This window comes from Hyla sarda, chromosome 4 (assembly GCF_029499605.1).
Source record: "Hyla sarda isolate aHylSar1 chromosome 4, aHylSar1.hap1, whole genome shotgun sequence".
NCBI lineage: Eukaryota > Metazoa > Chordata > Amphibia > Anura > Hylidae > Hyla > Hyla sarda.
In genome coordinates this window covers 118,259,147-118,390,466 of record NC_079192.1, presented here as the reverse complement: position 1 = coordinate 118,390,466, position 131,320 = coordinate 118,259,147, and the positions used below count along the sequence as shown (strand labels likewise).

Below are 131,320 nucleotides of genomic sequence, written 5' to 3'. Positions count from 1 at the left end.
TGGCAATTCTGATATAAAACGCATCCTACATCTTACAGGATTTGAAGGATTTCTCACATGCAATAGATACCATACACAGTTCAGCCGTAACATTGATTGTCTACTGACGGCAGCTTCTGTCAAGGTGTGGGATATATAAGGTAGAAGGGAATATGTGAACAGTCAGTTCTTAAAGCTATTGTATGGACAAGATTAAAGGGGTACTCTGCCCCTAGACATCTTATCCCCTATCCAAAGGATAGAGGATAAGATTTCTAATCGCGGGGGTCCCATCATTGGGGACCCCCATGATCTTCGTGCTGCACCTGGCATTTTTTTAGAGAATTGGGTTCAGCGCCGAAGGCTCGTGACCACATGGCTACGCCCCGCTCTTGACATCACAGCTACGCCCCCTCAATGCAAGTTTATGGGACACGCTCCCTCTCATAGACATGCATTGAGGGGGCATAGCCATGACATCATGAGCAGGGCATGACCGTGATGTCCCAAGCCTCTGCCTTGCATTACCTGTCATCTGACACAGAGCAAAGTTCGCTCTGTGCACCAGATAACTGGGGTGCCGCAGCCAAGATTGCGGGGTCCCCAGTGGTGGGACCCCCGCGTTCAGACATCTTATCCCCTATCCTTTGTATAGGGATAAGATGTCCAGGGACTGAGTACCCCTTTAAGGATCCTTGTGACTTTGACATGAGACAAATTGTGATGGTTACATACAGGAAGTGGATCAAAACATCTTTAAAACAGTCATTTGAAGTCTTGTGGGGTGTTTCTATTATTCAGTGGTCAATACCTACTAAAAGCATTGCCAGTTAACTACTTAACTATCTACTAAAATACCTACTAAATGCATTGCCAGTTAACTAGTTAACTATCCAGAGCAGGAGAGGTTTGCTATGCAGACAGCACTGTTGTCAGACAAACAGCACAACTCAGCTTCAGCAGCTGATAAGTACTGGTAGGATTAAGATTTTTTAATAGAAGTAATTTACAAATCTGCCTAAATTTCTGGAGCCAGTTGATATGAAAAGAATAGTTTTTCACTGGAATACCTGTTTAACAAAAATAAAAAAAAGAACAAATACTTATTTATGATTTTTTTTTTTTTTTTTACTCTGTCATGATGCCAGGAGATGTTTAGGTAGGATATACATCCACTGCCTAGTTATGATGTGCATACAGCCTGTCAAGGGCTTTGTTAGTATGTCATAATATAAATGTATTTACTTTGTATTGTGAGAAGTTAATATCCTTAATGGAATACACTGAAATGTAAAGCTGGACACATTTGTACTTTGTACCACCTACCTAAACATTGTTGCAGACCAAGTATACCCTTTCATGGCAATGATAGGAATGGTTTGAGAAGTATGTAAGGTATGAATAAGTATTGACTTGGCCTCCAAATTTATCAGATTTATATCCAATCCCTGCAGAACCGACCTAACAACTTACAGAACTCATGGACTTTTGGTGCCAGATACCACAGGATACCTTCAGAATGAATGCCTCGACAGAAAAACATAATATTAGACAAGTAGTTAAATGTTATGGCTGATCGGTGAGTGCATTATAGAAACATACATACATTTTATTAGGACAATGCACTTAATGTTTCTACACATTTAGTTAAAGACACATTATTGTAAAATTGTCAAGTGTTCCAGGCAAATTGATAAGAAAGTCAGAACACAAGATTATTTCCATACTGATCATCTAAACCAGACAGTTCAGGAGTAGTAGCAGTCACTTGTGAAGACATGGTGGTTTCTCCTGACAGGGCAGAGAAAGCGTAACAAAGACCTTGCAGCTAGACTGGCATGGCCTGGCTTAGTGAAATACATATTTTCATATAGGGAGTTAATGCCAAGTTTGAACTCGATGCACTATTGATTTCATTCTCAGAAACAAATCCTACCCTTCTGCTATCCGCTTATGCAAATTAAGCTAAATCTTCAAACTGAACATATGCAGGAACAAATATCTACTTGCTACACCAACTTTATGCATTGTTCTGTGTTAAATGAATTCCTTCTATACATAAAGAGTTTGTCATGATGCCACAACATCATGAGTAGCACGACCATGGATAACTGTAGGTTACTGTAGTGTATGATGGCTAGCTACTTTATTAGTGTTGTCTTTCTGGTACTTGATATGATCCAAATGTTGGCATGGATTCAACAATGTATTGGCAACATTAGTTATTCTGGCCCAAATTCTGGAAAAGTAACATCATACATTTGCCCCAAGCTTGTTGGCTGTATATTCTGTATTAGTACATTCTCAACTGTTCTCAGTTTTCTTGGTTCCGAGTGTGGTTTTATTTTACTGTAGACCATCTATCTCAAGGTAGAATGTGCTATTCTGCATACCACTGGTGCAGTGGACAGATATTTAATCTTCTGTCACCATCCAGTGAGTATTTAGCAGTCTAATCATCCTCCAATGATGTCTTCCATTATAGTGTTTTGTGCACAGTCGATTATAACCCAATCAAACCATATTTCTACTTCTGGTCTGTGACCTCAACAAAAGAGGAAACTCTTATCCATGTCTACATGTTCCTAATTTTTTTTAATGAGATCTGGAGAAGTGTTAGCATCAGTTTAATCTGGGCAGATGCGAGAACCAATAGGCTTAGAGTGGCTATGATGATCTGAGTAACCAAGCTCTTTGTTTTAAGCCAAAGATGAGGTAGGTAAATTATATTAAAGAACTTTTCTGGCATAACTAAATTGTTACATGTTGTTATGGCTGATTTAAATATATAAAAAATAAATCATTCTTTCCTAACAACCCCCCCCCAGCGCCCCCAGCTCCGGTGCCAGTGCCTTCCGATCCACCCGCTCGTTATTGCTTCTCCCTGCTTCCAAGACAAGACATTGGAGCTGAAACTGCTTGCTCAGCAAATCACAGGTTACAATGGTTTTCTGCCTTGGCTAGTGATTAGTTGAGAGGGCCTCCTACTGAGACCCTTAGTCTCGGAATCATGAAGAGACAGTAAGCAGCAGGAGGTGGAAGATGCTGGAACAGAATCTGGAACTGAGGTTGATAAGTATAATTTATTTTTTATTTTTACACCAGCACCATCATTGACATGCTTTAAGTGGGTGTTTCATGACAAGAAAACTTACCTATATGCCCTATTATTTTTGATACTGTTAGTTTGAGTCACAAAAGTGGCCATTACACAGTAGATTAACATCGGCCACAGCCACCAACTTCCTCAAGGCTGGTTTATCATCTATTGTGAATGATTGTGCCTCCTGAGTCTCTACTCATTGGTCGATTTTAGGGATAAGCGGGCTGATCCCACCTCCCATTGGGAATATAGCCATGATTTACATTGCGGAGTGGTGGATGTTGGGTGAAAGATTGAGTAGTTTAACTAGAATTTGTCAAACAGCTGGCCAAGATGAGTGCTCACTCTTGGTCAGATGCAGATGTAAAGCCACAATCATCAAAATAACATTAAATTGCAACCAGCCTGTAAAGGCCTATGTGAACTTATGCAACCATATATAATTGTTATAGTGCATCTAAAATAAATAATCAACTGTGCAGCTTTTTAAGTGAAATTGTATGTACAGAGCACCCCTATTACAAATGACAAATACACTCCATGTGTAATCTGTAGTGTTGGGCACGAATATTCGCATTTCAAATTTTTATCGCGAATATCGCAAATTCGCAAATTCACGAATATTGCAAATATATTCGCTATATATTCAAAATTATGAATATTCACTTTATTCCGCATTTGCGCATATTCGCATATGTGAATATAAGCGTATTCGCATATGTGAATATTAACATATTCCTTCTTTTCACTTGTGGGCCAATTAGAATTATGCAAATACACTTGTCAGAGGTTATCAACAACATCCCTAACAACCAATAGTAAAGTTGCCCACCCCCTCACTGTTTTCTTCCTCCAATACGCGCATTTGCGAATATTCACATATGCGAATATAAGGAACACGTGAAATTCGCGAACATAGGACGAATATTCGTCTATATATTCGCGAAATATCGCAAATTTGAATATGGCCAATGCCACTCATCACTAGTAGTCTGCTCCTGCACTCATGAATGCCACCCCAAAATGGGAGCCTCAGGGTTGAAAAGCTATCCCTAAAATGACATGCAGCGGCTTTGTTACGCCGAGCGCTCCGGGTTCCCGCTCCTCCCCGGAGCGCTCGCTTCACCTCCTCCGCTGCAGCGCCCCGGTCACGTCCTCTGACCCGGGGCGCTGCGATCCTGCTGCTAGCCGGGATGCGATTCGCGATGCGGGTAGCGCCCGCTCGCGATGCGCACCCCGGCTCTCCTACCTGACTCGCTCCCCGTCTGTTCTGTCCCGGCGCGCGCGGCCCCGCTCCCTAGGGCGCGCGCGCGCCGGGTCTCTGCGATTTAAAGGGCCACTGCGCCGCTGATTGGCGCAGTGGTTCCAATTAGAGTTATCACCTGTGCACTCCCTATATTACCTCACTTCCCTTGCACTCCCTTGCCGGATCTTGTTGCCTTAGTGCCAGTGAAAGCGTTCCTTGTGTGTCCCTTGCCAGTGTTTCCAGACCTTCTGCCGTTGCCCCTGACTACGATCCTTGCTGCCTGCCCCGACCTTCTGCTACGTCCGACCTTGCTTCTGCCTACTCCCTTGTACCGCGCCTATCTTCAGCAGCCAGAGAGGTGAGCCGTTGCTAGTGGATACGACCTGGTCACTACCGCCGCAGCAAGACCATCCCGCTTTGCGGCGGGCTCTGGTGAAAACCAGTAGTGGCTTAGAACCGGTCCACTAGCACGGTCCACGCCAATCCCTCTCTGGCACAGAGGGTCCACTACCTGCCAGCCGGCATCGTGACAGTAGATCCGGCCATGGATCCCGCTGAAGTTCCTCTGCCAGTTGTCGCTGACCTCACCACGGTGGTCGCCCAGCAGTCACAACAGATTGCGCAACAAGGCCAACAGCTGTCTCAACTGACCGTTATGCTACAACAGTTGCTACCACAGCTTCAGCAGTCATCTCCTCCGCCAGCTCCTGCACCTCCTCCGCAGCGAGTGGCCGCTCCTGGGATACGCTTATCCTTGCCGGATAAGTTTGATGGGGACTCTAAGTTTTGCCGTGGCTTCCTTTCCCAATGTTCCCTGCATCTGGAGATGATGTCGGACCTGTTTCCCACTGAAAGGTCTAAGGTGGCTTTCGTAGTCAGTCTTCTGTCCGGAAAAGCCCTGTCATGGGCCACACCGCTCTGGGACCGCAATGACCCCGTCACTGCCTCAGTACACTCCTTCTTCTCGGAAATCCGAAGTGTCTTTGAGGAACCTGCCCGAGCCTCTTCTGCTGAGACTGCCCTGTTGAACCTGGTCCAGGGTAATTCTTCCGTTGGCGAGTATGCCGTACAATTCCGTACACTTGCTTCAGAATTGTCCTGGAATAATGAGGCCCTCTGCGCGACCTTCAAAAAAGGCCTATCCAGCAACATTAAAGATGTTCTGGCCGCACGAGAAATTCCTGCTAATCTACATGAACTTATTCACCTAGCCACTCGCATTGACATGCGTTTTTCTGAAAGGCGTCAGGAACTCCGCCAAGATATGGACTCTGTTCGCACGAGGCGTTTCGTCTCCTCGGCTCCTCTCTCCTCTGGTCCCCTGCAATCTGTTCCTGTGCCTCCCGCCGTGGAGGCTATGCAGGTCGACCGGTCTCGCCTGACACCTCAAGAGAGGACACGACGCCGTATGGAGAACCTCTGCCTGTACTGTGCTAGTACCGAACACTTCCTGAGGGATTGTCCTATCCGTCCTCCCCGCCTGGAAAGACGTACGCTGACTCCGCACAAAGGTGAGACAGTCCTTGATGTCTACTCTGCTTCTCCACGTCTTACTGTGCCGGTGCGGATGTCTGCTTCTGCCTTCTCCTTCTCTACAGTGGCCTTCTTGGACTCTGGTTCTGCAGGAAATTTTATTTTGGCCTCTCTCGTCAACAGGTTCAACATCCCAGTGACCAGTCTCGCCAGACCCCTCTACATCAATTGTGTAAATAATGAAAGATTGGACTGTACCATACGTTTCCGCACGGAGCCCCTTCTTATGAGCATCGGATCTCATCATGAGAGGATTGAACTTTTGGTCCTCCCCAATTGCACCTCGGAGATTCTCCTTGGACTTCCCTGGCTTCAACTTCATTCCCCAACCCTGGATTGGTCCACTGGGGAGATCAAGAGTTGGGGGTCCTCTTGTTCCAAGAATTGTCTAAAACCGGTTCCCAGTAACCCTTGCCGTAACTCTGTGGTTCCTCCAGTAACCGGTCTCCCCAAGGCCTATATGGACTTCGCGGATGTTTTCTGCAAAAAACAAGCTGAAACTCTACCTCCTCACAGGCCTTATGATTGCCCTATCGACCTCCTCCCGGGTACTACTCCACCCCGGGGCAGAATTTATCCTCTCTCTGCCCCAGAGACTCTTGCCATGTCCGAATACGTCCAGGAGAATCTAAAAAGGGGCTTTATCCGTAAATCCTCCTCTCCTGCCGGAGCCGGATTTTTCTTTGTCTCCAAAAAAGATGGCTCCCTACGTCCTTGCATTGACTACCGCGGTCTTAATAAAATCACGGTTAAGAACCGCTACCCCTTACCCCTCATCTCTGAACTCTTTGATCGCCTCCAAGGTGCCCACATCTTCACTAAATTGGACTTAAGAGGCGCCTATAACCTCATCCGCATCAGAGAGGGGGACGAGTGGAAAACGGCATTTAACACCAGAGATGGACACTTTGAGTATCTGGTCATGCCCTTTGGACTGTGCAATGCCCCTGCCGTCTTCCAAGACTTTGTCAATGAAATTTTTCGTGATCTATTATACTCCTGTGTTGTGGTATATCTGGACGATATCCTAATTTTTTCTGCCAATCTAGAGGAACACCGCCGGCATGTCCGTATGGTTCTTCAGAGACTTCGTGACAACCAACTCTATGCCAAAATTGAGAAATGTCTGTTTGAATGCCAATCTCTTCCTTTTCTAGGATATTTGGTCTCTGGCCAGGGACTACAGATGGATCCAGACAAACTCTCTGCCGTCTTAAATTGGCCACGCCCCTCCGGACTCCGTGCTATCCAACGCTTTTTGGGGTTCGCCAATTATTACAGGCAATTTATTCCACATTTTTCTACCATTGTGGCTCCTATCGTGGCTTTAACCAAGAAAAATGCTGATCCCAAGTCCTGGCCTCCTCAAGCAGAAGACTCCTTTAAACAACTCAAGTCTGCCTTTTCTTCGGCTCCCGTGCTCTCCAGACCTGACCCTTCCAAACCCTTCCTATTGGAGGTTGATGCCTCCTCAGTAGGAGCTGGAGCTGTTCTTCTACAAAAAAATCCTTCCGGGCATGCTGTCACTTGTGGTTTTTTCTCTAGGACCTTCTCTCCAGCGGAGAGGAACTACTCCATCGGGGATCGAGAACTTCTAGCCATTAAATTAGCACTTGAGGAATGGAGGCATCTGCTGGAGGGATCAAGATTTCCTGTTATTATCTACACCGACCACAAGAACCTCTCCTACCTCCAGTCGGCCCAACGGCTGAATCCTCGCCAGGCCCGGTGGTCTCTGTTCTTTGCCCGATTTAATTTTGAGATTCACTTTCGTCCTGCCGATAAGAACATTAGAGCCGATGCTCTCTCTCGTTCCTCGGATGCCTCAGAAGTTGATCTCCCTCCGCAACACATCATTCCACCTGACTGCCTGATCTCCACTTCTCCTGCCTCCATCAGACAGACTCCTCCAGGAAAGACCTTTGTTTCTCCACGCCAACGCCTCGGAATCCTCAAATGGGGTCACTCCTCCCATCTCGCAGGTCATGCGGGCATCAAGAAATCTGTGCAACTCATCTCCCGCTTCTATTGGTGGCCAACTCTGGAGACGGATGTTGGGGACTTTGTGCGAGCCTGCACTATCTGTGCCCGGGATAAGACTCCTCGCCAGAAGCCCGCTGGTTTTCTTCATCCTCTGCCTGTCCCCGAACAGCCTTGGTCTCTGATTGGTATGGATTTTATTACTGATTTACCCCCTTCCCGTGGCAACACCGTTATTTGGGTGGTCGTTGATCGATTCTCCAAAATGGCACATTTCATTCCTCTTCCTGGTCTTCCTTCTGCGCCTCAGTTGGCTAAACAATTTTTTGTACACATTTTTCGTCTTCACGGGTTGCCTACGCAGATTGTCTCGGATAGAGGGGTCCAATTCGTGTCTAAATTCTGGAGAGCTCTCTGTAAACAACTCAAGATTAAATTAAATTTTTCCTCTGCATATCATCCCCAGTCCAATGGACAAGTAGAAAGAATTAACCAGATCCTGGGTGATTATTTGCGACATTTTGTTTCCTCCCGCCAGGATGACTGGGCAGATCTCCTTCCATGGGCCGAATTCTCGTATAACTTCAGGGTCTCTGAATCTTCCTCCAAATCCCCATTTTTCGTGGTGTACGGCCGTCACCCTCTTCCCCCCCTCCCTACCCCCTTGCCCTCTGGTCTGCCCGCTGTGGATGAAATTTCTCGTGACCTTTCCATTATATGGAGAGAGACCCAAAATTCTCTCTTACAGGCTTCTTCACGCATGAAGAGGTTCGCGGATAAGAAAAGAAGAGCTCCCCCCGTTTTTTCCCCTGGAGACAAGGTATGGCTCTCCGCTAAATATGTCCGCTTCCGTGTCCCTAGCTACAAGTTGGGACCACGCTATCTTGGTCCTTTCAAAATTCTGTGTCAAATTAATCCTGTCTCTTATAAACTTCTTCTTCCTCCTTCCCTTCGTATCCCTAATGCCTTTCACGTCTCTCTTCTCAAACCACTCATCCTCAACCGTTTTTCTCCCAAATCTGTTCCTCCCACTCCTGTTTCCGGCTCCTCGGACGTCTTCTCGGTCAAGGAGATTTTGGCTGCCAAAAAGGTCAGAGGAAAAAATTTTTTTTTAGTAGACTGGGAGGGTTGTGGTCCTGAAGAGAGATCCTGGGAACCTGAGGACAACATCCTTGACAAAAGTCTGCTCCTCAGGTTCTCAGGCTCCAAGAAGAGGGGGAGACCCAAGGGGGGGGGTACTGTTACGCCGAGCGCTCCGGGTTCCCGCTCCTCCCCGGAGCGCTCGCTTCACCTCCTCCGCTGCAGCGCCCCGGTCACGTCCTCTGACCCGGGGCGCTGCGATCCTGCTGCTAGCCGGGATGCGATTCGCGATGCGGGTAGCGCCCGCTCGCGATGCGCACCCCGGCTCTCCTACCTGACTCGCTCCCCGTCTGTTCTGTCCCGGCGCGCGCGGCCCCGCTCCCTAGGGCGCGCGCGCGCCGGGTCTCTGCGATTTAAAGGGCCACTGCGCCGCTGATTGGCGCAGTGGTTCCAATTAGAGTTATCACCTGTGCACTCCCTATATTACCTCACTTCCCTTGCACTCCCTTGCCGGATCTTGTTGCCTTAGTGCCAGTGAAAGCGTTCCTTGTGTGTCCCTTGCCAGTGTTTCCAGACCTTCTGCCGTTGCCCCTGACTACGATCCTTGCTGCCTGCCCCGACCTTCTGCTACGTCCGACCTTGCTTCTGCCTACTCCCTTGTACCGCGCCTATCTTCAGCAGCCAGAGAGGTGAGCCGTTGCTAGTGGATACGACCTGGTCACTACCGCCGCAGCAAGACCATCCCGCTTTGCGGCGGGCTCTGGTGAAAACCAGTAGTGGCTTAGAACCGGTCCACTAGCACGGTCCACGCCAATCCCTCTCTGGCACAGAGGGTCCACTACCTGCCAGCCGGCATCGTGACAGGCTTTCCTATCTGACACAACCTACAAGAATGCAGAACAGGATGTGTGTGCCTGACATGCATGAGTTCAAATTATTTAATACACATCCAAGAAATCTTTATTTATTTATGATAAATGGGATATTTGTTTGCCAGTGACAATCATTTATTAAAGGTTTAGTTACACCATATGTTGGCAAGTAGACAGAAAGTGGTGGCTAGGGGAAATAACAGGATTGGGCTTCAAAGGGTTTGGCTATGTTGTCACATCGGTTATTTTCCTGTTCTTTGTACGAATAAAAAAAATAACTAGGCCGTTTTCTGGCACAGAAAATGGCACAAAAATAGCTTTACTTTTCGCGTTAGTGAATTAAATGGAATACAATGGAAAAACAGCTTAAAATGCACACATTGTACCATTTAATGGCCATTATATTTGAAAAAAGTTTTGGCCTGTTTTTTGCAGGTATTTTGCGGGAATAATTGCAAAATATAAATGTCATGTTATATTTTAAATGCATTAACGTGCTAAAATATAGTTTAAAAAAAACATTCACTTAAACATATTCTATTTAGGCCAATTTTTAGATGTCATGCTTTTTTTTTTATTTTTTTTACCAGAAATAACAGATGCAACCATTTCAGTGCTCACAACAGATGACATTAACCCTAAATGACCTATCAGCTCGCTATTCATTTTGTGTCAGTCTTCACTGTAGTCATATTTTTTAATCCATGAACCACGACTTATAGAATAGACAATGGTATAATGCCTAAATCTATTTAAACTAGTAATGCACTAGAAGGAAAAAAAATAGCTTGAATTTATTTTAGGAAACCTGTTTCTTCTGGGTCAGATTTGAGATCGAATTTATGAATCCAAAACAGATTTGCTTAAAGGGGTAATCCGGGCAAAAACATCTTATCCCCTATCCAAAGGATAGGGGATAAGATGTTTGATCGCTTGGGAGCCGCTGCTGGGATCCCCCGCGATCTCCCTGCAGCACCCGCATTTTATGCGGGGCTGCATCTCCAGTTTTCGAAGCCTGCGAGTTTCCGGGACTGGGGACGTGATATCACACCACGCCCCCTCCCATAGACAATAAATGGGATGTGTCGTCACGTCCCTAGTCCCAGAAACCCGGAGGTTTCCGAAACTGGAGACACAGCCCCACATAGAATGCGTGTGCTGCAGGGAGATCGCGGGGGGTCCCAGCAGCTGCCCCCCCCCCCCCCCCCGTGATCAGACATCTTATCCCCTATACTTTGGATAGGGGATAAGATGTTTTTGCCTGGAATACCCATTTAACTTATACTTCGGGTCTCGTCTGGAACACATATTTACTGAAGCAACAGTAAACAGCCTCAGATGCATGTATGATGCCTGTTTTCTCATTATTAGAACTTATCAGGTAAAGACTTTGGGAAATTCAGATTATATACATGTTATTAAAAGAAAATTCAAAGGAATAATAAAAAATGGTCATGTGTTAATCATCTACGTAAAAATGGGATTCTATTATCACATGACAGCTCACATCTCGTGTAAGTGATATCAGATAGAAATAATGTATTACGTGACTTAGCTCAGATAAAATGGAGATATTTAAACACTTACATGCTACTGATATCACAAATTCGGTTATAACTGGTGTATGTATAGAAGTCAGAAATGTAACAGTACACATAACCGAAGGCTTTCTTAAAATAAATGGATGATTCTCCAGTGTTATGTCTCTCTCTCTTCCTCTCTTTCTCTCTTATATCCTGTCCAGATTAGTTGTAATTTGATTTATACTTCAGGGTTTTGATGACTGATTCGCTTTGCACCAGTCGTCACAGGTTGTGCTGAGCATATGGCTGGAGTTTTGAATTGGGAGGGGGATTAGACATCACATAGTCAATCTGAACATCTAAATGTAGCTGCGCTGTGTATCATTGCATTTTTCTTCATTTCATTGTTGCATCTTTCCAAACTGATGCACTACCTTTTGTTCAAATGATCATCTTCCCAGGGGTGTAGCTATGGAGGCAGCAGAGGTAGCAATCCTACTGGGGCTCTGGTATCTAAGGGGGCCCAAAAGCACAACTGCACCATTGGAGACCAGTATTATATTTGGCATATAGGGCCCTTTTGCAGATTTTGCATCAAGGCCAAAAAGCTGCAAGCTACGCTTCTGCATCTGCCTAATGAAATGTAGGTCCCCTTCATTTTTCCGATACAGCTCTAACTCATCAGGACATGAAGGGAAGGAGAAGATTGGAAGCTAGAATCGCGCTGTTGCAGACAAGTTCCAGGATACTAGTAGGTGTCTTTAAATTATTTTATTCACACAACGCGTTTCTGGATATGAATAATCATTTCTACAATACTACATATAATCACTAAATAATAGAAATATTATATTCCACAATAGAGAATAGACATATCCAATAACAGAAAGGAATATTTTGTGTAAAAAAAAACGCAATAATACACAAATACATAAAACGCACATTAATACATAAAAAAACACAGAGAATCCTATTGGATTTTTAGATTTAATACCATGTGGCCCAAGGGATTAAATGAGTGTATAGAAAAAAACGGCCTTTTAATATAGGTTTTATTGTGTGTTTTTTATGTATTAATGTACTCAGTGCGTTTTATGTATTTGTGTATTATTTCATTTTTTTACACAAAATATTCCTTTCTGTTATTGGATATGTCTATTCTCTATTGTGGAATATAAGATTTCTATTATTTAGTGATTATATGTAGCATTAACAATAGGGATTATACTTACCTGTGTGAGAATTGTGGGTGTGGTGTTATCCAGGTGCGATACGTCACTTCCCTTATATATACCTCCTGCATTCTGTGTCTTGTATCATGCCTGAAGAAAGGATTATTAATATCCAGAAACACGTTGTGTGAATAAAAGAATTTAAAGACACCTACTAGTATCCTGGAACTTGTCTGCAACAGCGCGATCCTAGCTTCCGATCTTCTCCTTCCCTTTATGTCTCTTATACGCCGGTGGATCCAGCGTGGGAAGCCGCAGCAGTTGCTATACTAAGCGTACATCCGTGTTGTGCCTGGAATATGCACAACCTCACCAGGTGAGTGCGTTCCTCACTCACCTTAATAATCCGACCTGGTCTGGAAGATTCCACACAGAAGCGCTCTGTTGTTTTTGTCCATCAGGACATGGACACTTTGGAGGTGTTCTGTGGTATCTGGAACCAATTTTTTAGCACCAGATCTATTAAAGGGGTACTCTGGCGCTAAGACATCTTTTCCCTTATCCAAAGGATAGGGGATAAGATGCCTGTTCGCGGGGGTCCCGCTGCTGAGGACCCCGTGATCTTTCAGGTAATACCTCATTACCATCAGCCCCCGGAGCATGTTTGCTCCGGGTCTGATGACTGCCGATCACGGGGCTGGAGTGTTGTGATGTCACGCTCCGCCCCCTCAATGCAAGCCTTTAGGAGGGGGCCTGAAAGCTGGCTTCTAGTTCAGTAGATGTAAGGCGGGTGCTCAGTCTGCTTCAGAGGCCTGACTAAAGTTTCACTTTAATCAAGGATCCACATCCACAAGCAATTTTGCATGGATTGATTGGGTGAATAAATTAGGTTTTTCCACTGTTCTGGATTGCTGGAGTGGCGTCTTTACTTATGGATCAAAAAAAAAATAAAAAAATAAAAAAATAAAAAAAATATATATATATATATATATATATGTTCTTTTTTTTAAATGTCCTATTGCAGTTTTTGTATACTATACACATGAGCTGTGTGGATTAAAAAATAGGGTGGTTGAGGTTGCGGGTACGGCTCGGTACTCTCCTACTTCCAGATGCAGGTCTATAAAGTCATCTAGACAAATCCTGTTCTTTAATATATATATATATATATATATATATATATATATATATATATATATATATATATGGGTCTGGGTCTGAATCTGAGAGTTTTTTCATTCTGTTGCTTGCGTTCCTCTATAGAAAATCCATTTCTTGTAGTTTTAGCTTGGACAGAAGACAGGACAATAAACTAAACCTTAAATTCCCTTCCTTCATAAATTGAAATAAGGTTCCCCACATCCTATTAAATCTGACTGTTGAGGAGGACATCTTGACATTTCGAGAGCATGCTGGTCTAGCTTGCTCCCCATGTGTGATCCATATTACTGAAGAGCAAAGTGGAAGTAAAAGACATTTGATGGGATTAGAGCCAATTAGCTCAGTCATGTTCATGAATGCAGATCAGCAATTCCAAGAAACCTCCCAGAGAGAGATAATGCTCTCTAACAATCCCTTCTCAAGGTTGCCTTCCATGAAAAGTAAAGGAAGGGATTTAATAACTCCATTAAATTCTGCAGCATTTTCTCTTCTTATATTCAATGGTACCGGCTAGTAATTGCATTGTAGGAAAAAAAAAATGTAATATTGCCTGCTGAGGCTAGAATAGAATTTCTGATGTGGGAATTTAATGCTTATTTTATATTTTAATTCATAAAATAAAGTTACATTACATTCAATAAGCCTATGATGCTGAATTGTATTTTATTATTTGTATATTTTAGCAGTTACAACTTAAAATATACATTTTTCAATTATAGTTTCCAATTACTTTCAGTTAGGTATTTATTTATTTATCTTATTTCATAGTGTTTTTATTAAAATTTGGGATTTACTTTACCAACCATTCTCTTTGGATGGATGGATGGATGGATGGATGGATGGATAGATAGATAGATAGATAGATAGATAGGGCTGTATACCAAAGACTGTATCAGCAGCAAAAGACCTCTATCACAGTGTTTACTTCCGATCATGATTTCTGGCAGCAGGGGTATACTAGTAATTTTTCAATAATATGCTCTATATTTGTAATTCTCTTTATGTTTTCCTTCTCACAAGGTTGGTTCTGATATGTTGCTAACAATATTTTAATGGGCACTATCAGATACAAAAACTTTTGATATGTTGTAAAGCATGCAAAATCAATAGGTTTTGCAATTGCTTTCATTAGAACATTTTCAGTATTTCATACTGAAAAAGCCAGTCAAACAACTGCCCCCCCTGCCTGCTTGGACACATTCTAGTCCTGCTGTGTCCATGCATCATCACCTATGTCATGGACACACTTCCTTGATTGACAGCTGTTAGCGCAGGGCTCACAGCTGGAGGAAAAATCATCCCACTGTCAGCTTGTGTCCCGCTACTGTCAGTGAGGACAAGCTGGGAGTTGTAGTTTAGCTAATGCTAGGGGAGATGTGAGCAGACAGCATACTGCGGGAGGGGGCGGAGACCTGCACAGTGAGGCCACGCCCCCTCACTTTGAGAGGAATTCAGACTAGTGAGCTAAATTAAAAGTGTAATAAAAAAATAAATAAAGATGCTAGACACATACAAATTTGATGTACATGGTCAGGATTAGGTACTGAGTGATATATTAAAAAAAAAATTTTGTTGGATCTGACGGGTACGTTTTAAGTAAATAAGTTTTACTTATCATGCACATGTAGCTATTAATCTAAATGGACAAATGCTGCTGTATTCTCCTGTTGCTGTATTAATCTAAATGGAGATAGGATAAAGTTTGTTTTTGGTAACAAAATGTATTTCCTACTCTTGGTGTCTCAACCTAAGGAATTGCAGCTGCACAAGATGCCGCTATATTTCCTAGTAATTGTAAGAACAGTGTTATTTAGGTAACTCTCTGGCATAAGTTAGGCATTGTATGATTATATAATATGTGCATTATACGGTATACCACAAAAGGGTTGTTAAAGGGATTATCCCACGAAACCTTAATTCCCATTGATGTCCCCAGGATGTGTACAAAAAATCCTGTACTCACCTCCCTGGTCTCTGATAAACTTTGCTTCCCAGGGATGCAGATGGCACATCACCTTGCTTCCTAGCCAATCACTGGCCGAGGCAGGACACTGCTGCAACACGTGATTGGCTGAGCAGCAATGTGGTGTCCATGACTAGGAAGCAAAGTTCATCAGAAACCAGGCGCCATTATACTGGAGCCTACAGGGAAGCAAAGAAGTTACAGGCAGTTTTTATCTTACCACACAGCCTGATACATCAGTGAAAAAAGAGGTTTTGCTGGATAATCCCTTTAGGCTGGAATTTGGCCCAAAAAAACTCCCCTTCCGCTGTACAATGTTTTTTCACTGAAAAAACGTTGCAGCCAGATGTTAGCGGCAAGTCAATAGGGAACTACAATATGCCATATCCACTTGAGTTTTTCAGTTTGGTGGGGGTTTTTTTAACTCCTTTTGGCGTTATTCTTTTTTGGTCAATTTATAAAAACGACAGCATATTGAGACTATGGGGTTTTTTGGGGAAAATATTTTTTTTTCCTTTAACAGACTTATACCATCATAAGGAGGGATTACTATGTTCCCAGCCCTAAAAAAAATAATTTCTTACCTCCAATAAACTTGGTATAGAGGCAGATAAAATTCATTTAAGCAACTATTACACTTTGGCTAGGTTCACACAGAAAAAAAAAAGGTTAAGGCCCAATAGTATCCTTAATAATACACATGATACTATTAAAAACAGTAAACATGAAGCCAACAAGACAACAGAAAGAACAAAGGTGTGTAAAAACAAAAAGTACCAATAAATGTACCAATAAAATAAGCATAACCACTACCTAGAGATAAACTGCAATTTATTGTATTAGGTAAGCTGGGTATATATACCCCTAAATATAAAATATATATCTTGACAATATAAGTACAGAAGGTACATCTAGGGACACAGTTTAGCCTTTACAAAATACATACCACAATAAACATGCAGTAGTCGGTAACAGACAAATAATATAAAAAGTGCAAATGCAATTAAACCTATAAAGTCACATCCAAGTCACTGTATCACCCAACCAGGGCTGCCATCATAAATTTTGGGGCCCCTTACACAGCTTGTAGTCTGGGCTCCCCCACCTCCTCTCCCTGCGACACACTCTGGATTTTATGTTAGCATCAGGCTTAGAAACATAAAATATCACCACTCCATATTAGTTCTAGAGTGACTAAATAATACGACCATACTGTAAGGAAATAAAAGCCACTATACACAGACCAGTATCACTAATATCACCACAATACAAGGGACATATAATTCTGCCACACCCTGACCACTGACTAACACCGCTATATTGTTATTGAATAAAAACCACTATACAAAAGATCAATATATATATATATATATATATATATATATATATATATATATATATATATATGTAGGAGTAGATTTGAGCTGTACACAGGTGCTGCAGACCACATAAGTCATTTATAGTTACATACTCACGGAGGCGTCTTCTCTGATCACACACCCACACGGCCTGCGCTACTTACATCTGCCTGCGAGGACTTCCTGACAGAGGTGCAAGCTATAAGTGACGTCTTCGCATGCACCGCACAGGACGTCGGCGTCCTGGCGCTTGCAATGACGTCACTCACTGCATGCATCTCTGCCGGCAAGTGCCCACAGGCAGATGTAAGTACCAGTTTAGTGACAGGGCAAGGCTGGTTGCCCCATCATATGTGCACCGGCGTTTGAGGGGGCCCGCTGCCATTTCAAAGGATTCTGCCTGATTGAATGACTGTATGTAGTCAGTCAATCAGTCAGCGAGGGAAAAAAAAAGGACAGGGCCGATCAGGCTCGCCTGAAGCTCTGAGCCCCTTACAGGTGTATGGGTTGTACCCCACTGATGGCAGCCCTGCACCGAATACACCTTTCAAAATTAGCTTTCTCAACCTTGCAAGAAGGCCCAATCCTGCACAATACACCTACTATTCCCGCAAAACCATAAAAAAAATTCATATAGTATGATGCAAGTAAATGTACGTGACTGTATGCAAGTTAAAAACTGTCTACTACTCCTAAGCCTGTCACTGAACTTGCATAAATACACTGCTTTACATGAAAAAATGCATGAAGGCATCCACATAAAAAGTAATTAGCCTGGGTTCACACAGTGTATTTGTAGCACATTGGTTTGGAAATACGCAGGTGTTTTGCTATGTATTACAAAACCACTGCATTTAACAGTCAATATTGCGTGTAAATTCACATGAACATGTGCATTAAAAATGCCAATGAAATACAATGTGTGACCCAGGACTAAACATACATGACCACACTTACCTTGATGAGGGTCCCAACATCTACCTCTCTTCTGGGTACTTTTTAGGACCCATGCCATTTCCTTTGCTGTCCAGATGCTGACAAGCTGATCTGTGATGTTGACAAAATGATGAGCCTGGCACCACTGATTATCTTGTCATGTAAAAGCCTCTAGGGCACACCCTGACAGGTTTCCACTATCTTTATTTGCATGTGAATAGATGCGTTTTGGGGTGTGTTCATTTAAAAAATTTGCCAAATAAAAGACAGCTTATTTTAGGTTGTCTTATTGATTTCAATGGGAGCTAAAACATGCCCGAAGCAAGCATTCTGGGAGCTAAAATATGTGCATAATTTTTTTTACAATTTGACCTTACCCTTGTTAGTTATCTAATGAGGCAATATTTATTTTATATTTATGCACTGCATAACATCACAATGTATAAAAAAATCTTTTAAAGGGGCTGCCATCTGGCCTGAGCTGTTTTTAACAGCATTCCATAATATGCTTTACAGTAGGACCTATAGAAAACAATGGGCAGGACCTGCCCCATTCAGATGAATTGGAAACAGCACTGAGCATTCTTTGTTACCTCTTCAGAGGTCATACTACAGAGAGGGGAATGTTCATCTCTGCTGTGAATAGTGGTGGATCCAGTGTTATCTGTATACTGGTGTTACCTGTCGCTGTATTCCTAAGAAGAAAGGCATTAGTGGAAAAAAATATGTGCAGAACAGGAAGTCTAACCTTTGTTTAAGATCTAGTGGCCATAATAGAAACTCTAACATTTCAGGATTACTATAAAATATAGCTAGCAAAATGGAAAATTGAAGAATAATTGACCAAAAATTCTTCAAAAATATGGTTAACATATAAACCTGATTTAAACTGTAGCAAATAAGAAGGAGGTTGTCCAGCGAGGAATAGTGCCAAAATCTTCTTTATTGAATAATTGCCAGCAAACAGGAAAAAGCAGCGTGTTTCAGGTGTCCATTTGCACCCTTAGTCCAAAATGTACGACTAAGGGTGCAAATGGACACCTGAAACGCGTTACTTTTTCCTGTTTGCTGGCTTTTATTCAATAATGAAGATTTTGGCACTATTCCTCGCTGGACAACCTCCTTCTTGTTTGCTACATTGCACTGTGTGCCTGCCATAGCACAGTCCGAGCGAAGGGTGACTGCACGGTGAGCTGGATATCTTCTGAAATTTTTTTTATTTAAGCTGTAAGTCATTTTCTATTGACACGTCCCCTTTAAATGTAGTCTTACCAACTCTTAAAATAATATTAAAACCCATCAAAGCAGAATTCCGTCCTCTCTTTAATGTCACTACATTCATAAAAGTGCAGTTACCTGTAGTAAAATTATATTTTCACTGTCATGTTTACTGACACGGCATTTACTAAGATTATTATTTATTTGGCAAGCGACAAAGTTGAAATCCTCCCTGTCAAAGCCTTCCCCCCTATAATGATCCTGGGTAGGAGCACAGAGGCTAAGTTCACCGCTATCTTGCACTGAGATTATTTAATGGCAGATGCCATACCAGGTAAATGAGTCCCAATGAGAACTAAATGGCAGTGACCTTGGCTCAGGATGAACTGCTGGATTTGGATTAGCATAAAGGATACAACTGTTCTCAATTCAGACAAGGTGTTCCTGTAGTTCTCTTTCGGCGGCTTGTCATCAGCAGCATAATCCATTGCTTTGCCCATTGGGTTTTCTTTTTTTAAGCTTTTGGAGCACCTGTGAATGTGAACAACAGAGGAGAGCACAAAATGAGCTTCACTTGTGAAATACAGGGTATAATTTCGGCACATAACATGACACGTGCACCTGCTGAAAATGAATAGCATTATCACATATGCAACTTGTCCGTGTTTCTCTCAGAGCTTTTAAAGCGCCAGCACAATAGGGGCTGAATGACTATGCGTTCCAGGCTTGTGGGGAGGATGCCATTTTTTGTGCCTGTAACAATAACATCTGCAGAATCTATTTTTAAGGAAATTGCTCCACTAAAAGCATTCCCAGCAAAGTACTCCCAGCATCCTCAGCAAGGGATACAAAAGGAACAGGGAGTGTGACAAATAGAAGGTGCAATCCACAAATAGTTGTTAAAAGCCTGGACTGTTTTGATGGGGTTTGCCAGGCCCTTAAAGGTACAGGCACTCTATTTCAGTTGCTAAGACAATAACAGATTGTGGATGTGCTGTTAAGGCTACAAATTAACCATTTGTATTGTTGGTTCCTTGTGTAATGTTATTTGGAACTATTACAGTTTATATCATATTTTATGTTACAGTTTGCTTAATCTTTTATTACTTTATTATGACATTTAAGCTGACCATACATGCACACAAATACAAATTTTAGGCTGTGTTCACACAATATTTCTTGCCCACTTCAGTTGTCTATGAACCAGAAAAAACAAGTACATATGTCGTATATTCAAATTAATACTTTTTTTTAAATGAAAGTAAATAAAGGATTAACTTGAAACTATAATTATAAGAAAATGTGTAATAAAAAAAAAAGAAACCAAAAAACTACTTTTAAGACCAAGTGTACTGCTGGATATCAATCTTCATTCAGATTCATACATTTGTAATAAGGCTACATTTTAGGGCCCACATTTTATTCCCAAAGATATTTATTCATGGCTTAACTGACTTGAGCTTGGATAACCCCAGAACCATGTAATAATTTAAACAAAACAGAAAAGAATCCAAAGCGAGATTTCCCTCACCATCCACAAACTTTATTCAGCAGAGTGTAGGCAAGAACAAGCGGAGGCAGGGGCACACCTGGACAAGTTGTTTTGCGCTGGTTTGCGCTTCTTCTGGCCGGAGTGTGCCTCCGATTGTTCATGCCTACACTCTGCTGAATAAAGTTTGTGGATGGTGAGTGCAATCTCGCTTTGGATTCTTTTCTGTTTTGTTACGCTGCTTATGCTGAGGTGCACCGTCGATGTCCACATTTTGCCTTGTCTGCATCCCCCCCCCTCTCCGCTTCTATACACTGCCCTATTCCTGCAAGTGCTGGATCCCTTCCACTCCATTTTCCACCATGTAATAATACACATTTGGATTGGCTGAACTGTCGGGTATTCACTCTAGCATCATGACTTCTGTACTAAAAGGGGTTGGTCAGTTAGGAAAACTCCTTTTTTATATCCATTATTAAGGCATTCAGAGTTAATAGAGGATCCTCACCTGCACCTTGGTGGAGAGCATTTACAAAAAGCATCTCTTTATAGAGGACCTATTCTACACAAATAATCTATTGAATGGAATGGTCATTGTGGAATGCTTAAAGGGGTACTCCGCTGCTCAGTGTTTGGAACAAACTGTTTCGAATGCTGGAGCCGGTGCCGGGGGCTCGTGACATCATAGCCTCACCCCCTCATGATGTCACGCCCTGCCCCCTCACTGCAAGTCTATGGGTGGAGGCGGGCTATGATGTCACAAGCTCCCGTCGCCAGCTCCAGCGTTCAGAGCTGTTTGTTCCAAATGCTTAGCAGCGGAGTACCCCTTTAATTTCCCCTATGGTGACACTGCAGAGCAATTGAACACTTGATGCCAAGTTTCCCCACAGATTACAACTGACTGGAGATCCCAGCTGGAGGACACTTTGTGACCATCTTATTGGCAAGCGACCCTTGTAACAAGAAGAAATTGTCCAAAACAGAGAGCCCTTTTCCCTTTTAATGGAGTCATGCCAACTATAAAAGAATTAATAGAATCCCAATTTATCCTGACAGATCTCATGAGTTTGTAATGGTGTCTATCAAGTTTCCATCTAGGTTCCAGCACTTTTGACAGCAAAAATAGGGCTGTGGGCTATACTAGTCTTGCTGCCAAAAACAATGGAAGCCAGATGGAACAGAGAAACACTGATGTGAAGGGAGCTAAACAAACAAAAGCTTTGTGAAACTGTTCCTTGGCTCAATAGGATAGTGGTCTCTTATTTGGTAAAAAGCATATCTATATTTTGCAGTAGTTTTATACACCATCATGCCTTTCATATAATTGTATGCTGATATTAACATACATTGGCATCTCATAATGCTACTATTAGTGCAGACTAGATAGACCATGCAGTTATTTTGCTGTCAATCTTGTTTGTACATTATTACAAATATGTTTTTAGAAGAGTTTGCGGTGCACAAAAATCTGTGCTAATGATAAATCCCCCAATTATTTTCCAAAAATTCTGACTTTTTTATACTTACTGTTTCTCATTTTATAATGTGTGAACATAGCCTTTTAGTCACTCACTTGGTAAAAAAAAAATCCCCAAAATGTAAACTTTTATAATTATTTTGTGTGCACTTGTATTTGCTTATTAGATTATTGGTGCCTCTTTTTGGTGCATTTTTCCCCCAACAGTTTTTATTTGTTTGTATAAAAAGGAACTGATGTTTGGGCTCCACTTCATGCTTTGGGGCCTAACTTTTATTACAGTTTACTTAACAGAACCATGCATGCTCCCAAGACAGTCATGTAAAGCAAATTGTGCATAAAGTATATACAATATTTTCTAAATGATAATAACAAACCCAGCGGTGTTACAATTAACAGAACTGACTTTCTCTGGAGACAGCGTTTTTTCTGGAACCCCTAATGTGTTTATAACAATTGGTCTCCTGGGTTCTTTGGTATTAGTTGGCCAAGTCTTATCAGTTAGTGATATATTTAGCAATCAGATATGTCCTCCCATCTATATAATAGTGACAGAGAGCTGTTTTGCATATCTTTCTTTCCAGAATTTCCAGTAGATCATGAATGGCTTATAAGTCTCCACATACCTTTAAGATACTTTACTTAGGGAGAAACCTAAACCTTTGGTCCTATAACAATAAGCCTTTCTACAGATAGACAGCACCTTGCTCTATACTGTCGAGGGGCAACGACTCACAAAACAGCTGTCTACAGATAACGTCTCTATTTGGGGGAGTTTCTGGCTTTTTAAATCCCCAATTATATTTTAAGGTTTCTTAAAGGAGTCAAATGTTAACTTAAAAGGAAAGCTACCTCCAAAAGGTGGTATCAGAGAGCTGCTGTGCATATTCTTCTTCCCAAAATTGCCACATGCCTCCACATGCCTTTAAGGCACTCCCCTCAAGAAGAAACATTACCCTATGGGTCCTATAACTGAACTTTTATCGTTGATCATCAGCTTCCCTTCTCAGCGTTTAGTGACCATGCAGAATGCTCAAAGTTCTCTCTCTCCAGCCCTTTTACCACCATTTTGATCAGCTATGGTCACTGGTTGTCACAGCACCATACACTGCTAGAGTCAACAAATGAATAAACCATTGGATGAAAGGTCTATAACGTTGCTACCCTGAACCACAGGGGGAACAAAAACACTGTTCAGGATTTAGTATTTAGGTCAGAATTTGGGCACAGATTCCATAATCCTAAATCCACTGACGTTTCACTATTAATGTGAGTTGCGTAAGTAAGGCAGGATATACAGATGTAGCCACCACAACCATATCAGTAGTGCACTACTCTTTTTATGTACAGGAACTGGGGCTCCTTCCTGTGTACAGTACTGCATTGACCAGTAATGTTCAATACCGCTCACTGTACAGTACATTTTCTGGGCAGGAGAGCACTTGGTGAATGTTCATGTAGATTGTCTGAATCTTACCCTAATGGTGCAGAGGGGCACCATCCTGGTGGAGTACTAGAGTGCCACAGAACCACAATGTTGTGCTTTTGCATTGACAGTGACTACATGTCAATTTCACAGGCACCTTTTGTGTAAGTTTTAGGCTACCCCCAGATACCCTGTAAACACTGTAGAAAAATAACTTATTTTGAGTTAGATTGATATGATATGATGCTAGAGAACTCAGAATTTCTGATGTATTTTACTATAAAACCAGGAAATAAAGATTTTTTTTTAATGCATTATCTTTACCCCTGCATTTTGCAAAGTGCATTTAATGTAAAGCAGTGATAGAGGGCTATAAAGTTCGCCTTTCATGGTCTGTTTTATGTTTAGTTTAAAGTTTAAAACTCAGATACTCTTAATACTCTATTAATATAAAGGTTTCACAGGCTGTAAATACATTTTGAAGCCTATACAATGGTAGATAAGGATCCTATGTTTTCTAAATCTGTGCTCAAAGATAGACGCAGACGGCATTTAAAGATGATAATTCCATGTAACAGATTTCCTATGGCAAATAACCATAGCTACACTGGAAAAGGCAAGAATAAAAAACCTTGACATCAGGGCTGCTTTAAGATGTCAATAGGCCCTAGGCAAAGTTCCAATTAGTGTGTCCTTATATCCCTTGTAAAACACATTATATGGCTAAAGGAGCATCCATCCTGATGGGAAACATACACACAAACCATTTATGATTCCAATAGAGAGTTGGTTTGTGCAAATGTCATAGTTTTCTTAGTATTCAAACATATCAAAGCTTTGTGTAACTTAAAAGGGGAGATAAAAGCTTGAAAACAAGAGGTCACTAGGCTTCCCTGAAGCCTCTGTAAATCGAGCTTTATTATGGCACAACGGCTGATGGATATCAAGCAAATACAATAGGCATGTTAGTGGTGTCCTATATCCTATAGAATGTGCTGTTATATACTAAACATTTTTGTACTGTCCATAGCTAGCATCATCAGGTTAAAATAAAGCTTTCATGATTATTTTCTGTTTTTGACCGAAGCAGATGTGGAGGACATAATGCCATCATCACCTGGACCGATATTTTTGGAAAATTTATTTATCAAAAATTACCACCCTTTTTTGGCCATTTCTGAGTTATGCCTCCTTTAGATGGCATTTAGATGGTGCCCTTATTTCTTGACATTTTTGTAAAGAGACTACATCTAAGTATCACCTGCTTATCAGGTTAATGTGCTCTGGGCATATGCTGCTGCAGCAACACCTCTTCTGACTGAGCTTGCAAATATCCTGCTGTTACTTGTGGCTTAGAGATTGATTAGATGTAGTTACCAGAGATGACCAAGTAGAATATATGATCTGCTAAACCAATACTCCATGTTCACACTGCCATGTTAACACTGCGTAAAATGTACAGAATGTTTGTCTGGAAATCATATACAGACATTAGAGTAATCTGGGGAGGGGGCACTAGGACAGCTCAGAAATGTTCTGTGTCATATACAGCAATGCATTTCCAATTGAAATCCGCCAAAAAAAAATTAGATAATGTAAGATGATGGACTTAAAAACAACATGTAAAATTATGTACTAAATAATAAAACAGGTAAAACTTCTACCAAAAAGGTTTTGGGGGTACTGGTTGACAGTAAACTCTACTTTAGTGACCAGTGCCAGGCAGCGGCTGCCAAGGCTAACAAAGTCATGGTATATATCAAGAGAGGCATAGAGGCTAGGGACAGGAACATAGTTTTACCTCTGTATAAATCATTAGTCAGACCTCATATGGAGGATTGTGTCTAGTTTTCGGCACCTGTCTATCAGAAGTACATGGCTGAACTGAAGAAGGTGCAGAGAAGGGCGACAAAGATAATTGGTGGTATGGGGGGATCACAGGACCAAGACAGGTTATCAAGCTTGGGGTTATTTAGTTTAGAGAAAAGACGTCTTAGGGGCAATCTGATCACAATGTACAAATATATGAATGGACAGTACAGAGATCTTTCTAGTGATCTTTTTATACCTAGGCTGGTAACAATGATCAGGGGGGCATCCTGTACGTCTAGAGGAAAGAATGTTTCACCATCATCACAGACAGAGATTCTTTACTGTAAGAGCAGTGAGTCTATAAATCTCTCTCCCACATGATGTTATGATGTCTGACAAGTTCAAACAAGTTCAAGGAGGGCCTGGATATTTTACTAGAAAATTATAATATTACAGGTTATGGATACTAGATTTATGTGGATAGAACGTTGATCCAGGGATTTATTCTGATTGCCATTTTGGAGTCGGGAAGTAATTTTTTCTCCTTATAGGGTGATTGGCATCAGCCTCATGTTTTTTTTTTTTTTTTGCCTTCCTCTGGATCAACACAATAGGGCTTTAGGTTAAACTTGATGAATTCTTGTCTTTTTTCAACCTTATAAACTATGTAACTATATACAGGTCAGTGCAAAATACACAAATATGTTTACAAACTTATGCAATACTTAAGGTATCTAAAGTCTGCATATAAATAGAAAAACGGTGACATCACATTTGGTGACATAGTTAAACCCTAATTGTATTTTAACCATATGTTGACCACATGCCCCCTTTTGAAGTGGTATCTAGGTTCTCAAATACCCTAAAAGGGGGTTATCTGGCATTTAGGGGTAAAAGAAGAAAAAAAAAACCCTATGCATACCTAGCATCGGTCCACTGCTGGTTCCCTGCAGCTCCGACTAATGTTACTTAGTACCTAATCCAGACCATAAAAAAATACATCTTTTCATAAGCTCATAGTCTTAGAATTCCTCTCAAGGGAAGGGGGCGAGTCCCTCCCTTGTAGTGGTGGGAGGTGATTGGTGTGTGTGCTCATGCAGCCTTGTCCATGAGTCATCTCTGTCTATGACTCATGGACAAGCCTAATGCTGGTGCAGAACTGGTTAGTGTCCAAGCAGGACGGGAAGCCCTAGTGGTGGGATTTTCAGGAGCCATTTTATTTATTAAATAATTTAAAAAAAATTAAACAACCATATTACAAAAGTCTTTAATTTTCATCAGTAACAACATATAAAAAGGTTTTGGATCTGACAGTGCCCATTTAAGAGCCACTGTTTTATAAAATCCAAATCCATGTTGAACGCAACATACAAACATCTCAGATGCACCTCTGATGATTTCCTCCATTGATCTTACAGGCATGGTACTACAGCCGGATTCTGTCTAATAAGTATTTTGTAACAATTCTAGTATTGAAGAAAAAAAATAAAAATAGTTTTCTAACTGGTTTCAAGTCCTTGACACTGTGGTCTTGGAAAACATCAATTCAGGACAATATCATTCCTGAAGTAAAACCTGATTAAATAAAAAGTCAAGCAGGGATTTGCATTCCCTCTTGCAGAGAACCCAGAGGCAAAGAAATGTATCCGTCCCACTCTGCGGACATGTAAATGGAGTTAGTCCGACGACCAAAGCTGACAGTTAATGAGTTGGAAGCCTCCAGGAATAAATGAATAGATCTGCATATATTAGTCCTCCACTGGGGAAGAATCTGCTGCCAGCCTTTCATTCACCAAGAGCAAAACTTTGTGCTGGGTTGAGATGAAACCTGTAGATGATGCATCTGACTGGAGATGTGCAGGTAGAGCAAGAGCTTAGGAGCACTTGAAACCTTGAGCTTCAATAATGCATCAATCCACTCTCATGTATTTCTTCACGGCCCATGACATTGACAAGGGCCCAGCTAGTTGTATTAGTCTCGAAGGGCTTTGCCAGAAAAATCATATTACTTTTGTAGGTGGTTAGCAACTTCAATTATCAAAGCACAGGGGAGAATTTTTCGCTCTACTTTTCATCAAATAAAATAAACTGGATGTTCGTGATTTATTAAATCTCTATAAAAGGAGCAGATAACTTCAAATATTCACCATTCACTGCATGCCCATGAAATGGTGAAATAAGCAAGTACAGCATCAAATAGGAGATAGCTTTAGCTCTAAATTATTCTTTTCTTCCTGGATACCATATTAAAAAGGCAAAAAATATCTGATCTGAATAGAATTGACTGCAGTTTAGAACTTTCCAGACCTTCAAAATCAATGAGGTGCAAGGCCCTTTATGAGTATTATCATTGTATCATGGTGGCTCGGTGCATAGCACTGCTGCCCTGCTTCAACTAGTTCCTGGTTTCTTGATTGGGAGAATTTATTTCTATATTGGGCTTAGCTCATCTCAATTGGTAGCGCTCCTCTTCAACATTTGTCCTTCAAAATATTTGTCCCTGAAATGCTCATTTCTTTGTGCAAGACCAACCAGCAAAACATCAAACTGGTGTCACTCGAGAAAAATATATTTGAGGGTCTTCTTTTCGTGGAAACAATGACTTGCTGAAATCTGTTACCAGAGGATGGAATGGGCACTTTTATCCATTAACACTTTTTTTTGAAGACTGGTGCTACTTAAAAGTATTTTCTTTAAAAGTAAAAATATTTAAAAGAATTCTGAAAAGTGGCAGATCAGTGTCTTTCCAATGCTGATCGGGCCCCTACAGATCTAAGCTATTTGGGATGTGGTCTTGACACACGGGAAATGTCAACTTGGCAAGTCACTGGTTATGACATTAACCCACCTCAACCAATGATTGGCCGTCCGGGTGTTCCTATCCATTTCTTGTGTGTCATGGTAGAGATTAGGGGGGCCTTGGCAGCAGTGGAATGGCAACAATGGATCAATGCTACTAAAGTACTGCAGATTCTGTTAAAAAAAAAAATACACTGCAAAATACACCTTTAAAGAAAGGGTGTGGGTATAGAAGCCTAGGTATTAGGCATGCAGTTATTTCTTCTTTAAGTAGCTATTTGTGTGCAGTGGGTGAATAGTAACAAAGAGAGGCACAGCCCCCTATCACAGCAACAAACCTTCTATCAGTAAAATGTATTCATAACTGGAGGTAAGCTTCTCATTGGAGTTAGCCAGGTTCTCTCATTTCTGCCAAAAAATGTATAAGTCAGCTGGCTACAATGAAATCCGCCCTAGGTTGTTTGTGTGTGTTTGAGGAAGTCAGAGTAGATTATTAAACTCCACTGGAGACCAAAATGACTATGTGTGACTACTAACAAGAATCAGCATACAGCCCTGTTAGCACTATACAAATAATAAAAGATAAACTAATAAAAACTAAGTTTATTGCGATGGCATTTTCCCTGTTATATAGATACATTGGTATATTAAATATGAGACAACACATCTGGAATATATAAACTAATAAGACACAAGGAAACTATATGAAAGAAACAATTTGATGGTGACCCTGTAAGACAAGCCTTATGTTATTTACTTAAGTGTGACCAAGGATCTGTAGCAGTTAAGGTAAATATCATGAAGCCCTATAGGCATTAGTCTATATATGAGAGACCTTTAACTAAAGCCCCCAGCATTAGAACCAAGCCACATTTAAGGTGACCCTCTTTTCATTGTTACTTGTATACAAACTAATGGTTTACTTACAGCTGCTCCTTGAAGCTATATCTAACAATTTTATACTGAGAACAAGACGATTTTTGACAAGAGATTTTTTTTTAAAGTGTTAAAGTAGAAATAATACACTGAATAAGCTCTTTATGGAACTAGGAGGACATAAAAAGGAAATGTTCACACAAACTATATATGCTGTGGATTTTGTGCTAAAGATTTTATTTTTATTTACTATAAAATCCACTAGCATATTTACTAGCATTTACAGTATTTTACTAGCATATACCCAAAATTATCCAGTAATAAGAGATCTATATAAATTGCTGCTAAGTGTCTGCGACTACTGATCCCAAAAGAGTTACACAGAAATTGCCACTTAAAGGGGTACTCCGGTGGAAAACTTTTTTTTTTTTTTATTAACTGGTGACAGAAAGTTAAACAGATTTGTAAATTACTTCTATTAAAAAAATCTTAATCCTTTTAGTACTTTTTAGCAGCTGTATGCTACAGGAGAAATGATTTACTTTTTCTATTTCTTTTTTGTGTTGTCCACAGTGCCTCTGTCCGTGTCATGAACTGATGGGGATTTGCTATGGGGATTTTCTCCTGCTCTTGACAGTTCCTGATACAGGCATCAGGTGTCAGCAGAGAGCACTGTGGACAACACAAAAAAAAAAAAAAAAAAAAACGATTTTCCTCTGTAGCAAACAGCTGCTAAAAAGTACTGAAAGGATTAAGATTTTTTAATAAAAGAAATTTACAAATCTGTTTAACTTTCTGGCACCAGTTCATTAAAAAAAAAGTTTTCCACCAGAGTACCCCTTTAATTCCTTCTTGGATGACTGGGCAGGATGCATATAATGTATGCCTCCTGGTCAGCCTATGCTGGGCCCATGGCTATATAACCATGTACCCAGTCCATGAGCAGAAGGTGTGCTAAATTTTTTTAAGTTAGATTTCTTTAACCATTCAGAGCAGGGACTCCTGTTATTAAATTGATGAGAGTCCAATAAACAGCTGTGAGCTATTGACTGATGTTTAGTGTGTGAAAGGCAGAGGTAAGTAGTGATGCTATGCATCAGCACTTAATTTCTTCCACTCTGTGGCCTGGGTGCTTGGCTCCCAACCAAACATGCAGGTGCTACACCTCTACTACTGTGGCATTCATTGTATGCTACATATTTTGCAGTAAAGAAGCTGCTAGCAGGGCAGCAGGTGAAAAAGGCATGTTCTGCACCAATTCTCTAATTTCAATAAAATTGTACACTGTCATTCTCTTTTCTGGCAGCAACGGGCAGCACAGAAATGCATTATTTTGAATACATTTGTTTTTTCACATTGAAATGTTTTCAATTTTTGTTTTCTTTTGTTTATCTTTTTTATATGGACTGCCTCTCATCAATTCTATAGTTTAAAAACAGTTGAAGGCTAGAAGTCTAACAAATGGTTTAAGTTCAACAATATGTCATAATTTTTTTATATTTTCATGCTTTTATCTTTTCAAAAGTATGTTGAGGTTAACCACTTTCTATGATTGGATTTCTCCATAAACATCTTAATGGTGTAGGTGTTTTCTTTCTGTGTCATGTTACAGTTGTATGTGTTATATAAGTGGAAGAACTCTATTTAAAGTGATGACTACAGATGAGCTTTTATAAACACTTATCTCTTTTTCTCTTTTGTTTAAGTAGTCACATCAATTTTTTTTATATACAGTCTAGATGTAGAGTCTAGTAAAAAAGTTTTATTTTATTCTATCCTTTTAATATTCACTTATACTGGAGAAATTAGAAGTGCTCTGTAGTAGGCTATCAATTTCAAGCTATGCCCAATAATAGAAGTACTATGTACATTATAGGTGAGAATAGAGGACTGTTACACACTGTCCAGTACTAAAAATACAACATCATGAATTTAATTCAGATTCAGAGTTTAAATCAGTTTAGAATTTGAAGTATAAGATTCAATTGCTAAATCCAATGGAAGCTAACCCAGAAGAGTTTTGACAACAATGTTGGATGGAGCTGATGGCGTTCACTACACATATGTCAACTGTGATATTACTTGTGAACCATATGAAGACCACCCACATATTGTGGTCACCAAGATATCTGGATATTTACAGTCTACCTCAGAGGTGTAACTTAAAGCTCCTGAACCCCAATAAAAAATCTATAGCAGGCCCCTAACCTAACTTGTGCCATTTTTAGGAGTACTCAGGGTTAGGGAAATTTATCCCCTATGTTTAGGATAGGAGATAAGTGTCAGATCACAGTGGGTCCAACTGCTGGGACCCTCTGGGATCTCCTGTACAGAGCCAAGGTTCTCCTCATGAATGAAGTCGTGTTGACCACCACACAAAGCCGTAGCCGACATGCCCCCTCCATGCATCTCTATGGGAAAGTCAGAGATATCCAAGAATAGCACTCCAGCTCTGCCAAGGAGATGAATGGAGGGGGCGTTTTGGCCATTTCTTCTTGTGGTGGTCAATACTGCTTTTTTCATGCAGAGAGCTGGGGCACCGTATGGGAGATCACGGGGTCCCAGCAGTCAGACTTCCCGTGATCTGACACCTATCTCCTATGCTTAGCATAGGGGACAAATTTCCCTAACCTGGAGTACTTCTTTAATATTTTTATTGAATCAACCAATGCCAAGGTCTATAGCTTCTGATCACTAGCAAAACACAATACATTTCATTTAGCAAAGTAGGCTTTTGTAGGTTCTCAATGCCCCTGTGGGTGTTAGGGAACATTCTTCTAATCTCCAAATATGAAGCCATTAGTCAATAATAAATTGTTCACTGGTATAAGCATGGTTTTAATCTAGCTGTACATTTTCTGTGCAAGACGTTTAAATCCATACATTTTATCTGTCAGCTAAAATCATTTTTTAAATTGTATCGTTCCACAGAGACAAAAACTCCCTGGAGCAGTGACAGAACTCTACAATTCCTTCTGCACGGAGCATGATCATCCATATCACTAATGCATTTGTCATCTTTACACTGTTCTATACATGATAAGGAGTTAACCAGGGACACATACAGAAAAAAAAAAAGAAGATAATTCCGCAATCACATTACGCTTGCAGTTTGATTATCATTGTGCTTCCTCGTTTTCCATGGCATTTCATACAAGGAGTTATTAAAAGTCAGACATGGAGGTCCAAGGTATAATTTCCTGTCTGCAGAGATAAGCTATGCTCTGCTCTCCATTTAATTAGCACCATTATTTTAGTTTTTTTGCTAATGCATTCTTTTAATGGGATTTGTTCTAGGCTGTTTGTTCAATATGTTATTTACAGACCATTTAATGTTTTCCTCCTTTTCATCATTTGCTCTGAAGATGATCATGAGACATGATGGATACCATGTACTCCATAGCCCCTCTTTGAGAATTTTAACTAAATCACACAGCTATAATTAATCAGGAGAATAGGCCATAATGAGGCTACTAACTGCCCGGCCATTGAATTGTAGAAATAACTGTTTTTAACAAGGATCAGCTGCTTTTCTCTCACCTCTTTGGAAATAAGGCAGAATCACTAGTGGCGGCTATAATTAAGGGACACTTAAAACTGTAATGTAATACCGGTGAAACTGCATGTCATTCCCAATCTCATCTTCATTTGTCACATTTTCAACCATGTGACTTAAGATATTCTAACACATATACTGTGTATGAATACTATGAAATATCTTTTAATAGTGTATACTGTGCAGTATTGCTTGCATACTTGTGGAAATTCATTACATTTTAGCCTTGAATTAAACCGTTTGGATGCCGATATAGTTTAACACAGATTTACTCAGTTTCACAATGCTTTTTTGATCACGTGGAGTTACATATGGTGAATCAACACCCACCAGTCCTGCTCTACAAGTCAGGCCTGGGGGCATCTGAGTATTGTGAGCCATTATTAGAACCATGGAAAGGAAGCTGCAGGAAGCTGACATTCAATTTGCCATATGGTAATTGCAGCACAGTTATCCACCAATCAGTGGCTGAAGTGAGAAACCTCTGTGGCCACCAATGGGCAGGTCCTGTGGGGATATGACAGCACACAACTTGGAAGAAAGGGATACCAGCAGACGACTGGAGCTTCAGTGGAGGAGCTAAGCATAGTATATTTATTATATTTATATAACCTTCAGCCCAGGAGCAAATTTTGCTTTTGCCCAGACAACCTCATTAAAACCTAAGGTAGATTTGTACTAAAAAAAAGTGCCATTTTTCACAGTGATAATGTACTTTCAGGTTAAGGTATACCATGCAAATCTAGGAGCAAATGTACTGTTGTTCATTGCGGGTGTAAAAAGAAATTAGACAGCTTCAAATGAACCATTTTAACTAAAAGGAATGCAACATTAAAGGGATACTCCACTGCCCCAGTGTTTGGAACATTTTATTCTGAACGCTGGGTTCGGGCTGCGGGGGTCGTGCCGTCACAGCCATGCCCCTTGTGATGTCACGCCATGCCCCCTCAATGCAAGTCTATGGGAGGGGACGTGGCATGACGTCACGAGGGGCATGGTCGTGATGTCATGACTCCCACACCCAGCATTCGGAACAACATTTTCCGAGTGCTGGGGCAGTGGAGTACCCCTTTAAATAAAGTAAGTTCCGTTTTTGTCAACTGCAATCTCCAATTTCATTGGTGCCCAATTTGCCAATATAAATAAGTGTAAGCTATTGTCTATCACATGTTTCCTTCCTCAAAATCCCAAACTACCAACTAAACATATTTTTCTATTCAAGCCCAAACAGAAGGTCATACTGGCTACTTCCTTTACTGATATAACCACTAGAGACTACACAGGTTAGAAATACTGTCCTTGACAGTATAACATAAGGGCTAATATCACCTAAATAAAAATTTAAAAATACTGCCATTTTTGTGTTTTGTTTTTTTCTATTTTGGGTGGATTAAAAAGGAATATTATAAATCTTCCTGCTAGCTCAAATTCTGGCTTTGGCTTAAGAAAGTGCATCAAAACCTGTGACGGTTTTCTAATCAATCCAATTGTGTAAGCTATATTTGTATTGTCCATGGACTTATCCTGTGTATAGTGTAAAGTGCCTGTATTGATGAACGCATTTAAATCATGATTCTGACAAATGTGGTTTTACCTATTAAATTGCATGTATAACAGTTGTAATTTTGTCAGACAGATACCACCATTCACAAAATATAAGGTTTCATTTTGTAATAAACCATATAGTGAATAACAAAAATATGCACATGCAGCTCTAACACCATTGTCAAATAAAACGTGAAATCTCTCACCGACAGCTGCTTCATTCTGTGATTGATTTGTTTGCATAAAAGCATAGAACAAACATGAACTCTGCGCACGCTTTGGGGTTCTAAGGGGATTTCTGACAGATTCAGTCATCTCAAGCTTAGTGTTATGGAGTGCTTATTACTGAAAGGTTTCCAATCTCTTTTGAGCAAACACAGACATATGGCTGATGTTCCATCCAACTCACTTACTGCCCATTTAGCACATCTATCCATCTTCATCCCGCACAGCCATGTCAAATGATAAGGCCCATGTATCCATTGTGTCTTTCCCTAGGTCTGTCTGCTGAGAGATGGTTTCCTTCGCTACACTGGGACTGTATGGCAGTCAATTTAAAGTAATATCTGTGTGAACTGGGAATAGATCTTACACTGGAATATATTGCAGATAAGATCAGCTACAATATTATAGCAGGATTGTTATAAATACATTGTAGCATTGCGAGGCATACAGTATTTATAGTGTGCAATTTATTTCAGTGTGCTATGAGAATCCAATCTTTATGGATATTATCTCAAAATGTCAAGAATATGAACCTCAGTGGCAATATACTTGTGGCTTCAGATAAACCTTGGAAGCAAGTAACAAAACAAATATATTGCAAAAAAATCATATATATATATATATATATATATATATATATATATATAAAATCATATATATATATATATATATATATATATATATAAAAATATTAATTTTTTATGTGCTAAATTTATATGATTTAATATAATTTTAAAATATGTGTTTTACATTTGCATAGGATGGATGACAATATTTACCCAATTGTCTCTCAACCATCAATATTTTCTCTAAATTTTAAAGTACTTGAATTGCTGTTACTGGATAGCAAAATAGAACCATCATTCTTTCTTATATGTTATACCATAAATCTACAAAGGTAAAGAGAAATAAGACATCTATACAGATCTCCAATTTAGGGTAATACAAAGAGCTGTCAGCTGCATACAACCCTTTAGGCATGATAGTAAATAGTGTTGCTCGCGAATATTCGCAATTCGAATATTATTCGCGAATATCGCTATATATTCGTAATTACGAATATTCGTATTTTTTTTTTTTTTTTCTTCACAGTACACATCACAGTGATCACCCCTCTCTACTTCCAGCTTGTGTGGTGTAAAGAAGGCTCTAATACTACTGTGTGAGACTGGCGTGCGAAAATTCGCATATGCGAAAATTAGCATATGCGAATTTTCGTATATGCGAATTTTACCTTATGCTACTTTTGTGTATGCTAATTTTCACATCTGCAAATTTTCGCATACGCGCATTTTCGCATATGCGAAAATAAAACGAGGATATAACGAATATGCGAATATTCGCGAATATATGACGAATATTCGTCCATATATTCGCGAATATTCGCGAATTCGAATATGGCCTATGCCGCTCAACACTAATAGTAAATATGCACAGTCATCCTATTTAAGTGTGCTTGTTTAACCCATTTAACCCCTTAAGGACCCAGCCATTTTACACCTTAGGACCCGGCCATTTTTTGCACATCTGACCACTGTCACTTTAAACATTAATAACTCTGGAATGCTTTTAGTTATCATTCTGATTTCAAGATAGTTTTTTCCTGACATATCTACTTTAACATAGTGATAAAATGTTGTGGTAACTTGCATCCTTTCGGTGAAAAATCCCCAAATTTGATGAAAAATTAGAAAATTTAGCATTTTTCTAACTTTGAAGCTCTCTGCTTGTAAGGAAAATGGATATTCCAAATAATTTTTTTATTCACATATACAATATGTCTACTTTATGTTTGCATCATAAAATCGACGAGTTTTTACATTTGGAAGACACCAGAGGGCTTCAAAGCTCAGCAGCAATTTTCCAATTTTTCACAAAATTTCCAAACTCACAATTTTTTAGGGACCAGTTCAGGTTTGAAGTGGATTTGAAGGGTCTTCCTATTAGAAATACCCCACAAATGACCCCTTTATAAAAACTGCACCCCCAAAAGTATTCAAAATGACATTCAATCAGCGTTTTAACCCTTAAGGTGCTTCACAGGAATAGCAGCAAAGTGAAGGAGAAAATTCACAATCTTCATTTTTTACACTCGCATGTTCTTATAGACCCAATTTTTGAATTTTTACAAGGGTAAAAGGAGAAAATGTCTACTTATATTTGTAGCCCAATTTCTCTCGAGAAAGCACATACCTCATATGTCTATGTAAAGTGTTCGGCGGGTGCAATAGAGGGCTCAGAAGCTAAGGAGCGACAAGGGGATTTTGGAGAGTACGTTTTTCTGAAATGGTTTTTGGGGGGCAAGTTGCATTTAGGAAGCCCCTATGGTGCCAGAACAGCAAAAAAGAAAAAACACATGGCATACCATTTCGGAAACTATACCCCTTGAGGAACGTAACAAGGAATAAAGTGAGCCTTAATACCCCACAGGTGTTTCACGACTTTTGCAGATGTAAAAAAATAAATTTCACTAAAATGTGTGTTTCCCCCCAAATTTCACATTTTTGCAAGGGTTAATAGTAGAGATGAGCGAACTTACAGTAAATTCAATTCGTCACGAACTTCTCGGCTCGGCAGTTGACGACTTTTCCTGCATAAATTAGTTCAGCTTTCCGGTGCTCCAGTGGGCTGGAAAAGGCGGATACAGTCCTAGGAGACTCTTTCCTAGGAATGTATCCACCTTTTCCAGCCCACCGGAGCACCTGAAGGCTGAACTAATTTACGCAGGAAAAGTCATCAACTGCCGAGCCGAGAAATTTGTGACGAATCGGATTTACTGTAAGTTCGCTCATCTCTAGTTAATAGCAGAAAATACCCCCCAAAATTTGTAACCCCATCTCTTCTGAGTGTAGAGGTACCCCATAAGTTGACCTGAAGTGCACTACGGGTGAACTACAATGCTCAGAAGAAAAGGAGTCATATTTGGCTTTTTGAGAGCAAATTTTGCTCTGGGGGCATGTCGCATTTAGGAAGCCCCTATGGTGCCAGGACAGCAAAAAATACCCACATGGCCTACCATTTTGGAAACTAGACCCCTTGAGGAACGTAACAAGGAATAAAGTGAGCCTTAATACCTCACAGGGGTTTCACGACTTTTGCATACGTAAAAGAACAAAACATTTTTTCACTAAAATGTGTGTTTCCCACCCAAATTTCACATATTTGCAAGGGTTAATAGCAGAAAATACCCCCCAAAATTTGTAACCCCATCTCTTCTGAGTATGGAGGTACCCCATAAGTTGACCTGAAGTGCACTACGGGCGAACTACAATGCTCAGAAGCGAAGGAGTCATATTTGGCTTTTTGAGAGCAAATTTGGCTCGGGGGCATGTCGCATTTAGGAAGCCCCTATGGTGCCAGGACAGCAAAATAACCCCCACATGGCATACCATTTTGGAAACTAGACCCCTTGAGGAACGTAACAAGGGGTACAGTGAGCATTTACCCCTCACTGGTGTCTGTCAGATCTTTGGAACAGTGGGCTGTACAACATTTTTAATTTGCACAGCCCACTGTTCCAAAGATCTGTCAGATACCAGTGGGGGGTAAATTCTCACTGCACCCCTCATTACATTCCGTGAAGGGTGTAGTTTCCGAAATGGAGTCTTGTGGGGTCTTGTTTTTTTTGTGTTTGTCAAAACCGCTGTAAATCTCCTCAAATGTACATGGTGCACTCTCCCTTCTGGGCCTTGTTGTGCGCCCCCAGAGTACTTTGCGCCCACATATGGGGCATCTCCATAGTCGGGAGAAATTGCATTACAAATTTTGGGGGGCTTTTTTCCCTTTTACCTCTTGTCAAAATGAAAAGTATAGGGCAACACCAGCATGTTAGTGTAAAAAATTTATTTTTTTACACTAACATGCTGGTGTAGACCCCAACTTCACCTTTTCATAAGGGGTGAAAGGAGAAAAAGCCCCCAAAATTTGTTAGGCAATTTCTCCCGAGTACGGTGATACCCCATATGTGGCCCTAAACTGTTGCCTTGAAATACGACAGGGCTCCAAATTGAGAGCACCATATGCATTTGAGGCGTGAATTAGGGATTTGCATAGGGGTGGACATAGGGGTATTCTACGCCAGTGATTCCCAAACAGGGTGCCTCCAGCTGTTGAAAAACTTCCAGCATGCTTGGACAGTCAACGGCTCTACGGCAATACTGGGAGTTGTTGTTTTGCAACAGCTGGAGGCTCCATTTTGGAAACAGTAGCGTACCAGACGTTTTTCATTTTTATTGGGGAGTGGAGGGGGGCTGTGTAGGGGTATGTGTATATGTAGTGTTTTTTACTTTTTATTTTATTTTGTGTTAGTGTAGTGTTTTTAGGGTACAGTCACACGGGCGGGGGATTACAGCAAGTTTCCCGCTGCGAGTCTGAGCTGCCTCGCAAAATTTGCTGCATCGCAAACTTGCAGCCTGATACTCACTGTAAGCCCCCTGCCCATGTAAATGTACCCTTTACATTCACAGGGGGGGAACCTCCAGCTGTTGAAAAACTACAACTCCCAGCATGCACAGTCTATCAGTGCATGCTGGTAGTTATAGTTTTGGAACAGCTGGAGGCACACGGGTTGGGAAACACTGAGTTAGGAAACAGACAATGTTTCCCAACCAGTGTGCCTCCAGTTGTTGCAAAACCACTACTCCCAAACATTCTCAGGCATGCTGGAAGTAGTAATTCGGTAACATCTTTAGAGCCAGATGTTGCCGAACTACAACTCCCAGCATGCTTGGAGTTGTAGTTTTGCAACATCTGGAGGACTACAGTTTGCAGACCACTAATACAGTGGTTCCCAATCTGTGCCCTTCCAGATGTTGCAAAACTACAACTCCCAGTATGCCAAAACTGTCCAGGCATGCTGGGAGTTGTAGTTTTGCAACATCTGAAGGGCCAGATGTTACAGAACTACAACTCCCAGCATGCGTGGACAGTAAGGGCATGCTGAGGATGTGTAGTTTTGCAACATCTGGAAGGGCACAGTGGTCCCAAAACTGTGGACCTCCAGATGTTGCAAAACTGCAACTCCCAGCATGCCCGGACGTCAAGGGCTGTCTGGGCATACTGGGAGTTGTAGTGTAAGGGGACCAGATGGAGCAGTCCAGATCGCTTTACGGCGGTCTGGACCGCTGCAAAGGTCCGGCGCCGCCGCCGAAGATCCACTCACCTGTTGCCACAGCATCCGTCTCCGCCGCCGGGATCCGGGTCTTCAGGGACGAGGTAAGTACCGGGGCCATGCTCCAGCACTCCCCTGTCCCCCGCCGCGTCCTCCGGTCTTCCTCCCGTTCCTGGAAGTAACCACTCCCCCCCCCTGTGATTGGTCGGTTAGCTAACCGAAGACTCGCAGGGGATAGGAGAAGGTGGCAGGCTTGCCACCTCGCCCCTATACTTCAGCATGGTCCTGGCTGTCTGTGACAACCGGGATCATGCAAAATTACCGGGCGGTCGGGTCCCAGAGACCTGATCAGCCCGGTATCGCCGCAGATCGCAGATCTCCCTCGCAATTTGTGACGATAGCCGACATGGGGGGCCTACATGGCCCCCCTCGGCGTTTGCCATGGATGCCTGCTGAAGCATTTCAGCAGGCATCCACTTCCGATCTCTGCCCGGCGCATGGCAGGGACCGGAAAACGCCATAACGTACTCATACGTCATGGATCCTTAAAGCCCAGGGTGCGGAGATGTATGCATACATCATGGGTCCTTAAGGGGTTAAAGGGGTACTCTGGTGGAAACCTTTTTTTTTTTTTTTTTTTTTTTTTTTTTTAATTAACTGGTGCCAGAAAGTTAAACAGATTTGTAAATTACTTTTATAAAAAAATATTAATCCTTCCAGTACTTATTAGCTGCTTAATACTACGGAGGAAATTATTTTCTTTTTGGAACACAGAGCTCTCTGCTGATATCACGAGCACAGTGCTCTCTGCTGACATCTCTTTCCATTTTAAGAACTGTCCAGAATAGGAGAAAATCCCCATAGCAAACATATGTCAGCAGAGAGCATTGTGCTCGTGATGTCAGCAGAAACTCTGTGTTCCAAAAAAACAAGAATTTCCTCTGTAGTATTCAGCAGCTAATAAGTACTGGAAGGATTAAGATTTTTTTTTTTTAAATAGAAGTCATTTACAAATCTGTTTAACTTTCCGGCATCAGTTGATTTAAAAAAAAAAAAAAAAATTTAAGGACAAGGCCAATTTTTGTTGTTGCCCTGTTGTATTTTCCTTCTCGCCTTTTAATAGCCATAACTCTTTTATATTTTAATCTTCCCACTCATGTAAGGGATTGTTTTTTGCGGGACCAATTGTACTTTGTAATGCCTTCCTTCACTTTTCCATAACATATGCTCCAAAATGGATTTGTGAGGTGGAATTGAAAAAAAAAGCAAATTTGCTAATTTGTGGTGGTTTCTTTTTATGCCATTCAATGTGAGGTCAAACTGCAGGGAAGGGGGTGGGTTGTAGATCCACCCCACTAGACCATCAGGGACACATTAAATGTCCCTTTAGATGCCACTGTCAGCATTGATGGCAGTGATATAAAGGTTTAATAGCCCGTTGCGGTGATCACCACACGTTGGCTATTAGCTGCAGGACGCCCAGTATGGTGCTGCCTCGAGTCAGTAGCATGCGTCATACACTCTTAACAGCACTTTGACGAGTATACACATCAATGGTCCTTAAGAGGTTGGGAGTCAACCGAGCAGGCCTTCTGGCAACTTCTAAAGCTGAAGACACACACTTTGGTTGTGTTGCAGTTGCATTACGCTGCGGTTGGCCATAGGCAGTTACTGCTTCTGAAGTGTTGTTATCCTGCATTTTATAATACTTAGCTATTTAGCAATTAGGGTGTAATTGTTAATACTATCAAGTATTAAAAAAAAATATAGGTACTGCATGCGGCCAATTGCAACAAAACCAGATGTTTTCATGTTTTTTTTTATCCCAATCGTGCGGTCACATTTTGCTGTGTATTTGCTGCTGCGTATTTTCCTACGTATTGAAGTCAATCGGCTAGAGAAAATATACAGCAAAATATGCTGCAAAATAAGGTAACTCGTGACTCAACCCATAGGCTGTGTTCAAACCATGTATAGTATGTATGGTCCCCTTATTTACCAGGAGATACTCAGAACTCATATGTTGAACTGGTCCATTGATTGACAATACTTATGGCATCCACTGGGCAGGTATAGATTAGTATATAATATTTTTATTCTTCACACTCTAGGAAAGTGTATTCTTTCCCTAGCTATAGTGAAGACAGTTTACAGCTTGATACATAGTTTATAAGGTTGAAAAAGAGTCCATCAAGTTCAACCTTTATTCCTACTAGGTCCTGAACCATGGGTAAAAAAAAATCCTTCCTGACTCCAATATGGATCAATGTTCTGTCCCTATAAATCTATTATCCATAACCTGTAATGTTATTATTTTCCAGACATGTATCCAGGTTCATTTTTAACTCTTGTTTTGTGTTTACCATGACCACTTCCTCTGGCAGAAAGTCACTGTGTATTGTTAGTGGTTCTTTAGTTCGTTCAAATGAGGTTGTCCAAAATGGAGTACTCCTCTAAGCATTGAAGTATGAGAACTGAAGACATTGCCAATTACCAAAATCTTTAAGTCCCTTAGTCCTTGCATCAAAATATTTTACTTTTGTTTACAAAAAAATCCCAAACTGAGGATTCTAGGCTTCCCCTGGCTCACCATTTTATTACTTCCAAGTCATATCAAGCTTGCATTTCCTTAAAGGGGCAGTGCTTTTTGAAAAAGTATGTCCTAAGTTTTGATCAGTCGAGGTCTGGGTGTTCGGATCCCCATTAATTGCTAGAACAAGCCTAGAGAAGTATGCCCCTCAGCATGTTCTTTAACTGCTCTATCTGCACAAAAGGAGTCAGACATCAAAAGAAAGTCTATGGGTCTATGAGATGTCTCATACACAAAGCAGGGGGGAAAGTGGTTTTGGCATGTGCTTCTCTCTGCTAAGACTCCAACCAAACTTTTGACATGGCCCTTGGACAACTGCGTAGTTTTAAATAAATATATATATATATATATATATATATATATATATATATATATATATAGGACAGGTACACCTAAAAAATTAAAGTTACATATGTTCCATAGCTGTTAAGTGCATTTAGTATTCACTTTAAATTCATACAGTAATATATACCGTACATTTATTCTGGGCACAATGCACACCTCTCTATGTCTGTTCATGTTAATAAGCCTGGTACAAATATTAATGTATTTGATGTATATACATTTGGTCTATCCACTAACATTGCTTTATGTCTTTACCATGGCAATTGTAACTCTACTAAATGTTTTATCTTTGCAAAGTCTTAAAAGCATAAAGGGCATTATAAGAAAACGTAATCTGAAAAATAGATTGTATTACTAATAAAAATACAAGTACATGGACATATGTTTGTTAAATATTTCCTAAATTTCTTTGAACTATGAAAAGATTCAGCTTGCATTGAACCAGTAATACAGGAGTACAGGATTAACAATAATATTACAGTATATTACAATAGTACAGAAATGACCTGCGGGAAAGAATGTTGCCCAAGCTGACACACTGTGGTTATCTATAATGAAGCATCCCTTGTACATAATGTAAAAAACATACATAACAAGCAATAGGCATAAATCAGTAGTTTGTAATGTAATGCAGAAGATTAAAGTTTAATCCCATCCACAAGTAAAATAGTGTAAATTGCTGGAGATTTTGAATTTGGAATCCATACTGTAAATCTTCAATGTCTGAATTCAGTCCTAGAAAAGGCCCAGTCTTCTGGGGTTTGCGTTTTTAATACAGAATTGTACATTTATCAAATATTCATTTAGGAATTATTATCCTCAAAATGCAGCTAGTAGGAGAGTCACATATTGTATATTTAGTGTGGATTTGGCCACAGCAGATCTACAACAAAATCAAAATGTGTTATGTGCATATTTGGATGGATTTGAGGATAAGCAGATTTCCCACAGATTCACTTTATATCTGAGGGAATGTCCAACATTTACAACCTATAAAGAAACTGAAAATGAAGGGGGCAAAGTTGTTATCATAGACATATTTGTCCTTGCTCCCTCGTCATGTCCAGTCTCTTCAGGGCACTGCCAGAAACATCCTGGGGTCTCAATGATGACCAGCTCTGCTCTATGTAGAGTGGGACATCATACAGACATGCAGACAGCTGCTTCGCAGGGCAGAATATTTTAACTGGCCAGCTGCTGCAGTCAGACGTCTGTAATTGTGACATAACCTGGCTTTACCCCTTGTCTATATTTTGATTGCCTGCTGAATTATGCTGTACTATGCTGCACTATGCTACCCTCCTGGTCTGACCCTTTCTTGCTTGACTCTGATTCTGGTTCTGATTTTGTACTGCACTGCCCTCTAAGTTTTGATTCTCTGGCAGTTTTTTTTTTTTTTTATTAAAACTTTATGTACTGTTTTTGTATTTTATCTGCCCTTGTGTTGCTGACCTGGCATGTCTGACTTCTCTGATGCCCCTATACACTTATTCTGGTGTAGAGGCCATCGCCAAACTGGGGTTTTCCATTTAGGACAGATCATCTGAGTAGGTAGGCACATCGGTCTGGGGCGAGCTCAAATCTGCACTGATAACCTCCCCAATGTGACAGCTGTACTTTAGCATTGAACCTTTTTCACATGTTTTCCCTTTTAGAGTGGCATCCCAGTCACCCACAGTGTGGGAAACTAATGCAGCTTAAGTTAGCCAAATTAGAATGGCCGCAGTTCTTTGCAAAGCTTGATGGCACTGATTGCAGGTGTGTAGAGTAAACCTAGGAAATTAAAATCTATGCTGCATCCCCTTCACTCTCAGGATTGGTGGGTCAGAGACAGGAGCCTGGCCACTGGACCACAGACTCTGATTCAAGCAATAGAGAGGACTGTAGAACTGTCCCAGTGAAACAAGGGGTGCGAGATGGTGCTAATTTCACCACTACACCTAGCTCTTTAGGCAATGGACACACCAGGGCGAACAATGCATTCTCTGGTAGGGACAAAGCAAAGAGGCAAACAGGTCTCCTGGAGACAGTAGGAGATTCTGTGACGCATAGCTCCGGAACATGACCCATTACCAGGTGAATATACAATTTATTGTAAAAACAAAGTTAAAACAATATCCTGCGATCTTATAGAAAGGAACTGTAATCATTTCTTTCATTTAACCCGTTAGGGCCCAACGCTTTTAACCTGTTAATCCAATTAGTTTCACATTGTAATAGTTTTTGGTGCCTGTTCACACCTACTGGTTGTGCTGGGATATGTTGTATTCCAGCAAACTTAAAATTCTCTAACCTGTTGTTATGAGCATCATTCATATACATTATAAAGCGTGTTGCCCCTATTTTTGTTTGCAGTGAATAAATATGTTCACGTATGCGAGTATATAGGTTTCTTTTTGTTTTACCTATATAGTATAGGCCACATTTGCAGTAATAGTAATAGAGTTACCACCGAGGTTTAGATACTTTTGTCGCCACATATATTTACAGTAACTATAATTACCGCAGGGAAAATTTTTGTTTGGAAAGCCAGTCTGAATAGTTTTTTTTTATTTTCTTAATATAAAAACCCAATTCAGACTGGCTTTCCAAACAAATACCGCACAGAAATTTTCCCTGCGGTAATTGTAATTATTGTAAATATATGTGGCGACAAAAGTATCTAAACCTCGGTGGTAACTCTATTACTGTTAACCAATTCATCTCTTGCAAAAGTACCTATATAGTATATTGTTTGGTCTGCAAATGCGGCCTATACTATATAGGTAAAACAAAAAGAAACCTATATACTCGCATACCTGAACATATTTATTCACTGCTAGCAAAAATAGGCGCAACACGCTTTATAATGTATATGAATGATGCTCATAACAACAGGTTAGAGGATTTTAAGTTTGCTGGAATACAACATATCCCAGCACAACCAGTAGGTGTGAACAGGCACCAAAAACTATTACAATGTGAAACTGATTGGATTAAAAGGTTAAAAGCGTTGGGCCCTAACGGGTTAAATGAAAGATATGATTACAGTTCCTTTCTATAAGATCCCAGGATATTGTTTTAACTTTGTTTTTACTATTATAAATTGTATATTCACCTGGTAATGGGTCACTCCGCCCCCCTCTCCTGTTATATATACCTGGATAGCAATCCAAAGACCTAGGAACCGGAAGAAGCGTCACAGACGAGAAACGGTGCTGTTGTTCCAGTATACTTCGGCTGCCTAGCCGCTAGCTGCTCCCCCTCCCTGTGCACTCGGGTGTGAACTTTTCTATGTATGGACACTGCCTGCCGGCTGAATAAAGTCTGTTTTTTTTAAAAGGAAGCCTATGGTGAGTGCAGACTATTTCTTCTCTACTATTGGAGTTTCCAGTGTAGATACCTGCCGAAATTGGCCCCTTGGGTTTTACAGCCAATCCTTTATATCCTCATGAGGATCATAGTATTGTATGCGATCTGTTTGCTTTGTTAACAGAGGATGATTGTGAACATAAGGTGGAGGAGGCATCTACATTCATAGGAGGTGTAAAATCCTACTGTCCCCCTTTGTCCCCAGGCTCCAGTTTGGACCACTTTTATAATAATGTTATTTCATATATAAAGAGTCTTATTTATCCAACAGCCAGTGATAATTTATCTGCTGATGAAAAATTAGCACTGAAGTGGTTAAAGAATAATAACCCAATTACTGTGAAGCCCGCTGACAAAGGGGGAAATATAGTGGTAATGGACAGGTCATCATACACCCGGGAAGCCATGCGCCAATTGTCTGATACAACCACTTATGCAGAACTAAACAAGGACCCCACAGCAGTATATCAGCATCGCCTCCAAACATTGTTACACAAGGGGGTAGAACAGGGTGTTATTTTTTATCACCTGGCAGAAAAACTGTTCCCTAAACGGGCAGCAAAACCTAATTAGTACCATTTCCCTAAAATCCACAAGGGTCTCAGGGACCCACTGGGCAGACCTATTGTGTCATGGCCATGGGTTGGTTACTGAACCTTTATCCCAGTTTGTGGATTGGTTCCTGAGTCCCTTGTTAGATTCGTTCCCATCCTATTTGGCACATACAAAAGCCTTACTACAAAGTATTGATAGCATAGACTGGCAAGGAGAGTGTAGTGTAGCCACAATTGATGTTGTAGGGCTCTATACCAGTATACGCCACTATTTTTGCAGTGCAGAAAATTTTAGAGAGGTCAGGAAAAGAGGAGAGGTGTGGGAGTTTTATTTGCGAGGCTGTCAGATATATACTGGAGCACAATGCTTTTCATTTTGGGGATCAGTGGTACACCCAGAGGATGGGCATGCCCATGGCACTATTATTTTTCTTTCAATGTGGGAGGAGCATGTCGTCTATGGACCTGAGAACTAGTTTTCCAAATACACCTGACACTGGACCAGGTTAATAGACGACGTCCTCATAGTTTGGACAGGCACCCAGAGTCAGATTACATCAACATTAATGACATCAACATGCAGTTTACAGCTAATTTTGGAGGGGACAGGGACCAATTCCTGGATGTTGAACTCATTTTAAAACATGAGAATATCAGTGTGAAAAGGTACCAAAAACTCACAGCTACCAACTCATTGTTAAAATACAATAGCTATCACCCTCCACATGTAACTAAAGCCCTACCATACGGACAATTTCTCTGCTTAAAAAGAAACAATTAATATGATGCGGTATTCCTGGAACAGTCCTGTGCATTAATGGATAAATTGAAACGGGCCGTAAATAAAAACTGGCACCTACTGCAGGCTGATAGTGATCTGATTGATCTCACTAAACAACGTCCATTGATTTTGTTTATTAAATCAATTGACGTTATTAACACCCCCATCGTCATCACCCTCGTCATCATCACCCTGTCATTATCACCCCCGTCATCATCATCCTGTCATTTTCACCCCCGTCATCATCACCCCCATTATTATCACCCTGTCATCATCCCCCCGCCCCCTTCATCATCTCCGCCTGTCAATCCCTCAGTGGTCTTCAACCTGCGGACCTCTAGATGTTGCAAAACTACAACTCCCAACATGCCCGGACAGCCATCGGCTGTCTGGGCATGCTGGGAGTTGTAGTTTTAGAACATCTGGAGGTCCGCAGGTTGAAGACCACTGCGGCCTTCGTCATCATCCAGACCCCCCTTTAGTTTGCTACTCACCTACCCTCAGTGGGAAGGAAGGGTGAGCTGGTCCGGGACATCTATGCTGCAGTGACCGTCCGGTGGGGAGGGTTAGTCGTTCCGGGCTGTCCATTTTCACCGGGAGGCCCTCTTCTCCTCTCCGGGCCGGCCCCAGACTAGTGATATTGCCTTGACGACAACGCACAGGGATGTTCATGCACAGGGACGTCTGCTGCGCATCGACATCCCTGTGCGTCATCGTCAAGGCTACATCACTAGGCCGGGGCGGTTTGGAGCAGAGAAGAGGGCCTCCCAGGGAAAATGGACAGCCCGGAAGGACTAACCCTCCCACTGGACAATCCCTGCAGCATAGATGGCCCAGACCAGCTCACCCTTCCTTCCCACCGAGGGGAAGTGAGTAGAAAACTAAAGGGGGGTCTGGATGATGACGAAGGCCGAAGGTATTGACAGGCGGAGAGTTCACTCGAGTATAAACTGAGGGGGGGCGTTTTCAGCACGAAAAATCGTGCTGAAAAACTCGGCTTATACTCGAGTATATACGGTACCGCTGTAAACACTGCTCTTTTTGCAAGTACCTTGACACACCTCGGTCCATACACTTAGGTCCCATTACACATATGGTTAATTATTTAATTACGTGCAGTTCAGACTTCATAGTGTACGCAATAATCTGTCGCTGTATGACATTTTATATAGGTAAAACCATACGGCCACTCTTCAAAAGGATAAAGGAGCATTTTTATTCATTACAAACTGGGAAGGGATCCCCACGGTTTATCTTACATGTGAATGAACAACATGGAGGGGAAATAACTGGAGTGCGTTTCGTGGGTTTACAGCGTATCCACTACACAGAAAGTAACCTGGATAGACACACAAGATTATTACAAGCAGAAACCAGATGGAATATCCGGACAGGAGCCACTGGCATATTAGGATTAAATGACAGGAATGACCTGTCTTTGTTCCTGTAATTGTGTGTGTTCTTATTGTATGTAGAAAAGTTCTTTATGTATTTGCAATTGTGCGATTTCTTCAATGCAGCTTGTTGTGTTAATTTGAATCATATGTTTTTATGGCTTGCGTTTGAAGTGTGCACTAAAGGGTTAAGGGGGAGGACTGCCCTCCTTTTCCCATCATACCTTAATAAAGCGTCCTTGTGAGGTGAGACAACTGCGTTCTTGGTGTAGTGCATCCTCGCTTGTACGCCTTGCTATCGGCAAATAAAGCAGCAAGTTGAAGCAGAATTTTGGGTGCAGTGTCTTCATTCCCTTTTCTGAATGGTATTACATGCATGATGTGCTTTGGACACGGGCACCGAGTGATATTGCAGATCGCCCAGACCTGTGGTTGAAAAATCCTGAACCTGGGATTTGAAAGTATGAGTGGAGTGGTGCTCCATTATATATTAATAGTTAATGTTAAGAAATGATGTTAACAGTAATATATTCATTCTTGAAACAACATTGTCCGTTCTTGATTTCCATGTGTGTCCCAGTCTATTCTATGATCTCTACTGTATACACACGACAAATCACTTCCTTCTTATTTCTCGTAGTAAATCTGCAGTGTTATCATAAATAATGTTTCCTTGTGCTGTCCGGGCACAGCAGAGGCTCTTTCTGGTAAGGCAGCATAGCAGGTAGAGATCTTCCCCCAGCCAATCAAACAGCTAGAGATCAGCATCCAGACTACTTTCCCTCTCTACAGCTCGGCATGTGTACTGTGTGACCTAGCTTTATCCCAGCATGCACTCAGCATGGACACACAAATAAAGGATGCCCTGAATCTCTAGACTAGAGGCAGAATGCACTGACAATCATGCGGAAACCGTATAAACTGAACATTTGTAATGCGTCAATGGAAAGTGTAATTTCTCTATCATTCTAAATGCTTTATATGAGATGGCCTTTTTTACATAATTTTTTTTAAACATGATCTTATCTATCTGATGCCCTCAGTTTCACAGGTAGAAAAAAGGGACTTGGATTGTCCCACAAATGAGCCTAGTGGCAAAGTGTACCACATTGCTTACATAAAATGGGTGCATATGTACATATTTACACTGAAATGTATTTAAAGAGAACCTGTCACATTTAAAATGTGGTCCAATCTGCAAGCATTATGTTCTAGACAAGCAAAGGAAGAATAGTTTGATCCAGCAGGTCCATAAAATGTCAAACTTTTGTTTCTTACAGCTTAAATGTCCATTGCCTCGGACATCGCACCATCTAGCTAGTGACACATAAAAAAAAACGGACGTGTTTCGAGCGCATGTGCGCTCTTGATCACCGAAGCACCTGTGTAGCTGCCTTCCCTTAAGTACACACCCAGCAGGGAGGAACAGGAATAACATGAATACAAAATACACATACTCATTCAAATGTTAACAGGTAACTCTAACAGAGTTTGCTAGTACTTAAAGGGGTTCCAACAATAAGCTACTGCTCATATGCATGACTCCTGTATTTATGAAGCTGGAGAATGTGGAACATGTTGGATGGCACATGCGGGTATTAATAATGAAACATGAATTATTTTATTTTATTTAAACCGCACGGAGCTCTTGTTTGTAATGTGAACTGCCAGTATTCCTGCCGGTGGTGCATATCACCTCCTCTTACTGCTATTTTTTAATACCATAAATTTTTAAATTATTTGTTCGTCCGCCATGTACCTCCAAAAAATGTACCAATGCTCCAGATTTGTTTCTACTATTATCTGTTCTGGAAGCATCATTCAAATGCTTCCTGACTCTCATTTTTAACATTTGTGAGGTATACCCGACATATTTAAGATCACAATCAGTGCATTCAATTATATCAATTACATTCACAGAATTACAATACATATAATGTTTCATTATATATTGCTTATTGCCTGTTTTTAACCATGATACAGCTCATCTATCTGATAACTTCAATATCACAGGTAGAAAAAAAATAGACTTGAATTGTCCCACAAATGAACTTAGTGGCAAAGTGTTACCCATGCCTACATAAAATGGGTGCATATGTTCCTTTTTACAATAAAATGCCATATTTAACCCCTTAAGGACCAAGCGTTTTTCTATTTTTGCACTTTCGATGTTTCCTCCTTACCTTTTAAAAATCATAACCCTTTAAATTTTGCACCTAAAAATCCATATGATGGCTTATTTTTTGCACCACCAATTCTACTTTGTAATGACATCAGTCATTTTACCCAAAGATCTACAGCGAAATGGAAAAAAAAATCATTGTGCGACAAAATTGAAGAAAAAACACGATTTTGTAAATTTTGGGGGCTTCCGTTTCTACACCGTACATTTTTCGGTAAAAATTACACTTTATCTTTATTCTGTAGGTCCATATGATTAAAATGATACCCTACTTATATAGGTTTGATTTTGTCGTACTTTTGGAAAAAATCATAACTACATGCACAAAAAAAATTGTCCTTGTCTCACCCCTATAACTTTTTTATTTTTCCGTGTACAGGGCGGTATGAGGGCTCATTTTTTTGCACCATGATCTGAAGTTTTAATCAGTACCATTTTTGTTTTGATTGGACTTTTTGATCACTTTTTATTCTTTTTTTTATGGTATGAGAAGTGACCAAAAATACGCTATTTGAATTTTTTTGCGCGTACGCCATTGACGGTGCGGTTTAATTTACAATATATTTTTATAGTTCGGACATTTATGCACGTGACAATACCATATATGTTTATTTTTTATGGTTATATATTTTTATATGGAATTTGGGAAAAGGGGGGTGATTTAAACTTTTAATTAAGGAGGGGGTTAATGTGTGTGTTTTTAAACTTTTTTTTTACTTTTATTCTTTACACTTTTAATCCCCTTAGGGGACTTTTAGGATTCCCCATACAGGATTTTTGATTCCTCATACAGATCAATGGGATTACACACAATCCCATTGATCTGTGTGCTCTGCGCCCGATTGATAAAGTCTGGCCCTGCCAGGCTTTATCATTCTGAGCACCGGAGCCGCCACAGCAGGAGAGGAAAGCCCTCAGGCTACCTCAGTAGTGGATCGCCCCCCCCCCCCCCCCGTAATTGCGCTGCAGGGGGCGATCCATCCCACTGGACCACCAGGGGCTGGATAGCTGGATACAGGCACCTTTAGATGCCGCTGTCAACTTTGACAGCGGCGATCTAAAGGGTTAATAGCCGGCCGCGTGTCCCTCAGCTACAAGAATCAGCTGGGGGGGCGGCCGGTATGACGCGGCCATAGATGTCCATGGTCATTATCGGGTTAAAGAGAACCTGTCAGGTTTAAAATGTTGTCTAATCTGCAGGCTACATGTTCTAGGGCAGTGGTCTCCAAACTGTGGCCCTCCAGATGTTGCAAAACTACAACTCCCAGTATGCCAGGACAGCCATAGGATGTGTTCACACGTTTCTTTACCGCAATTACTATTTACTGCATTTTTTTTTAACATTTTACATCAATTAACGTCATAAGCATGATCACAGTAAAATGCTATTTTATCGCAATTTCAGAAATTAAAGGTAAGAAGTTGCAGTACAGCAACATGTGAATACAACCTTAATGAGGACTTTTATGATTTGCTTAAATAGCAATGTATGCATATAATGATTCTATCATTGGGAATGATCAATTTAACCACAAGAGGGTTTTGCTAATGAGAGACACGATTAAAAGGTATTTGAGATGTCCTGTGGTTTGCTCTACAGGCCTAGCAGTAGTTGTGTTCTATTTTATGACAAGCAGTAGTATGGAGTATCTTGACAGGCAGGCGGTAATAATCTGCAGTCTGCTGATGGTGTTGGTCAACAATGGGAAATACACGGCTCTATTGCTTTTACATCGTATTATCGAAGGGCAAAAATACACAGATGATACACTTCTAAAACTGTCCATACAGTGGGTTGGTGGCTTTAACTCCTAAAGGACACAGCGATTTTTCCTTTTTTGTGCTATTGTTTTGCCCTCCTTGCCTTCTAATAACCAAAATTATTTCAATTGCACCACCAATTGTACTTTGTAATGACATCACTGATTTTACCCAAAAGTCGACCATTTTACTATTTTTGGGGCATCCGTTTCTGTGCAGTGTATTTTTTGCTATAAATGACATGTTATCTTTATTCTGTAGGACCATACGATTACAAGGATACCCAATTTATATAGGATTTGTTTTGTTTTACTACTTTTACAAGTAGAAAAATTATAACTTGTACAAAAATTTGCATGCTTAAAACTGTCCTCTTCTGACCCCTATAGAACTTTTGTTTTTCTTTATATGGGGCTGTATGAGTACAATTTTTGGTTTGATGCAACCTTTTGATCACTTTTTAGGGTTCGTTTCCACCTGGCGTAAACGCAGCGGATTTCACGCTGCGCAAAATTGACAGCAGAAGCGGTAAATACGCTGCGTATTCCTCGCTCACGATACACACAGGGCTTTCCGGCAGCAGCCCTATGCGTGTAGTGAGTTCTGGAGGCTGGGCTGTGTGCTGACGTGACTGAGGCGCGGCTCCGCCTCCAAAACTCACTGCACTCATAGAGCTGCCGCCAGAAAGCCCTATGTGTATAGTGAGCGAGGAATACGTGTCTTTCCCGCTGCTGCCGTGAATTTTGCGCAGTGTGAAATACGCTGTGTGTACACCAGGTGGGAATGCACCTTTAAAAAAATTCTACTAGTATCTGAAGTGAAAGTCAACAATTCTGGAATTTGATATTTTTCTTTATGTTTGCGCCATGCACGTGCGGTTTCATCTTAATAGTTTGGACATCTCTGCACACAGCGATACCAAATATTAGGCACTGTAAGAATGTGTTCACACTGTGTATTTTAAGGCTACATATGTCTACATAACCAGCTTCTAAATCATAACTTTTCTTTTTGAATTTTTATACAAGTTTTTGTTTTACGGAGCATTTTCTGGAGTTTTCTTTTTGGATTTCTCTAGTGTTTTCTGAGAGTTTTATGCAGTCAGGTATTTGTTTTAAGCCAAATAAGTGGCAAAATGAAGAGATGATGGGGCCTTTCTTTAAAAAAATGAAAGAAGCAATCTAACCGCACCGCTGTTCATTTATACAAGGTTTGTTAAATCTCCCCAGTATAGAATGCTCGTAAAACAGCCATAATAGCCCTCATTTTCTGAGAGTGTTGGGTTTTTACTAGTGTGAAATGTTTTGAACTTGTAGGATTCCTCTCTATTTACTATGGGGATTCACAGATTTTCAAGTCGGGAACATTTTCTGATCAGTTTTTTTTCCAGCCATTTATTCACAGTATATGGGTTGGGTTGTGAAACCACGTCCCCTTTCTGGACAACAATGCCCCTTTTCGAGTTTGTAGGTTTGGTCCATAACCCAGGAAGAGCAGTCAGGTTTGCAATATTAAATCAGGGCCACTTTGTCCAAAATAAATGACATGTCCTTTTTATTTTTTTATTTTTTATATTTTGGCTGTAAGGAAAATGTATGTGAATTGTGCACAGTTTTTGCTTAATATTGCCATTTCTTGCTTTAAAATACACCTAGCTTTGCATAGCTACGAGGTGGAGTCTCACCACTGCAGTTTCCCTAATGCCTGGCCAGACTCCATCAGCCAGCAGCCCGAAATGCTGAGACATAAATGGGCTTTGGTCAGTTCACTTCACGTGCAGTCTTGATGCATTTTCAAAGTGTTTTTTTAGAAAAAAAAATTATGTGTCCAAAGTTATTTGGCCTACCATCACAATTAAGGTGTTTTATAAAGATTTGAAGTCTTTTGGCAAAGTTCATATTGCATTGTTACAGCAAATTTTTTGCGTTTGTTAATTGCGTTTTGCCCATGTTTTTGCTGTGATTTTCTAAAATTGTGATAAATATGAGTTTTTACAACAATTTGTACAATTGCAATCTTAGGAATATCTCAGCAATAATGCTAAGGGTATGCAACTTTTCAACACAGCTTTAGGGGCTGGGACGGACTGACCGACCGGTCTATTCGGAAAAGGGCCTCCGCCGCCTGTCATATAATTTCTTCAGCCCAGAGCTGTTACAGTTATTCCGCTCCCAGACAGCCACTGTAGCGGCGGCCCTTTAAGAGAGGCGCTTAGGTTACGCAAACTTCACATCTAAGCCTGGCACAGCCGAAGACCAGTGTGTCTGCCCAGCTTGTCCTCAGTGTACGGAGCCCTGCTTGTCCTCAGTGTACAGAGCCCTGCTTGTCCTCAGTGTATGGAGCCCTGCTTGTACTCAGTGGACAGAACCCTGCTTGTCCTCAGTGTACAGGGCCCTGCTTGTCGTCAGTGTACAGAGCCCTGCTTGTCCTCAGTGTACAGAGCCCTGCTTGTCCTCAGTGTACAGAGCCCTGCTTGTCCTCAGTGCACAGTGCCCTGCTTGTCCTCAGTGCACAGTGCCCTGCTTGTCCTCAGTGTACAGAGCCCTGCTTGTCCTCAGTGTACAGAGCCCTGCTTGTCCTCACTGCACAAGCCCTGCTTATCCTCAGTGTACAGAGCCCTGCTTGTCCTCAGTGCACAGAGCCCTGCTTCTCCTCAGTGTACAAAGCCCCGCTTGTCCTCAGTGTACAGAGCCCTGCTTGTCCTCAGTGCACAGAGCCCTGTTTGTCCTCAGTGTACAGAGCCCCGCTTGTCCTCAGTGTACAGAGCCCTGCTTGTCCTCAGTGTATAGGGCCCATAGCCCTGCTTGTCCTCAGTGTATAGGGCCCATAGCCCTGCTTGTCCTCAGTGTACAGAGCACTGCTGGTCCTCAGTGTACAGAGCCCTGCTTGTTCTCGGTGTACAGAGCCCTGCCGAAGAAGTGCATCTGCATGGACACATAAACAGGGTAGCCTGGCCACGTGGGTGGGTGGCTTATGAATTGTATAGTTTTATGCATCTTCTACCTGCCTTTCACCGCTCCCTACATGATGGCACAGTGTGAGATATAAGTTATATGTGAAATATAACTTAAATCTCTGACTGTGCCATCATGTAGGGGGCTGTGAAAGGCAGGTAGAAGATGAAGGAGTAGGCTTCCCAGCAGCACAGAGTATTTTTTGCAGGAACTGTAGTGAGGCAGACAGTCTGTCTCCCTACAGTCCCCTCCAGAAATACTCAGTGCTGCTGTGCTTTTTCTGTATTAAGTCTAAGAGGCCTCAGCCTCACCCAAGCAAAAAAGGTAAAGTGTGTGGCTTCTGAATAGACTAGTTGCTATTTTCTACCTGTCTTTCACGGGTCACTATATGATGGCAAAGTCAGAGATATGAGTTACTGTATATATCTGACTGTGCCAGCGAGTGGTGAAAGGCAGGTACTCCAGTGGAAAACTTTTTTTTTTTTTATCAACTGGTGCCAGAAAGTTAAACAGATTTGTAAATTACTTCTATTAAAAATTATTAATCCTTCCAGTACTTTTTATCGGCTACATACTACAGAGTAAATTTTTTTTTTTGGATTTCTTTTCTGTCACAACCACAGTGCTCTCTGCTGACACCTCTGTCCATTTTAGGAACTGTCCAGAGCAGGAGAAATTCCCCATAGCAAACATATGCTGCTCTGGACATTTCTGTGGTCGTGACAGAAAAGAAATCCAAAAAGAAAATTATTTCCTCTGTAGTATACAGCGGCTAATAAGTACTTCAAGGATTAAATTTTTTTAAGAGAAGTAATTAACAAATCTGTTTATCTTTCTGGCAAAGTTTTTCACCAGAGTACCCCTTTTTTAAGAGTGGTGGCTGGAGCCAAGTTGGACTTTATATAACAGACAGAGATCCCAAGTTGGCATTAAAAGGAGGAGAATAGTTCAGTGTCTTTAAGTGCTTGGCGTAGTTAAGGTGATTGGCATTGCTATCCCTCAAAGTACACCATAGCCTCAAGTGCACTGCATCCCTATTCCTTTCTATGGCAAATATTCATATACATACTGGGTGGGAATAGGGGTGGGGCAGAGGTGGGGCCATGAGTGGAGTCTTGCTGGGGGCCCTTGCTTTATTTGGTCTGGGGGCGCTGAGTGGGGTCAGTCTGCTCCTGTTTAGGGGAGATGTATATATATATATATATATATATATATATATATATCCTGGTCCCATATAGATAAGATAGCAGCACTAAACATATCTGAGTGGGTGGAGGAGAGGTCCAAGCAACCAGAAGGGATCTGATAGGTGATTAGGTCTTGCTGTAGTTCACAGGAAGTCAGCTGACTCAGTTCTGATCACCTTTCTCTGACACATTAAATTCTATGATTTTCTGTGAATCAGGCTGGTGATCACATGACCCAGTCACAGTAATGAAACCCAAGTACTGGAATGAAACAAATGGCGCTAAAGGATTAATAATGATGAGTGTGCATGATATGGGCAAAAAACTAAAACAAACAAACTGTAGTCCTCCTTTAATTTAGTATTTTTTTGGAATTGTTTGTGTTTTATTTCCATTTTATTATTTTATTAAATAATCCAGAAATACAGAATTTTTCATTTTAGCCTCTAAGCATAATAATAAATTGAGACTTCCTGTTCTGTACAGATCACTGTCCAGCACTGTCCTGTCATCACAGACAGGACTACAGTGAAAGGTGACACAAGTGTACACATAACACAGGATCTACCACCATTCACAATAGCTGCTGTTTAGAGCTGAGTCTCCCCCTCCCGATTCAATTATCTCTGCACAGGTCACAGAGTCCCTCAAGTCTATTGTGCCTATGTCTATGGGGCTTGCTGTAAAACATATCTCTAAATTATGTAAGAGCTCAGGCAAGATGACTGCCCCATTATTAAAAAAATAAATAATTAAATTAAATAATTACAATCAGAAAATAGAAACATATTAGAAAACATTATGGGGGAGATTTATCATTGCTTTTAGAGCATTTTTTTTTGTCTTGCATATTTAGTGACTTTTATGCGTCTTTTGATGAAGACAGTTTCACTCTTTTTGCCTACCCATAGAACTTTTTCTTTTTGATCATGCAGTGGTCACATATTTATAATTTCCGACTTTTGTCAAAAGTCGCTTTTGTGTGTGCAAAGGTACTTTTTTAGGTGCAAAGCTAAACTACCTACCAGTAGGCGTGAGAATCACTTCTACCTTCCGCAATTCAACCTTTAACCTCTTGTGGACTGCAGCGTCCACTCCCCTTCTATGACACACGTTTAGGAGCTGAGCGCAGGTCATAGATGGGTGGTTCTGGCAGCTATCTGCCACCAGGACCCATACATAATGCCATACATCACCATTCACGGTGATGCCTGGCTTTAACCCCTTAGACACCGCAATCCAATTTGATCTACAATGCAAGTAAAAATGTCCCGGCAGCTCTGTGAAAGTAAATAAAAACACCTAACCTGCCAAATTCAGTACCCGGAAAAGTGTCTACTTCCCTTCCTCACAAGCGTCTAGAAAAAGTGTATGTGGTAGAGCTTTTCCCACCACAGCAGAGCTGTGCAAAATTAATCATCCTGCTGAACCTTCTTGATAAATAAGATGCACGCTAGTCAAACCCATCACCCAAATAAATGTGGGAAAATAGCTCTACCGTAGACATTCTTTGATAAATCTGGGCCTATATACTTCAGTATCTGGCTCTAATCAGTAAAAAAGTAAAAAAGTTAAAAATCTAGGGGATACAGTGCGTTTAAGTCCAGTAATACAGGACATTTATATAATAGGGACCATTAACAGTTTAAAATAATTAGGTTATGTTACCGCACCATCATTTTTACCTAAAGTAGATGTCTCATTAATTTGGGAGAAGTGAATAGGTGCTAGACATGACTGTGCACCTACGTTCGCACAGACCATGCTTGAAGTTTTCAGTAGTTAAAGATCTTCATTTGGATAGCATGGAAACATAAAAAGCAGTCTTTCTAATATTTTTTACCATAATAAAGAGTGCTATCATTATTTCTTTCTTTTTATAATTAATAAGTAAACTATTACAGGAGTAAAATCTTCTTAACAAAAAGAAAAAAAGTAATCATTACAGATAACAAACCATTCGTCTTGAAACCTGATCATTACTGTAGGGAGGACACTGATGTAAAATGACGTAATAAGACTTTTCTTTAGTGTCAGTTGTTAATGGATGTATCGCTAACAACTTGAGAGTTCATATTGTATTTGAAGTGCATCCATCACCTCTTCTTGTAGACTAGCCATTGGACTGTGAGTGAAGTGAGTGGCTCTGTGTAGACACTGCATTGTTACCACCTTGTTTAATTATCAATTTTATGTCCATGGCTATCTGCTTACTTATACCTGGTCCGTGGTCTATCTATATTACTAGTATTATACAGGTAGCCTGTGTTTCTCTCTTTTACCCCTATGCATTTGAGGGAAGCTTGTTGGTATGGCCTGAATAATATTTTTCTGGGAATAAGTTTTAAGGATGATTATCCTGAAACATCAATGTGTCTGCCTAACCTTTGGCAATTGTTCTGTGGTTCACTAGTTTTTATTGATATATTATGCTGACCTTAGATGATGATTATCGTATGGTCCTTTGATATTGCTTGATATACTAATCTGATACCATCACTTATTCCTAAAAATGGCTATTTGAACCTATTTGTTGTTTGATTTCATGTGCGAATATTGTATAAAGGATCATTTTTAATAGTAATATGACCCAGTGATACTCCCTACTAGAACATTAGTCACCATAATTATTAATAATGTTAATATTATTCTATTTTTGTTATAAAATTTCATCTTCATACCACATTTTAGGTAAAATGTTATATATACGAAAGACTCTCATGCTTGAATTCTCACCCAACAGTCCCCAGGTTATTATCTCATCCAAGTTCTTTTAAATCTTTCTTGATGACTATCCATTTGCCAGACTAAAAGTTTAATACAAAGCATTTTCCAAAGCACACTTGCCTCATCCCCCCAACCTGGATTTCAATCACTTATTGGCAGTAATCACTTGTTAGGTATTCCCTTTAATGCCAAAGACCCTTGTTAATTTGTGATTCAGCATGTGTCGCGGTCTGATGTGTAATTAGAAATCCTAAGGCCTGTCTCTCACCATAATTGCCTTGACTAAGGCCTCTGCATATCCACTTGTTAATTAGTAAACCACAATATCCAGGGGGCTTGTGGAGAGCCGGCTTAATTGTATTTCAGATAGAACGAAAGGATAATTACCCTTCTCTATCTGTGCTGGTTTCTAATTCCTTTCTTTTTTCCTTATTATTTTATTTTCCCTTATTCTCCCTTTCTCATTTCCTTACCCCAGCAAGAAACAAAATCATATTCTTGACCAGATCTTGGGGCTACCATCAGGACAGCTCACACATAAGAAAAAGAAGCAGAAGATTGCTCGTTTGCTTAGGCTATAGCTCTGAAAAAAAGAAAGCCTAGATCCTCCACCATGGTAATATTACATGACATGTTTGAAAACAAACAAATGGAGTTATATGGAATTAGAGGGTACAACAATGGAGAAGGCATTGCGCGAACAAATTATGCAGATTACATCAGTAGGAATTCAAGCTGTGTTCTCGGAACCCAGCAGATGGCTTTGCACTGACAAGTCAACCTTTTTTCCTACACAGAACCATTCATGTAAAATGGGAATAGAACCACCAATATTAAAGGGCAACCATTTAAATTCCCATTTAAAGCATATTTACTGAACAAATTGGTCTGCTTCCATGGTAAACTCACCTCAACAAATGTGCTTGCGGTTGTCAGGGTAGCAAAGTATCAAAGTCCTTTAGTGTAAACAATAGCGGTCTACTGTTTCACGATGGACTGGCCATTATACTGTGCTTTCTTTGCAGCCGTACAATAAGGAACATAAGCACAGCTGAAAGGGGTTGGAGTAATGCTTTACTATATATGTAATTCATTTTTGTTATTTTTTAGGTGTCTAGTCATATAAGGTTAGGATGTCTAATCTTCAACATTCTATTTCCTCTTAAATTCTAATGTTAAATATTTTTGTGATCAAAAACAAAACTGCAAATCCTAAAACCAGAAGCTAATTTCCAAATTAAAGTCACCCTGCTAGAGGACATCATGACATTGTCAAGTTTTCATAGAGATTGCAGGACATTGGACTGAAATCACACAAGCTCTGCTACCACTACGGGAAAGGATTAAAACAAATGGTAACATAATTAGTAAAGTCTTTTGGCAAAATCTATCCTGTATTACAATAACAATAGAAGAATCATAAATAAGAAATGTGTCGATATACGGTAGCTCAAACACCAAATCTTCATTTCATCTCAGAGACTTTTCAAATATTGTCCTATAGTTTCCAATGTATTCAGTGCAAAAAAGGTATTCAATTAACTACTAAAGTGAGACCACCCAAAATTGCATCCAAAAGTGGACTTCTATAGAAGTGGCTTTCTTATAGCAATTGGTCATAATTTATAATTGTTGGTGGACTGAAAATCCAACACACAAATTTTGGTCTTGGAAAGTGTGTGGTCTTATATAGGTGGTCTTTTGGAGAGGTTTCCCTGTATGAACATGAATATCTACGGTACACATTATCCCTCAATGATAGGTATAAGAATGTGTCCTATGTTGGTCAGATTGTTTCAGTCTAAGGTATTTTTGCCTAATTGATTTCTAAATCTATAATAAAAAGCTTAAAAGACATAGGTCATAGTAAGCATTATTATCTTTCATACATATGTGCTGTATGTCAATGTTTCTGAGATAAAGTAGGGGTCATTGAGGCTGACATTTTCTTAACTTTCCATCTATAATCTCATTGATGAATATGATCAGACGCTACCTCAAATATTTTATGGTGGCAACTCATAGATGGTAGATTTCACCCATTAAAGAAGTAGGTGTCTTGTGTGAAGTTGTACTATAGATACACTAAAATCCAGATTAATATATAATGTGGGGCTTATACTTTGAAAGCAATCAGGGGAAGAAATTCCCTAATCTATGCTCAAGAAGACCCATTTCCAAGATGTGATTTGTAAATTACAGCTTTACCTATACAGGAAAACAGTCAATTTGTTGTTAATATATTCAGATCAAACAGAGATGATAACTTCAGTAACTTAAACAGGCTATATGGAAATATATAGGATGTATGGACCCTGTTGCGAGTAAGTATCCCCACAAAAATAATTGTTGGTAGACTTTTTTCCTGTATTATTAATTCTCAATATTATCAGGCTAATGCACAAGATATGAGTAGTTGGCCGGAAGGAACAAACATAATTTATATTTAACTATCATTAAAGGGGTACTCCGCCCACATATATTTTAGGGGATGCTAGGATAGGGGATAAAATGTCTGATCGCCGGGGCCCCTCCACTGGGACCCCTCCGCTGGGACCCCCCCCCCCCCCACAATCTCCGTGCAGCACCAGTGCCGCGCCCAGCATTGTAATGACCATTCAGGACTATGGAAGGGGGTGTGATGAAGGGGGCATAGCGTGAAGTCACGAGGGGGAGTGGAGTGATGTCACATCACCCGGCATACTGTTTAAAATGTTGGGTGCAGCATCGTGCTGCAAGGAGATTGCGAGGGGTCCAAGCAGCAGAACCACTGCGATCAGACATCTTATCCCCTATGGAGATGTTTGGTGGGCTAGGCCAGAGAGCATTGCTTAACAGGTAGTGGGCATGGCTTATGTTAAAAAGGAGGTATGACTTTAATGCAACACAGTGTGCCAAAATGCACCAAAGTTGTTGCACACTTTTGGCTCAAAAGTAAGCGCTAAGTCATCGCGGTGCCCACGTGACCAGCAACAGTGAATATTCATATTGATAAAAATTAAAAACAGTGGGAGCTCTACATAAAACATAAGAGCCTAGCCGAGGATACTGTGTTGCACATAACCCGATGTGCCAAAAATATAGTGGAAAAGCAATTGGAGTAAAAACAGTCCTTCTAGGCTAGGGTACATGGTAGTGGAAATAGAGAGAGAGAGAGAAAAAAAATTAAAACTAAAAGGGGAGATAAAAGAAAGATAAGTACTAGTAATTAAATGTATGTTGTGAGGTCTTAAATGTATGTTGTGAGGTCTTTAAGCAGGGGCCTCGCTCTAGACGTATCACAATTTAAATGCATAAAGTACATAAAATACCAACTAGTGATAAATAAAATACATGGATAAAAAACTACTGGATACTGAATACAACAGTTCTAACTTCTGATGCACCTGATACAATATAAATATTCTAGGTTTGGTTACTGCAGCTGTTAAAGTTTGAACAGTTAGTAAGTTACTGGCACGGACGGCACCGCACCAAATTCGCTGATCACTGCAACTTTTCAAATGTCTTTGTAATGATGTTTGGTAGCGCAACTGTTGAAAATGCAGGTAATACTTAGCTGCTGGTACAAACGGCGCTGCACCAGAGAATGTAGGTATATGCAGCTAGTATGAGTTATTGAGTAATTTTTCTCTCTATTTCCACTAACATATACCCTAGCCTAGAAGGACTGTTTTTACTCCAATATTCATATTGAGCCGGCGAGCCCGACTCCAGCGCGCAATTCACTTTAGATAGAAGGGGATCTTCAGATGGTCATATCTCCAGAGCAAAGGTACATTTTGGAGTCAGTGACTCCTCATCGGACTCCTGTTCACCCACACTATTACTCAGTGTATTGGTGTTTGATGTGGGTGAAGAGGATGACCATTTTCCTTTAAGTGTCTGGAAATGTAATGGATTTTTTAAATGAATTTTATAATTCTGTATTTGCTATTCTTACATATGACTGTATCTTATATCTGCATGGCATTTTCTATATGTATATTTATAATCATATTGATATCATTATTGCTGCTGTAAGTGGTCAACAAGTTGATGTGTGTTGTCCATCTATTATTATATCCCTGGGTACGCATTGATCATGTTAAGTCCTCTTCATACCACTGCTCTGTATAAATTAATAGTGCCCACTGGACACTGAGCGATGCGACTCCTCAGATTTCATGTTAACTTAATTGTCTTTGTCTACCACAGGCAAGGATTATTTGTTTTATTTCATATTTTTCCTTTTCTCCTGTTTGCATTATCTGCTGTTATTTCGCCATACAACCCAATAGGTGGGTGACCACAGTAGCAAACCAAACTATTGGATCCTTTATTTGATGTATCTTAGCAGGCATTAATCCTGCAGCTGGTATAGTTATATAGTGTAGTAGGCTGACTGGTAGTGGTGCCCATGAGGCTCCAGGGACAGACAAATACCTTTCTTTTGTTTATTGTTTTTTAGCAACAACTCACATCTTGCCTAGAAGCATTCTCTATTTTTCATAAATACCCTTTGCTGTGCTATACACAGTTTTTATCCGTTATATACTTGTACAGATTAACCTTTGTATCTTCTTTTTTTCATTCGATTAGATTTTTTGTAAACTTGTTTTTTGTCTATTTACTGGTGTCTCTAACATTCTATTTGTCCAATCCACAAGTCATGTCACTCCTTTTTTCTGTTTTGATTCCTTTTTTTCTTTTAGGCTAAGTTTCCACTTGCTTTTTTTTTCTGGCAGTTTTTGGAAAGCTGCCCCTGCAGTTTTTGAGCCAAAGTCAGAAGTGGATCCATAAGGGAAGAGAAGTGTAAGTCCTTCCTTTATATGTCCTATTCCTCTTGAATACACTTTTGGCTTTGGCTCAAAAACTGCAGTGGCAGTATACCAAAAACTGCCAGAAAGAAAACCAAGTGGAAACTTAGCCTAAAGGAGTACTATGGGATGTAAAAATTGTATCTCAGACTGCCGGCAGTAAAAAAAAATAAAGGGATACATACCTGCCGCCAATCCCCTGGTACCTCCGGTAAGCCATTTCGGCCTCTGCCGCGATCCTCTTCCTGGATCCCGGCGGAGGCCGAAACGGGTTACCGGAGGCATTGGGGGAGCGGCACCAAATATGTATCCCTTTATTTTTTTTTTACTGCCAGCAGTTGGAGACACAATTTTTTCCTCCCGGAGTACTCCTTTAAAGCATTGCTGTCATTATTATTAACTTTTGACATGTCATTGTGACATGTCAAAAGTTGAGATCTCACCAGGTTTAAGTCCTGAGACCCACTGGGATCATTACAACGGGTAAAGCATGCGGGAGTGCCTACCAATCCAACTGTGGTCTGTTGAGCACATTAGTTGTATTGGTCAGCCAGGTAGTGATGCTACATGGTAGTATTCCATCTTTTAATGTTTAGTATCAATCCCTAGCATGGTGAGCACCATTCACCTGAGCCTCTTGACACCCACTAATGCTTCACCCTCTAGCCTGGGGGATCATTAAATGTTAAATAATAGTGTGCCTATTCCTTGGTGCATTTTACAAAAAAATGCCTCCTTTTTTCCCTACTTAGTCTTTAACCATCTTTTCTCCTAGTCATTTTTGCATCCATGTCCAAAGTGTAAAGGGGTACTCAGGTGGAAATTTTTTTTTTTAAATCAACTGGTCTCCAAAAGTTAAACAGATTTGTAAATTACTTCAATTAAAAAATCTCAATCCTTCCAGTACTTATTAGCTGCTGAATACTACAAAGAAAGTTCTTTTCTTTTTAGATTTCTTTTCTGACTGTCCATTTTAGGAACTGTCTAGAGCAGCATATGTTTGCTATGGGGATTTTCTCCTGCTCTGGACAATTCCTGACATGGACAGAGGTGTCAGAAGAGAGCACTGTGGACAGGCAGTAAAGAAATCCAAAAAGAAAAGAATTTCCTCTTTAGCATACAGCTGCTAATAAGTACTGGAAGGATTAAGAATTTTTAATAGAAGTCATTTCGCACCAGTTGATTAAAAAAAAAAAAAAAAAAAAAAAAAAAAAGGTTTCCACTGGAGTACCCCTTTAATAAAATGAGAGCTACCATTTGAATAAGTTATTTGCTTGGTTTGTACTCCTTCTTCTCCTCTGGAGCGTCTTCTGCATCAGTGTTAATCAAGATGAAGAGTCTCTGATTTTCCTGACTCCTCCCCCGATAGCACACAAAAGAGATGTGCTGTGCCAGAAAAGAGCCCAGCCCCTGAGCTGTCATGCTTAAGAATCCTGGAAAATGCATTACTTCACAGTCCTTGTATTAGCTCCATTATAGGTGTAACAGTGTTCATTTAGTTATTTCTAGACTATGCTGGGACGTATTGTACCCCAGTGTTGCAGTGTGAATTATTTATTTCTCAACTAATCAGGTACATGTAGTTCCTTGATATTTTAGTGTATAATTATTCAAGGTTAGGCTATTTGGGGACTCATTTGTCATTTTCTAGGATTCTAGATTAATTTTATTAAAATAAAACAAATAAATGCCCAGTGACCTTCCCTCTTTTCTCTGTGACTCTATGGTGTCTGTGTATAGATGTCTACACAGCTTAGGGAGCACCTATCTACCAGTTCCACCATATTGTCACTGCGGTATACAAAAAGAAGGTTGCAGCATCACTCTTGGTAAAGAAATGGAGGCTCTTAGTGCACTTTTTGATCAAAATGTGTCCCCCATCCACCTTGCAGGGGTGGCCTCACTTTGGTTGGGACCCTAACACGCTCATTCAACTCACCTCCACTGACATCTCTGTCCATTTTAAGAACTGTCCAGAGTAGGAGAAAATCCCCATAGAAAACAAATGCTGCTCTAGTCAGTTCCTAAAATTGACAAATATGTCAGCAAAGAGCACTGTGCTCATGATGTCAGCAGAGAGCACTGTGTTCCAAAAGATAATTATTTCCTCTGTAGTATTCAGCAGCTAATAAGTACTGGAAGGATTAAGATTTTCTAATAGAAGTCAACTACAAATCTGTTTAACTTTCTGGCACCAGTTGATTTAAAAAAAAAAAAAAAAGTTTTCCGCCGGAGTACCCCTTTAATACGGGTGAACCAGCTGTCAGTTTCCCTTTAAGGATAAGATGTTATGCTTAAAGGGTACCTCTCATCAAAAAAACTTTTGATATATTATAGATTAATGTATGCAGAATAACTTCACAATTGAATGTTATTAAAAAATATGCTTCTTTCTATTTAATTTTCCACTTTGAAGAAATAACCACTAGGGGTCTCCCTACCAGTCCTGGCAGCAAGCATTTCAGACTCATGCTGGAGTCCTAAACACTATGAGCTGCCAGTCTGCTTTGTTCACAAAGGAGAACACTCAGAGCTGCCAGCCTGCTTTGTTCACAGCCTGTTTGGCTGTGAACAAAGCAGGCTGGCAGCTCTGAGTGTTTAGGACTCCAGCATGAGTCAGAAATGCTTGCTGACAGGACTGATCGGGAAAAATACAATAGAAAGAAGCATATTTTTCATTAACATGCTATTGGAAAGTTATTCAACATTCATTAATCTAAAATATATAAAAAGTTTATTTGATGAGAGGTATCCTTTAAAATTGCTATCCTTGACATCCTGTGACTGTATAACTGAACACTTAGATAACTAAGTCTTGAAAGACAAGATACAAGTAACAAATCAGACTCCATGTTAAGCATGGTCCTCAAAGCCACATTTCTTTTCAGCCTAGCCAGTCTCTTCTGCTACGAAAAGGTACAAGGTACATAAGTTGCAATTGATTTGTTAAGTAGATACAAATAAACCACTTCTTTCCTTTAGGCTACATTTCCACAGTTTTTTTTTGGCAGTTTTTGGAAAACTGCCACTGCAGTTCTTGAGCCAAAGCCAGAAGTGTATTCAAAATGAATGGGACATATAATGGAAGGACTTACACTTCTCCTCACTTATGGATCCATTTCTGACTTTGGCTCAAAAACTGCAGTCGCAGTTTTCCAAAAAAAAAAAAAAACAAGTAGAAACTTAGCCTTAGTCTAGCACTATGCAGTATTTTTGACACTAACAGGGGTCACACAACTAAAGATTTCTGTGTTACCCAACGGCTTAGGAAAGCAAAGTGGATTGCACTGCGACCCAAGAGTGGAATCATTTATAACCCCAATCAGTGTCCATGGCCACTTATGGGTCACACAACACCTGCTAAGGTCAAAATCACAATCTAGCCCCAGCCTTATATTATTCTATTAGTAAACCTGGATACATTAAAGTATGGTCCCCAGATTGACACTGCCCTATCAGGAGGCACCAAAGCTGCTACAATGAATGGTTCTCCCTATGGCATTGTCTTCCCAGTGCCCACCTTGTAACATGTTATAATTTAATAGCATAACCATTGTATACACATGTATACAAGTGAATATAAAGCAGGACACCTTGAAGTCACTTCTTCAAAGCAGAAATCCAAGTACATGTAAGTACTAGATGCAACATTGCTTGTTATTATACACTATCATTGCTCTACTAAAGAGAAAGGAAACTTAAAAATACCCTGTTACGTCTGCTTCCATTAAATCTGAAATAGAAAGTAATCCCATAGATGTCAATGATATTTTGATTTCTCACACTGTTAAATGTTGCAGTCTTCTATTTTCTTCGGTCATGATCACTATTATCTTAACATGTCAAAAATGCTAAAATGTCCTCTATTTCTCATGTTACAGTTTTATACTGATATGTTATGCTGTTTATCTTGTTGCCATTAAATTTACTGAAAACTATACACTTGATCCTTCTGGGAGAGAGATGGTAGATAAATAATGTATGTGTATTATTATAAATGCCACAAAAGCGCTGTCAGAAATTGGTTTTATCACTAGATATTTCAAAGCTATAAACAGCTATAGACAGCAACAATAAATCTAAAATACTCTCCAATACTATCAAGAAACTAATGAGCAATAGACACTGTATTACTGCACTTTTTAGGGCCAGACTCAGAGCCAGTGCATCAGTTGATGTCTTTGATTTTTTTCCTGCAATTTTCTAGAGAAGATATCTTGAATAAGATGCTATTCTGGGCTACAAAAAACAGTTCAGAGGTCACATAGATATAAGGAAAAGATCTGCTGACATCTGTGCAAGAGTGTTGTAGGCATGTTCTATGACTTTCACTATAATCGTACTTTACGATATTGATAAGATTACCGTTGAACACTGGGAGCTAGCCCGCTTTAATGGTTTAGTGGCCACTGTGAAAACTGCAGTATTTCAGGAATTTATTTCAATATAAAAGACAAGTAAGAAAACTTTAAAAAAGTAAAAGTTTATATATTTAGAAATATATATATTTTAAAATTTGCTGCACAGTGGTGCTTATTTTATGTTTATTTTTATATGATATTTAAAATAATTAGAGTTGTCTGCTCCACCAGTGGAATTAATCGGGGAAGAAGAGGTATTGGTAAGATAGTTGACCAAGAACCCAATGGTCACTCTACCTGAGATTAAAACATCCTGTGTGCAGATAGTAGAAACCTCCAGAAGGTTAACCATTATGGCAGTACTCCACCAATTTGGGCTTTATGGCAGAATGTCCGAAAGAAGCCTCTCCACGTAAAAGCCATCCGAAGTTTGAAAAAAGACTGTGAGAAACATATTTTTTGGCCTCAATTATTCATGTCTGGAAACACCAGGCACTGCTCATCACCTGTCCAATACCATTCCTGCAGTGAAGAATAATGGTGTAATCATTATTCTGTGATAGTGTTTTTAAATAGCTGGAACAGGAAGACTGGTCAGAGTTAAGTGAAAGCTGAATTGAGCTAAGTACAGTGATATTCTTAAAAAAAAACTGACCCAAAGTGCTCTGGACCTTCAACTGGGTCGAAGATTCACCTTTCAACAAGAAAATGACCCTAAGCACATAGTAAAGGCAATGCAGGAGAGACTTAGGGACATCTCTACCAATGTCCTTGAGTGGCCCAGCCAGAGCCCTGATCTGAAGAGACATCTCTGGAAAGACATAAAAAATGACTTCCATGGAGGATCCTTATCCAACCAGACAGAGCGTGAGAGAATCAGCGAAAAATGGTGGAAAAAATCCCCAAATTTAGATGTGTGGCAAAGGTGCTTCAACTAAGTACTGCGTAAAGAGTCTGAATACTTATGTAGTATTTTCGTTTAGCATTTTTAATAAATTAGCAAATATTTCTAACATTTTGTTTTTAGTTTGTCAGGATGGTGCACTGAGTGCAGAATGATGGGGGAAAACATGATTTTTTTTTTATTTGCACAAAGAAGCATAACAAAATCTGAAAAAAAGTTAAAAAGTCTGAAGACTTTCAGAACACATTATATTCCAGAAAAAGTGATCCAATACAATGGATTCTGTATGTCAACTATATGTCAGCTGTAGGGGTTACACTAAGGGATTCATCAACATAAAATGGTCTCTAATTCATCAAGATACAAAAAACATAAATGTTAAAACAATTCAAAATATGGAAAACGTGTAGAAACATACATAGATATATGTAGGTATTCCATTATATGGTAGAAGAAGGCAGTTTACTGGAGCATTTTATTAAAGAGGTGATCACAATTGTACAACACCTTGCAGAATGCAGAAAGCTCAACACTCACTGCAATCCTGAATCATTGGTGGAAGAAGGTAGTGGCCTTTTATTCCATTTACAGTCAAATGATTGGGCACTCTGCTCTAGCTAATAGAGGGAGTATTAAGCAGCAGGAATCCTCTCTATAATGTCACCTTGCCCTAATAGGGCATGCAGACATGGGCTGCCTCAATGGGGCATACAGACCAGGATTTCCCCAATGGGGCATACAGATATGAGTTGTGCCATTAGAGCATACAGATATGGGTTGTCCCAATGAGAGAAAAAAAACTAAGATTTTTCCAATGGAGCATGCAGACATGGGTTGTCCTAAAGGGGAATAGGAATATGGGTTGTCCCAATTGGGCATACAGATATGGGTTGTCCCAATGGGGCACAGGAATGTGAGTTGTCCCAATTGAGCATGCAGATATTGGTTGTCCTAATGGGGCATACAGAGCTGGGTTTTTCCAATGGAGCATACAGACATGGGTTTTCCTAATGGGGCATGGGAATGTAAACTTTTTAATTAAATTCCCTTTAGCTCTTCTCTATATTAGGATCTGTCCTGTTCATATTCGACTAATAACAAAGTCTTCTTTATTTCCTATTGTTTTTTTTTTTTTTAGTTTTCCTTTGTTGTATCCATCTTAGCTAACTGTATATGTAATACATAGTCTTCATATGGGAAGAACATATATTGTCATATAAAATAGTGCCATATATAAATAATAATAGGTTAATAGAAAAACTGCAGAAAAGTTAAATTTTCTTCAGCACTTCTGCTCTATCTTTGGATTTGTCCTGTTCATATTTGGCTAATAACAATATATTATGGAATTACTCACTATGCAGGTCTCTGATCTTTAATCCTCAGTATCTCCACGCCAAAGGAGTACTTTAAATGTATAAAAATACATTACAAAAGTCTTTGTGCATTATTACGGAATTAACTTTGCACTATGAGGTCGGGGCATGTCTGGATAGCAATTATAAATCTAATGGCCCAAGTCGCCTAGGTAATGGACAACTCCATAAGCTCCTTAGCATTATACAGATATTACTGTGTACAGCAAGGTAAAAGAAAGGATTATGACTAAAAAAACAAAAGGTTACAAGAAGAAATCATGCAGTATAGAAATAATAGTGTTTATTACATGCAAATGAGTAACATTTGCACAGCAAGGTAACTGGTGGACATTTCAGTTTAGACTACACACTGTTACTTATTCATCAATTCACTAACGTCATCAGTTGTGTTTGTTGTTTTATAAATATTATATTTTCCAGTTTAACACCCTCCTTCCCGCTCCACTAGGGGCACCTTATTTTCTTTCATGCTTTTATTACCTCCTCCAGGGTTTAGAATGTTCCCAATTATTCCAAGTCATGTATCTTAATATATATCTGTCCAGTGTTCCCAGAATATGAATAATCTGTTGCTTTCAACCTTTTTGGTTAAATAATTTTCTATAAATTCACTGTAAATGAAAATGCACTGAGAATGAATGCCAGTGAGACAGGATTCCTGTGGATCTCACGCAGAGCGCTGGTCTGCTACAGCTTATTTGTACCTATCATTCATTCTGCTGATAAAAGAGCTTCTACGTTCGCTGCTTTTTAGCAATATCAGTCACGGCACAACACATTCAGTCCCCTCTGAATTACCCTTGTGCCAGTCACTGATTACGCAGCTGGCTTAAATGAAGCACTTCAAATAACCATGGTAACAATTAAATGTCTTTGTCTTCTTTTTTCTGCGTTTTTTACATCTTTTCACTAGAGACAGACATTCTATGGAAACCTGAGCACAGTCTGAGGATATTTCTTTGGACATCTATGAAGAATATATTATACAAGAACTCTCATTGATATGACAACCTAATTCCCACCTTCTACCAATGTTGCCTGCCTACATTCACAACCTGTAGTTCTAAATACAACTTTGTGTCTACTATTTTATGGGGCGCAGTGGGAAAAAAAAACTTTTTAAGAAATGGGAATAACTCCAAATTTTGTCTGTCTTATAGGGACTACAAGAGTTGAATCTATAGCATGCCTTTTTTTTGTTAACCATTGTCTTTAAAGGGGTACTCTGCCCCTTCACTCCAAAGGATAGGAGATAAGATGTCTGATTACGGGGGTCCCGCTGCTGGTGACCTCTGGGATCTCGGCTGCAGCACCCCGCTGTCATTACTGCACAGAGAAAACATGCTCTGTGTGTAACGACAGGCAATAAAGGGGCCGGAGCATTGTGACCTCATGGCTACGCCCCTCATGACATCACGGCCCGCCCCCTCAATAAAAGTCTATGGGAGGGGGCATGGCGGCCATCACGCCCCCTCCCATGGACTTGCATTAAGGGGGCAGGCTGTGATGTCATGAGGGGCGGAGCCATGACATCATGATGCTCTGGCCCCTGTATCGCCCGCCATTACTCACAGAGCGAGTTTGCTCTGTGTAGTAATGACAGCGGGGTGGTGCAGCCGAAATCCCGGGGGTCCCCAGCGGCGGGACCCCCGCGATCAGACATCTTATCCCCTATCCTTTTGATAGGGGATAAGATGTCTAGGGGCGGAGTACCCCTTTAAGTTACATAGTGCAGTGTAGAACAGAATAGAAAGTATATATTTGGCAAATCCTAATGCACTGACAAGAAATGTGTCTCTGTACAATAATAAGGAAATCCTAAAAATATAACTTGTCAGAGGTTCTTGAAGAATGCAGCTGAGAAACACTTGTCTAATGTAGTGTCTCTCAACTCCAGTTCTCAAGGGCTCCAAACAGGTCATGATTTGAGGATATCCCATTGTGGTACTGTCTGGTGCAAAATATTGTACATGTGAACTACTAAGGGAATCCTAAAAATATAACCTAAGTTCCTATGCAACAGTTCACAGGCACACTCGTAGATTCCTAATATGAACCTGCATGTATTCTATATACTGCCATACATGTTCCTTTGGTTGCCCTACGTACAGAGGTTTTTGCTTTCTCTAGATGTAAGGCAAGCTATGTATCTAGAGGAGCATGCCATTATTATTTTTTTCTGTCCAATTCAATAGAGCACACAATAACTTCTGTATGAAATTGTAGACATACAGAGGTACTATATAGGAAGGGACCATACAATTTATAGGTGCTTCACTATAGCTCCAAACTGTGACATACATAGAAGAAAGGGGACCCTATAGCATGATCAAAATTCGTTTCCTATTATGGCATCTAATTTTGTTTCCCAGACAGAAAGGACTGGTCTTTATTTCCCCTTGTTTTCCATTGTGGTCAATAATTCCATCTCTTTTTTTTTCCAAAGAGTCAGAGTTACCTACCAGTAGCAAAAGTAATGGAACCAATCTTGGGTTAGTCCACCTCTCAAAGGCCCCTAAAGCATCTGTCTCTGTTGTAGGCACTTCCCAGTCCATACAACTCAAGTGTTAAAGATTATACAGAGCTACAATATGGCCAAGTGCATGACACCTAAATCTGCAGGATGTTCACAAACCATAAAAACAGGTTTGACATCTTTTTTTAAGCAACAGCTCTATTTTGCCTATAGGATATTCCTGAAACTCCAGGGACAGCCCCTAGACAATATTTCATACTATCCCTCTATAGGGATATATTAAGTAAATACATTTGTAATCAAATGGCTACAAAATAGCAAAGACAGTAGAGTTATAACATTTTCCATAATATGTCTGCACTGAATTGGTTGCATTGTATTTGGATACAAAGTCTATTGTCCTAGTTCCTCCTTGCGGATCTTCAGTCAATTAAAATAAATGTTGTGGCATTCATTGGCATTCTTTTTTTTTAAGGGTTGTCAATGTAAATCATGAATTTATGGCAAAAACAGGATTTAAATTTAGTCTTATTGTGGGTCTTTGGGGCAGGATTACAACAGTACACACATGCAAATGTAAAAATGTATGGGTCACAGGGAGCATACCACAAGCTGTGCAGCAGATCCACATATTGGTTGGGCCTAGGTCGATACAAAGGTCTAATATGACCAGTGGGTGCAGCTGATCTAGTTAGGTAAGCAGTGGGAGTAAGCATTGGGGGCAGGTATACAGAGGGTGACTACCTTTCGTCTTTACATGGTTTTGAATGCTACACATTTTGCCCTGTATTTCATGCTTTTATGGCCTTTCCTTGGGATAGGTAATCAATAGCAGATGGGGGGGTTGCCAAGGTCCAGCGCACTGCCGATCAGCCACATCACCCATATATGCAAGAAACAGAGTTGAAAATGGAAAGCTCCATACATTATGTAGTGTGGATTCAAATGAATAAAAGCTGAAGTGCAATAAGTCAGCATAGCCTCAGTGCAATATATGGAGCTGTCTGCTTTTAGTTCTGTTTTCTGTATATGGCGGTGCCATGGCTCTGGCAAACAGCAGATCACCAGACTGTCAGGTGTCAGCACCCCACTGATCTGAAATTGGCACCCTATCCTGAGCAGGCTATCAATAAAAAAGTCCTGGAAAATCCCTTTTACCATGTGTGCACCTTATGTGTCACATGCTTACCATGGCATCCCCTAGCCCGATTGACTGACCACTCATGACTGTAATTCCTGTGCCATGGCTCTGCAATGCCTATATGTTATAAATGTTTCCTATTAAATAATGTTTTCTATAGCCCTTTTTATTTTATTGTGATACTACTATGTGCCTGAATTCAGCTATGTTCGATAATACACCCACTCCGATACTACATTGTTTTGAACCCTATTGGTATTATGAATCTATATAATGCATGTTAAGGTAATGAGGTGAGGTTTCCATTACCTTACTATAAACTATTTGGTAAACATCTCATATTTTTATTTATTGACACTAAATGAAATGACAACTGGCGACTATGAATGTACAGTTTTACAAAAGACAAAAGCTGCTATGTGATACATCTGTCGCTTGCAAATGATCAGAAATAAATCTATGTTGTATATAATAACAAGGCAATAAGGATGCTATTACTAATGATAGCACTGGCTATCTGTTTCTAGTATGTTAGCTATCTCTGGATACATAGGTGTGGACCTGAATAAGCAAAAAGCATAGACTGGCTCCTAGGAAACAAGTAGTTTCCATGAAATGGAAGACCTTTTCAATTTACTTCCAGTTGTCGTTATTCACATGTCCATAAATAATTCAATTTTTTTTCACTCTCACACTTGAATGGCGCAGGCCTGATCTCATGCACACTCCGTGTCCACCTGCCTATACGTCACAGACAGATAACTAGGCTGATGACATTCACTGAACATAGATGAGACAAGGCAGGTGGCCGCACATTGCTGCGAGATGATAAGATGGGAATGCTGCGTTCCGACTGAATTATGCTCCCTATTAAAAATCCTGCACATATGTGAAGCTATTTGAAAAAAAAAAAAATTATTTGGCTTGACATATCTCTGTGTACAAGTAAAATGACAATAGCTCTACATTTCTGGAATACATTATGTAGTACAACAAATATAAAAAATGACCTTTATTATTATGATACAACAACTCATAGCATGAGCTCTTAATGTTACAGAAAAGAAAATACTATCTGAATTCATCTGTAAAAACCCCACTGGTATAGCTATTCCAGAGCGTACATCCAGATTCACTCCTATCAGAAGTGAGTGCAGTTCTGTAAGGCTGGGTTCACATCACGTTTTTACCAATAAGGGACCGCATACGGCTGGGGGGAGCTAAAACCTTAGTAAATATGTTGGGTTTTTGGAAAATGTTGGGAACACGCCCCTTTTCAGAGACCACGCCCTTTTTCTCGGCGGTCACACACTTTTTTGGGGGTTTTCTCAGCAAAATGGAGTTAGTCGGGTTTTTTTCAATTCTGGCGCAAATTCTGGTGCAAAATCTGGAGCAGACAGAATTTCTGGTGCAATGCAACAGAATCTGGTGCTCAACCCGACAAAACATGTCGGGTTTGCAATAGTAAATGAGGGCCAAAGTCTATTCACATGGCAGAATTTCCACTTGCGGAATTCCTCCTCAAATTAAAGCCCATAGACTTCTATGGGATTCCGCACTCCCATTCATACTTCTGAATTTCCGCTTGCGGAAGTGTGAATGGGAGTGCAGAATCCCATATACATCTATGGGCTTTAATTTTAGGCAGAATTCTGCAAGCGGAGATTCTGCCATGTGAATAGACCCTTATACTAAAGCCTTAGAAGATGTTTAAGAAAATAAACAAAAACAAACAAACAAGGAATGTAAAGAAAAACAATCTGCAACCAGCCTAGAACTGGAGAATTGCAAGGATTCCTGCAGAATATAGACTGCCATTTATAGCACCTATAACAACCTGAAATATGTTTTAAAAGAGTAAGGGAGAGATTTATGAAAAATGTTTTAAAACTTATTATCATATAAGACTCAGATTTATCACAATAACTTAATGCTAAATTTGGAAAAACCTGAAAGACAAGTTAGGTTGACACCCTCAAACAAATTTTTTGCTCAATAAAATGCCACAAACTTACAATATATTTGTTTTTTTACTATTGTATTGTATTGTTATACTTTTGTCTAACATATAATAAAATTGACATAAGCCATGCCCATTTTTTGTCTTTCAATATTTTACCATAATTCTTTCAAATTTTTTGTGTGTATTTTGGCCCTGTTTCAGCACATGTTGAACTTTTTGGCGCACGTGGGGAAATTGAAAATTCTGTGTTTCAAATAAATTATTTTACACACATTATAACTAGAGAACCTTGTACCAAGCAAAATCACTAAAACAAGACAAACCCAAAACATTTTGAAGTGCCAGAAGTGAAGAGATTGGGGAATGTGGTGTTGTAGTTTTTTTTTTTTTTTTAGATCAACTATTTATGGTGTTGCAATTTTCATGAAAGAATACTCTTTTTTTTTTTAATTAGGAAAAACGGATACATATTTAGGCTTCTTAAAGGGGTATTCCGCCCCTAGACATTTTATCCCCTATCCAAAGGGTAGGGGTGAGATGTCAGATCGCCGGGGTGCCGCTGCTGGGGACCCCTGGGATCCCCGCTGCGGCACCCCGTTATCATTACAACACAGAGCGAGTTCGCTCTGCACGTAATGATGGGCGGTACAGGGGCCGGAGCATCGTTGCGTCACGGCTCCGCCCCTCGTGATGTCACGGCCCGCCCCTTTCAATACAAGTCTATGGGAGGGGTGTGGCAGTCGTCACGCCCCCTCCCATAGACTTGCATTAAGGGGACGGGCCGTGATGTCACGAGGGGCGGAGCCATGACGTCACGCTGCTCCGTCCCCCGTATCGCCCCTCATTACGCACAGAGTGAACTCGCTCTGTGCTGTAATGACAGCGCGGTGCGGCAGCGGGGATCCCGGGGGTCCCCAGCAGCGGGACCGTGGCGGTCTGACATCTTATCCCCTATCCTTTGGAAAGGGGATAAAATGTCTAGGGGCGGAATACCCCTTTAAGCAAATTTGTTGCAAGGCCCCTTTTGTGGTGTTTTGTTTGACTTTGGTTAGTTTTGTGGATTTTTCCAGAACAATATGAATGGGGCAAACAGTGTGCAAGCCCCCCCCCCCCCCCCTCCACCAAGAAGAAAAAAGAGTTGTGAAGAGCTTGGTAAATGATAATAAATACAGTCCCATTTTTTTACTTAAATATATAACATGTCACTTATTGACGCAACTGTAAAATTGCGGCCGTGTGTGCTTTCTCATGGACTTACATAAAGCATGTGAATGGTAAAACATGTGGCGCTTGTCTCTATCTGGTTATTAGTGCTATAAATAATAATATCTTCAATGTGCCCAACAGGTAACACGTCACCAGAAAGTTTTAGGTCCAATAAATGAATTACAGTGTTTTGACACTGCTCTTGTATTTCATCGATCGGCTCGCCGATAATGCTGATGAAGGATTAATCCCCCATGCTTTATTTTTTTGTTTCCTACCTGACATATTTCACTCGATGTAAACTGTAACAGAATAGATTTTAGCGCCTGTCGTATTTTAACAGCACCAATGGTCGCATCGATCTTTTACCAACTTGTAATGGTCATTTGTATGGTTATTCTGCAAATCTGGGACACAGTAGGGCATCGCAGTCCTTGTTATATAAACAGCCCTGGAAAATGAGCTTACTGCTGAGGTGAGGTCGTACCCTCTTTAACATGAAATGATAATGGACATGGCAAATCGATAAGTAGTCTCAGTAAAATGGGTCTTTTTTTTCCTGAAGAAAAATTGCAAAGGCTTAAGAATAACAGTGTCACTGAGTTGTCATGTCGAAGCTAAATTGGGCCAATGTTCTAAACTTCTATTAACATGTATGTGTAGATAAACCATAGAGCCTGTTCACATTAATAAATAACAGCTTTGTGTAACTTCTGTGCTATACCGAGCCATAATAGGGTACCCTATTGCGCCTTCTGTTTTTCCTTATACATTCTCAATATTGCTCTGCTAGACCTGTATTTCCCAACCAGCGTGTCTCCAGCTGTTGCAAAACTACAACTCCCAGCACTCTGTGCGTGCTGGGAGTTGTAGTTTTGCAACAGCATGAGGCACACTGGTTGGGAAACACTGGTCTAGGCATGGAGCAAAAGAATAGAATTGTAGCTCCCCACAACCACCACTAGGGACAACTATAGAAAATTAGAATTTGGACCTTAAACTGGTAATAAAGGGGGTAGTTTGTCTCCAAGAAGACATCGCCAAACTGGCATATGGAGTTTTATAACCCACGCTCCAGAGGAAAAATATAATATAGGGTATAGTCAGTGAAAATATTGTACAAGGCAAGTTCATAAAAGACTACCTTAATGGAGTACTCCAGGGAAAGTTAACTTATTCTCTATCCACAGGAGAGGAGATAAGTAGCTGATTGCAGGGGGTCCGACTGCTGGGACCACAGGATGGGTCCCTGGCTCTTTCACTGAGGAGCGTGTGTCATCTACTGGTAAGCGCCAATGATGCCCCAGTGCTCTACTCTGGTCTTTTCGGCACTCCCATAGAAATGAATGGAGCTCATGCCGCTCACTGGATCCCATTCTGGATATTGTGGGGGGGCTCTAGTGGTCAGACCCCAGCAATCAGCTACTTATCCCCTATCCTGTGGATAGGTGATAAGTACATTTTTGCCATAGGGCTCCTTTAATATTAACAGTAATACATACTGTACCTACCAAGTGACCGGGTTTTTGGAGAGACAGTACCTACTTTTGCACCAAATGCTTGTATCATTTAGGGGGTTGGGAGACTTTATCAACAGCAACAGTGTGCCTAGCATACATTTTCAGACACTTAACATAACCAGTATGATAGCATTACCGCAGGATGTCATATACTTCTTAAGCCAGTGAAACCGTGAGTGTCCACCCCAGAGTTTCCCAATTATTTATGTGCACTGTGATGATTTATGTATACTAATTATTACTCACCTTTGCATAATTCTATATACTCCACACTGGTGGACAACGAGGCACTTGCTATAAGATCCTTTGGTGTATTTACGTCAGCACACACACATCAGATACTTTGATCACCATTTTTGTGGTGCGCTCCGTAACCTACCCATATGCGGAATATGCACGAGCTGATATCCACTTCATGTTTTACTCAGCACTCATGCAAACCTGCAGACCAGATCTGTCGTCAGGTGCGACAGAGCTGCCCTGCTCTGGTAAACTACTTCACTTGTACTTAGTGTATATAAGTGAGCACTGTTCTCAGAATTATTGCCATGACTAAGAGTTTGCCCTAAGCTCAAAACGCGTCGGTGTGTGGTTTTTTGCATGTTTTAACCTGGATATATTAAAGGTCAAGTTTTAACTGTGACTCACAAGGCTTGAGAGCTGGAGTACCATTCCTTTTTCACCCGCTCTGTCCGAGCTCCAGCACTGAATGTACTGTGGATGTCCGACAGTTACTGTTCAGATTGGTGAGTGAGCTGAGTTGCGACTTATTTTTTCCTTTTTTTACTTTTTATTGGCACTTTGCACAAGTCTTTTTACCAAGCAGATGTGGCTTGGCAAATATTGGGCATGGTGTTGCACAAAGGGGCATGACCTCCAGAGAATGCTAAATTTACTACGAATTAAGCCTGCTTATAAATATAGAACTCATGAAGTTTTAGATTTACGGTTATTTTCAGGTGTAATTGTATCCAGTACATGTGTATAGCTATGTCATTCTATAGGACTGAACAGAAGCAAAGAAAACTGACGTGGGTGCTTAAAAATTTATGCTCTTCATTGTCCTGTGGTTTTGCTGATTTAAGTGACATTGATCTCATTTTATAGTACAAATTGATCTCATTTAATATTACAAAGATAGCGAAGGCCTCCTTATACTGTTACTGTACAGCCCTTATTACAATAGATATACATAATATTCTATTGTCTTCTTATTCTATAGCCTTTATAAATATGAATTCTGCATGTAGTATATTAAAAGGTGTTCTTGCAGTGCCCTCTGCTGCTTTTAGCTTCTGTGCTGTGTTAACATGATGGGATGGTTTACCACATGATAAGATCTGCCATTATGGGATGCAGTGACCTACCACTAGTTCCTTAATATATATATCAGAATTAGGAAGAGGTGTATTTCAGCCCTCATATTGTTCCCTCCGTTTCTCTGTCACAAAGCTATATCCCTATAGACAATGTATTATTCCCTTCAGTGATTGCACAACTGCAACCAATCGATATGTCAACCAGATATGTATGTTGATTTTTCTGTGTCACATTAACTGTATTAAAATGTATGATATTGTGTTCTCTGATGTCCTGACATGGAGCGTGTTACAATGAGTCACTATCACTGATTTCTTCATAACACAGAACTTGTGGATGGAGAGTACAGGAATTACTAATGCCCAACCAGTTATACGTTCAGAACTTATGGTGGGAGGAAGTGCAAGGGATGAATGGTGGGCTGGTTGGTAAAGCAAGCATTGGCTAACAAAGCCTCCCCTGAATAGTTAATGTACAGGTGTGGCTTTAGCACCAGGGCCAGGATCCCACCCCCCGGACACCCAGCAATCTCAACAATCTCAATACCATTGATATTCAGTTTTTAGGTTCAAACTTTTCTGGTGTGAATGTATCTCCTTAGTGATACATGCTGGATGTGATGTGTATATGTGCTCAGGAGTCTGTCCTTGGAACTGCTTTATCTGTAGATTTGTACAGATCCTATGTTATTCTTTTCTACAAACTGACTTTTTTGTCCTTCCAGCTCTATCTACAGCCTATGTGAGCTGTTCTCCATGTATGCTCTCCAAATTCTCTACACTTTTAGCTATAAAGAGTCCCCTCCCTACTAGTGATGAGCGGCATTGCCCATATTCGAATTCGCAATATATTTCGCAAATATATAGACAAATATTTGTCCTATATTCACGAATTTCATGTATTTGTTATATAGTTGCATATTCACATATGTGAATATTCTCATATTCGTATATGTAAATATTCGCATATTCACGTATTCGAGAAAGAAAACAATGAGGGGGTGGGCAACTTTACTGTTGGTTGCTAGGGATGTTGTTGATAACCTCTGACAAGTGTATTTGCATCATTCTATTTGGCCCACAAGTGAAAAGAAGGAATTTGCAAATATTCACATATGCGCACATGCGAACATTCGCAATTTCGAATATATAGCGAATATATTCGCAATATTCGCAAATTTGCGATATTCGCGATAAAAATTTGAAATGTGAATATTCGCGCTCAACGCTACTCCCTACTACTGTTTTTAACTCATGGAGAAGAGAAGGGGGAGCACAGGGCCCATTAGAAAAATCTCTGTTTGTAACATTTTATTTAAATTATAAAGCTTGGGAAAGACTTTGGGTATTTGCACCCACGCAGATAACTTGACCATGTGCAGCTCCGCACTGTTGTTGTCTCTAAACCACAGCCTGTTCAATAGAGCCATATAAAAAAGGGACATGACACTTATTTTTCCAAACAGTACCACCTCTCACATTAAAATCAATTGGAGATGCAGAAATCAGCACAGTCACATGGTCTTTGTGTGCACGTACCTTTACACAGACTCTGCAGAAGCAAAATGTTAGGACATTTTTATTAAACACTAATTAGAAAGTTGCTTCATTTTGCATTCAGAAAATAAGGGTGCAATGAAAAAAAATGAATGCAAAGGTATCCATAGCCTTTAAGTAGGGAGAGTAGTGAAGCTATTGTACGTTCACATCTTGTTTGCTAAAGCTACTTTGTATTACAACTAGAGAAACGCTAAAAATAACATTTAAAAAAATTCTTCCATTACGTGAATTTCGTATGATAGAAGCCTAAGTACTTTGTATTAGACAATGTTAGCCTCCCCTATTTTATATGAGGGAAATATAGCTCCGTGAGAGGAAATTCAGAAACCACAAATTATCAGATTTTCAAAGATTTTCTTATGTCTAGATCTATATGACCAGAATGCAATTGCCATGTAATTAAATTGCTTAACCCTTGCATTGGCACCCCCAACTCATGCCCCAGTGCCCTCAGAGCCATTTTGTGTTTAGAGCAGCTTTTGTCCCTTTTTGTCTCCTAACTCCATATCTACAGCAGCAAGCCCACCTTATTTTTAAGATTATCTTTATTATTATTTCTATTTATTGTTCAAATGTATTTTAACATATAACAGAGAAGCATAAAAATGTCTGTGCTGTGCCAAAAAACCCGTCTCTGAAAATTCCGGAGAATTAAGAATCTTTTCTCCCACTTTTCATTCAGTTTTTAAGTATGCAGAGACATAAGTAAATATTCATATGACCTTTAGATTCCACAAACAGCCGCTAGAGAAACCAGAAAGCCTAGACACCCTGGATTTGGAGATAAGTACATTCTGTATTATTAGATGATCGACTGTTCTTATGTGGGGGTGATTACTATGCTGGGAACTACCTGACCGGGATCATGTCAAAATGCCATCTAGCCTTTAAAATATCTTGATATGTTGTAAATGTGGTAACATTTACTGAGAATATAATTTATTCTGTAAAATCTCACATTTCTCTACAAACGTAATTTAGGCACAGCAATAAATAATGTATACTCACAAGGAATGCAGACTACAGCGCATATATATGTTTACAAGGTTGTGGTAGAGCGTGTGGGCTGCGTTACAGCTGATAGAAAATGCTGCAAAAAATGTGGAAGTGCATTTGTAGTGTTAGGAAACATATTTTTCTTCACAGAGTGTACACAGGAATGTATTTATGGAGGTTTTCTGTGTGGTGTTGATGCTGCATTTTTCCCTGATTAAAGTCAGTGGGGGAAAAACACCACAAAACCAACTAAACTGCCAAAAAATGTAATGAGTTATCATGGTGAAAAAGAAAAAAAAAATGTGCATTGGATTTACCAAGAGGTGCATGCTCCATGGCTGCCCTTGTGCTCAGCACAGAAATATTCACCAGATATGAGCTGTAGTAAATTTCTCCAACTTTTGGTATCACATGGAGCTCCCTCCATGCAAAGCCAAACCTTCTTCCAGCCCCATTCCGGCCTCCTCCCCTCCCGCCCACGAGTAGTGTACAAGTTACAAAAGTTACACAGTTTTTCTCAAGAATGGCAATTTACTATTACAATTGCATTGTGTGACTTTCAGTATTGGGTCTTAGTATCAACCACACATTAACTTCTACTATAATAAAATGTCTGTGAAGATTATTATTCTGAAATTTCAATAGTTTCCTCATTATGTATCTTACATAATCTCTACATTTAAAGTCTAAAAATGTACCAGATGTTTTATTTATTTTTTATCAAAGGCTTTGGCTATATGATAAATGTTATCCAATTTTATACCATCTATTATTTGCCTTTATTTGTGTACAAATGTTGTGCTAACATTTTGGCATCATTTATGTGCACCGTGTTGCATCTCAGGTCATGCCAACTTTCCAAAGAGCCTTTCTCCATCCCTTATAGGCAGAGAGCAATATCCTGATCCCTCCCAACTGGTTTGTAAATGTCTTTCACTTGTTATTTTCATGACAACCACTGACCACGTCAGGATGTACTGTAGTAGTTTTGTTTATTGTTCCTTGTCACTGTTGATAATGTGCATCTCTGGAGCAAGTATGCTTCATATATATATATATATTGTTCCCTGCAAGCCTTACACAGCATCATCTGTACTAGCTTCCCATAATTGTCCGTTGATCCCTGGTAAGTTTCATCCATTAAAATATCAAAATAACTGCAAGCACACTGGGTTTTTTGGGCACATACTGGTCAGAATTCTGGCATACCGTATATACTCGAGTATAAGCCGACCCGAGTATAAGCCGAGACCCCCAATTTCAACCCAAAATCCCAGGAAAAGTTATTGACTCGAGTATAAGCCTAGGGTGGGAAATACCTCATTCCCCCCTGTCATCATCCAGACCCGTCATTAACATCCTCATCATCATCCCCTTGTCATCATCCCACACATCCCCCCTTCATCATCCCCTTATCATCCCACACATCCCCCCCTTCATCATCCCCTTGTCATCATCCCACACATCCCCCCTTCATCATCCCCTTATCATCCCACACATCCCCCCTTCATCATCCCCTTGTAATCATCCCACACCCCCCCTTCATCATCCCCTTGTCATCATCCCCACCCCCCTTCATCATCCCCACACCCCCCCTTCATCATCCTCTTCTCATCATTCGCCCTCAGTGGTCTTCAACCTGCGGACCTCCAGAGGTTTCAAAACTACAACTCCCAGCAAGCCCGGGCAGCCATCGGCTGTCCGGACTTGCTGGGAGTTGTAGTTTTGAAACCTCCGGAGGTCCGCAGGTTGAAGACCACTGCGGCCTTCAACATCATCCAGCCCCCTCTCACCCCCTTTAGTTCTGAGTACTCACCTCCGCTCGGCGCTGGTCCGGTCCTGCAGGGCTGTCCGGTGAGGAGGTGGTCCGGTGGGATAGTGGTTCCGGGCTGCTATCTTCACCGGGGGCGCCTCTTCTCCGCGCTTCCGGCCCGGAATAGAGCCGTTGCCTTGACAACGACGCATCTGCGTCGTTGTCAAGGCAACGTGACTATTCTGAGGCCGGGCCCGAAGCGCTTAGAAGAGGCCTCCCCGGTGAAGATAGCAGCCCGGAACCACTATCCCACCGGACCACCTCCTCACCGGACAGCCCTGCAGGACCGGACCAGCGCCGAGCGGAGGTGAGTACTCAGAACTAAAGGGGGTGAGAGGGGGCTGGATGATGTTGAAGTCCGCAGTGGTCTTCAACCTGCGGACCTCCGGAGGTTTCAAAACTACAACTCCCAGCAAGCCCGGACAGCCGATGGCTGCCCGGGCTTGCTGGGAGTTGTAGTTTTGAAACCTCTGGAGGTCCGCAGGTTGAAGACCACTGCGGGTGGGGGAGTTCAGTCGAGTATAAGCCTAGGGGGGTGTTTTCAGCACGAAAAATCGTGCTGAAAAACTCGGCCTATACTCGAGTATATACAGTAATTACAATAGTAAATTGGACCTAAGGACAATTTAGTGAAACAGATAGAGAGACAATTAAATCTCTGTGCCGGATTACAAGTGACCACAGACATCACGCCCCCTCCATATATCTCCCATAGACATTAATGGGGGGGCATGTCAACCACAGCAGTTCGCAACCTAGCACAGCCGGCTTTCTGAACATAAATGTCAAAAAGAGACATGTCAAAAGTTTAGATCAGTAAGGGTCTCAATGCTGAGCCCCCATGATTAGAATAAAATTGTAAGGAGAAGCCCGTGCTGGGGATCCCATGTGATCTCAGCTGCAGCATCCGATGCACGGAGTGAACTTTGCTCCGTGCCGGATGACTGGCCATACGGGACAATTGCTCCATGCCGGATGACTGGCAATATGCCATCACGCCCCCTTCCATAGACTTGCATTGAGGGGGCGTGAACATAACATCACGAGCAGGACATGGCTGTAATGTCACCAGCCTCCGGCGCTGAATCCCCGCGATTAAGCCCCGCTATCAGACATCTTATCCCCTGTCCTTTAAATAGGGGATAAGATGTCTAGGGGCTGAGTACCTCTTTAAGGACCAGGTCAATTTTCTTTTTCCACTTTAGATTTTTCCTCCTCCTCTTCTAAAAATCATAACGCTTTCAATTTTGCACCTACAGAACCATATAAGGGCTTATTTTTTGCATCACCAATTGTACTTTATAATGATATTACTTATTTTATAACAAAATCTGCGGTGCAACCCAAAAATTTTTTTTTAGGGTGAAACAAAAAAAAAAAAACTCCATTTTGTAACTTTTGTGGGCTTCCCTTCCTACGCAGTGCACTTTTCAGTAGAAATTTTACCTTATCTTTACTTATCGGTCCATATAGTTGCAAGGATACCCAATTTATGTAGATTTTATTTTATTTTACTACTTAACATTTTTTTACCTACAGGTCCCAAAATCAGTATGCTAAAAATTGTCCTCTTCTGACTCCTATAACTTTTTATCTTTTTCCACATATGGGGCTCTATGAGAGCTTATTTTTACACCATGTTTATATTGGTACCAGTTTTGTTTTGATGGGACTTTTTGATTGCTTTCTACACATTTTTTTTATGGTAAATGAAGTGACCAAAAATGTACAATTTTGAAATGTAATCAACCTTATATTTTAATAGTTTCGGACATTTATACACGCGGCGGTACCACATATGTTTATGTTTATTTTTGATTATTTTATTTTTAGGGGTTGGGAAAAGGGGTTGATTTAAACTTTTTTTAGGGAAGAAGCTAATTTGCTTTTATTAAATCTTGTGATTGCACACAGCGTTAAATGCTGAGCTTTGGTTCAGTGCTGATTAATGTTATTGGTGCTCAGAGCACCAATCGGAAGGCAAGGAGGAAGGTAAGGGCCCTCCCGCCGTCCAGCTGATCGGGACCCGCGATTTTGCCGCAGATGTTCCAATCAGCTCTGCTGAGCTACCAGCAATGTTAGATCCCGCATTTAGACACCATAATCAAGTTCAGTCGTGGAGTCTAAAGGGTTAATGCCAGGCATCGGCCCAATCGGCCATGCCCGGCATTAACCATGGGTCCTGGCTGCTGATAGCAGTCTGGGCCCACTGGGTATGAAGCGAGCTCAGCTCGTGAGCACGCTTCAGACTGCGGTACCGGGACCAGGGCGTAGAGGTATGCCTTTGGTCCTTAAGTACCAGGATGCAATGCCCTTTATCCTCTACAGGTTAAGCACACACTTCTCTTTAGTCTTAGGTTTCATTCTAATGCCCAGAGCAACAGATGAAGAGAGAGGTGTAAATTTAGTCAGGGTTATAGTGTTACTTCATCTGGGGAACTTTACTTTACCTGGTTTACTTCTCCCTAGACTATTGATTATAGTCTGCTGTTCTTGTTTCAGCCATTGCACACATGAGCTAATGTAAGAATTCTCAGCTGTTCATCACAAGTTCTTTGTCATCCCACACAATATAAGTTGTGTGTCTCACATCGCATGAGGACAAGAGGTACCATCATAATGACTCATTCCTGTATTGATCTAAACATGTGATGGGAGCCTGTAAACCTGCCCTGTAGTGAAGAGCCTCCTGAGCAGTCACTTTGAAACCTCCTGGACCAATAATGTCTCAAGCACTGTTTCTTCAAAAAGTTGAAAAAAAGGTCTCTGTGTGCTTAGAGACTTACAAGGACACACAGCTTTGTCAAGAACTACCTGCTTTTGTGATCTGAGGCCTCAGACGTCTTAGCAGAAATTGGGTGTCCTTTCATGTCAAATCCGCACAACTCCCTCTTCAACTGAATGGCTGTCCTGTTGATGTATATTGACACAGCCTTGGAAAATAAGCTTCGTCTTCACATCATCTTCATTTTAAGAAAGCCTCCTGTAAAGTACTGAGGGACAGCTAGTAATTATAGTAGTACAAACAGTAGGAGCCATGTAACCCTATGACAGAACTGACTCATGCGCTTGGAAAAGCTTGGCAGTGTTGGAAGCAGACTTGTACTTTGTATATAAATTATTTACTTTTCCATTATAATTTCCCTTTATAGAAACTTAAAAGTAGTCCCAAAATACAGACATAATGTGATGTCTGAATAATAGATCGTTCTTTTATACCTAGTAAAATTGAGTCATGAATTGCGGAATCGATATACAATGTTTATATATGGATTAATAAAATTGGCCAAAATGGTTTAGTCCAAAATGTACAGTATTATAGATATATTCTCCACTGGAGGCATTTCTAGAGGAGAATTTGGTGTCATATATCTGTATGCTGAATTCCTACATATCTGAAAAACAGCCCTGTGGGTCCTCTGTGTGCTGCCAGACACACTTTGTGCCATGTACATGATGCCTTATTGTCACACTAAGGACCGTCACAGACCACTAAATGTGATCCCATATTAGCCAAACTAGAGTCTCCTCCAAAAGGAAGAATCACCCACCTGTAGACAGCTGTTAGAGTATGGATGACTGCAAAGAATCCTGAAACAGCTGTCTTCAGATGCAGGGGCAGACAAACCATATGTGCAGCAGGTTCAACTGTACAAGGGCCCAGCAAGTAAGGGGGCCCACCGCCAGTGGCATAGCTATGGAGGGATCTGTACGCTGGGCCAAGGCCTTGAGAGGGAGGCGCTTTAAGAGCAGAGGGGCTAGTGGGAGTAGACGTGCCCCGCACAGGCAGGAAGTCAGCTCCAAGCCCTCTGACCTGTCCCTGCATTAGGCCGTGCTTCATCCCCCGATAACTTAATGAGGAACAAATGCCTCAGCTCCTCTTCATCCCCGGCATCATGTGGCTCCTGTCTCGGATTACACTGTATCCCTGGTGAGTTGAGGGCCGTGGGCTGTGTGAACAGTAGGTAATTTTATAAAGATGAGCGGGTTAGGGCTTTGCAAGTTTGCAGTGTTTCTCAACAAAAGTGCCTACATGTTGAAAGACTACAACTCAAAGCATGCCAGGACAGCCTTTGGCTGTCCAGGCATGCTGGGAGTTGTAGTTTTGCAACAGCTGGAGACACACTGGTTGGTAAACACTGTGATATATAGATAGATAGGTAGACTGGGCATAGATCAGTGTTTCCCTACCATGATGCCTCCAGCTGTTGCAAAACTACAGTCCAGACATGCTGGGAGTTGTAGTTTTGCAACAGCTGGAGACACCCTGGTTGGAAAACATTGATCTATGTCCTATCTATCTATCTATCTATCTATCCCATATCTATCTATCCCATATCTATCTATCTCATATCTATCTATCTCTCATATCTATCTACCTAAATTATAGGAGCAGGGGGTTAATGGAAGGAGGGGGGGATTGTAATGAAAGCAGGGGGGGGGGTTAATGGAAATGTGTGTGTGTAATGGAAGCGCAGGGGGAGAGAATGGAAAGAGGGGCAGGATGGGGTCAATGGTACGAGCGGGGGGGGGTTAATGGAAGCAGGGGGGTTAAGGGAAGTGGGAGTGTATGTGTAATGGAAGCATGGGGAGGGGGTTAATGGAAGCAGGAGGAGGAGTTACTGGAAGCAGGGTGTTAATGGAAGCGGGGGAGGGGGGGTTAATGGAAGCAGGGAGGGTAATGGAATGAGGGACAGGATGAGGTGAATGAAAGAAGCAGGGGGGTTAATGGAAGCACAGTGGGGGGGGAATGGAAGCACGGGGGGGGGGAAGGAAGGAGAGGCAAGATGGGGTGAATGGAAGGAGCAGGAGGGGTTAATGGGTGCAGGGGGTAGTGGAAGAATGGGGGTGAATGGAAGGAGGGGCAGGATGGGGAGAATGGAAGGAGCAGGGTGTAATGGAAGTAATGGAAGTGGGGGGTGAATGGAAGCAAGGGGGGGTGAATGGAAGCAGGGGCAGAAGGGGTGAAGGTCAATGGAAGCAGTGAGGGGGGGAATGGAAGCATGGAGGGGTAATAGAAATGGAGGGTGAATGGAAGGAGGGGCAGGATGAGGTGAATGCAATGAGCAGGGGGTTAATGGAAGCAGGGGGGGTTAATAGCAGTGGGGGCGGGGTTCCTGAACAATAGACATATGGAGGAGGCAGGCACATTCTTTGCACAGGGGCCCTCTGCTGTCTGTGTCCGCCCCTGTTCAGATGGGAGATGCTTCCTTTTTCATGGAGACTCTGGTATAGCTAGTATAGGACATTTTTTCTCCTTTTAGAGAAAAGCTAATTGACATACTTTTTTCCCAAGGTGCATTGCCTAAAAAAACATTTCCATACATCATTGCCTCTCTTTAATGAGAATGAGTACTGCATAATAAACTAATGAAATCATTGTAGCTTTTTAGCTTTTGAAGTAAAGAGCTTGGAGACGTAAAGAACTGTATAAATAACAATTTCCTAATTTGATATTATTATTGAAATAGTTTTATCTGTTAAACTCAGATTCCCCTTGGCTGCCAACCAAGTGAGTCAGCAGACACAAGTTGGTTTGCGTCATCTATAGTCCACTGATACTATACAAATGACTTTACAAGGCAAAGGATAGCCATAGGGAATTAAAAGTCTCTACATAGTTTCTAACAAAACACTCACCGTTAAAGAGAAAGATCTTTAAAGGGGTACTTCGGTGGAAAACTATTTTTTCAAATCAACTGGTGCCAGAAAGTTGAACAGATTAGTAAATTACTCTAATTAAACATATTAATCCTTTCAGTACTTATCAGCTTCTGTATACTACAGAGGAAGTTCTTTTCTTTTTGGATTTCTTTTCTGTATGACCACAGTGCTCTCTGCTGACACTTCTGTCCATGTCAGGAACTGCCCAGAGCAGGATAGGTTTGCTATGGGGATTTGCTTCTGCTCTGGACAGTTCCTGACATGGACAGAGATGTCAACAGAGAGCACTGTGGTCAGACAGAAAAGAAATTAAAAAAAGAAAAGAACTTCCTGTGGAGCATACAGCAGATGATAAGTATTGAAAGGATTAAGATTCTTAAATAGAAGTAATTTACAAATATGTTTAACTTTCTGCCACCAGTTTGAAAAAAAATTGTTTTCCAGCCGAGTACCCCTTTAAGTCGCTTCATGTATAAACTACTATATGCACAATTTTCAAATGAATTAAAGGTAAAATATTACCATATATTTGCAGTACGATAATGTTATTAAAAGCCCTGAACTCCTCAGGATCTTTACATTTTTTTGCTGAGGCTATATTACATCACATTGTTTTGGGTCTTTTGTTACATAAACTTAATAAAGTAGAACTAACATCTATGTAGTCAGTACTAGATGTAATGCTTTTAATGTTACATAGAACATCAGCAATGTAAAGCCAGTGCTATTCAGCACTGCTATGATATCATGTCCACTTCTGGAGGTGATAATATAGCTGCCCAGAATTCCAGAATAAAGTCATCTTCCACCTGAACTAATGTCAGTCATGCTGAAAGGGACTAAAGAAAGAAAGGCTGCCCGATACAACCACCTATGTGTGTGTGCAGCGGGCGGATTAGTGTATGCATCATCGGCTCAGTGACTTGAGCTGCAAGAGATAGAGGTGAAATCTCCTACTGGGTTCTAATATATAAAAACTGAAGGCTGAATACACCTTTATTGTAGCCATGTTTGGAAGACAGTTAAAGGGGTTTTCTCGACAGGGAGAGGTTTTTTTCATAAGAGCCTCAGTATGTAATGAAAATGCAAAGGCTTCCCAATGCTGACAGTACTGTTTTTTGTAATACAGGGGTAGTCCATGGAACTGAATTTTTTTAGACACTTATCCCCTATCCACCACATAGGGAATAAGTGTCTGATCACTGGTAGTCTAACTTCTAGATCCCCCTGTGATCTCCTGTATGTGGCCCTGACTACTTACGCGTCCTCAGCACACTCCAGCCCCTGCTTTCCTAGGCCGATGCAAGTTACAGCCAGCTTAGCCAATCACCAGCTGCAGTGATGTCCTGCTTTAGCTAGCGATTGGCTAAATGGGCCATCAGTTCCGTTTATCAGGGAAACTGGTGTCAGACGCGTAAGTAGCCGGAGCCTCATACAGGAGATTGCGGGGTGGGGGGGAGGGGGCGGTGAGGTCCTAGCAGTCAGACCCCCACCCACGATAATACACTTATCCCCTATCCTGTGTATAGAAGATAAGTGTCTGATGAGTTCAGTTCCCTGGACTACCCGTTTAGCACTGGCATCTATGTATGTAGATATTGGCAATGGTAGAGTACACTGAGAGTATACCATGACTAACTAGAGCTATATAGTCATGAACTGAAGGCTCATGACTGTCTGCTCCTATTCATATCATGCTACAGTGTTTGCACATTATTTTATTTTCACAATACACGTGGATGTGGAACACTTGTGCAATATTCAAGGCTTATTTATGTGCAGTTTCAGTTTCTTGTAGGAGCCATGTATCAATAGGGAATGATTAAAAGATTAGTTAACTGTCAGTCTATTCATTTAAGTCTAATATTTGAATGGAAGAAAACATAGATAAGGTTATATTCACATAGTGTAAAACTCTGCACAGACAAATGTATTAGCAAAATATTATTCACCTTCCTTATTTCATCTTCTACACAGATATATATAGTGAAACCTCCAAAAGAGAAGACCACCCCTTATCCAGACCATATTTTGTGCATGACTGATTTTCAGCACACTATAGTTTTTATTATATTTGACAAGACCACCCCTCTAGTAGACCACTCTTTAATGCAATTTTGGTTGATCATCTTAAAGAGGTTTCACTATACAGTATATGGGATTATTTTTTTTAAATGCTGCAAGATTGATGCAAATACATTTTATTTGTACGTATAATCAACCTTGTTTTTTGGATCGGTGAAGTCTACTTGAAGGGGTACTCCGCCCCAGACATCTTATCCCCTATCCAAAGGATAAGATGTCTGATCATGGCTGCGGCACCCCAGACATCCGGTGCACGGAGCAAACTTTGCTCCGTACCCGATGACTGGCGATGCGGAGGCTCGTGACGTCACTGTCATGCCCACTTGTGATGTCATGGCCACATTCTGTCAATGTAAATCTATGGGAGTGGCGTGACATCCGTCACGCCCCTCCCATAGACTTGCATTGAGGGGGGATGGCCGTGACATCACGGCCTCGGCACTGCACTCAACATTCTAAACGAACGCTAGGTGCAGCAGGGAGCACAGTGGCGGGTCCCCCATGATCGGACATTTTATCCTCTATCCTTTGAATAGGGTATAAGATTTCTACAGGCAGAGTACCCCTTTAATATACATTATTCCCATAGCTGTCTTACATGCAGAGACGTTGCTTGTAGCTTCAGGGGCCCAATGCAAAATCTATAACAGGGCCCCATGTGTGTTGTGTGCCATTTAAAATACTGGTGTTCTCTTATGGGGCAGATTTGTTATTGGGCCCCCTTAGGCATCATGGCCCTGGTACTACTGCTACCTTTGCATCCCCTATAGTAATGCCCCTGCATACATAGATGCCAGTCAATAAAGTCAGTAATGTGACTACTTTGAGCTGTTTAGTCAAGCCCTTTTGGTGTATCTTCTTTAAATCTGTCATACATGTTGAGACACAATTAAATATGTTACAGATCTTTCACCATTTTTCTGGTGCCTTTATTTCACCTAGTTATAATTTCACATGTCAAACTTTACGTCCCAGAATTCCCTCACAGAACACAGTAACGGACATTCTTAACAGATTCTAATACAATCCAACAAATGCCGATCCAACTCAAAGGACAAACATTGTCAGTTTTAGTTCATTGACATCATGCAGGTCCTGTCACTGATCTTGTCAAAACCAAATGGCAAAAACAGTTTTGAATGTGAAGTAGGAGACAGTGGAGAGAATGCAAACCACCATTTTCTAGTGTTATGAGGAACACAATGAGACCTCAGTCAGACACGTCTCAGTCAGACACTGTGATGCTCCAAATGATAATGGATGTTGCGATAATTCCAATATAACCATAAAGCACAATCTGTAATTTCTCAGGGGAAAATTATTTTGATCAATACATTCTCATTTCACATGTTTTATATTTAATTACACAGTATCCTAAATTACAGCTTTTAAAGCCAGTTTAAAAGTCACTTTAAAAGGCATATTACCACATAGAAATGAATTTATCAGTGACAACCATTTCATAAAATGCCTCTGCAATTCTTCATAAAACAAACATTGTTTGTTTTAATAATTGATGGTTATCAACATAGAATAAAATGTTTAGATGGAAGGCCTAACATAGTAAAGAACCACATGAACACATTTGAGAAGAATAAACCTTAAACTTTAAGTCACAGTGGGTATGTGTATAGTAACAAAGTATCAAATCCAATTTTCGCTGGTGGTGTCGGCAATGCACAATAAGTTGTCCCTATAGCACATAACATTCACAAATTACACATTTTACATCAGCCATAACTGTTAAATAAGTGCCTAATATTTTGTAGGTCCTTCTCCTGCAGCCACAACAGCTCTGACCTATCAAATCATGGCCTCTGAAGGAGACCGGAGGACATTATCAGCAGGTCCTTCAAGTTCTGTTGTGATGTGGAGATTCTATGGATCAGCACATCCCAAAGATGCTCGATCAGATAGTCATGTTCCTCAAACCATTCTTAAACAATTTTGCTAAATGTTTACATTGAACATCTACAATCCAGTGGAAAGCCTTAACTACACTAAAAGACCCATTAAAGGAGTTCTCCGGTGCTTAGACATCTTATCCCCTATCCAAAGGATAGGGGATAAGATGCCTGATCACGAGAGTCCAGCCGCTGGGGACCCCCCGTGATCTTGCACGCGGCACCCCGTTTGTAATCAGTCCCCGGAGTGTGTGTGACGTCACGATAACATGTCTAAGCACCGGAGAACCCCTTTAAACCCAAACTAGTAACTAACACCTATATACTGTCGCCTCCCTTGGTACAGCTATACAGCATAAACATGAAATTTAAAATATAAGCAGGATCCCTGCTTACATGCCCCAAAATGTTGCCTATAGTATAAAGGTTACAGATAACAATAATACATAATACACACCCACTAGTTAGTACATAGATGTCTGCACAGTGAATGGTAATAGGGCAATAAAAAAAAAAAAATGTAATTACAGGTAATACATATCTAAACTTACCACTAGCAGACTTATCAAGGTGCAAAAGGTGAAACAGGAACACCAGGCTGTTTTGATCCATTTGCATTCTGATATATCTGCCAGTGATATGTTTTAATCTGATATATAAGCCAGTGAAGTGCATGGGCTTTACTACCCCACTGTCAATCAAATCCAACTCTTTCACTCTATTAGTCTATGGAGTAAAAGAGTCGGATCGGTTGGCTGGCTGGGGAGCAAAGTGTGCTGCCTCCCACTTTACCTGGCTATTACTCATGATCGCAGTGGGTCTCAAATTTTTCCAAATGACGCTAACACTTTAAAAGGGTACTCCACTGGCTCAAGAAAGTTAAACAGATTTGTAAATTACTTCTATTAAAAAAATCTTAATCCTTCCAGTACTTATCAGTTGCTGTATGATCCACAGGAAGCTCTTCTTTTTTTTTTTTTTTTTTTTTTTTTTTTTAGAATTTCCTTTCTGTCTGACCACACTGCTCTCTACTGACACCTCTGTCCATATCAGAAACTCTCCACAGAAGGAGAGGTTTGCTATGGGAATTTACTTCTACTCTGGACAGTTCCTAAAATTGACAGAAGTGTCAGCAGAGAGCACCATGGTCAGACAGAAATGAAATTAAAAAAGAAAAGAACTTCCTGTGGAGCATATAATAGCTGATAAGTAATGGACGGATTAAGATTTTTAAATAGAAGTAATTTACTAATCTGTTTAACTTTCTTGCACCAGTTGATTTAGAAAAAAACATGTTTTCCAGTGGAGTACCCCTTTAAAGTTCTGTAACTGAGATCTATCCAATAACAAGCTTTGTTTAGCCTGCATTTATGGCCTCTATTTATGACAGGAACTATAACACCATTGCAAATTTGACTGAAATAGCCCATTGCCTTATAATACGGATTTACTGGTATCACGGCTTGTGTTATTTGTACAGCAGGTAAAACACTGCATATAGCTAGGCATGAGCAAATCGAATCTGACGAATCTGAATTTGTTACAAATTTCAGGAAAAATTTGATTCGTAATGAATGCGAATATCGCAGTGATTTGATCACGCCAATCGCTCCAGGTGCCAGGCATCTAAAAAGGCGAATCCACATGTGAGGACATGGGGCAAGGAATCCTGGGAAGGCAGGAACAAGGGTAGGTGGGATGACCCTAAATCACATGCAGCATTTAGCCTATCAGCAGCCATACACCCCTGTGATGTCACAACCATATATAATCGGCAGCCATCACTCACATCAGTGTTATGTTGCAGAGAGAGAGAGGGACAGAGAGCAGTGTGTTGCATAGAAAATCTTTTTTACAGCAGTGATTCACCTCAAGCCAAAATCCAGCCTAGAAGCACTAATAGGGAAGGGAGAGAGATTGAGAGAGAAATTGCAATTGTGGGTGTACTACAGCAGTGATTCACCTCAAGCCCAAATCCAACCTAGAAGCACTGACAGGGAAGGGCGTGAGAGTGAGAGAGAAAGTGCAATTTTGGGTATAGTACACAGCAACTATGTGCTACAGCACTGGTGTGTACAACAACTGGAAAGCTAATAGTAGCCAGCCAGTTAGGGTGAGCAGAGCACTAAAAACCTATTGTCCTCTATTAGGTGTAACCTGTGCGTACATCTAAGTGGTGTACCATTTTGTTCCTGTTAAAGTCTCAAGGGCCTAATTACTGTGAAAGGCCAGCCAAAAGTACACACCTGCTGGTGTTGTAGACAAATACTGTTTTAAGTGTACTGGAGTGCATTGTACTCCCCTTATGAAAGCATACCTTGTTCATACATCTAAGTGGTGTACCATTTTGTTCCTGTTAAAGTCTTAAAGGCCTAGATACTGTGAAAGGCCAGGCAAAAGTGCACACGTGCTGGTGCTGTAGAACATTTTTGTTTTTACTGGCATTGTACTGCCCTCATAAGTGCATACAACATATGTACATCTAAGTGGTGTACCCTTTTGCTCCTGTTAAATTCTTAAGGGTCTAGATACTGTGAAAGGCCAGCCAAAAGTACACACCTACTGCTGTTCTTGACAAATACTGTTTTAAGCGTACTGGAGCTCATTGAACTCCCCTCATATATGCACTAAGTATGTCAGGCAGATAAGTACCAGGTCGTGTCTCGACCAGCAACCCAACTGCTGTCATGGACTGGTTAACCCGGTCATCCACTTAATCACAAGTGACATCTGATACCCCCAGTCAACAGTCGGTAAGTTGATCAGACACAGCCATCAGTTGGCATGGCCTGTGAGCAGTCCCTGTCCTCCAATTGCCTCTGTCCTATGCTGTTCCCTCCCCCAAAGAAGTATCCTATGCTGTGGGTTCAGCTCCACTTTTTAGTCAGGACGATCTACTAGAGGACAGTCAGCAGCTACTGCCCATCCAAGAAGTGGAGAAAACATCCCCCGCTTCCTTCGCTAGCTGGGCAAGTAGTGATAAGGATAGTGGCGTGGTAGGTGGTGTTGGGAGCATCCAGGCTCCTGAAGCACACACTGTTGAGGAACCTGAGGAGGACATCAGTGACGTGCTGACACAACTCGATGATGATGAAGCCGATCACACTTGGGAGCCGGGTGCAGAAGGGACTTAATCCTCATCAGGATATTTAAGCTGATAGGGGGACTCCCCTGTGTAACTTCAATGTCAGCCAGTGGCAGCTCATACGTGACACCTGCCGTTTGCTCAGGCCCTATGAGAAAGCCACATTTTTTGTCACTCGCCAGTATTATGGGATGAACAACATCATTCCACTGCTTCATATCCTACAAAATGTGTTGGAAACGATGGCTGGTCAGGGCACGGCAGACGGTTTGCCTACATCTCACTGCCACATGAGCTATGTGGGGGCTGAACTGGAGGAGGAGAGGGAGAGTGGAGCACAGGTAAGGTTTTGCGAAATGTTTCTTTTATAGTTATCTGACAGGAGAGGAGGAGCAGGAGCAGGCTGTAGTGCTACAGGGTGATGAGGAAGACGAGACAGAGGACCCAGACACACCATGGCCATGTGGTCTCCTCATGCTGCTGGCACATTAAATGAAACTTAATCTTAATCTATTTTAAATCTTCAATTAAAATTTTCCAAAATGTCCTTAATCCTTTCAATTGTGAGGCCCTATGGTCTCGTCAAGCTTTTGCCACCTCTAGGCTGGATCGTTCTGCCACTATATGGTCTCCTCTTGCTGCCACCAATTCAAGGCTGTGTCGTTCTGCCAGATTATGGTCCCCTCATGCTGCTGCCAGCTCCAGGCTGTGTCATTGTGCCACCTTATGGTTCTTCTTATGCTGTTGGCACCTTAAATGGTACTTTAAACATTTTAATCTATCTAAAATCTTCAATTAAAATTTTCAAAAATGTCTTTAATATTTTCTATTGTGAGGCCCTATGGTCTCGTTGGGCTGCTGCCTCCTCCAGGCTCTGTCATTGTGCCGCCATGTTATATTGGGTTTTGTGGTCATACAGTATTAGTTCAAAGTAAACTCTTTGAGCACCCGGGACATTAAACTTGTGAATCTAATCAAAATCTTAAATTTAAATTTAAAAAAATCAATGTAATTTTTTCAAGACTGAGGCCCTACGGTCGTCGACGTCATATATTAACTGTGAAATTACCACAAGAATCCAATCAAACAGGTTGGAGCGATAACAATGAACCATAACTTATTAAATTAAACATTCGCTCTTCGGGGGGGGGGGAGGGGGGACTGGGGGGCACTGTGAGGCAGGGGCTGGAACAGGTGGTAGCTTGCCTGGCTCAATTTTAAGATACAATTACAAGCTTTTTCACTGCAGCCACTTCTAGCTTTATGCGCCTACTAATCCAATGGCACAGAAGCTGAATGTGCTCCTGTCCAAATTGCTGGGGCTGCAGTCCCTCACTTTATAAGTGGACACTGAGAGACATGGGCTGCGACAGGTAGTAGCTGACCTTGCGGCGGACCATCAGATTGATTTTAAGAAAGTATGAGCTTTTTCACTGCAGCAACTTATACACTGCAACACATTTTACACAATTATAGCTGGAATTACCGCGGCTGCTGGCACCAGACTTGCCCTCCAATGGGTCATCAATAGAGAGGAGCAAATCAAATCGATAACGATAACAATAACAATGAACCATAACTGATTAAATGAAACATTCGCAGTTCCACACAGAGTAAGACAATCAGGGGGGTCAGGGGGGGGGGGGGTGCTGAGAGGATGGGGCTGGAACAGGCGATAGCTCGCCTTGTGGCGGCCCGCCAGCTCGATGCTCACCAGAATGGGTACTCAAAAAATTTAAATAAATTCAAATTAAATTAATCTCTTCAATTTTGACGCCATATGATCTCCCTGCTGCCACATCCAGATGCTCTGTGGCAGTGATTCTAATAGCGATGCTTGTAATCTGCATGTCATACTGAATAACAGTATTATTTCACTAACACAGCACATTCCCTGTGCGTGTTACGACAAGGCAAAGTGTTCTTCACCCATATTGAGGCACTCTGTAGCCCAGAAATAGCCGTTTTTAATAGCAATTCGCCACGAATACATTTTTTGGGAAAATTCGGCGAATCGACCGAATTGAATTTGTCAAAAATTCACTCATCTCTACATATAACCAAATCCAGATTGAACTTAACAGAATGATATTGGACATATGTTTAGCTCTCTTCTGATTCGGCAGGAGGTGTGGTGGCCCAATGAAGCAGAGTAGAGCAAAACGCACATTGGGGTATGTACTGTATGTGGTGGCGGTCTGCATTATACATGGCAGGTTTTTGCCTCATTTTGTCCATGCCGTTAGTTTCTTTCAGTGCTTCTATCAACCAGAATTGTTTTAGGATCTTTAGGCATGTTATTTTTCAGTACAGTTGTTCTGACTGTTGTCATTGTGTTATGATCTTAGCTGGGGTTACCATATCTGGGGTTATTGGCTACCTCTGTTTACCAGGTATTTCCCTCATTACATGTTTTTTGCAGAGCCTTGGATATTGCAGGGCAGCTCCCACCACTACAAATAATGCATAAAGCCAAGGATTCCTGCTCCCATACCTTGTTTATTTACAGCACAGCAGCTGTGCCTATAAGCTAATTGATGGGGGGTGCTGGGAAATATTTTGATGAAAAACCTTTCTTGTAGAAAAATACCAAAAAGTCTTTAAAAATATTTTTATCATAAAAACTAAATAAAACAATAGACAAAGTGGAGATTCACAGCAGCAGCTCTTGCTCTTTTGGACATAGCCTACCTGTTTTCTCACCGGCATAACATACTACATTTCTCCTGCATAAAAAATGTACTGGATGTGACAACTTTCTTCTGCAATAATGGCTTATTACCAGAAAATCAAGAATCTGAAGATGCACCAACCAGCTGATCACTGTGCTGGGTACATTTAAAAAAAAAGGTCTGTCCTCATGACATAGCTTCTTTTAGGAAGGTTTTGTGGTGCATGGGGAGCAATTGTGGCTACCATACTTTTGCTATTTTGACTAGGAATTGGAAATCACTGCACCTTGGGTGGGAAAAAAAAGGAGAGGACATATTATTTTTGTAAAGAAAAAACTGGTGGGTGACAATTGTATGTGAACTGGTTGACTGTTAAAAAGATGAAAGTAATAGACAACAAAGCTTTTGTCACATGAAGAAATTTTTTTGGAGTGTTGCCAGTTGGCAGTAAACGTGCTGAAGGATAGAAGTTACTAATTGCCATTGTATACAATGAAAATTGATTCTGCAAACACAGAGGTGCTCTGGGATATGGCCAGGGAAGTGTCTGCCGAGCATACAGATTAATTGGAGCATGCTTTAATGCCAACAACAGGGCATTTCCTTCACTGCTCCCCTAACACACTGTGTAGTGCTGCCCATTTTCTCAAGCCTTAAAGATATAAAGATGAGATATTCTGGTAATGGGTAATTGCCCCATCATCAGGTGTGAAATTCATTAATGCTTCTGCTAAAAGGGGTTGTATCATAAGACAAGGGCTGGTCCTAAAAGTGGGCAACCTGTCCACAGGGTGCATCCCCCTGCCCTAGTGAAGGGGATGCTACAACAACTCTGCTCACTCCAGACATTTTTCTGACAATTTTCCTCCATCGCTTCTCTTTCCTCATAGACAGGGAACGAAGAGCCGTCAGCAGGTCTTCCTACTGCTCCCTGTGTAGTCTCCTGTGACAGGAAGCAGTAATTGCTACCTCTTAAATTGTCCTGCTGGGAGCTGTCAGAGTTCCATTGGGGAACGTTTTATCTATCTATCTAGGTACAAGAAGATAACTGCGGCACTCCATAATGGTGATTCTAGTGGGTAGCGTTTATTCCATCAGAAACACATGACAACGTTTCAGCTGCTACAATGCAGCCTTTCTCAAGCCTGGCTTGAGAAATGCTGCATTGTAGCAGTTGAAACGTTGTCATGTGTTTCTGATGGAACAAACGCTACTCACTTGAAATACCATTCTGGAGTGCCGCAGTTATCTTCTTATACCTGTGCTTTTTTATGGAGACCCACGACCAGGGATTTACGCTCAGACATGCTGCCACTTCTTTTTTCTTTATCTATCTATCTATCCATTTATATATCTATCCATTTATATATTTATCTATCTATCTATTTCATATCTATTTATCTATTTTATATCTATCTCTAACATATCTATCTATCTATCTATCTATTTATGCACCCATTATATCTATCTTCCTCAGCTTCCTCTGGAGCATACAGCAGCTGATCAGTACTGGAAGGATTAAGATTTTTAAATAGTACCCCTTTAAGCAGAGAAATGGCAACAATTATTGAAAATGACATAGGGATTGTTTTCTTTTCACTTTCCTTAAAACTTTGGTGCTTTTCATTAAAGGGGTTCTCCGGTGCTTACACATCTTTTCCCCTATCCAAACGATAGGGGATAAGATGCCTAATCGCAGGAGTCCCGCTGCTGGGGACCCCCGGGATCATGCACGCAGCACCCTGTTTGTAATCAGTCCCTGGAGCGTGTTCGCTCCGGGACTGATTACAGGCGACCACCAGCCCGGCGGCCTGTGATGTCACACCTCCGCCCCGTGTGACGTCACGCTCCGCCCCTCCTTGCAAGCCTACGGGAGGGGGCGTGATAGCTGTCACGCCCCCTCCCGTAGGCTTGCATTGAGGGGCAGAGCGTGACGTCACACAGGGGCAGAAGGATCGGCGAACCACTTTAAAGGGTTAAATATGGCAATCTACAGTTATAATTCACCATATTATTTTTTTATCTAACTGATAATGCCAAACATAAACCAATGAAACTGAAAAGTTTATCTAATATTGTTACTGTAAAACCAGGAAATTACGACGTTACTAAAATGTTACAGTGTGGACTATATGTCCCACATTATATTTACAAATACATATGAAAGGCAGGACATACATTGTTCCAGTACATCCAATGGTCTATAATATTCAGATCACACTATAAAAACAAGAACAATGGATATTTGTCCAACTATATGATACATTTGCAATGTACACAATAATCCCTGGTCTACAAAAACTATAGATTTCTACTCCATGAGACACCGGTACCAGGCATCACCCTGGCCGCAATTTATATCAACCTTTCTCACAAGTTCTCCAGCGAGCACCTTTCTGCAACATACACCCTGCCTGGCCTCAAACAACATGCCATCCTGTAGCCGTAAGAATACAATTTACACACAATCCAACTCCCTGAAACCTTCCCTGTCGCCAGCCAGACACCAAAATTAAATAACCTATTCAAACTAGATCCTAATCTTCAGAATTTATCATTTCTTACATGGTCACAGTTATTTTCTTTGTGAGGATGTATAGAGCCGTTTTAGTAATCACAGTAATGTCTTTGTGAGGCACGTTTTTCATCTACATTATGCTGATGGATATAGTTGGAATACATAGATGCAAGAATTATTCCATTAGCCCATTTTCAATTTTCTTTTCCCAGTATTGGATTAGGCTACACCTTTTCTATTTTCCTTTTTTATTTTAAGTCTCTCTGTGTCAGACTAATTCCTCCTGTGATCAAGTTTTGTTTTTCTTTCTGTGGATTAAACACGAATGGCTATATATATATATATATATATATATATATATATATATATATATATATAGACAAATTGGCTTTGTTTCATTATCATAAGCAGTCTGTTTTATCTTTTTGACCGTCTGCACAAAAGTAAAGCAAATCTCATTATTTCTGCACACAAATATGTGCATAAAGAATTTAAAATGTCACAAAGACAGGCCCCGCTACCTTGTTACATTATTATAATATCTACTATCTTTTTCTCCTACAATAAATATTCTGGAAAGCTATTCATTAACAGTTAAGGTCCTGGGGGTGGGGGAACAGTTGCCCATAGCATTTCATAGGCCTTTTTCTTTTTTTTTGTTTTATTAAAGAAGCATTCTTATTGGTTGCTATGGGCTACTCCTCTGTAGACGGTTTTGATAAATCATACCCTTTATCTGCAAATAGGACTTTGAAAGGTAGCTGAAACTAAACAGATAATACAGCTGGCCATACACATAAGATAAGTGCTGTATGAACACCATCCCTCTCTGCTGAGCCCCACATATACATGCATGCTTGTATAAATGTGCATGTATTCTAAATGGACAAAGGAAAGAAAGCTGCTGGTCAGAACTAACCAAAAGTTTCAGCCATCCCATAATTATTGTATATGGCCTCCTTACCTCTGTACTCCTAGAGCTATGCCTCTTAACCCAACTACTCAACAGCTGCTTGCTTAGGACTTTCAATACTTAAATTTAATACAGCTTGGAACTTGGTTAAAAAAAAAAACTATGCTTATCCCTTTAAACTATCGGAAAATCCATTTTATGTTCTCTACCTCCTGTAGTGAAGGGACAAGGCTTGATGGCGATCTCTCTTAGGCTATGTTCACACAGTGTTTTTTCAGGCGCATTTCATTTGTAAAAATGCATCTGCATGTCACTTATTTACCTGCCTGCATTTTTTACATATTGTGTGCTCAGACAACCCCTTTAACATAGACTTACATAGAGCACAATAATATTTTTTTTTTTTTACTCTTTTACAAAGTAATATCCCTTAAAAACACACTGTGTGAACATTACCAAAAAAGCAAAAAAAAATTATCCTGGAAAAATGAGATCTCCTGGCTTCAGTGGTTTTCAGATCTCATGGCTTCAGTACTATAGACCTCTTGGTAATCACCAGCAGTTTATTAGTGATCCCTACTGATATGGTGGGGATATTTCCAAAATACCTACAGTGGGTGAAATAAGTATAGAATACATCACCATTTTTCTCACTGAATACTGTTTCTTCAAGACAACAGTACCTGCTAATTCCAGGTCTTTTTGAAGCTTTCCACAAATGGTCCTTGGCTCTCAGACAACTATTCTGATTTTCTTTTTAATCTTATGTTAGGAATCTCGTGAGTAGTACCTGGTCGAGGCAAATTTACAGTGAAATGATTGTCGTTCCACTTCCATATTTTCACCCTAAAAGTGCTAATTGGAACATTCTGAAGCTTAGAAACATTCTGGTAACCAACACTATTGTTATGTTTAGCCAAAATTAGGTGGTGAAGGTCGTGAGACAGCTCTCTGTAATATAAGAAAGACTATCTGTACCATTGTTTGTGAATTAAACTTATTAACAAAGAATAAAAAGAGAAATAAAGAAGACTACAAAAATGTAAGTAGTTTTTTTGCATATTATATATATATTATATATTATAATTAACCTTTTATAATATTATGTGTTATAAAAGGTTCCCTGCCTTTGGATCTAAATAAAAGCTCTTTGTTTTTACCCATCATCAGATGTGTCTAGTGTGACACTTTGGCAATGAGATCTTTTTGTAGGCCATCAGTTAGGACTGACCCAGCTAATATCAATTTGCACTGACAAGGGGTTTGATTGCTTTTTAATTACCAGTTACAGCTGTTGTCTTGGCTTTCCAGGACTTTTTTAAACCTCCCTATCTTCATGTTCTTCAATACTTTTTCACTGTGTCATTTCACAATATTACAAATAACTTATTTTCTGGGCTTATTATTATTATTTTTTTGTATGTATGGATTACTTAGGTTGTGACCAACATCTGGTAAAAATGTTATGTCAATAGCAACTTTGGAAATATACTTAGTGAGAAAACTGGTGGCGTGTTCAATACTTATTTCACCTGCTGTATCTACATATTAAAAATAAATAATAATAAAAATGTAAAGTTTTTTTCAAATTACTTTCTATTTACCCTGTGGCAGAGTTGAAGCCTATTGCCTAAGACTTTAGATCTCACAATGAAGTTCCAGAAATGTTAGATTGTTGAGTTGCCATGTCAACCTATGACGTCATCATGAAAAAGGTTTTTGTGTTTCCCAAATCTCTAAACCTTAACCTTGAATTTAAAAAATGGAAAAGAACAAAGAAAACTGTTTAGCCCAACACAGTGTTTAATGCTTCCTATAAAATCTGCCTATATTGTGTTTTTATAATGCATCAGCAGTAGAATATATGATCTGCCAATCTGATCTTAAATTTTATTGAAAAACACCAGACAAAAACACCATTAAAAAATTTAGCTTTTTTGTTAAAAAAAAAATATATATATATATTTACTGAAACATACTGTTTTGGGGTGAAAAGACACAAAATCTGCATCATAAAGCAAACAAAATCATACAAAAAAATAAATGCATTTTGTGATATTTAAAAAAAAAGAATGTGATAAGGAGGCCTTATGGACATGTCTTTAATCTTTGTGGCTATAAATAAGTATGTAAAACATTGTACAAATGACATATTTGTTATTGCTATACTGCTATACTGAAGTCCATTAACCTGGTTGGTGAAGTTGATCGGTACAAGAAAGGTTTTTGGAAAATTATATATTTTTATTTCTAATTGGGTCCCTATAGATATATAGAAAGATATCAGTTAGAGGGCTAATATAAATACACATTAGATGGATAGATAGCTTATGCCTGCATTATGCAAGAAAGTCCTATTGTGCAGCAAAATCTTAAAAAAATAATAATAACCTTCAACTGTAGCTCTATCAGAGATGGTTATGAAATAGCAAAAAATTATTATTTTTTGTTTAATCTGATTTAAAAAAAAGAAAGAACCCGTAATGGGTAATAGGACATAAGTATATTGAGGGCACATTAGAATGGAGTCTAATTTTTGTTCATTTATAAAACTTCCTGACAAGCAACATTTTGAAAATATAGTTCCAGCTAATTAAATTAATAGTAAATGTTATTAATCTAATTAGCTGCATCTAATTAGCTTTCATTTTCCTTGTCATGAAACTTAATGAGCACAAAAAAATTATGCTTGACGAACATTGTCATGTAGGCTTCCAGAAGTAGAATTTCAATAGTAAATAAAATATCCAAGAATTTTTATAATCGAGGGGACGGCATATATCACCGCACTTCCACTTCAAGTACACTTGCAATTTAGAAAGAATAATAAAATCTTTAGAAATCATAGTAAATTAGAGCTTTTTATTTTTTTATGCTTTTTTTTTATAAACCTGACAAAAAAAATGTGCCTGGCTGCTGAAGGACAAGAACCACCATTTATGTCAGATAATGGTTCTTAATTACATTAAATAAAGCCATACGTGTTATTACTGACTGCAATATCAATCCCGCTGCAGGTTCGTCAGCTAATACTGCTGTGTAGTGATTGCATAGTTAAAGGAGTACCCCAGCCCTAATACATCTTATCCCCATGATCGCAGGGGTCCTGTCATTCCGCACTCACCTTTGTGAGCTCTCCGCATAGACTTGCATTTATGGGGTGGGGCATGACATCACACAGGGGCGCAGTCGTGACGTCATGATACTCGGCCCTGTGGTCGTCACGCATCACTCTCGGAGCCTCCAGTACTCTGGAAAACTCACAAAGGTGGGTGCGGAATGACAGATTGCAGGTGTCCCGAGCGGCGGGACCCCCGCGATCATACATAAGATGTATTAGGGCTGGAGTACCACCTTTAAGAAACAATTTACCCATTTATAGCAATCATGGGAGAGATACTTCTATGTGATGTCATTCTGATTATTGTTTACAAGACACAAAAACTGACAGAAAGATAGTTATAAATATATGAAAAGTAGGTTAAAAAAATAAATGATTAAATTAGGACTTAAGGGGTGAAACTGATGACCAGTTCTAAAAATAAATAAATGGATATATCCATCATTTTGATTTACATCATGTGCCCCACCCCTATCTATGGCCATGGGCTAAGAACCTACCGTTTGCAATAAAAATTTGCAAAGAATGCTCCTGCTCAATGCATAATAATCTCCTATAGCTCTACAATGGATCTAAAAAATTTACTGTTTCCTTTAAGATGATATCATACTAGAATGGTCTTTTTTCATGATAGTTTGTTGAGTGGGAATCAGTATGAACTATAAAGGCCAGGCTGATTTTCAGCCAGAGTTAAGTGTATCCTATGCAGGGGTCCACATTGCCGTTGGCGACACAGTCCATAAATCAGACATTTTAAGAAAGGGCACAGCCACATCAATCATCAAATTTGCCCACTTTTCTTATCAGTCTCTGATTCTTGGCACAAATTTACACCTTCTTCTCCAAGTTATTATTTAAGTTTAAATGATCTAAAATTGTTTGCAGAAGGCCATTGTGTTCTTGCCTACTGCTGCTTGCTTTTAGTTTTGTCTAGTTTAGTAGCAATAGGCATTTTGTTAATATGTAGTTACCTACTGGTAAACTGCAGGTGCTGCATCTGTTCTGTAGTAAACAAACTATTCTCTGTACTGTAGAAGGGACAAAAGAAAGAGAAATATATAATACAACTGAAGGTTTTGCTCGACAGGTGCACGGAACTGACTCGGCATGGAACGCAATCAAGACACAATAACCAAAATGTTGTATCTTTTAAGTGGAGCGCTTCAAAGCATCACAAGACAATCAGAAGTCTACCCACTCCACAAGAAATAGTGCCACCACAACAGGGTCAGAACATGACTAACTTTATATGTGTCACTAAGGTGCTACAAATACACAGGTGTGTAAAGCAAAAGCAAAAACACAACTAACAACAAAATGATATGAAAAAGCGCAAAATATAAAAAACTATTAAAACAATAAATAGTAGTAGGCACCATCACAGATCACAAAGGAGTGAAAACATGGGCCAATTGGTTGCATACTCGGGGCAACATGTATCTAAGGTGCATCAATTATATGCCACATTCATGCATAAGTAGAAATACAGCCTCAAAAAATTGTAAGCAGGGAATTAAGTAATAATAGCCCAAAAAAATACATCAGCAGGCAATCAGAAAACAAAGATGTCTGCAATTTATAATAGATACATCCATGGCATACGTACCCCAACATATGTTTCTCTTCAATTTAGCTTCATCAGGGGTAAATAGGACCAGTAGCACTGCTGAATGTGGCACATTTGGGTTTACAGAGGTGTAACCCCTTGCCACAAATGGACATTCATTAACGTCCATCTGCGGCTCCCGAGGTGTGACACATGCTCAGCAAGTGAGCGCGCATCATACCCGGTGGGTCCCAGTTGCTATAGGCAACCAGGACCCATGGCTAATGCCAGACATCGCCAATAGGGCTGATGTCTGGTATTAACCCTTTAGAAACTTGATTGCCGTGCCTAAAACGAAAGTAAACATTGACAGTTAGCTCAGTGGTGCTGTTCGGGATCGCCGCGGTGAAATTGCGGCATCCCGAACAGCTTGCAGGACGCAAGGAGGATCCCTACCTGCCTCCTCGCTGTTCGATCACTAAATGACTGCTCCTTGCTGGAGATCCAGGCAGGAGCAGTCGAGCTGCGATAGCACTGATCAATGTCATGCTATTGCATGGCAATGATCAGTGTAGGAAATCAGTGTGTGCATTGGTATAGTCCCATATGAAAATAAAGTGTTAATAAATGTGATTTAACCCCTTCCCAAATAAAAGTTTGAATCACCCCCCTTTTCCCATTTAAAAAAAAACTGTGTAAATAAAATTTAAATAAAATGATGTGGTACTGCCGCATGCGTAAATGTTCAAACTATAAAAATATATTGTTAATTAAACCACATGGTCAATGGCGTACACGTAAGAAAAATTCCAAAGTCCAAAATAGTGTATTTTTGGTCACTTTTTATACCATAAAAATGAATAAAAAGTGATCAAAAAGTCTGATTAAAACAAAAATGGTACGGATAAAAAACTTCAGATCACGGTGCAAAAAATGAGTCCTCATACCACCCCTGATAGAGAAAAATAAAAAAGTTATAGGGGTCAGAAGAGGACACTTTTCAACATATTCATTTTGGTGCATGTAGTTATAAAAAAATGTTGTAGTTAAATATGATCAAACCTATATAAATTGGGTATCCTTGCGACCTTATGGACCTACAGAATAAATATTAGGTGCAATTTTTACCGAAAACTTCACTGCGTAGAAACGGAAGCCGCAAAAAATTACAAAATGGCTTTTTTTTTTTCATTTTTTCCCCACAAGTAATTTTTTGCTGGTTTCACCGTAGATTTTTTTGTGAAGATATTAACGGTATTACAAAGTAAAATTGTTGGCGCAAAGAACAAGCCCTCATATGGATTTTTAGGCAGAAAATTGAAAGTGTTATGATTTTTAGAATGTGAGAAGGAAAAAACAAAAGAGGGAAGGGGTTAATTATGGCAAATATCTATGTACTTAATTTTCCTACATTATCTCACCGATTGAGCAATGACTGGAAATTCAGCAACAAAGCATTAAATGACACATTAAAGTCTACTATGTCTTAATTAGAATTATTATACTTATAAATAGAATTATTGTAATTTATACAGTGGCATGTAACTGTGATGCAATGCAACTTTAATATAGCAAGCTATCTGCTTTGGAAATATGATATATATTCAAATAGCTAAAGATAATAATTTTGATGCCCTACATTAGCAGTGCCCTCAGGTGCCAGGATAGCTGTATTATTCTATACTATAAAAGTGATTGTGATCACATAAACAAACCTATGGATGTGTCATTGCTGAACATTTTTTGTATCATATTTTTGTATAAGGTTTTACTGTGGGACTATGTTCACACAGTGTAAAATGAAATGTGTTGTATTTTATTTTATGTGCACATTTTCAGCCACAACTCCAAAAATGTGGGCACAAAAAACCTGTCTACGCATTTTTACCTTTTACAGATTAAAAATAAAATACGCATCCAAATTTTACAATGTGTGAACATAGCTTGGAGATCTCATAACAAGGAATTGTGCAAAATGGATATGTCAACTTTGCTACATTTAACAGCTTTGTAAATTATTAAACACTGTTATTTAAAGAAAATCTAGTTCCAATAAGGGTTACATGGAAGCATTGCTTAAATGTTTCTATTCTATTATAGACCTCAACAACAGGATGTATACTTATTGTCAGATGGTATTGAACAGATAAAGGCTTATTTGCTGCTTTTGTGGTTTTCCAGTTGTATCCAATATTTATGGATATTCTTGTTCTTGGAGATGGTTCTATAGGAGTTCCAATTGGCAAGACTTTACTGCCATATTGCTTGGGAACCTATGATATCTGCTATGTGTAGAAGCTCAGCTTGTAATTTTGATAATGTGAATTACTGACCTTTGGAAAATCTATTAGATTTTAATATTGACCAGGTGTAAAGTACAGTTTTCAGTTGTTTTCCATAAACAATTGCTTAACTCTAAATAAGTATATTTAGGTCATATAGCGTGATTAACATAACATTATGCATACTTTACCTCCCACTTACTGGCACCTTCACCAATCCGGTATCATTGTTTGTATTCTTTGTATTATATTTAAAATGTATTTGGCTATCCTCTACAGATAGTTACTTATCAACTGAGCACAATAGCAATATTAATAACATTGTTTATTATTCAAATGTTAAAGTCAATATGTCAAGGCTGTAGCAGAGGAAGCAGAGCTAAATATGTCATTTAATAACTGCATTGTTTGTGGAAGGAGGTAATGAAAATATTAGCTGGAAGACCCATGTGAATACACACGCATACCCCACTGTGTCAAATAAAATGATTGAAACAGCACTTCCATGTTTTTTTCTTCCAAGACTAAATGAATCTTATATATGACATGTGTGGTTAACAATAGAAAACCACTATGAAATACATGTAGAGTCAGTTGACATAGGTTAAAAAACACAGTCACAATGGAGAAGAACCAAGTGTTATCTGAATACTGTATTGCGAAACATATGCACCACTTCTATCAGATGAATATGCTAAATATGTCTGAAGCCAATTCACGGTGATGGAATAATTATGAGTAATAATTACAAGTGGCATGAATGTTCAAGACTATTACTTAATATATTTACTTTAATTTTCATAAAAAAAGAAAATTTGCATTTTAACAAAACCTATTCATTAAAATTGGGCTCTTCAAAACATGTGCATTTGCATTACAATGTGTACTTAGCAATAAGAATATATGCAGATATATTAACATAAGGAGAAAGAGTCATTCATTGTATTCCTTTCATGGTTGTTTACGATCAGTGTACCAAACAGATACAAATTGTTTTTATTTTAGGCTTCTAACTTAGCTGTCCAATATATTGCAGGTGACTTCCAAGGAGATTGACTTCCCATGACATATAGGATATCAGGATTTCCTTTCACAGGAGCAAAGATTGACCTAGCTGCCCATGCTCTATATAAAACTACCTGTCCAGGTCGTTGTCGTTTGTTAGTACCCCTTCCACCCCCCTTCATTCTCATGGCACCCAGGTGACATGCCACTCCTGCCTCTTCTCCCCTGCTATGCTTTCTTAAGCCTACTAAATCATTTTGGTATTTTCACACATGTATGTATATCCTGTATTTTATATCAACTAGCTCCTTCCAAAATGACATCCCTTTAATGATATGTTCTCATTTCTAATAGTGTTTATGCACATAAAGGTATATTTAATTGTATGTTCATTGACAAATATTCTATAGCACATGGTTAAAATCATGCTTTAAGCATATGAAAATAGTGACCAGTTAAGTTGATTTTAACAAGTTGATCTGTGATACATTTGTATCTTGTTGTTCTATTGCTACAGATAAATGTGAATATTGATTTACTATAATCTCAAACTGCTTAGACCTATGTCATTTAAAAAGTTGGACATTCGTATTGTATAGGTATATGATGGTTTCACAGTATGTAGTAAAATCAGTAAAGCATGTGTTTAATATGGTAGCGGAGCTGTAGTATTAGGTAAACCCATTGTACTGGCTTGTGGTCTTGTGAATTGAGAGTAATCATCTTTATCAGTATGGCATATATGTGCTAAAGTTGCCATTAAAAGGACCTTACATTAATTTTGATATAAAAATATAAGCAAGTACATTATATGCCATTGGCTATTTTCAAATGTGCCAATATTTACATGAATTAATCACTGAAGCAGAGAGTATTAATCATAAAATGGTATACTTCATGTGTATTTTAACTAACAGCCTGTAATGTTTTATGTATCAATGGGAACCATGACTAACACAGAGAAATGAAATGTTACACACATGCTGTTCCATATATTGTAATATTTACAAATAATACTTATCTTACAAAGTGTTCAAGTAAAAAAAAATTTACATGTTGAGATATGATTTTCTTTTTTTATTAACAAACAATAGGGAAATTAGAAATGTAGAGGGCACATCATAATCTTTTATGTAAGAAGATAGATAGATAGAGAGACAAAGTAAACCGATAGGGATAGCTAGTCAGATAGATAGGCTATGTTGAATAGATAGATAGATAGATAGATAGATAGAGTAGATAGAGTAGACTGGATAGCTAGCAAGCTAGATAGACTAAGTAAGCTAGATAGATAGATAGATAGATAGATAGATAGATAAAGTAAACTAGGTAGGTAGATAGATAGATAGATAGATAGATAGATAGACAGACAGACAGACAGACAGATAGATAGATAGATAATGAGAGACCTTCACAAAAAGAGAACAATGGTCACTCTTATGAATAATTTAAAACAATTTCCAATAGATGTAAAAAGAGCACAGACCTTACAAGTGTTTTCTCCAAAGAAAACAGGATGTCATTTCTTCTTATGACATTCTCTCATCTTTTTCTTGCTATCTGTTATTCTCATGGGCAGTGCCTTTGCGCTCAGCCTAGAAAAATCTGTAAAGGTAAAATGAATACACTGGTATGTTGAGTCATGTTGTAGTGTACTGGGGATTTGAAAAAAAAAATATGAATCAATTATACAGACATGGTAAGAGCTGGAATAATATTATCTCAGGACCTTCAAGTATTTCACATGACCCTATGTAGTAATATAGTACAGTGTGTAAGTAACAAGTGAAAACATCAGATCCATTAATTCATACATTAATCGCATTTATTATGCCATTGTCCATGTTTTATCTTACTGTCTTTACTCTCTCTCTCTCTACCCTCCTTTTTGTATGACCATATAAGTATGCATTGTACATAAGGGGTGGGGTTAACCACAGTATGGCGTTCTGGACCCAACCTTTTATAGGTGAAAATGGCATCAATGACTTTTGTTTGTTACTACAAGCCAGGAGATTTCACACAAAGCTCATACCCTCACCTATTGTCCCCTTTCCCTGTAGGTTGTAAGCCCTTAGGCATTATTCTCTTTCCTCCTGTACCAGTCTATCATTCATTTACATCATGTATATTGTCTCAGGTTATGTTTTTTTCATTTATGTGCCGCGCCCTAGATTTTAATTCTGCATTAAAATAAGGTTAATAATATAGACCCCAAGAATCTGATGGTGGAAAATTTGACTGCTGCTTTAAAAATGGTCTCCTAATAGTGATTTCCCCCAAAAAATTTGGTGATTTCTACTTTTGTAATAATTTCCTATGGTTTATAGTTTTTTTTAATGTATTGCATATATATCCTAGCGACTGTACATTTTCTCATGCAATTAAATGTTTTTCCAACATGTTTATAATAAATCCATTGTAAAAAGTTTTGCCTTCAACAATGCTTAAAACTAGAGCAAATGTGTAAAAAATGTTTAAAAAATAAGAGTATGAAACTATTCTGTAAAAAAGATCATTAGGATATTAAATAAATATTCCTTACACACAGTTCATGAAGATAGTAATGGAACCCAACATTGAATAGCTCATGCTATTTCAATTTACAGTACTACAAAAATGATATATTCACACACACATATATATATATATATATATATATATATATATATATATATATATATAAATATTCAACTTAGTACATGTATGAGGTTTTTAATATCAGTGACATTTATCGTATGCATTTTTTCATTCTTTTCTTTCTTTCTTTGTTCCTTAATTTATTTCTTTACAAATTTGATCTGAAATCAGGATTTTGCTCAGTAAGAATAATGCAAAAACTGTAATGCAAAACTGTATTCCTAAAAATAATATAAAGAAGATGTGTAACGCCAAAACTGTATGACGCAATGTCAGTTTTATAAACGCAGTTGATGTAGTTCACTTTATACATTGTTACTATATACATTGTGTAATAATTCCAATATTCATATGTATAAAAGATCATCTGTTAAAAACTCTAACTCTTCTTTAACAAAACCATAAAACATGACTTTCTATAGACACCATATTGAATCCTGAGACATAGATTAGATGAAATTGTGTACTGTTCATCACATCTATTTAAAGTATTCATAACACACACTTCCAAAAAAATGAACCAAACCTTTTCTCTCAATCCATCTATAGGTCCCTATTCTCTCTAATATAGCTGTATATGGAGCACTAATGAAGAATCAATTCATTAGAATAACATATAAATAGAGTAGTCATGTATAGACTAAATACAGTATATAATATATTCCCTTCTTTAAGATAAACCTTGGCCTGTTGAAACTGATTAAAACAAATGTATATGAGGCTCAGTTTGTAACCGCTGTCCAAAGGAGTGGTGCTGAATGGGCTTACATTGGCATATCTAGGATTCTTACCAGAAGGAGATAGAAAAAAAAAAAAAAGAGAGAGATAAACTAATGCAACGTGTTAGGAAAATAATGCACTGACACGTGTAGAACTTTATTGTGTTGAGCAATCCTTATAAATGAATATATAGGAGCACAACAGGATAACAGGAGACCCCTGAGTACAGCAGGAGTGAAGAGCAATCTGCTAGGGAGGCTGTGTAGATTAGTTTATGTGAATTGAAGTGAATGTGTATTAATTAGGGTGGTGCTGTCAGTCCCGTAATGAAAATCTCTGGTTACCATTCAACCCAACAATACAAAGCCAGGCTAATCTAGCTGATCAATTATTAACTACAATACATTGCTGGAGAGATAGCAGAAAGATGAAAAGTTCACCGTTTGTCAACAGAAAGCTCTATCTATTCAACAGATGAATTTGCACTATGGAAACACACCATCCCATATATATATATATATATATATATATATATATATATATATATATATATATCAGTTATTTACAGCTAGATAGATAGAAGACAAAAAAGAACAATTGTCACAATGAACAATTAATTATTTCAAACTATTTAGATAGATATGTTACATAGGTTTTGTTGAAATGATACCCCCAATTTACTAAGTATATGTACCCCTCTAAAGCCACCTATCTTTTACTGCCTGCATGCTTTCTAAATACTGATGTGTCTAGAATGTAAACCTGCTGTTCTCTATATGATGTTGTGTGCATGGGTAATATGACAAATGCATATACTTTGTCACAAGTCAATGTAATTGATATATAATGTAATTTTGCAGCAGGGATTCTTGGAGGAGATCCAGAAATCCACACAGTCCGGTAATATTACATTACAATACAATAATGAAATAAGGATTTTCTAAATCTTATTATCATCCAAGCATTCTGATCTGTTTATTTTCTATTAATACACATTTTGGTAATGCACAACTGAAATGAATAACACAAGTCCTGGAACAGCCTACACATTGTTTCCTGAGATGCTAAGCAAAAACTCCAGCTTTAGCTTCACTTTATATCAAAGGGCTTACAAGGAAAGCTGAAAATATAGTTTACAAGATAACAAACCCGTCTTTGCTGCACGTGATAAAGTCAGCACTGCTTCATCTTTATAGGCAATATGATTTTGCACTTGGATTTAATGAACACACCATCTCTAACTGTAGATATCCCTCTCACTGCATTTTATACAGTTACACATGGTCAACCAATTGAATTTATGGCCAAAACTTTGCACTCAGTGATGCACAACTGTTGCACATTGCAGGGTGTGTGCTTTATAATGCAGAGCACATGTTCTATATACTAACACAACTTTAACAGTGTAAATGTCTAATACCTGTCTTAGGTATAGTACAAAACTAAAGGTAAAAATATAAGTGTTAGGTACAGTATAATAGTAAAGCGATAAATAAGTATTAGGTTATAATAATAATAAAAAAAGGGATGAATATAAGTGTTATGTACAGTATAACTGTTGGATACAGTATATATTAAAGTATAAATTAGAGGATTTACAAACTAACTTTCTTTCTTGTCTCATAAATGTATCTATCTATCTATTTATTATTATGATAGTACAAATAACTATTAGCTTCTATGTTTGCTTCAGTTCTAAAAGACCACCATCTGATCATGTGGCTTACCTCTTTCTTTTATAGCCGTATGTGTCCTTCTTTAAAGTTTTCACACGACTTCCGTACTCTTCCCAGCAGTGATCTTGCTCTATTGGCTGCTTTGTGTTTCTTTAAGAAAAGAGGATTTCACTCGATACTCTCTAATAAAGAGGAGGTGTGGAAGGAATGTGCTTCTTTACTCAGGCAGTTCTAGCATGCTAACTTACATTGCTGTTCCTGAAGGTAGTGCTAAGTGAGAAGCTTCTTTGGAATTGAGCTAGGGAAAAGAATTATCCCCCATCTTTATATCAGCATCTCAGACAATAGCCAGGGCTAGTGTTGCAGCTGGAGGCTGTCTCTTTAAACCTCCAACCAAAAGGTGGCCTGTCACATCCATGGACATCCATGACGTCATCTGATAGAAGCATGAAAAAAAAAATCCCTTTTCAAAACAAAAGTCCCAGGGCGACCATGGCAACAGACTGCAAATGTCAGCGTATATCCATCAGGATGCTGCTAAGCAGCTTTGCCTTTGCCTCCCACATTGCAGGGAAACAGTGTAAATCTACTGCAATTAGCACTATTGCCAAGCTTCATTTGCAACAGGAGAGGAAGTCATTTAAGGGTGGCATAGGTTGGCACCAGCTGTGTTAACTGCAATTTATGTTTGCATGCCACTCAGCTGTTCCCCTCTTCTTCATCTGTGCTTTAATCCTATGCACTTCCTTCTGTATGTTTAACGGCATTATGTGGGCTGCAGCAAGTACTGAGCATGATGCAAATCCCTCCTTCAAAATTGCATTATCCACAATAGGAAAGCAGAGAATGTATTTATTATCTCAGAATTGTCATTTTACGATCCCCTTGATCTATGACACTGGCTTATTCTGGTGATTTATCATTCATGGAAAGTTCCTTTACAGGAAGCCAACATGTGAAAAATACCTTCTTGTAGCTCCTTAAGCAATATATATATATATATATATATATATATATATATATATATATATAACAGAGAAATAGACACGCCTAACTACACAAACAACTGCACACTGATAAAACGATGGCTTGAAAGAGAGCACAAAGCTACAATAGACACGGAACTTACTGAGAGGCATTTGTGTCTGTTGTAATAAGAGATGAGCAAATTTTTGAAAAATTTGATATGGCCGCTTCACCGAATTTTCCCAAAAAAGTTAGGTTCGGTCCCAATTTATTTGTGATGAATCACTATTAAATACTGCTAATTCTGGCCTACAGAGAGCCTCAATAGGGGTTTAGAACACTTTGCCTTTCCTTAACACGCATAGGGTGTGTGCTGGGTTCGTGAAATAATACTGTTATTCAGTATGAAATGGAGATCAGAGGCGTCACTAATAGAATTACTGTCACAGAGTGGCACAATGACACAGCCTGGAGTATGCAGCAGCATGAGGAGACCATATAGTGGCTGAATGACACAGCGTGGAGGTGGTGGCAGCATGAGGAGATCATATAGTGGCTAAATGACACAGCCTGGAGGTGGGGAAAGCATGAGGAGACCATATAGTGGCTGAATGGCACAGCATGGCGGCAGCATGAGGAGAACATAGAGTGTCTGAATGACACAGCGTGGAGTTGGCAGCAGCATGAGAAGACCACAGAGTGGCTGAATGACAGTCTGGAGTTGGCAGCAGCATGAGGAGACCATATAGTGGCTGAATGACACAGCCTGGAGTTGGCGGCAGCATATAGTTGCTGAATGACACAGCCTGGAGTATGCCGCAGCATGAGGAGAACGTATAGTGGCTGAATGACACAGCATGGAGGTGGCGGCAGAATGAGGAGACCATATAGTGGCTGAATGACACTGCCTGGAGTTGGCAGCAGCATGAGGATACCACATGGTGGCTGAATGACACAGCCTGGAGTTTGTGGCAGCAAGAGGAGAACATATAGATGGTGAATGACACAGTGTGGAGGTGGCTGCAGCATGAGGACAACATATTGTGGCTGAATGACACAGCGTGGAGGTGGCGGCAGCATGAGGAAACCATATAGTGGCTGAATGACAAAGTCTGGAGTTGGCGGCAGCATGAGGAGACCATACAGTGCCTGAATGACACAGTGTGGAGGTGGTGGCAGCAAGAGGAGACCATATTGTGGCTGAATGACACATCCTGTAATTGGCGGCACGATATAGTGTCTGAATGAAACAGTGTGGAGGTGGCGGCAAAGTGACAAGACCATATAGTGGCTGAATGACACAGCCTGGAGTTTGCGGCAGCATATAGTGGCTGAATGACACAGCCTGGAGTTTGCGGCAGCATGTAGTGGCTGAATGACACAGCCTGGAGTTTGCGGAAGCATGAGGAGACCATATAGTGGCTGAATGACACAGCCTGGAGTTTGCGGCAGCATATAGTGGCTGAATGGCACAGCCTGGAGTTTGCGGCAGCATGATGAGACCATATAGTGGCTGAATGACACAGCGTGGAGGTGGGGGCAGCATGAGGAGAACATATATTGTCTGAATGACAAAGGGTGGAGGTGGCAGCAGCATGAGTAGACCATATAGTGGCTGAATGACACAGCCTGGAGTTTGCGGCAGCATATAGTGGCTGAATGACACAGCCTGGAGTTTGCGGCAGCATTAGGAGACCATATAGTGGCTGAATGACACAGCGTGGAGGTGGGGGCAGCATGAGGAGAACATATATTGTCTGAATGACAAAGTGTGGAGGTGGCAGCAGCATGAGTAGACCATATAGTGGCTGAATGACACAGCCTGGAATTGGTGGCACGATATAGTGTCTGAATGAAAGAGCGTGGAGGTGGCGGCAAAATGAGAAGACAATATAGTGGCTAAATGACACAGCCTGGAGTTTGCGGCAGCATGAGGAGACTATATAGTGGCTGAATGACACAGCGTGGAGGTGGCAACAGCATGAGGAGAACATATAGTGGCTGAATGACAAAGCGTGGAGGTGGCGGCAGCATGAGGAGACCATATAGTGGCTGAATGACACAGCGCAGAGGTAGCGGCAGTAGGAGGAAAATATATAGTGGCTGAATGACACAGCCTGAGGATTATGACAGCATGAGGAGACCATATAGTGGCTGAATGACACGTCCTGGAGTTTGCGGCAGTATGAGGAGACCATATAGTGGCTGAATGACAAAGCCTGGAGAAGGCGGAAGCATGAGGAGACCATATAGTGGCTGAATGACAAAGCGTGGAGGTGGCAGCAGCATGAGGAGAATGTATAGTGGCTGAATGACACAGCCTGGAGGTGGCGGAAGCATGAAGACCATATAGTGGCTGAATGACACAGTGTGGTGGTGGCGGCAGCATGAGGAAAACATATAGTGGCTGAATGACACAGCCTGGAGTTGACGGCAGCATATAGTGGCTGAATGACACAGCCTGGAGTTTGTGGCAGCATGAGAAGACCATATAGTGACTGAGTGGCACAGCGTTGAAGTGGCAGAAGCATGAGGAGAACATATAGAGGCTGAATGATACAGACTGGAGGTGGCCAAAGCACAAGGAGACAGTATAGTGGCTGAATGTCACATCCTGGAGGTGGTGGAAGCATGGAGAGACCATATAATGGCTGAATGAGACAGCGTGGAGGTGGCGGCAGCATGAGGAGACCATATAGTGGCTGAATGACACTGTGTGGAGGTGGCAGCATGAGGAAAACGTATATTGTCTGAAAGACACAGCCTAGAGGTGGCGGAAGCATGAGGAGACCATATAGTGGCTGAATGACACAGCGTGGAGGTAGCGGCAGCAGGAGGAGAACATATAGTGACTGAATATCACAGCCTGAAGTTTGCGGCAGCACGAGGAGACCATATAGTGGCTGAATGACAAAGCGTGGAGGTGGCGGAAGCATGAGGAGAAGATGTAGAGGCTAAATGACACAGCGTGGAGGTGGCCGAAGTTTAAGGAGACCATATAGTGGCTGAATGACACAGCGTGGAGGCGGCAGCAGCATGAGGAGACCATATAGTGGCTGAATGACACAACGTGGAGGCGGCAGCAGCATGAGGAGACCATATAGTGGCTGAATGACACAGCGTGGAGTTGGCGGCAGCATCAGGAGAACATATAGTGGCTGATTGACACAGCCTGGAGGTGGCGGAAGCATGAGGAGACCATATAGTAGCTGAATGATACAGCGTGGAGGTGGCGGAAGCATGAGGAGAACATGTAGAGGCTAAATGACACAGAATGGAGGTGGCTGAAGTATAAGGAGACCATATAGTGGCTGAATGACACAGCCTGGAGGTGGCGGAAGCATGAGGAGACCATATAGTGGCTGAATGACACAGCGTGGAGGCGGCAGCAGCATGAGGAGACCATATAGTGGCTGAATGACACAGCGTGGAGTTGGCGGCAGCATCAGGAGACCATATAGTGGCTGAATGACACAACGTGGAGTTGGCGGCAGCATCAGGAGAACATATAGTGGCTGATTGACACAGCGTGGAGGTGGCGGAAGCATGAGGAGACCATATAGTAGCTGAATGACACAGCGTGGAGGTGGCGGAAGCATGAGGAGAACATGTAGAGGCTAAATGACACAGAATGGAGGTGGCTGAAGTATAATGAGACCATATAGTGGCTGAATGACACAGCCTAGAGGTGGCGGAAGCATGAGGAGACCATATAGTGGCTGAATGACACAGCGTGGAGGCGGCAGCAGCATGAGGAGACCATACAGTGGCTGAATGACACAGCGTGGAGTTGGCGGAAGCATGAGGAGACCATATAGTGGCTGAATGACACAGCGTGGAGGCGGCAGCAGCATGAGGAGACCATATAGTGGCTGAATGACACAGCGTGGAGTTGGCGGCAGCATCAGGAGACCATATAGTGGCTGAATGACACAACGTGGAGTTGGCGGCAGCATCAGGAGAACATATAGTGGCTGATTGACACAGCGTGGAGGTGGCGGAAGCATGAGGAGACCATATAGTAGCTGAATGACACAGCGTGGAGGTGGCGGAAGCATGAGGAGAACATGTAGAGGCTAAATGACACAGAATGGAGGTGGCTGAAGTATAATGAGACCATATAGTGGCTGAATGACACAGCCTAGAGGTGGCGGAAGCATGAGGAGACCATATAGTGGCTGAATGACACAGCGTGGAGGCGGCAGCAGCATGAGGAGACCATACAGTGGCTGAATGACACAGCGTGGAGTTGGCGGCAGCATCAGGAAAACATATAGTGGCTGAATGACACAGCCTGGAGGTGGCGGAAGCATGAGAGACCATATAGTTGCTGAATGACACAGCGTGGAGGTGGCAGCAGCATGAGGAGAACATATAGTGGCTGAATGACACAGCCTGGAGGTGGCAAAAGCATGAGGAGACCATATAGTGGCTGAATGACACAGCGTGGAGGTGGCGGCAGCATGAGGGGAACATATAGTGGCTGAATGACACAGCCTAGAGGTGGCAGAAGCATGAGAAGACCATATAGTGGTTGAATGACACAGCGTGGAGTTGATGGCAGCATATAGTGGCTGAATGACACAACCTGGAGTTTGTGGCAGCATGAGGAGGCATATACTGACTGAGGCCGGTAGGCAGAAGAAAATGGTCTCTTTTGTAAAAGTGTGAGTGTGCTCAAGTAAATATATAGGATATGCATTATGTAAAACTTGACTTTTAATAATATGCTTAGGATTAAATATCTGGGCCCAATTTTTTTTTTAAATCAAACAAAAGGAAAGGTGTGCAAAAAACATCATGTGCCACCTAAACCACCAAATATTGATGTGATGCAAAGACCTCTAAAAGGTGGAAGGGAACAACTTATGGTCCATTGTAACCGGTGGGGGTAAACACTTCCCCTGTAAGGCCCTACTCTCGCATTATTAATTCCCTTCCTGGCAAGTGTTTTGCTCGGCCTAAAAAGGGCGGCCCCACACAGGAACCGCTCCCTGTATCCACCTACAAACTCTGCCATTTCCCAGGGGTTTTAGGTGAAAATAGGGATCTGTTCCTGTGTGGGGCCGCCCTTTTTAAGGCGAGTACAAACCAACCAAGGAAAATAACAAGGCAAAAGGAGGTAGCACACCAATTGTAATCCAAATAATTTTTATTAGATAAAAAAAACATAGCCCTAAACAATTAAAAACACTAAAAAAGAGGGGGGTCCATTAGAAACATTGACCACCCTCAGCCATGGAGAGGGACCCCAAACAACCCCCCCCCCCCCCCAAGGGACACCCATCTTAATCCCTATACATAGTGTACAGTTTCTCTCAAGACAAACAGCCCCTATACAGAGTGCAAAACATGCATGGAATAATAGAAAACTAGCAGTCTAGAAGAAAACTAGAAGTATGTGCCTATTAAAGTGCACAGTCAGTAAACCTGGTAAATATCCATATAGACATAATACAGAGCAATGTACAAATAGCAGCTATAAGTTATGCAATAGTAAGCAAGTATATAAAAAAGTTATACAATCCAGAGAGAAAGTGAAGTATACGTCACACTGACGTATAGAGAGCAGGTGTCCCCCCCCAAAACAAGGTCCCCATGCGTTCTGTCATGTGCCCCTGAGAAAGTCACAGATAGTGACGGAACGCGTGGGAACCTTGTTTTTGGGGGGACACCCGCTCTCTATATGACAGTGCGACATGTACACCTTTCCTTTTGTTTGATTAAAAAAAATAATTTGAGTACATACGGTATATTTTATCATATAGTTAGCTAATGCATATCCTCAATACTTACTTGTGGTCTGATGGTGAGGAATGTTTGTAACTGGGGAGCAGCACCTTAAACATGTTTTTCACTATCTATATTTGCTAAGTGTTGGTGTGGCACCATGGTCAATCTACTCTGTCCAGCGAGCCTTCAAGGTGTGTTGGCATGGTCATGTCAAGGTGTGCCACCACCTGCTGGTTCAGGTCCTGCTCCAGGTGTACCTGCTGCTGATGAGTTGCTTCACTATGACGAAAGCTACTCATCAGCAACTGTAGAGTCAGACTTCTGATGGAGCTGGAACAGCTCCTGCCACCCCAACCGTGCTCCACTGTGCCCCTCCCCCTTCTCCTCCTCCTCCTCCAGTTAAGCCCACACAGGGCTCACGTGGCCGTGAGATGTAGGCACTATGTCTCCATTGCCCTGACCAGCCATTGTTTCCAACACGTGTTGTAGCAACTGAAGCAGTGGAATTACATTGTTCATCCTGTAATCCTGGCGACTGACTAATACTGTGGCTTCCCTTAAAGGAACTGAGCAAACGGCAAGTGTCATGTATGAGCTGCCACTGGTAGACATTGAAGTTACACAGGGGAGGCCCCCTATCTGCTTGGATCATCAAAAAATTGGTGATGGCTTTTCTCTGTTTGTATAGTCGGTCCAACATATCGAGGGTGGAATTCCAACGTGTGGAAACGTTGCAAATCAGACTATGTAGGGGGAGGGTGTGCTTTGCGGTGTATGAGTGGCTGAAGTGCATGCAAAGTTTCCTTCCCATTGTTAGGATGTCTTGCAGATGGGGGGAACACTTCCGGAATTGCTTGACAAACAAATTGAACACGTGCCATGCAGGGCAAATGGCTCATGCTTCCTTGTCGCAGCGCAGACAAGATGTTCTTCCCGTTGTTGGTCACCATGGTTCCCATTTCCAGTTTTTCTGGAGTAAGCCATTATTCGATTTCTTTATGAATTACTTTTAGCAGTTCCTCCCCTGGCAAACCATGTTAAGAACAGTGTGACACCGCCGTGTGTGACCTGTCCAAGTTGCTGTTGTGGCTGTGCAGGAACCACATTTACCCAGTGGGCCGTAAAGGACATGTATTGTCCCTGACTGTAAGTTACAGCTCCACATATTGGCACTGCCGTGCACTTTGATACACACCGACAGGCTCAAGGACTGGCCCACCTTCTGTTCCACAAAATTGTGCAGGGCTGGTACTGCCTTCTTCGCAAAGAAATGACGGCTTGGGACTCTCCACCCCGGCTCGGCACAAGCCATCAGTTCTCTGAAAGGTGCAGAGTCCACTTCTTGAAAAGGAAGGGAATGCAGCATCAGCAACTTAGACAGGAGCACATTCAGCTTCTGCACCGTTGGATGAATGGGCGCATACTGTTGTCTCTTGGACATGGTTTCCTCGATGGATTACTGGCGGAATGACTGACTTGAAGTATGAGGAGCAGGAGCATCTGGAGTGACAGAAGATGGGTATGACACACAGCTCCCTTCAGCTGAGGTGGTGGAGCCTTAGCTGGCTGAAACAGGGAGCAGCATGCCATTGGTTGATGCTGCAGGCTGGACCACCACATCGGAGCCATGGTTCTCCCAGGCTGCTTTATTGTGATGCTGCATATGTTGACGCAGGGCTATGGTGGCAACATTGGGACCCTGGTTACGCTTCACCTTCTGCCGACACATCTTGCATGTGGCTATGTTAACCTTCTCCAGATGCTTGATGAAAAACTGCCACACTGCCAACTAGCTGATTTTCCCACCAACAGTCTGCACTGATTGACTGCTACTGCTTCCAACTCCAGGAACCCCTGTTTCCCTACCTGCCAGGAAGGTAGGCTGCCGCAAAGCAGGTGGTCTACCCCGGGCACGATTGGCTCCAGACTTTCCACTTCTTCCACCATGCTGACTGGCAACCATGCTACCACCTTGCTGGCTCAGCTGCTGCCTCACGGGAAACCTGCAACTCTCTTCTCCTTATGATAATGAAGCCTCTTCTGCATCCGGCTCCCAAGTACGATCAGCTTCATCATCATCATCATCAAGTTGTGTCTGCATGTCGCTGATGTTCTCCTCAGGTTCCTCAACAGTGTCTGCTTCAGGAGCCGGAACGTTTGCAACACCACCTCCCTCTCCATTCTCCTCATCACTACTTGCTCGCCTAGCGGAGGAAGTGGCAGATGTCTCCTCCACTTCTTGGCTGGGCAGTAGCTGCTGACTGTCCTCTAGATCGTCCTCACTAAAAGAGGAGCTGAACTCACAGCATAAGATACTTCTGTGGGGGAGGGAACAGTATAGGACAGAGGCAGTGGGAGGACAGGGACTGCTCCCAGGCCATGCCAACTGAGGGTTGTGTCTGAGGAACCCACCGACTGTTGACTGAGGGTGTCAGATGTCTCTTGTGATGAAGGGGAGGATCATGTTAACCAATCGATGACGGCAGATTGATTGCTGGTCGAGAAACGACCGCTAGCTGATACCGGGAGCAGCGACTGCTGCTGCCACTTGCCTCTAGTCTGCTGCGACCTCTGCCTGATGAATTTAGGCCTCTGCCACTCCTCTGTGCATGTCCTGGCACTTCTCTGCCTGACATATGAGGGGAGTACAATACTCTCCATTACGCTTAAAAAAGTATTTGCGTACAACACCAGCCGGTGAGTACTTTTGCCTGGCCTTTCACAATATCTAGGCCCTTGAGACTTTAACAGGAACAAAATAGTAGGCCACTTAGATGTACATATGTGGTATGCACTTATCATGGGAGGACAATGCGCTCCAATACGCTTACAAAAGTATTTGTGTACAACACCAGCCGGTAAGTACTTTTGCCTGGCCTTTCATAATATCTAGGCCCTTGAGACTTTAACAGAAACAAAATATTACAACACTTAGATGTATGTGTGTGGTATGCACTTATGAAGGGTGACAAAAAGTATTTGTGTACAACTCCAGCCGGTGTATACTTTTGTCTGGCCTTTCACATTGTGTGGGCCCTTGAGACATTAACAGGAACAAAATAGTACACCACTTAGATGTACATATGTTTTATGCACTTATGCGGGGAAGACAATGCGCTCCAGTACGCTTAAAAAGTATTTGTGTACAACACCAGCCGGTAAGTACTTTTACCTGGCCTTTCACAGTATCTAGGCCCTTGAGACTTTAATAGGAACAAAATAATACACCACTTAGATATACGTACGTGGTATGCACTTATGAGGGGAGGACAATGCACTACAGTATGCTTAAAAAAAGGATTTGTGTACAACACCAGCTGTTGTGTACTTTTGCCTGGCCTTTCACAGTATCTAAGCCCTTGAGACTTTAAAAGGGTTATCCACCATAAAGTGAACTGGTATTTCCTTTTTGAGTTTTCTTCTTTGCCTACAAATCCCATAATTCCATTTTCCTCCCTCCCACACATCAGCCTAACCACCCATTGAAACATAAATGAGCTTTTCAATCAGGGTGCCAACCCTGTGGTTTTCAATCAGGGTGCCAACATCTGTTGCATTAGATGCAGATTGATCTCTCTCCCACCAAGCGATAATTCCACCCATTGAATCAGACAGGCTCCCTGTCATCAGCTGAATAGTGAGTCAGGTCTCGGCCACATTGCAACCTGGGAAAAATCTTTAATATTTTTGTGTAATATTAATGACATTTTCTTAGCATGATAGTAGACCAGAGCAGAAGATCACCGATAATACTGAGCAGTGCTGTGTCCTATGCATAGCACTGCACAGTATTAGCAATCAGAGGATTGCTATAGATAGTCCCCTATGGGGACATAAAAAGTGTAAAAAAAAAAGTTGAAAAATATAAAAATAAAAATGAAAAATCCCCTCCCCCAATAAAAATGAAAATTGTCCGTTTTTCCCATTTTACCCCCAAAAAGCGTAAACATTTATTTTTAATAAACATATTTTGTATCACCGCGTGCGTAAATGTCCGAACTATCAAAATATAGTGTTAATGATCCCGTATGGTGAATGGCTTAAACTTAAAAAAAATGTAAAAGTCCAAAAATGCTGCTTTTTTGTCACATTTTATTCAAAAAAAATTTAATAAAAAATTATCTAAAAGTTTTATATATGCAAATGTGGTATCTAAAAAAGTACAGATGATGGCGCAAAAAATGAGCCCTCATAGCGCCCTATATACAGAAAAATGAAAAAGTTGTAGGTGGTCAAAATAGGGCGATTTTAGATTACTGATTTTGTACAAAAAGTTTTAGATTTTTTTTAAGCGGTACAAAAATATAAAAGTATCTAGTCATGGGTATCATTTTAATCGTATTGACCCACAGAATAAAGAACACATGTCATTTTTACCCTACATTGTACAGTGTGAAAACAAAACCCTCCAAAATGTGCAAAATTTGGGTTTTCATTTAAATTTCCTCCCTAAAAATTTTTTGGGGGGGTTTGCCGTATATTTTATGGTAAAATGAGAGGTTTCACTACAAACATATTTGTAAATTACTTCTATTAAAAAATCTAAATCCTTCTTGTACTTATTAGCTGCTGAATACTACAGAGGAAATTCTTTTCTTTTTGGAACGCTCTCTGATGACATCACAACCACAGTTCTCTCTGCTGCCGTTATTATTATAATAACGCTTTATTTATTGTTGTCCTCAGTGGGATTTGAACCCAAGTCCCCAGCGCTGCAAGGTGGCAGTGCTAACCACTGAGCCACCATGCTGCCATTAGCACACATCATTCATTCCAAAAAGAAAGGAATTTCCTCTGTAGAATTCAGCAGCTAATAAGTACTGGAAGGATTAAGATTTTTTAAATAGAAGTAATTTACAAATATGTTTATCTATCTGCCACCAGTTGATTTAAAAGAAAAAAGGTTTTCATCGGAGTACCCCTTAAGGACCCAGGACATACTAGAACGTCCTGGCACCCTGGGCTTTAAGGACCCAGGACGTACTAGTACGTCCTGGTGTTTCTCCGGTCTTTGCCGCGCCCCGGGCAGAGATCGGAAGCGGATGCCTGCTGAAATGCTTCAGCAGGCATTCAGGGCAAACGCAGAGGAGGGCCATGTCTGCCCCCCATGTCGGCGATCACCGCAAATCACGAGGGAAATCGCCCCTGCGATCTGCGGCAATACCGGGCTGATCGGGTCTCTGGGACGCGACCGCCCGGTAATTTTGCATGATCCCGGTTGTCACAGACAGCCAGGATCATGCTGGAGTATAGGAGCGAGGTGGCAAGCCTGCCACCTCCTCCTATCCCCTGCGATCCGTCGGTTAGCTAACCGACCAATCGCAGGGGGGGCGGTTACTTCCTCCCGCCCTGCCCGGCCCCTGGAAGTCCGGAGAGAACGGGAGGAAGACCGCAGGATGCGGCGGGGGACAAAGAACTGCTGGGGCCTGGCCCCGGTACTTACCTCGTCCCTTAAGACCCGGATCGCGGCGATGAAGACGGCGGTGGCGACAGGTGAGTTCCTCTTCAGCGGCGGTCGGGCCCTTTACAGCAATGCGCGTTGCCGTAAAGCGACATGCATTGCTGTAATGGGACCCTGTATACTACAACTCCCAGCATGCCCAGACAGCCCTTGGCGTCTGGGCATGCTGGGAGTTGCAGTTTTGCAACATCTGGAGGTCCACAGTTTGGAGACCACTGTGCCCTTCCAGATGTTGCAAAACTACAAATCCCCAGCATGCCCTTACTGTCCAGGCATGCTGGGAGTTGTAGTTCTGTAACATCTGGCCCTTCAGATGTTGCAGAACTACAACTCCCAGCATGCCTGGACAGTTTTGGCATACTGGGAGTTGTAGTTTTGCAACATCTGGAAGAGCACAGATTGGGAACCACTGTATTAGTGGTCTGCAAACTGTAGTCCTTCAGATGTTGCAAAACTACAACTCCAAGCATGCTGGGATCTGTAGTTCAGCAACATCTGGCTCTAAAGATGTTGTTGAACTACTACTTCCAGCATGCCTGAGAATGTTTGGGAGTTGTGGTTTTGCAACAACTGGAGGCACACTGGTTGGGAAACATTGTCTGTTTGCTAACTCAGTGTTTCCCAACCCGTGTGCCTCCAGTAGTTGCAAAACTATAACTACCAGCATGCACTGATAGACTGTGCATGCTGGGAGTTGTAGTTTTGCAACAGCTGGAGGTTCTTCCCTCCCCCCCTGTGAATATACAGGGTACATTCACATGGGCAGGGGGCTTACAGTGAGTATCAGGCTGCAAGTTTGCGATGCAGCTAATTTTGCGTGGCAGCTCAAACTCGCAGCGGGAAACTCGCTGTAATCCCCCGCCCGTGTGACTGTACCATAAAAACACTACACTACACTAACACAAAATAAAATAAAAAGTAAAAAACACTACATATACACATACCCCTACACAGCCCCCCTCCCCATCCCAATAAAAATGAAAAATGTCTGGTACGCCACTGTTTCCAAAATGGAGCCTCCAGCTGTTGCAAAACAACAACTCCCAGTATTGCTGGACAGTCCTTGACTGTCCAAGCAAGCTGGGAGTTTTGCAACAGCTGGAGGCACCCTGTTTGGGAATCACTGGCATAGAATACCCCTATGTCCACCCCATTGCAAATCCCTAATTCAGGCCTCAAATGCGCATGGCGCTCTCACTTTGAAGCCCTGTCGTATTTCAAGGCAACAGTTTAGGGCCACATATGGGGTATCGCCGTACTCAGGAGAAATTGCCTAACAAATTTTGGGGGGCTTTTTCTCCTTTCACCCCTTATGAAAAGGTGAAGTTGGGGTCTACACCAGCATGTTAGTGTAAAAAACATAAATTGTTTACACTAACATGCTGGTGTTGCCCTATACTTTTCATTTTGACAAGAGGTAAAAGGGGAATAAAGCCCCCCAAAATTTGTAATGCAATTTCTCCCGACTACGGAGATACCCCATATGTGGGCTCAAAGTGCTCTGGGGGCGCACAACAAGGCTCAGAAGGGAGAGTGCACCATGTACATTTGAGGTGATTTGCACAGGGGTGGGTGATTGTTACAGCGGTTTTGACAAACGCAAAAAAAAAAAAAAAAAACACATGTGACACCATTTCGGAAACTACACCCCTCACGGAATGTAATGAGGGTTGCAGTGAGCATTTACACCCCACTGGTGTCTGACAGATCTTTGGAACAGTGTGCTGTGCAAATTAAAAATTTTGTACACTGTTCCAAAGATCTGACAGACACCAGTCGGGGGTAAATGCTCATTGTATCCCTTGTTACATTCCTCAAGGGGTCTAGTTTCCAAAATGGCATGCCATGTGGTGGTTATTTTGCTGTCCTGTCACCATAGGGGCTTCCTAAATGCGACATGCCCCCCGAGCAAAATTTGCTCTCCAAAAGCCAAATATGACTCCTTCTCTTCTGAGCATTGTAGTTTGCCCGTAGTGCACTTCAGGTCAACTTATGGGGTACCTCCATACTCAGAAGAGATGGGGTTACAAATTTTAGGGGGTATTTTCTGCTATTAACCCTTGCAAAAATGTGAAATTTGGGGGGGGGGGGGCACACACACACACATTTTAGTAAAAAAAAATATTTTTTTTACGTATGCAAAAGTCGTGAAACCTCTGTGGGATATTAAGGCTCACTTTATTCCTTGTTACGTTCCTCAAGGGGTCTAGTTTCCAAAATGGTAGGCCATGTGGGTATTTTTTGCTGTCCTGGCACCATAGGGGCTTCCTAAATGTGACATGCCCCCAAACAAAATTTGCTCTCAAAAAGCCAAATATGACTCCTTCTCTTCTGAGCATTGTAGTTCGCCCGTAGTGCACTTCAGGTCAACTTATGGGGTACCTCCTGAAATTTTGGGGGAAACACACATTTTAGTGACATTTTTTTTTTTTAAATTACATTTTTTTTTACATATGCAAAAGTCGTGAAACACCTGTGGGGTATTAAGGCTCACTTTATTCCTTGTTACGTTCCTCAAGGGGTCTAGTTTCCAAAATGGTATGCCATGTGTTTTTTTTTTTTTTTTTGCTGTTCAGGCACCATAGGGGCTTCCTAAATGCATCATGCCCCCCAAAAACCATTTCAGA

At 40.7% G+C, this 131,320-nt stretch overlaps 1 long non-coding RNA gene across 1 annotated transcript; it reads right to left on the bottom strand.

Moving 5' to 3' along the window:
* Positions 1-19,010: 19,010 nt before the first annotated feature.
* Positions 19,011-117,250, bottom strand: LOC130368359 (uncharacterized). Its single transcript, XR_008892430.1, has 3 exons — positions 116,585-117,250; positions 112,984-113,102; positions 19,011-19,655 (listed from the first exon to the last, which is right to left on the bottom strand). It is a non-coding gene; the product is annotated as an uncharacterized LOC130368359 (long non-coding RNA).
* Positions 117,251-131,320: the final 14,070 nt, after the last annotated feature.